The sequence below is a fragment of the Pseudonaja textilis genome, chromosome 7, assembly GCF_049901715.1.
Source record: "Pseudonaja textilis isolate UNSWEBS1 chromosome 7, rPseTex1.2, whole genome shotgun sequence".
NCBI classification, from domain to species: Eukaryota; Metazoa; Chordata; class Lepidosauria; order Squamata; family Elapidae; genus Pseudonaja; species Pseudonaja textilis.
Genome location: NC_141996.1, coordinates 17,162,139 through 17,304,772, shown reverse-complemented (window position 1 = coordinate 17,304,772; position 142,634 = coordinate 17,162,139). Strand labels below are relative to the sequence as shown.

General features: G+C 37.5%; 3 protein-coding genes across 3 annotated transcripts; all 3 read left to right on the top strand.

Moving 5' to 3' along the window:
- The first annotated feature begins 21,603 nt into the window (after positions 1-21,603).
- CWF19L2 (CWF19 like cell cycle control factor 2) lies at positions 21,604-105,955 on the top strand. The gene is made up of 18 exons (XM_026721017.2): positions 21,604-21,724; positions 41,290-41,400; positions 45,451-45,552; positions 47,434-47,550; positions 50,483-50,602; positions 51,979-52,063; positions 53,246-53,361; positions 54,526-55,196; positions 57,133-57,229; positions 57,908-57,997; positions 76,660-76,785; positions 77,898-78,035; positions 90,642-90,854; positions 91,792-91,908; positions 99,793-99,948; positions 101,199-101,279; positions 104,592-104,693; positions 105,250-105,955. The coding sequence occupies exons 1-18, from the start codon at positions 21,641-21,643 to the stop codon at positions 105,388-105,390; spliced, it is 2,667 nt and encodes an 888-aa protein (XP_026576802.1). The 5' UTR covers positions 21,604-21,640; the 3' UTR covers positions 105,391-105,955.
- Positions 105,956-115,732: 9,777 nt separating this feature from the next.
- LOC113449891 (vitelline membrane outer layer protein 1-like) lies at positions 115,733-118,309 on the top strand. Its single transcript, XM_026721024.2, has 3 exons — positions 115,733-116,038; positions 116,340-116,434; positions 117,704-118,309. The coding sequence occupies exons 1-3, from the start codon at positions 115,868-115,870 to the stop codon at positions 117,993-117,995; spliced, it is 558 nt and encodes a 185-aa protein (XP_026576809.1). The 5' UTR covers positions 115,733-115,867; the 3' UTR covers positions 117,996-118,309.
- Positions 118,310-139,879: 21,570 nt separating this feature from the next.
- Positions 139,880-142,249, top strand: LOC113449892 (vitelline membrane outer layer protein 1-like). The gene is made up of 3 exons (XM_026721025.2): positions 139,880-140,098; positions 140,365-140,459; positions 141,762-142,249. Exons 1-3 carry the CDS (start codon positions 139,928-139,930, stop codon positions 142,051-142,053), a joined length of 558 nt encoding a protein of 185 aa, XP_026576810.1. The 5' UTR covers positions 139,880-139,927; the 3' UTR covers positions 142,054-142,249.
- Positions 142,250-142,634: the final 385 nt, after the last annotated feature.

Genomic DNA, 142,634 nt, shown 5'->3' with positions numbered 1-142,634 from the left:
AAAATGTACAGTGCTAGGAGATGCATGAAATCTGCAACAGTGAAGATAATGCATCTGCAGTTCCTCATAAAAAAGGGCAATGAAAACTATGAAATTACTTTTGCTTATGGCAGAGCAACAGGCGGTGGCAGAGGGCTATCAAAACAAACTAAAAACAAAACAAAAGGAGAAATGTTTCCCCTTTTGCATTTCAGCATGAAAGAAAGGACAGGAAAGGAGAAAGGGAAAGAGGAAAGGCAAAGAAAAAGAAGGAAAGATGAGAAAAAAGCAAGGAAGGAAAAAGAAGGAAAGGAAGGAAGGAAAGAAAGGAAGGAAGGAGGTTATAATGAGAGTGAGGGATGATCTCAAGGAAGACTTGCCTTGGCATTTGGCCACCACAGGTGTCCCCAACATGAGTCCATGTCACACCCACCATGGCCATGCCCCCCCAGCCATGCCCCATGCTCCCTCGGCCCTTCAAAGTCAAACACAACCTTGATGCAGCCCTCAATAAAATCAAGTTTAACACCCTTGCGTTAGAGCTGATTGGAAGTTATATTAACTAGATAGAAATAACATTAAGAAGATTTTATAGTGTTGCTGCTTCCCCCCCCTCTTCCATTCAATTGTGTCCAATTTGGGGGGACAGCATGGACAAGTTCCTGCAGGTTTGGTGGTACAGGTTCAGAAGTGCCTCCTTCCTAGAGCTAAGAGAAAGTGCGTGGCCAAAGGTCATGCATGCCTAAGGCAAGACTAGAACTCATTGTCTCCAGTCTGAAGCCTTAACTATTACACTAAATCACATTTTGCTGCTGCTTAAATGCATTTAATTCTTGGACTTGTTCAGCTATAATTATTATTTTTATACAGCTTTGTAGGAATGTGTGGCTCTGGTACAGCGAAACATGTTTATTTTAACAGAATGCTATGATTTGATCTAGTTTCAATAACCCTGAAAGTTGCATGAACTATTATATCTCATGCATCAGAGATAATCAATATATATCAACTGACAATAAATTTGCTTTAGGGTTTTTTTTTACTTTATTTTCCAAATAAGTAGATAGAAAAAACTTCTCTTTTAATGTCTTCTTCACATTCTCAAACTTTTCTATCATTCTGGGCTTTTTCGTCTGAATCTAAAAACCATTTAAAGATGTTATCTTTCTTTTGGAGTAGTAAATATGATATTTCATATTTTTTATGCTTAAATATGATAATTTCCATATTCTCAGTATGCTAAGCAGTGTTGAAGTTTACTGTTTCTTTATTTGAATTACTCTTTTTGCCATTAATCATACTTTGATTAGTTTCTACCATTTATTCTGATTTAATTACTACAGTCAATTATATTGCAATGCTTCATTTATTGTGCTTCAATGCATGCAATCATTATATATTATGTTATCATTGTTTTTTTCCCAAAATGTGTCATATTTTTGCTTAACTGTTTTAAACTGATCTTCCCAGATGTTTTTTTTTTTTACAATGGACAAGCTTCCTGGAGCAAACCAAGATCAAGAAGATTAAACAACCTGTAGCTTTTCATTGAATTGAACCATATTGCAATATTTAGGTTTTTGTTACTGTCTGATAGCTGTTCCTATTATTGACATATCTATAGAGCTTAGTTATAAAATTGGCAAGATTACTATCAAAAGTAAGATAATAAAAGTGGCTCTTCCCTACTTCTTCAGCCATTTACATTTATATGCTACCCATCTCACTCTGAAAAACAACTTGTGTTAAATGGCATGCAAAATCTCTGCTATTTAGATAAAAGCATTTAGCATTAAATGCTAAATAGCATTTAGATTGCAGTTGCTATGTAGCAACAAAGATAGTATCCGAATAGACTAAATTCAAATAAACTTTGGTGTTGAAGAAGACTATTGACCTCCTGAGTTCTGTGGAAAACCCAGAAGGCAAACCAATGAATCATCAACAAAATCAACTAGAAGTCCCAGTTGGGGCACAAATGACCAGACTCAAATTATCCTACTTCAGACACATTGTACAAAGACCCAACTCTCCAGAGAAAGCTCTAATGCTGGGGAAGATGGAAAGGAAAAGAAGAATAGGAACAGCAGCAATGTAGATGGACTCAAGTTACAATGGTGATGGTGCGTATCACTGGAAGACCTGAAAGGCCAAATGAGTGATAAATCATCATGGAGAAAATATCTCTATGGGGCTGTTAAGAGTTGAAAAATCAAAATTCAAATAAATTAAGGATTTGTTTGTTGTGTGAACAATAATAAATAAGTATGCAGAATAATGTTTATGATGACATATGACATAATGACCCTTTTAACTTAACAATGGCCAAATGGTAATAATATCAATTGTAATATTCAGTAAAGTTTTGTGCAAACTACATGTATATTATCTGTCTATCTGTCCAACTATCCATCTATCCATCTTTCTTTCTTTCTTTCTTTCTTTCTTTCTTTCTTTCTTTCTTTCTTTCTTTCTTTCTTTCTTTCTTTCTTTCTTTCTCTTTCCTTCCTTCCTTCCTTCCTTCCTTCCTTCCTTCCTTCCTTCCATCCATCCATATCTATCTATCTACATCATCATCATCATCATCATCTATCTAGCATATGCATCTAGATTTGTACAAGAAATCTTTAGGCATTACAATTTAGCTATTAATTGCCTTTTCTTTTTTTCTTTTTCCTCTTTGCTGTGTTCTATTACATAAAATCAAAGGTACTCCTAATTTAATAAATAAAATAAATTATAAATATTTTACAATTCAAAAAGTGAAAAAGAGAAATGCAATTTAGTGATAAAGCAGAATATTCCAGAGTGCTCATACTCTGGTACCCAAATTTTCTGTTCCAGTAAGTCTGAAATGTTTCCTGCAGCTCATGGATGGCACAGTAGAAAAGTATAGAATGAAAGAAAGGGAAACTGCTATAGCATTCATGGACTTCTTAATGGTATGTACAGGTTACAACCACTTACAACTTACAACCACTGGTTTAGTTTAGTTTGAAGTTACAACGGCACTGAAAATATTTACTTATGATTGGCTTTCACACTGTGATGACCCGGAGTGTAACACAAATGTAACAAAATCCAAAATGTAATAAATGTCCTTTAATGCCTCCAACTTGGACCCACTGTTCAATAATTCTCGGTTGGAAATAAAATTTACTCAAAAATAGTCTTTAAAAGAAAGCAATACAGTCCAAACTTAATGAGCAGATAGAGGTGAAATAAAAAACCCAAAACCAGCTACAATGAAGGAAATTCCACAGTGGACCAGGATAAGTAACTACACACTTCAAGGAGATAACAAGGCACAGTCTATTGGAAGGACACCAACCAAGATAACTTCAGCCCAAAATAAAACACACTTTGCTTCTGGCAAGGCTGTGTTGTAACCATTTCTCTTATAAACTATTCTCCCCAGCTGCAACTAATGAGGGGGATCATGGCCGTTTCCTCTCTCGTAAGCCAAGTTATTTCCTTCTCAGTTTCTCCCTGCATGTCCTAGGATGAAGAGGGGATGGGTCTGGTTCTTCCTCTGACTGCTCCGTCGGCCTCTGCTCTTCCCCAGCCTCCTCCACAACCTCCGGAGCCACACCTCCACACCTCTTCCTCAGAGTCCGACTCTACCAAGAGCATGACACACAGCTATGACTATTGCAACATCCCCATGGTCACGTGATAAAAATTCAGGTACTTGGCAACTGGCATAAATTTATGTGATCACTATTTGTAACCGGCCTAGCTGGATTCTAACAAGCAAAGTCAATGTGGGAAGTCAGGCTTTCTTAATGACCACGTAATTCACTTAACAGCTGGAGTGATTTGCTGAACAACTTGTATTCAAAAACTTGTACTCACTAGTTTGGGGAGTTATCTCCTAGAGAGTTTCAGGATTCAGAGCAGTGGTGGGATTCAAATTGTTTTACCACTGGTTTGGTGGGCGGGGCTTGGTGGGGGTGCTTTGTGTGTGCACGCAGAGGCTTTCTTTCTGACCTCCTGCATTCTCCCTGTGTCTTCAACAGCTGACGCACGGTAATCCGCTGTGCTGTGCAATGCAGCTGAGGTTCAAAAGCAGGCAATAAAGATCAGTATGGAGCCAGGGCAGGTGGGTGAGCCCAGCAGCTGATCATCGGTGCTACCGGTTCGGCTGAACTGGGCTGAACCAGTAGAATCTCACCCCTGATTCATAGCCATGTTATTAGGGGGATTTACTCAACAAACATTTGGAGTTGTCCTGATCCAAGGAATGATCTTTTCTAATGAAAGCCAGACATGAAAATGTGGCATTTATCAATAATACCATATTCCTTGAGGGGCGGAGCTGGCGTCGCGATGATACGGCATGTGATCTTGGAGGTCTGAGATCGCTGCCGATATCTTTGCTCCTGGACAGTCCTATCGGATCTAAACCGTCCCAAAGAGATGTTGAAAGTGAAGAGTGCATCCTGTTGATCCCAGGGATATCGCAAAGTCCCTGGTAGATCCAGGAGAAGCTCTTCTTGCCAGCGGCAAAGAGGCAGCCATTAAAGCTGCTGAAGTTGGGACAGCTCCGAAACGGAAGAGAGCAGAAAGAGAGAGTGTGCCGGTTTGGTGAGAACTTTTTTTTACTCTAAGATTTCAAAGGACACCCTAAGGAAAAGAAAGAATCTGTAAAAGTCTTGACAGAAGTGAATAAGCGGCGATTTTAAACAGGAATGTCAAAGTAATGTTTTGGGTTTTTTTTTCTCATTGCTGGATTTTCTATATACGATCTTGTATTTTGAAACTGGACTGGTTTTTTCGTTCATATCTATTTTTTTTCTCCTTTTTGATTTTGTAATATTTTAGGCTAGAGGCTCCCTTTAGTTAATTCTTTTTTTAAAATATCTTTTTTTCCCCCTTTATTAATTCTCATTATATCCTGCTCGGAAAAGGAGGGGGAAAGTGAGAGCAAAGAAACTTTGTAACACTGCCAACTAGAGGCTTGAAAATATTCTTTTCCCTGTGACCAGACAAAGCTGAGAAAGAAAGAATTGAGACTCTTTTTCAAGGACATTGCTATTTGATAAGATAGAGGGAAGAGCATAAGAGAGTATTATTTCAGGTGCTCTTCTGGGTTTCTATCAACAGCTGGAGTCTGGTGTTGAAATGTAGGGGGAAAAAAGGTGATAAGTTTTTGGAGAAGAGAGCTATAATAAGAGCCTTGGATAAAAGTGCAGTGTGCCCTTTTTACTTTTCCTAAGTTGTGCTATCCCTCCTCACCAGCTTTATTGTGTTTTTTTTTATCTTTTTTTGTAATAACTATTTGGGTTTTTGGCTTTGTTGGAGCTTGTCTTTGTTTTTCTTTTTTTTTTTTTGGGGGGGGGAGTCCAATCTCTACATTTGCTTTTTATAATAGATGACCAAGGCCAAGTTTGCCATGGTAGCAAAGAGAAGAAGGAAATCATTCAAGATTTCTATGGGAAATCATATATGCAAGAGAATATTGATGAAGAAAGAGTCAAGCAGTACTTACAGAATGCTAATTTACCTCAGATACCTAAAGAGACTGAAAAAATGTTAGACAGCAACACAACGATGATGGAGTTAACTGAAGCACTCAAGAAGCAAAATAATGGAAAGGTACTAGGCCCAGATGGACTTCTGGCAGAATTTTATAAAACATTATAAGAATCGTTGAATTTTCCATTGCTAGAAGTTATGAATGAAGTTATGTTAAAGAAGAAGATACCTAAATCATGGTCAGACACTTATTCCTAAAGAGGAGGCCGACCCATTACAAATTAAGAACTATAGACCCATTTCTTTACTAAATGCACTTTACAAAATCTTTGCTTCAATATTGGCAGAAAGACTTAAAAAATATTTAAATAATTTTATCCATCCTGATCAAAATGGATTTCTGCCAAAGAGACAAAATAAAGACAATATGAGAATAATCTTGGACATCTTGGAATACTACGAGGCACATCCTGAAAAACAAATGGCTCTGATATTTCTAGATGCACAGAAGGCATTTGATAATGTGAATTGGCGATTCATGTTATTACTGTTGGAACAGATGGGTTTTGCTAGAAAATTTATCCAAGCAATAGAATCTATATACTATAAGCAAACAGCAAAGGTAATGATAGAGGGAGAGTTGATAGACTCTATTAATATAAGAAAAGGAACAAGACAAGGGTGCCCACTATCACCTTTGTTGTTTGTGTTAACTTTGGAAGTGTTAAACAGAAATATTAGAGATGAAAAGAATATAAAAGGAATGAAAATCAAAAAGGAAGAATTTAAGCTGCAAGCATTTGCGGATGATCTGGTTTTCATTTTAGAAGACCCTTTAGAAACAGCATCAAAATTGATAGAAAAGATAGAGACATATGGAAAGGTGGCTGGTTTGAAAATAAATAAAGATAAGACAAAGATCTTGACAAAGAATATGCTATTAAGACAAAAGGAAGAACTGGCAGGCCTATTGAAAATTCAGGTCACGAATAAGATCAAGTACTTGGGGATATATTTGACAGCAAGATGTACATTAAAAGAGAATAATTATATTAAACTTAAACAGCAGATAGCGCTAGATCTGGCGAAATGGGAAAACTTACAACTCTCACTAATAGGGAGAATCTCAACAATCAAGATGAATATATTACCCAGAATTTTATATTTGTTTCAAACAATTCCAGTTAGGCTTGGAAAAGACTACTCTGAAGATGTAAATAAAATTGTGTTGAAATATATATGGCAAGGTAAGAAAGCGAGAATAAAGTTAAAACTTTTGAAAGATGCTAGAATTAGAGGAGGATTTGGTTTGCCTAATTGGGAATTGTACTACCAAGCTATAAATTTGATGTGGGTTAAGGAATGGATAACACTAAGAAATGCTAGATTGTTGACATTAGAAGGACATCACCTGTTGTTGGGGTGGCATGCTTTTTTATGGTACAAAGGAACTAAAACACAGGGGTATTTTAGAAGACATTATCTACAGGAGTCTCTGTGGTTAAACTGGGAGAAGATTAAAAGACAATGTTATTTGAAAATTCCAGTCTGGTTATCGAATATTGAAGCATTTTTGTATCCTATAATATACAAAAAGGAACAAACAGTTAGATATGGTGAAATACTGAATGAAAAGGGTGAGCTTAAATCTATGCAAAAACTAGAGGAACAAGGTATAAAGATGAATTGGTTTTCATATGTGCAAATACATTCAAGGTATGATAAAGATTCTAAAACAGAAGGTTTTTATGATAAACTGACTGACTTAGATAAGATTTTGACAGGTACTGATGAAAAGGTGATTTAAAAATTGTATGGATATCTATTAGAAATTAAACTAGAAGAAGAATAAGTTAAAGAAACTATGATTGCTTACGGGAAGAATTTTGGATATGGGATTGATTTAGAGAAATGGCAAAAATTGTGGTCTCAAAATTATAAAATGACAGTGTCAACAGCATATAAAGAAAATTTGTATAAGATCTTTTACAGGTGGCACTTTCCCCCGACAAGAATAGCAAGAATGTTCAAGAATAAATCCGAAAAATGTTGGATATGTAATCAGACACCTGGCTCATATTACCATATGTGGTGGACTTGTGCAGATGCTAAAAAATACTGGACTAAAATCCACACATGGTTGGAAAAAATGATGAAAAAACATATAGACTTGAAACCAGAGATATTTTTATTGGGAATTTTACCTGAAATAAATAGTAAAGACTTGAAATACCTGATTGTAAACGTATTAACAGCGGCTAGGATTGCATTTGCTAAAAACTGGAAAAATGAGAAAATACCATCACAGGAGGAAATCATTAAGAAAATATTGGAATGTGTTGAAATGAGTAGATTGACATTTGAAATTAGAGAACAAGAGGAACAACAATTTTATAAAATTTGGGATCTTTTCTATCAATGGTTAGACAACAAAGTACAGTAATGAAATATGTAGATTTTTAGAAAATAATAAATATATAAAGATGTACTTCTTTCTTATTATAACTACAAAATGATTTTAGGATAGATTTGGGATGATAATATGAACTGTTATAAAATAAATTAAGTAAATTATGGTTATCTTGTAAAACATAATGAATAAAAGTATAGTCAAATGATTAATAATGATACTAAGGTATTTAATTTTTGATTGACAATATGAGATTATATGTAATGTAATTGTAATTGAAGACTACGAAATGGAAGCACAAAACAATTTGTAAACCAACCCGCACGCTGTATGTACACCTATGGAAGATAGCTTGATGTTTTTATGTTTTGTTTGTTTATGTTTGTTTTTAAAAAACCAATAAAATTAAAAAAATAATAATACCATATTCCTTCTTGAAAGAAATGAGAAGCTGCATGCACCATCTATGCCCAGAAGCCGTATATTAATTAACTATGATTTGATCATCTGTGCAACAAAAATAAATTATTGCTCTTGTTAATAGAATAATGGTCTTGTTAATGGGATAATTCCAGATAAATGAATCAGTCTACACATTGTATTATCACAGTGATGGATGATTTGGCTTTTCCTGGAGCATGTTATGAAATCTTGCTTAAATTAGAATGAATAAAACATTAAAAAAACCTGCTGCTCAGAACAAGTGTAGAAATATTGGATCAACAGGATAGCTGGAAAATACAAGTTTAAGGAGCATATCCCCACTCAAAAGCATGCCATATAATATAGCAGTTCCTAACCACAGAAATTATATGGTAAAGGTGAATTTAGCAGTCTCTAGATCACAGGTATCAAACTTGATCGCATCACATGACGTATCATGATGTTTTTTTCCTTTGCGGAGTCGGGGTGGCCTGCGCATGATGCATCCTGGCCCGCAGGCCACCAGTTTGATAGGCCTGCTGTAGATCAAGAATACCCATCATAGAAAGAACCCCACTCATCTTCAAAGCTGCCAAGTGTCCCACCAAATGGTTGAAAGAAAGAACGTATCAGTTTAAACACACTGGAATTTAAGTTTTTGATGTTTTTGCATGAGCAACAGGCAAACAATTGGTTTATAAGATTTCATTCTTCTCTACAATTGGGATCTTAAATGATCAGAATCCCATCTGAGACTTTTCAGACAAATACAGCCAAAGAATCTAGCTATGGTGACACAGTGGTTAGAATGTAGTACTGCAGGCTACTTCTGCTGACTGCCTGTACTTTGGCAGTTCGAATCTCACCAGGGTCAAGGTTGACTCAGCCTTCCATCCTTCCAAGGTTGCTAAAATAAGGACCCAGATTGTTGGGGACAATATGCTGACACTATAAATTGCTTAGAGAGGGCTATAAAGAACTTTAATGCAGTATATAAGTCGAAGTGCTATAGCTAAGCTGTGGAAACAGTGATCTATGGCTGAGCCTAGGTGAGGATGCCTGACAGATATTAATGAGGATATAAGATATCACTACTAGCTGACTCCAGTCTTCCAAGTGATAGTATCTTCCAAGTCACCTTCCATATTTTCCTTAGGAAAGTAGGTATAAGGTATAAGGTGTTGATGGAAACTGCCTTGTGTTGCCTTTCTATCTTAGTAATCTGAAGGCAGATCCTAGCACAGAACTTCCTCATCACCTCCCTGATTCTTTCCAATCAGAGATTCACCCTGGAATATTCTGCTTTACCAATGAATCTCAGGTAAGTGTGCACTGGATGGATCCCTTAAGGGATTATAACAGAAAATCAAGTTAGGGAAAAACAAAATTCACTTATAAAACTATGATAGAGAAATATTCCACGTAGATTATGGGGAGATATTCAACTTTTACGTTTTCTATAAAACATTTTTCTACAATAGAGGCTATCTATTTTTTTTTTTTTAAAAATAAGGCTCTGACCTTAATCAGAGCTGTTAACATTGTTCTGTATTAATGATTGGCTATGCCTGAAGCCATCTGGAGTGTGAAGTTTTAATCCATCTGTTTAAATGTTCTAGTGAAAGTGTTGTACATATGAGGTCTCTGAATTGTGAAGGTGTTGGCCCCACTTTCTTATGCATATCAATGTATCTGAAAAACACAGATTTTTCCCAAATGGCGTGACTCATAAAAAGGAAGGATGCTCTCCACTAACTTCTCCTGGAGATTTTAAATATGGTGCCCACTTATTTCTGTTCTTAGGATTTACACATTCTCCTACTGGTAAAAAAAAAAAAGCTAGCCTTAGAAATGGGGGCCTGAGGGATCCATCTTGCCATTTGTCAGCTCTTGCCCTAATGTAAGCTGAATTTAAAGATTGTACACAAAGGAAACTGTGCTGCTAGGGTTTTTTTTAAACATCTCACACAACTACAAAGATGGAACAAACTGCAGCTGACAGTATTTTCCCTTTGGTACAGTTCTTAGTAGTGCAGCTGACACTCTTGATAACCCGATTAGTATGTACAATAGTGAGAAATATAAGGATCTTGTGCTATTGAGAACTTCAACTCCCTCAGACACTGAAACCAATAGGGAGAAATAATTGGAGTTGTGATTTTGAGAAGGGATGTCTGAGATAAATCTTAGATCTTAGATTCTGCAGTAAATACAATGACTATACTGGCCCTTTCAATGTTGGAGATATCATCCCTGTCCATCAAATTGTTTCTTTTATGGAGGAAAGATAACATGATGTCCTTACTCTTATCTCTCTTTTGCTGCTACAGCATGTACACAAAAGCTGGAATAACCAACCTTCCTGCAGGACTATCCATGGTAAATACGCATAGTATATTTCAAGTAAATCTGGAAAGTACTATGATGTTTGTAGTTATCCATATAATATTTGGATTTTTGATATTAGGTTTTCCAGCGATTCATTTCTCTATTTCTGTTCTGCCTGCTTTTTGCTTTGGTCTACCAATTAAATATCTTGATGTTTGCTGATGTTTATTAAAGAAACTTTAAGCTGTATATATCGTTTTTGCTAGCTTAATTGAGTGTTGTTTTTGCTTGCAGCGATCTGGAGTTGACTGGGTATGTGCTGGGGTTCATACTAAACTGGAAATTACCCACTGTAATTTTCTAGCACTCATCACATTAATATGTAATGGCAGGCTTGAAAATGTCTAGATATTATAGCAAAAATGACTCTTACAAATAGCAATATGAAAAGGGTGGAGAGATATTAATTTGTATTTGTACACAGATAGGTCTCATTGTGGCAGAAGGTAGGTAGAGGATTTTGTTAACTTTGCTGTACCTGGAGCTAGCATTGTTATTTTCCCCATCCTATCAGAAGGATTTTCCTGACAGAACAATTAATCAGTGGAACTATTTGCTTCCAGAAGTTGTGAATGCTCCAACACTGGAGGTTTTTAAGAAGATATTGGACAACTTTTTATCTAAAATGGTGTAGGGTTTCCTTCCAACTTTGTCATTCTGTTATTTCTGTTAAATCCAGATCCTAACCAACTCCCAGGGGTGGGATTCAATTTTTTTTACTACTGGTTCTGTAGGTGTGGCTTGGAGGGCATGGCAGGGGAAAGATACTGTAAAATCTCCAGTCACAGGTGGTGTTTGCCGGTTCTCCGAACTACTCAAAATTTCCACTACCAGTTCTCCAGAACTGGTCAGAACCTGCTGAATACCACCTCTATAACCAAGGTACCTTTTGACTCTCAAATAACTTGGCTCAGTTTTCTTTCTTGCTTATTTAACAAATTTATGTTGCTGCTGACATACTATTTGTAAGGAATTCTGAGTGGCAAACAAAACATAACCAAACTTCACCAATCCAAATTAAAAGAAAATGGGTAAAGCCTCCCAAAATGACATTATTAACATATCATTCAAACTACTTCTATGCCAGTGTGCCATCTTCTTACCAACTCAATTGTGGATTCCTCTATTTTTCACTTTTTTTAAAATTTGGAAAAGGCTATACTCCTACACACCAGTTATTGGGATTTTCAATCTGAGGTGGGGTAGGAGCAGTGGGGCCCAATTTCACCCACCCATTAATGGATCAGTTTGGGCTTTCTGGGCCTATAGGATGCTAGTATGAAGGCATTCTTCAGAAGATTCTGTTGCAGAAAAACCATTCACTGGAAGAGCAAACTGGCAGATTCTGGGGTGGGAGATGGGGGCGGGAGCAATTAATTAATTAATTATTAATATTGTTATATATAGAAATAATACATATATATTGCAAGTTACACCTGAGAAGTATAGAGCAAAAAGGACTCCACTTTTGTTCAAGATGTGACCTTTTTACAATGATTACTAGTTCTATAACTGTATCTAACAAATAAGTATTGTTTTGTAACGTGTTATGTTCTAAAGTAAATGTCAGGTTTTTGGCTGGAACATGGGGGTTTGTATTTTGGCTTGAGAATTGATGTAAGACATGCTAGGGTCATTCTGACCTGAATGGAACTGGTTAATGATCCATTGTGTTCAGAAGAACATAACAGGAAGATGCCATGAGAGCAAGGGTAGTGTCCAAAGAAAGGGAAACAGGTGGTACGCTACGGGTGTGGCATAGGGAATTATGTAGTCGGATAGATTGTTAATATTCAAGGTTAATATTCAAGGTTTTGGTTGTGTTCCTTACAAAGGCCTTCAGGGCACGGGGCCAAGATACTTCTAAGTCCATCTCTCTCTGCTTCTCTCTATCCGGCCTATTAGACCTGCAAGAAATATGCCTCAGGTTAGCTATATTCTTTGAGATTTGTTGCTGTTGGTTTTCTATTTAATTGCATGTTGCTCAGAATCAATGAGAGTCAGGCAGAAGGAAACAGAGTGAGTGAATGAATGAAATGTCATATCGTTCAATGGCACCACTAATCCCTGAGTATCTGAGATTACACTGGTTTCTATCTTGTGGAACTGAAAGAACAGGCTATTTCATAGGGTCTATTCGAGTTGAATGGACCCTATGAAAACTTTGAATCAGCCCAAAACAATGAATGAATGAATAGATGTTAGCAGCACTGTCTTGTTCCTAGGCTAATTTTCTTTTTCTTTTTTTCCCAATAATTATTCACAAGATTCCCCTTAGGAAGTTCTATCTGCCTATCAAATGAATGCATATGTCACCTAGATGACTGAAAGCACCTGTGGCAGTTGAAATAATAATTCAGGAAAGTCTTTATAAGCTGTAGTGAATAAATATACATTTTCAATTTTTCCCCTTTCTGCTATTATTGCACAATGTCCCAACGGCCCAAAACTGTTACTTTAATCACAGCTTATAACATTCCCACTTCTGTCTCTGTAATCCTTGAAAAAGATCAAGAGTACTCAACTGAGAAATGGATGATTTGCTAAAACAAGGAGATACAAATAACTGAATGAGAGGCAGCTGCTTTTCAACACAGGGGTTGCCCATTTCTCTTTGTATCACCGTCCCATCTTATGAGGTACGACTCTGAATACTTTCTGAAATACAGAGTTCAGATTCAGGCTAAGATCTCATGCGGGGTCATCCAGAATTTACCCATTAAATCCCAGCTTTTCCTGTCATTCTCTGAATGCCCCGAAAATACATTTTTAAAAAGGTTTTTTTTTTCACCTTGGCCATGCTGGTGAAATCTTGGTTTTTTTCTTCCCTCCTCTCCCAGACATTAAATATCCCTTCTTTTTTTCCAGTGGTCTTTTCTGTTAAAATATGTGTGTGTGTGTGTATGCAGTTGCTCACTGTGGAAATTGCCAGTGGCTCATGCTGTTTCTACCAGGGAGCACATTAAAACTCTCTGCTAAATGGGATATGGTGACTCACTTTGCAAAGGTTAATGCCTTCCTGCTGGAGCTCATGTCATCTGAGACCATTGCCTTTTATTAACATGATCATTTCCCCCCAGCTACCAGGGAAGATTATAGAACAAAAAGAAAATATTGTCTGCCTGTAACAATGAGAGCTAAACTTAGGTAAGTTTTTCAAAGTAGACAAATGGAAGAGTGCTATTTTCTTTTCTATCCTTCCTTTTTAAAATGTTTTCTCTAAGGTATATTTCTTCTAATATAAAAGGAAGAACTTTCTCACCTCCTGAAGATTTTGTTTTAGGAATCCCTTGGGTGACTATCCCATTGTTATTCATGATCAGGTTTTTCTTAAACCACAATTCCTTTCCTAATTTTATTTCATTTAAGTGGATGAATTAGATTGGGATTTCACACTTTCAGCCAGATGATTGCAGTGCTTATTACAGGAATGGTATTGAAGTGTAGGAAGTTAGCACACACCCCTCTCCTAGAAAATTGAAATATCCTAGGAAATATTAAAAAGGCAGAATATTTCCTCTAAAAGGAGTAGAAACTCAGAAGCAGAAGCTCACCTCAGAAACAGAAGCTCACCCCCACCTTTGTTAATGGGTGGGCCATTAAGGCCTGGGCCAGAATACTTTACATAACAAAGATCTCCAGGTAAAGCTATAGCAATTGCCAAAAGCCCTTTTCAGTGCATCATCATCTAGCAAGGCTCAACCAAGCCTGGAACTCAGGACAGCTTACAGAGTTGCCCCTGCATGGTCCCATGGGAGTCTGACAACCAATTAGAAACAAGCTTCAATTCAAATCCCAACAAAGGTTATAAAACCCAGGCACTCTCAGCACCTCAGTCCCTTTCTTGATCTCTTCTTTCACCTTGAAGTATGTGATCATCCTTTTCACTCTGGAGATGTGGTCCTGTCCACCATTAAACCTTCCAAACAGCCTCCATGTTTCCAGTGTCTATTTCCCCACTTGGAATTGAACCCAGAAGGATAATTCTTCCAACAGAAGGAATGGTTTTTATAGTTAGGAAGGATATAGCAACAGTAGCATTTGGCTTAAGGGTAATCAGTTATTGAATAATATCAATTACACTTTGTGATATTTTTTAATAAGATGATCATCCAAGGTTGTTTACTTGACATAGTTGATTACAGGTACCTGCCTGGATTAGCCCCTGCAGTTTTCCCTCCTAAGGCTGAGAGGGAGGGGCTGTCCCAGGGTTACCCAGCTGATTGAAAGCACCTGAGGGCAGGACAAGAAGCAATGGGTGGAAACTAATCAAGGAGAGAAGCAACTTAGAATTAGGCAGAATGACAGTTAGAACAATTAATCAGTGGAACAACTTGCCTCCAGAAGTTGTAAATGCTCCAACACTGGAAGTTTTTAAGAAGAGACTGGAGAACAATTTGTCTGAGGTGGTGTAGGGTTTCCTTCCTAAGCAGGAGGTTGGACTAGAAGATCTCCAAGGTCCCTTCCAACTTTTGTTATTCTACATGTGTTATTTTGCCTTAAAGTTGGGATTGGAACTCATTATCTCCTGCTTTCAGGCCTACTGTCTTGAGGGCTACACCAAACTGTCTCTCCTTATGTCTCAACTACCCATGTAGAAAAAGAGAAGGTTAATGAATTTAATTGGATTATATGGATTAGGAAATCCAAATGAAACAAGCAAAAGATTTATTAATTTCTGCCCATGGACAAAGTATCTTTACAGCTAATATGGTCTTTTAACAAACCAAATTATGCCTGTATGCATGGACATCACAGATAGAATACATAGAAATAAAATTGACTGTATTACTGCTAAAAGGAGAGCTCAAGTGATAAGATCAAACTTATAGCCAGGACATAAATTGATTCCGACTATGGACAGAAATTGCTCATTTGCAACTTCCAAGTTAAGCTAAAGCAGCAGCAGGAGAAGCCAATCAGATTCCATGATACGATCTTGAGCATATATATATGTAGCCCTTGCTGATTGCAAATGGGGCTGGTAAGTCTGTCAGTAAACATCATGGCTATGAAGTGAAAGGTCACATGACCATGCCTCATGACATCACTTCATCGGTTCTGACTCTGGTTGTTAAGCAGATCACCGCAGGTGGTTAGGTGCAATGCCGTATGACCGCAACTGCCCACTTCCTGCCAGCTTCCCCATTGAATTTGCTTGTCAAAAGGCAGCCATGAAGATCGCAAATAATGATTGTGTAATTGGAACTCAGAAGTTCCAATCTCAATCCAGAATGCTAAAGTATGCCTATGAACAGGTAGTAAACTGATCCAAAGAAAGCCAAAGAATACCAAAAAAATATCAATATGTGCTTTATTGATAATACAAAGGCCTTTGGTTGTGTTGGTCATATTAAACTGTGGAATGTGCTTAAAATGTGTTTACATCAAACTCCTCTTCCTCCTCCTTATATCTATATCTATCTATATAGTGAAATACCACTCACGCATCATCACAAAATCTCCAGAACCGTAAAGCCTAGATACTTGAAATTTGGCATGTATGTTCCACTTGGCTTCTAGGTGCTCACTAAGAAAGGCTTTTTCAAAATGACCATCAGAGAATTAGTATTTCCTATATTATTAACACTCTCTGATGCTAAGGAGTTCTACTCCCTCTCCACTCCTGCAAAACTCAAGCAGAGGAGAGGAGTTTCAGTTTCAGAGCACCAAGCAGCTTTAGTACAGAATAGTTGAGCTAAGCCACACCCAGGCTCCTTGCTGTCTCCTTGCTCACACAGCAAATCCTGTTGCAGTTTCCAAACAGCCCTCAACTCTCTCAAACACCGACAGGACGCTAGCCAGATGAATACCGATGGATGCTTGTAGGCAGAAGCAGAATTTTTTCCCTTATTTTCCTCCCCCAAAACTAAGCCCGAACACATAGTTCAGTAGCAAAGCATGGGTATCAAGCTAGTATTGAGATATATGTCCTATGCTGTTTTAAATTCTGTACTCAGGAGCGTCCACCTCAATTTTCGAGTGCAGGATTTGAGATAAAAATTCTGAACCTAGAGAATATATCATTGTTGAAAATGGGGTTTTCCCTTAATAGAGTGACACTTTGCCTAGTCCATTTGTCATTTCAACTACAGGAGACTCTATTCTAATTCTCTGACCGCCCAAGAGACCATTAATCCCAAGGAACTGTAAATTATTTCCAAAAATGGAAGGCTGATATGGGCAAATATTGTAAAAATATTCTGTAGGTAGAAATAAATTCAGCACTTGTGTACACATCATGCTGTAATCGGTTTGAATTATGGACTCTGACACATCACATTTATTTTCTTCTGCAGACTGCACAGTCTGCATCTCAGCGTATACAGTTGAGAGATGAGGTTTGGAAATTTGCTTTATTTAGGATTTTATTGCTTGCTTGTGAAAAGATCAGTGTTTATAAGAGTATGTATCTTCTTGAAAGCTATGTTTCATAACATTTCAGCTTCTTATCCTCCTTGACATTTCCTTGTGACACTTGTCTTCTTCCTGGTTAAAATTATAAAATGATAAATTGAACATTTTGGTTTAAATGAGTCTTTAAAAATGGAGTAACTCATAAACTCAGCTATGTGCACGACGATCCTGGAAATTTGAAGAGACAGCTGAGGAAAGGACAAAGTAATGCCTCCTCCTCCTTTATACAAAATCTTCAATATTTTAATGTTATTTTAACATTGGAAATCAGTCAGTGTCTTCACTGTACCTTTCTTGGGAGGCAGAGCAATTGTTTAGTAAAAATAACTCAGCCATCCAAAATCTCTTTGTTACTCCTGTTTCCAAAAGGAAAAAAAAATCTTATTGATGGGATGAGTTGGGTTAGAAACTTGAAATGGAATAAAGTGGAATATTCTGGGAGAGCATGGCTGGTTGGATAGAATCCTGATTCCCTGTAACATTTTAGTTAGTTTACTTTATTGTCATTGCACCTCGTACAACGAAATCAAACACCATCTTCAGTACACATCATGACCATGAAAATAAACACAAATACACATCCTTCACACTCCACACATTGAACCAAAAAACCCCAACACTGTACCAACACTGTACTCTACAGTACAGAGTTATTGCCCTGGAATAGAAGCTGTTTTTCAGCCTATTTGTGCTTGTTTTTATTATTCTGTACCATCTGCCAGATGGTAATAATTCAAAAAAAGGGTGCCCAGGATGAGATGGATAGCAAAGCTATTTAAATTTGGAGGGGGGGAGTAATAGAATAAGAGCGTTGGAGGGGACCTTGAAGGTCTCCTAGTCTAATTCTCTGAAAGCAGAAGACCCCATACCATTTCAGAAAAATGGTTTTCCAATCTCTTCCTAAAATCCTCCAGTGATGGAGCGCCCACATCTGAAGGCAAGCTGTTCCACTGATTAATTGTTCTGTCAGAAATTTCTCCTTATTTCTAGATTGGTTCTCTCCTTGATTAGTATTAGTTCTCTCCTTGGTCAGTATTTTGAGGCAATGTCTTTGGCATTAATCAGATTTTGCCTTTAGCTGTAATAAATTATATTTATTTATCTGTCAAAAATGAGTACTGTGATGGGTTTGGGAATCAAAGTTTGCTTTGAACTTATTAAACTTCATCGATAAAGAGCCAGAAGAACTGTGGAATGAATGAAAGAAGGCAGCAAAATAAAGTTGCTTTACTATACCCTTTATTGGAAATACAGCTAATGTTTGGGGTTGATATATCATTTTTCATTCATTTTTCAGGACAATAGTATTACTGTAATACTATTGTAATATTAACGTTGTAATATTAACATTGTCTTAATATAAAAAAAATCTGTTTTTTGAATTTAGAAGTACTAAAAATAAAAGGAAATAAGTATGTTTGAATTTATTATTTAAGGATTAATTATAAAAATAATTCATCAATAATTCTACATAACTATAGATCTGCATTATATTGATCAAAGTTTCTCTAGATTGTTCAAGTCTAGAACACAGGTTTCTACTCTGGACCTTCTTGAATGATGTCACCAGGTAAACTGAGACAACAGCACACAGAATTACAATTTCTGTTGTTAAGTTAAACTTTTGTTAAGTGAGTTTTACCCCATTTTGCGACATTTCTCGCCAGTTGCTAAGTGAATCACTGCAGTTGATAAGTTAATAACCTGGTTAAATGAATCTGGCTTCCCCGTTGACTTTGTCAAAAGGTCACAAAAGATTATCACATGACCTTATGACACACGCCGATCATAAGCATGCATTATTAAAGCGGAGACGGGAAGAAGATCGAAGCTGACGGAAAAGAGACAGTGTGGCGCCATAGGCGATACTTAGAAAACCTGAAGTTATCGTAGCAATATTACCGATATAAACTACTTAACAGACCTTTGGGAGAATACTAATCTATTTGAGGAGGTGGTTCCATCTGAAGAAAATCAGGAAAATTGAACTTAGGAACATTAAGATAAAAAGCAAAATTGGAAGCTTCTGAATGAGTGGAGATATCGCGTAATTGCAGTCATTATTCAGCATTTTTACCTCCCCACTTCCGGTGCGATTGGAGTGAAAGCTCTTAAATTTAGAGACGGAAAACTAAAAACTTACTTCAAAATTCCTTTCCCCCCACTTTTTTTATTCTCCTTTCCCTGTATACATTTTTTTTCTTCTTTTTTCCTTACTGTTTGGCATTATGATGAACTATCTCTCCTTCCTTATTCTCTCTTTATGATTATAAATATGCATACTGAGTAAAGGAATATTGATTGTTGTATTAGATTGTTAAATAATTGAATGAAATAACTGTTAAATTTATTTGGCAAGGGAAAAAAACTAGAATAAATTTAAAGACAATGCAGGATATGAAGAGCAGGGGAGGGCTGGAACTTCCAAATTGGGAGTTGTATTATATTGCTGCCTCTTTAGTATGGTTGAAGGAATGGGTGAATTTAACTAACAAGAGAATATTATTTTTAGAAGGCCATGATTTGCAGAGGGGGTGGCATGCTTTTTTATGGGATGTAGGGAAAACTAGCCAGAAATATTTCCACAGACACCTAAACAGAGACTCATTATTAACTAATTGGAAGAAAATACGGAAAAAAACATTATTTAAAAGTACCAATTTGGATTTCAGCAATGGAGGCGATGATTTACCCAAATAATCTGGATATTACTAAAATGATCAAATATAAGGACCTATTGGATACACAAGGAAATTTAAAATCGCGGCAAGAACTTCAAGAGCGGTGACTAAAAATTGATCAGTGGGCATACCTTCAAACTCAAAGTAGACATAAACAGGACAAGAAAGAATTCAGAATCAACAATAAACTCCAGCAATTAGAAATTTTTTTATTAGGATCAGGCAAAAAAATATATAACAAAATTTTATCATTATTTATTAGAAGTATAATTAGAAGAAGAAATTGTAAAAGGGAACATGATAGCCTGGAGTAGGAATGTAGGACGTAGCATCACCCTAACAGAATGGGAAAAGGTCTGGGGTAGAAATAATAAGATTACAAAATTGGTAGCATATAAAGAAAATGCCTATAAAATGTTTTATAGATGGCACCTTCCTCCTTTGAGATTAGCGAAGGTGCACCCCAATATGAGTCCGAATTGCTGGAAATGCAAAAGAAAAAAAAGAGGGAACTTTTTTCCATATGTGGTGGTCCTGTACAGAAGCTCAAAAATATTGGCAGAAAATTAGAAATTGGCTGGAAGAAATGACAAGAGAACAGATCGAATACAAACCAGAGTCCTTTTTGTTAGGGATCTTTGATAAACAAGTATCAAAAAAAGCAAAATACACAATAATACACATTTTGACAGCGGCCAGATTAGCTTTTGCCCAATGTTGGAAGCAGCCTCATGTTCCATCAGAGGAGATGATCTTTCAAAAAATTTCAAGTTGTGCAGAAATGGGCAAATTAACTTTGGCATTAAAAAATAGACACCTCAATATACTACAACAGCTGGAACTGCTGGTACAAATGGATAGACCAAAGATAGACTTTACACTATAAGGCAAAAGAGGATAGGATAAATCCACAGTAGTGATACACAGATATATGTAAGGATTAGGTGTGTGTATATGACATAAATTAAGGATAAAAAAAAAGAGGTCTTACAAACTGTTGAAGATGAGAATGTTTTTGTTTTCTTTTTTCTTTCTATTTTCTTCTCCCCTTTTTCTCTTTTTTTCATTTGTGTATGTGTTGTCAGTTTGTTTTAACTGTAAAATCAATAAAATTTATTTATTAAAAAAAGGTCACTAAATGAAATTTTTGTAAGTCAAGGACTTCTGTATCGGGCTGTTTGACTACTTTATACTGTAGTTCTGTGGACAAAGAAGAGTGGGTCAAATTATTTGCCAATGCACCAAGAAACAATGGTTAGAAAATAATCAAAGAGAGACGCAATCTGGAATTAAGGAGAAACTTCTTAACAGTGAGGACAATTAACCAGTAGAACAGCTTTCCATCAGAAGTTGCAGGTGCTTCATCACTGGATGATTTTAGGAAGAGAGACTAGACTGTCACTTATCTTAAATCTCCTGCTTGACCAGGGGATTGTACGAGAAGGTCCCTTCCAGTTTATTCTATTCTATATTCTCCATTCTTTCACTCCACTCCCTATTTCTGCTTCCACTTCGACTTCTATTCTGCTTTAAAAGGCTGCCCACTAAGTCATATGTCCCATATTGCCTGAACAGTATAACCACTTCCATACTTCCTACAGTACATTACGGACGTTCGGAATACGTCAAGTCACTATAAATAAGAATGAACCAAATCGGAGAGGCTTCAGAAGACCGTAGCAACGATTCTATTCTCCGCAGCTGCCAAGAAGGCGAGAAAGTACCACCCAACTACTTAAGGGTCCTGATGACTCCGTCTACGCATGCGCGGAAACGGAGACATGAAATGAGTTCCCGATCTTGACGACTCCGAGTTGCGCAGGCGCGCTAGCCGATTTCCTTTACGGCAGCCCCCGAAACAATCATGGCGTCCGGATTTGAAAGCGAGCGGGTCTTAGCGGCGCGTAAGGAAGAGAAGCGCCGCCAGCGCGAGGCGCTGCTGCAGCAGGTGACCCACCGGCTCGGCTTTTGGCTCCGCGTCCGGGCCCGTTTGCTTTCTTGGGGGAAGTCGCGCGTCTCTGATCTTTAAAACCAAACTCCGGAATTTGGGACTCGCCTTCTCTGCTGTCTCATTTATGACCGAGCCCTCCCGTCTAGACTCCCTCGGCTCTAGGCTTGGAGACGTCGCCCTAAAAAAATAAATAAATGAAAACCTTTCTTTTTGAAGGATTGCGCCTTAGGCCGGATTAGTCGGCCGATGTAATAACTGGGCTTCTTTATGTCGTTTTCCAGGAAATGTAGTTTTTACCAATGAAGCCACCTCTCGTATTGCTCTTGGAGAGAGGCTCCCTTGAATTGCAGTCAATGGCAGTTTTGAAGTCGGGGTGGTGGTAGTGGCAGAGAACTCCCTCCTCCAGGCAATGCCTATTTATTAATATAGACCTCCCCCCTTTTACCCAATTGCTCTGAGTGGTGTCCAAAGTAAAGTGATCAAAATATAAATCCACTGTTACCTGATTCTCAGTTGACTCAGCCTTCCATCCTTCCGAGGTCGGTAGAATGAAGACCCAGATTGTTGGGGGCAATATGCTGACTCTGTAAAGCTGCTTGGAGAGGGTTGTACACTATAAAGCACTATAAAGCGGTATATAAGTCTAAATCCTATCTTCATAAGGGAGTATTTTTGCATCTCAGAATACCTGAACAGTCTTATTTACAATTCACTGGATTGTTGGGATGTCTTAGGAAATCAGAGAATTATGCAATATAGTCTTGTACAAAGTCCCTTTTAAACTGTAGGCAATGTATTAATGCATCACTGAATCCTTCTGAGTAAGGCTATCATGGTGAGAGGTCCTTGGTGCTCTCTGAGCTTGATTTTCTTGCTTTCTACAGATGTTTCATTACCCAAACCAGGGATCATGGAGTCCTAGTGAACAATCACTTAAATATGAGCCAGTAGTATGCGGCAGCAGCCAAAAAAGCCAACACAATTCTAAGTTGTATTAACAGAGTGGTAGAATCAAGATCATGTGAGGTACTGGTACTGCTTTATAAAGCCTTGGTACGATCACACTTAGGATATTGCATCCAGTTTTGGTCACTATGTTATAAAACTATGTAGAGACTAGAAAAGAGTAACTAAGATTATTATAGGGGGCTGGAGGCTAAAACATATGAAGAATAGTTGCAGGAATTGGGTCTGTCTAATCTAGTGAAAAGAAGGACTAAGGGTGACATGTTTGAGAGGCAGTGACAAAAAAGATGGGGTCAAGCATCAGAAGGCAAAACAAGCAATGGATGGAAATTAATCAAGGAGAGAAGCAACCTAGAACTGAGGAGAAATTTCTTAACAGTGAGAACAATTAATCAGTGGAATGGCTTGCCTTCAGAAGGTGTGGGTGCTCCATCGCTTTTATGAAGAGACTGGACAGTCACTTACCTGGAATGCTATAGGGTCTCCTGCTTGAGTAGAGGGCTGGACTAGAACACATCTAAGATCCTTCCAATTCTGTTATTCTGTGTACTGATGATGTTACCTAGTTTGGGTAATGAAACATCTGAAGAAAACAAGCTCAGAGAGCACCAAGGACCCATCATTTCAATCCTGAGCTACAAATATTTTCCTTTATTGATTATCATAGTACCATGTTTCCCCTTTTCATTCTCCTGGTCTTTTTATTCCATAGTTCATTTTAAGTTGCATGTAAGACAAAACAGTAGTACGGGATGAGAAGTTTCCACAGGGAGCAAAGGGACTCAGATACAAGCCTACCCTTGTGGTTGGCCACACATAGTTATTACATGACTTATCCCCGTGATGGGTAAACTTTTCGTTGTCACGTGCTGAAAGTGTATGTGCATGCATGCTGCACCCATAATGCAGTGCATGTGCAATCCCCACCCCATGCATGCACGTGCATGCGTGACTCCTGCCCTCTGCACCTCTGCATGCATGTGTGACCCTGTGCCATGCGCCTCTGTGCATGCCCACCCCCTGCTCATGCGCACATGTCTCCCATACATGCGTCTCCCCCCATGCATGTGCGGCAGATAACCCGACAATCAACTGGCTAGCAGGGGGCACGTGTGCATGCGCAGTAAATCAGCTCCGGGCGATGGCTCGGATACCAGCAGAAAAGGCTCAAGGCCTTATCCCAACTTACCTTACAGAGTTATTGTTTTGAAGAAAAATGGAAGGAGAGAGTTGTAAGACCTTGAGTTCTTGAACAAAAGGTAGGGTAAAATATTATTAATCAGTAAATAATTTCCTTTTTTACTCCTTGGTGGTCTTAGAACCAGGGGAAAGAAGTCCCTTCTGATGTACATGTAGACACATGTTATTTGCAAGTCAGATTGTGCCTTCAGATAGAAAAGGATCTAAAGAAATGATTACATTCAGAATTGACGAGCTTCTTTATTAACAGCCACGTCACAAGCTGTAAGATTCTTGGTAAGATTGAAAATTAGGGGAGCCAGAACCTATGTTTTAAACTTCACAGGCTTGGTTTGCAAGAACTGTGTCAAGTTATTTATTTTTTTTTAAAAAAATGGATTTTATAAGCAAATGTACTTTAGGATTATCCCACAAATATTGTTTAGCCAAAAAATCAGTTTGAGGTTCTGTTAAAAACTAAAAAGAAGAACGCACTCATGGAAACTTGAGATTAATTAATTCAGGCTGCCAATGTGTATTATCCTTTCATTTTTGGCAAAATATTACTATTTATGCAAAGAAATGGTTTTGTGTGTGTTGGTTTCCCATCACTAGTGGGAAAAGTTCTACAAATTAGAAACTTTTGGGGGGCGTTTTATGGCTCCTATCCTTATAGTTGGGAATGTGAAACTAGTGGTTTTATTTGTTGTAGACCACTCCAATCCCAAAGAATTCTGGCAGTTCACGAAAAGCAGAAGTAAGGACAACAAAATAAGTATAAAAATAAAGATTCCAAACCAAAGTAAGATTATGGACAATGAACTCAGACCAAAAGTATGATGGAAAAAACTATTTTTTAGAATCTTGTGGAAAGCAAGGATGGAGCCAAGAATGCCTCTAGGGAAAATGTGTTTCATAGCATGGAGGCGCTAATAGCTGAGAAGGGCTGCTGTATCACTCTTTAATGCATACAATAATCTCTACGTGAATCAATAGCACAGAACTTCCACTATCCTAAGATTGCTGATAAAGACTTAGCAGTCCTACCCTTTGCAGGTGATAATGTCAATGAACTGTGGAGCTGGAGAAAATATATTGAAGGATCAATAGTTCAATATATGAGGGACGTCCAGACAGTTCACTGGATGTACTAATAAAGCTAAATTTTAAATAATGTTGATATGTAATGAGGAAGGTAGACTTTTTGAAGGATTTTTGAGGAAATCAAAGACAATAGAAAAGGTGTCAGAAGACAAAACAGTTTAGCAGTATTTCTGATATGAGTTTGAGATTATAAGAACTTGAAGCAATTGTGGACAGAAAATCCTTGCAAACTGTTATCTGATCACAAATAATCAGAAGTGACTGAAGAACAACGACAAGATTGTTGCTAAATGATTAGCAGACCTGAAACTTAATTTGTTATAGAAGAATATAGTTACTTTGCAGGGAAAATTTTGGAATTCTGCTTTATTAGATAAGGGTCGCCAGTAACTATTTTCATATGTGTTATGAGAGTACTGTAAGGCTGAAATATTAGGGATTTACCTAAAGCAAAAACTTTGAATACCTCAGAAAAGACTGATGTGCTGTGAAAGGAAGCAAGAGTATTATAGTAATACAGCCTTCTAAACTAATAATGAAAATCAGAAAAAATGAAGGCTAATAAAGTCTGTAGACTACATTTTTCTCTCCTATTCAGAACACAGTAAGTAGGTAAAATGAGTTTGAATAAAAATGGAATTACGATTTAATAGGAATAATGGGCATTTAGTAGCATAGGCTCCATATCGGAACTGTCTGGACTGTGAGAAAGTGCTACTTATTCATACATTCAGTTGAGCCACCTTGAGAGAACATCTTCTCCCAGTCCTGCTTCAAGTTACCTTGTCATCTGTGGATATATGAGATGAATTAGAAAGAGAGGTGGTTGGAGAAGACAGAAGGGAATTTGACAGTTCAATTTAATTGTTATTTCAGGAGATAAGAGTTTTGACAGTTGTTTTTCTATTTCTATATGCAAATCCCACTCATGTACCTCAAATGTGTTAGCATTTGGGATAGAAGTAGAAATAAAGGAAGTAATTTATTTACAGTTTCTGCAAGCAGAAGGGATTTCTCAATTTTTGGCTGATAGGAGAATATGGAGATAGTCGCAGTCCAGGATTGGCTCTATGCAGTCCAGGACTTGTTTCTTCCCTTTGCCCATCCTTCCCAGAGGAACTGTCACACCCAGCCTGTGACTGCTTTTGCTTTCTCCCTTCTCCGATGCCTTCTGCATTCTTTTTTCCAGCCTAAGCATTCTAAGCAGTTGTTTGAATCTTCTATGTCAAAGGTGTCAAACTCAAGGCCCGGAGGCCAGATCGGCTCAAGGGTTGCTTGGATCTGACCCGTGGGGCCACCCTGGAAACAGTGAAGGAGTGGCCCGCGGTACTTCTGCCAGTGAAAACGGAGCTCAGGAGGGCCGCTGGTGGCCCTTCCGAGCTCCGTTTGCACTGGCAGAGGGTTGCAGGAGGCCATTGTAGCCAAAAATGGAGCTTGTGAGCCCATTTTCTCTGGCAAAGTGCTCAGGCCACTACAGGAGCCCCTGATACGAGTGACATCGAGTTGGCCCCCCAAGGTAAAACAACTCTGATGCAGTCCTCAATGAAATCGAGTTTGACATTCCTGTTCTATGTTTTCATGTAAACAGCAAATAAAGACAAAGCCAGGGAACGTATGTAAGTTAGATTTAACCAATTGCCATTTTGATCTATCCCTTTATATAGGAGTATAATGATTGAAGGATGCAGTTTGTTTAAAAGTAGAAACCATTGTAAGGCAGGAGAGGAATGAAAACTAGCAGCAATCAAAGAGAAGAACAGTAATTTCAATATACTGTAATACATGTTCGAGTTCAGTTAAGCGGAAGAATAAGTGCAAATAACATGTAGCTCAGAATTGAACTGTGGGATTCTTGGTCCTTGATTGTTTGCTTGCAAATGTTTCATTACCCAACTAAGTAACATCATCAGTGCTAGTAAGTGTGGGGCATGCTCCATGTTTATTTATAGTATCTTGCACCTCCAGTATCGGTCTGTGTATGGGGGTGGTTTACTCCATAGTATTTTGTAGATTAGGATAGTGTTTTCTGCTTGGTTGTTTGCCTGGTGTTAATCTTTGCTTATTAGGGCTGCTAAAATAGGCTTATGGAAAGGGTATATTCTAGGGTTTTTGTTCCCCTTTTAAGTTTTTTATTGTGTCTTTGAAAGGGGTATAAATGTGGCTTAAGTCTATCTGCCTGTTAATGGCTGATTTGTCTGAATATCAAACTTCCAGGAATTCCCTCGTGATTTTGGTTTATCATGGTCTAGGATGCTCAAAATTTCCCAGTTAAATTATGGGTGAGTCTGTCTCTGTATTGTGAGACTAAGGAGTTTTCATCATGTCTTCTGACTGCTAGTTGCTGTTTACAGATGCACTCTGCTAGTCTTCTGCTTAATCCATCCTGCATAATGGTTGTTACAGTCCTTACACTGAACGTTGTAGATCAGGGGTCCCCAACCACCGGGCCCCGGACCGGTACCGGTCCGTGGATCATTTTCTACCTGGCCGCTGTTTTGCTAGGCGCCACCATCTTGTTTCAATGAGAAAGTGCTTCCGGGTGAGCTTTTCCGGTTGGAAAGCGACGTTTGGGTCCTGAAGGAATCCTCGCGCCTTAGTTTCATCAAAGGGGGGGGCAGCTTTGAACGAAGAGCTGTCCCGATGGCGGAGGAGATTAAGAAAGCACAAAAAAGGTACAAAGGAGGAGTTGAAGGTGGCGGGGAGAAACGGGGGATGGCTGGCTGGCCGATCGCTTGGCTCGCCTTGCCTTGTCATGCGTGCTGATGCCGGTACCGGGCTGCGGATCATTTTGTGATGCCGGTACCGGGCCGTGGCACAAAAAAGGTTGGGGGCCACTGCTGTAGATGATTCCAGTCCCACCCACCCCTTCTCCCTTGGGCTACTGTATTTTGGTTTCACTTAGGAAATTTTGGAGGTTTTTAAATGGTTTATGTCTATGTAGATTCTCAATTATCCAGGTCCCAGTTGTCCCAAAGGTGCCTTTTCCAAAAGTCAACTGGACTTTCTTGTTTTATTTTTCCTTTGAAAATATTTTGCCCTTAGCTAAGAAATTTCTTGGATGAGAAGCGAATTAAAAAAACAACAGGGAAGTCTGATTGCCTTTTGGAAAAAATATCTCCTTTGGGAAATTTTAGTTGTTTTGACTGCTACAGTGATACTGTGTGGTTGTAATAGTCCGTTTTGATGTATGATAATACCATTTTCATAGCTTGTGTTGTGTTGTAGCATATGGAATGGTTAGGCCCTTTTTGATAAAGTTGCATTCTCATGAAGGTCCAGGTCAGGTGTGCCCCACCAGCACTGGGAAGACAGCGAAGGTCAACTGTGGGTGGCAGGACCAGTGGAGTGGGCAGGGTAGCGTTGGTACAGGGTAGAGTGTGAATGAACTGGAGGGGAGAGATCCCAAAGGGCAGAGATGGGGGGGGAGTTGAAGCATCCAGTTAAAGATTGTAAATGCAGATGGGCTGTTAAGCACCCCAATTTTGATCATGATGCAAGAGTGCTGTAGTGGTTCTAACTTTGAGGGCTGAATGTAAGTGGATCGGACATAAGTACTATTGTTTAGTGCCATTGTAATTCTCCTCCATGCTGCATTGAGAGCCCTGGATGGGTTGACTCCTTCCTATGACATCATTTAGCTGAGTCTGTACTAAGATATAAAAGCCAGCCCCCGGGAGAGACCCCAGCTTTGACTCAGCTCCTTTCAGTCAGTAGCTGTGTCTCTGAAAGCATTCTGTTAGATAGCATTCACCAGTGATCTTCACTACTTTTTTTTCCTCACCTCAAGCAGCTCCCAAGGCAGCTGCTCTTCCAGGAGAGCAGGGCTCTCTCTCCTGCAACGTTGGGAGCAGTGTTACAGAGCTCTGTGCAGGCAAGCTGGGCAGCGTCTGTAGACCTCTCCCACGCCTGTGGTTTGGAGCGATCGTAAAAATGATTGGCAAACTGATAAGAGCACAAGCCAGCTGATCGTGTGGCTGGTTGCTGCATTTTTCCCTTGCTGACTTCGCTTGGGGCTCTGTATGGCCTAAGGAGCGATTCTTGATCTTGGAGCCTGTTTCCTCTAGTCAGTGGCCATCTTGGATTCAAGCCTTCCACCACGAGGTGAGTGGCCATTTTGTAAGCCCGGGGGCCATTTATACCCTAAGAGGCTTAATAGAAAAATTTCTAAACAGCTTCTTTCCAACACAAGAGCCTTTATTCTACAAATGGAGCAAGATAAGGCTCAGGCAGAGTCCCCCCCCCAGTGGAACAGTCTCTTAAGCCCAATAAGAGAAAAAGATGTAGGCAACGCACCCAATCAGTCCAGAGGGAGGTGGCTGCTAAATTCAAAGCTAAGGCTCTAGCCCCTAAGAAGGCAACTCAGGCTGAATTGAGGGCAGAGAAGTGCAGACATGCAGCCCTAGAGAGGCAGTTCAACAGAACTATTTAACAGAAGGGAGTGCAACTATAGCATGTTTCAGGTGATACTCGTGGGCCCCAATCAAGCCTTCTCGGGGAGGAGAAGTCATCTATGAGCCTTTCCATCCTCCATCCTGATCTCCTGAGGCTCTTGCAGTACAATCAGATCCTCAGGATCTAAGCAGATCTGGGCCTTATTTCCAACAGGCTTCTGGGCCCTATGCTCCTCCCCCTCCCTCCAGGCCTCGAACCTCTCCTCAATCCAGGCCTGAAGCCACCTTCACTCCCACAGCAGTGGGCCTTCAGCCTTCTGCCTCTGCCTTTGAGCATAGACCAGGGGATATCCAAGATGTTGTCTCATTAGCCATTAGGCAGGGATTGGCTGAAGGCTTCAAGCAAATTCTGAGAGCCCTCTGGAAAGGGTTCAGGCCCTTCTCCCTTCTCAATCTATAAGTTCCTTGCCTCGTCATCCTGATTTACACAGGTCCCAGGATCTCAGGGTCCATTCTTCACCAGAATGGGAAGAGGTTGATGAGGAAGGAAGGCCTTCACCATCTGAATGCAGTTACTCTTCTCATTCAGAGTGTGAAGAGGGCAAGATTTTTGACCTAAATCTTTCAGAGGAAGAGGATTCTCACCCAGAGCAGACTTTCTCTGCATTGGTCTTCAAACCTACTCTCTTCAGGCCATTACTCAGCAAGACCTTGGTCACTGCCAAGCTGTCACCAGAGGAAGTGGCTCCCGAGTCACAAGGAAATCCCTCTAGCCAAGGGGACTCGCTCTTCTCCAAGCCTGTCATGCATGCAGAGATTTTACCTTCTCCCATTTTGTTCCTGGATGTGGTCAAGGAACAGTGCGCTTCTCCTTTGGCAGGTCCTCGCCCATCTTCTCTGGATAAGCGTTTCTACAATGTCAGCGTAGCTCTGGACAATGACCTGGCAGTGCCTTCTGTTGACATTCCGGTTCTGGTCTTGTTCTCATGTTCTGGCACTCCCACGGAGCCAGAAGATATCCTGAAACTGGATGATAAACGCTCCGAACAGACCCTCAAGCTCAATCACCAGGCCGCTGCTTGGGCTGTTCGGGCTTCAACAGCAGCATCCTTTTTCATGAGGGCATCCATACAGTGGCTGCGCCAATTACAAAGTAGATTGCCTGCTTCTGACCTTCAGTCTCACCAAGACCTTAATAAGATTATTGCAGCGGCAGAATTCACTGCGGATGCCACTCTCAATTCCGCCAAATTTACATCCAAGGACATGGCATCTTCTGTAGCAGCAAGAAGACTTTTATGGCTCCGAAATTGGCAGGCGGAGTCATACCGAAAATTGAAGCTGGCTTCAGTTCCATTCGCTGGCAATAAGCTTTTTGGCGATGCTCTGGAACCTTATCTCATCAAAACCAGAGATAAAGGTAAAATTCTCTCTCCCTCTGGGAAGAAAGCCGACTATCGCCCTGCTCCTTATCGCCCTCCTGCCTTCTGAGCGGAGACCTCATCTCACTTCCCCTGCTCTCAGAGGCCATACTCCCAATGCCAAGACCAACGGGCAGAAGCATCTGGCAGGCAACAACCTTCTACTGGTAAACGGCCCTTTCGGAGGGGGGAGGGGGTCGTTCCTTCAGTCGCTCTAAGTAAACCCTCATTCTCCCCACCCATTGGAGGTCACCTAGGCTTCTTTGCCTCCAAATGAGAGAAGTCAATGACAGATGCCTGGGTGGTCAGCACTATTAGGTCTGGGTTATAATTGGACTTCCTAACGCCACCCCCCAATTTTTTTTTTGATCTGTCCTGTCTCTCGGGACATTTCCAGGCAAGCCCTTATGAATCAGGCCATTCAGCACCTTCTTGAAATCAGGGCTATTCAACCTGTTCCCCCCTCTCAATGGGGACATGGGCTTTACTCTCGCTTTTTCATCGTTCCCAAAGCCTCAGGGGGGTGGTGAGCCATCCTTGATCTAAAATTTCTCAACCAATTTGTAAAATACAGGCAATTTAAAATGCAGACTCTGCATTCTATTTTAGAGAGCGTTCAGGAGGGCAACCTCCCCTCTTCCACTGATCTCACTGAGGCTTACCTCCACATCCCAATTTGGCCTCATCATTGCCAGTTTCTCCGTTTCTGTTATCAGAATACCCATTACCAGTATTGAGCAGTTCCCTTCGTCCTCTCATTGGCTCCAAGGTTCACAAAGGTTCTGGCAGCATTGATGGCATCTCTGAATTCTATTCCAGTGAGGATCCAATGCTACTTGGACGACATTTTGATTCTATCCTCTTCCATCCATGCGGCCCATCAGAATCTGCCAATTACCCTGTCATGTCTCCAGAGCCACGGATTTTCCATCAACACCAAAAAGAGCTAGCTCTCTCCCACAACCAAATTGCAACACTTGGGAGTAGTCATCAATACCATGTCATGCCAGGTTTTCCTGTCCCCAGCTCATGGAAAGAGCCTGGCAGAGATCATCAGCCAGATCCAACAACATCAAATTGTCCCCCTGTTGCTGCTGTCCAAACTTCTGGGGAAGATGGTCTCCTGTATTGGCATCGTCCTGTGGGCTCAGCTCCACTCCCGACCCCTCTGATGGTTCCTGCTTCTCTACCAACGAGCAGGAACCAGCCACTCATCCATCAAGGTCCCACTCCCACCACAAATCCAGAGATCTCTCAATTGGTGGCATTCCCCGTAAATCTGGAGGGGACTCCTGTTCAGGGACCCAGACAGGCTAGTGATAACCACTGATGCCAGCCTCCTGGGTTGGGGTTCCCATATGCAGGGCCAGATAGCTCAGGGCGTTTGGTCCAGATCAGAGCAGACCCTTCCCATAAATTGGCTAGAGCTCAGAGCCATTTTTCTGGCTCTCAAGCATTTCAGGCAATCAATGACCGGCTCTCATGTTCTAGTCCTTACGGACAACATGGCCGCAAAGGCTCATGTCAACCAGCAAGGGGGGACGAGGTCCAAAGCCCTCATGAGAGAGGCTCTACGGTTGGGGTTATGGGCAGAGAAACACCTGTTGTCGATCTCGCTGGACCACATCTCGACAACTCCCAGGCTGACTGGCTCAGCAGGAGCCTAGTCGACCAGGCAGAATGGTCCATTCCTCCGTCTCTATTCAGGGATCTTTCCCTCAGATTCAGAACACCAGAGGTGGATCTTTTCTCCACTCTTCAAAACGCCCAAGTCACCAGATTCTTCACCAGGTTTCCATGCCAGGGAGCGGAGGGGACCAATGCTCTTTGGTGCAGATGGCCCAAGGGTCTCCTCTACGCCTTTCCCCCGCTTCCCATCATTCCAGCAGTAATTCGGAAGAGGTTGGAGGAACATGCGGAGCTCCTCCTCCTGGCACCCTATTGGCCAAGGAGGCCCTGGTTTACGGACCTGGTCAACCTATCGGTGGCTTCTCCTTGGAGGATTCCAGCCCATCTAATCTCCCTTCACCAGGGGGCCCTGCTCCATCCAGAGCCCCTGTGGTTCAAGCTGACCGTGTGGCACTTGAGCGGCAGCGGCTAGAGGAGGCTGATCTTCCAGAAAGGGTCATCCTCACTATCCTGGCGTCTCGCAAATCTTCTACAAGGTGCATCTATGATGCTACCCGGAAGGCTTTTTCCCGATGGTGCCTCAGGGAGGGTTTTTCTCCTGCTTCAGCCCAGTTGGCAGAAGTTCTTAGCTTTCTTCAGCATGGGCTGGAGAAAGGTTTGGCCCCCAACACCTTACGCAGGCAGGTTGCGGCCCTCTCCTCGGTCCTTTCATGGGGTTCACTTCCTTCCTTATCCCATCACACTTCAGTCAGGAGGTTTTTGAAAGGGGCTTCCAACCTGCACCCTCCGGTGGTTCACAGGTATCCTTCCTGGGACCTTCATATGGTCCTTAATGCCCTTACAAAGCCCCACTTTGAACCCCTTAAAACAGTGTCTCTCCGTTTCCTGACTCTGAAGGTAGTGTTCCTTGTTGCCGTCACTTCTGCCAGGAGGGTTTCTGAGCTTGCTGCGCTTTCCATCAGACAGGACCTTTGTTCCTTTCATGATGATAGGGTTGTTCTTCGTCTGGACCCCTCATTTATTCCGAAGGTTAACACCTGGTTTCACAGGTCCCAGGACATTGTTTTGCCTGATTTCTGTCCTCTCCCGCACCATGACTTACAACGGCAGTGGCACACGCTAGACGTAAGAAGGGCTCTTAGAATATACATTAAGCGCACTTCCTCCTTCAGGAAGTCAGAAGCCATGTTTGTTTCCTTTTTCCCTGCTCACTTGGGGCACAAGGCCTCTTCTACTATTAGCAGGTGAGTCAGGTCTTGCATTGAGCAGGCCTACAAAGCTGTGGCCCTTCCGGTTCCCCGAGGTCTGACGGCGCACTCTACCAGAAACGGGGCCACTTCTGCTGCCTGGGCGACCCAAGCATCCTTGGAGGAGATTTGTTGTGCGGCCACATGGACATTCCCATCTCCTTTCATCAGACACTACTGTCTGGATGCTTTTGCCTCGGCGACTGCAGCCTTCGGTGTGATGAGGACCCGCCCATGGACATGCAAGCTTTGGTATGTCCCATCCTGTGTTCTCGATGCAGCATGGAGGAGAATGGGCATTGGTAGAAGTTACCGTGAACTCCCTTTCTATCTATGCTGCGAGAGAGCCCAGCCCCTCCCTTGATTCGTCCGAAGGTAAGACATATTTCTGTATTTATTTTGGGCTTTCAGAGACATCTTTCAGTCTGTCAGGTATCTTCGCCAAAGCTGGGGTCTCTCCCCGGGGGCTGGCTTTTATATCTTAGTACAGACTCAGAGAAATGATGTCATAGGAAGGAGTCAACCCATCCTGGGCTCTCTCGCAGCATAGATAGAAAGGGCGTTCACTGTAACTTCTACCAACGCTCATTTCAAACAGTTGCAGTTGAACAAATGGTTGAGAGCGCTATCTGTGCTTCAAAAGAAAGTAGTAGTCCATTTTAAAAAAAATATTTCATCAACTATCACATCCCAGTTCAATGGCAGTGTTTGGTTGAGCATGGCAAATCTAAAAAAAACTGGTCATAACTTGAATGGCAAATCCTGAAGAAGATCCAGGGCTGTAAGGTAGAATAGGAAGGTCAAAAAACACTTCCAGAGAGAATAATGGAAATCATTTCTGTATTCTTGCTAAACAAGATACATTTTGTCTGTAAAGTCCCAAGAATAAGATGGGGGCTTAACCCATAACTCAATGGTGAACTCTACATTTCTTGTAAGTCTGTTGTAGTATATAATTGTAAACATACTTTCTTGTGCTTTTAAATGATTCTGCTTATGTTTGTACGATAACACTAGGTGTATGTAAAGATGTTGTGATACTTGGAATGAATAACATGGATGAATAAATAATTCTTAATAGGATTGGCAAAGCTATTAATATATCTCAGAAGACCAAGGTTCTATCACCAGAACTAGAATTGGGGATGTTGGAGGTGCTCAGCGTGGCAATAATTGACTGAAGAAAATAATAATACTAAGGCTGCTTGATATAGATAGTGGTGTCAAACTCAATTTCATTGAGGGCCGCATCAGGATTGTGTTTGACCTTGGGTGGGCGTGGCCAGGTGGGCATGGTCAGCTTGCCATCACTCATGTCAGGGGCCCTTGTGGTGACTCGAGTGCTCGTTGCCCTCCCAAGCTCTGTTTTCACTGGCAGAAGGTTGCAGGAGGCCATCGTAGCAGAAAACAGCTTGGGAGGGCTGTGTGCGACCCTCCTGAGCTCTGTTTTTGCTGGCAGAGGGTTGCAGTAGGCAGTCGCAGCCAAAAACAAAGTTCGAGCTCCATTTTTGCTGGCCAAGGCACCATGGGCCAGTCCTTCGCTGGTTCTAGGGCAGTCCCGCGGGCCAGATCTAAGCATCCCATAGTCTGGATTCAGGTCCCGGGCCGTGAGTTTGACATCCCTGATACAGATGGTTCATTGGAAAGATGTAAATAATGATGTGCTATGGCAAGAAATGCAATTGGTGCTTCCTAACAGTTGCTTAAATGAGAGTAAATTAAGAAAACATCAAAAGTTTATATTTTTCTTATTCTGAGATAGATGGACTCCAAGTAAAGTTTATAAGAAATAATACAATAGATATGTTACCCTATGGTAAAATGGGCAGCCAATAAACTTTATAAGTAAATAATAAATGTACATCTAAAATGCCAGTTTTCTCCTGCCTGGTATCCTTCAGATACCAATTTTCAATCTGCTATCCTATTCTTCGAACTTCCAGATGTCTTAGCTAACTGTTGATGATTTGATAGGGAATAATATCATTTATGATTCTAAAATTTGGCTCTAAAATATTGGAGAAGGGAAAAGGGGGCACACATTTGGAGAAAACTGATCTTTGTCTTATAGTGGATTTGTATGTTGTTGAGTAAGTCTTTATTACTTGTGTTCCAATCAATAGCTATATATTTGCTATACTTTGGAATCAAGAAGCAATTATCTAACATGAACCAGAAATGATTAAGTCACTTCATATTAACCCTAAATCAGTCCAGATGTAACCTCAAGATAATTGCTGGATTTGCCTGATAAATTTATTCTTGAAGGTTATTCAGGAAAGGAAAATGAAAAGGTTTTACTCTAGTCTGGTTGTTTCCATATAGCCAGTGAAATGTTGAAGTTTCTTTTCTTTGGAAACATGAACCAAATCCTGGTGAAAGAATAATGTTGGGTAGATAAACTGGGTAGCTCAGAATTGCATATATGCTATTGTTTCATGGACTGTTACCATTTCTCATTGGCTCATCAAGCAAGTCTCGTATGAACAGGGCCATACCAATTTTAATATTTTAATGTTAATATTAAGTAGATGTTAATATTGTGCACATGTAAACAATAATAAATAAAATATATTCTTCATGGTTTATTATCTTTTTATAGTTAACAAGTTACATAGATTAACAGCAAACATCTCTGAAATAATTCACTTCCTACTCAAGGTGGTTTTGTGAGTGGGGTGTTTGTGTATCTTCTTATTAAATTCAAATATGTATTCAAAAATTAATGAGCATAAGCCTTGAACGCCAAGTATTTACGCCCCTGAATAAGGGAAATAAATCTAAAATGAGGTACTGAATTTCATTTGTACAATATAGCATTAAATGAAAACAAGGCTATTAAATGAAAACAAGGTTATTTTAAGCTTAGCTTGTGTTGAAAAAGATAAGGAAAGTTTATTCACTGCTGTAAATGCAATAATTCTCCCAGCCTTAGATATTTCAGTATGCAGCTTCAAATAGGGTTAAATGGCTGATTCTTAAATCTGTATTGGATTACAACCTTATCAGATGATTTGGGTAGCATTGAAGCATGCAAATAGAATAAGAATTGTATGTTATCAGTTTGTGTTTATTTTGTGATGTCCCTTTTTTGCCACTCCACCAGTAGGAGCTAATGAAATTAAATGTTAGTAGTGTTGCTTATCCATAATTCTATCATCCTTAATTTTACATTTCAGTTGTGACTAAAAAGAGGGCAGGTCATGGTATCTGAAATAAAATGTTTGTGAACTTTTGGGGGTGGCAGTGGCCTTTTGGGGGGTGGGTGGGGTTACATTATGCAAAATAGCAGTGGCTGTCAGATATTATCTTTTTCATATCTTATTATTTGGAGTTTAATTATTTTCTGTTGCTAGGCAGGAATGAAAAATATGAATAATGTATAGAGACATGTATCATCAGAATATCACAATTTGAGTTAAGAAATGCCTATCTTCAGCAAAAGTCCTATAATCACATAACACATAACTCTATTTGCTTGGTTATTATGGAAAACAAGAACTGTTTAAATTTTTAAGTTGAAACCATCGTATCTAATAAATGGAAGAATATATTGGACCAAACATTGAAGGACATTGCTAAATGGATGTCTATTTATGAATTCCCTCAGTGCTGACTGCCTGAGAGAATTATGGAAAACTCATTTAGAAAGTGTATCTGTCCTTATGAAGAGAAGTATTGAAATACATGAAAAGGAGAGTGACAAGACTTACTTGTGTTCTGCTCACTGATTTGTGACAGTCATCAAAATAGAAACTGGTTTAGGAGAACTGCAAATTCTGGGATATTTTTTTGAAAATTGTAGTGGCGCCTGAGGGAATGTCAGAGGTGCATCTGTGGAGCTGTCATCCCTTCTATGACACAACTAATATTTATTTCATTTAGATTTTTATATTTATTTAATATAGAAAGTTATGTCATTTAATTCTTGATATATATGTAATATTTATTAAGGATTTTGATTATAATAGTAAAATCTGATACAGACTAAACTTAATGGTTTAAGGCAAGAAAGAGAAAATAGAAAGGAATAAAAAGTGTAACAAAAAGAGAAGAAAAAGTAAGAATATATTAAAGAAAAAAGAAATATATAAAGTGACTTCCAACTTTTGTCACGTATAAACAGATTTAGTGTAAACTCTTCACCGCTTCTAAGATTACAGATGTTTATCTCTTTGTCCCATATCTGTTATCCTTAAATATGTTTTACTTTTGATCAAATAAACCAACTTTATATTACTTTTACTTATAATAGTCTTAATGTGTAGTTCATACAAATATTGTCATAGAGTTTGATTTCTCTTCATTTCTTCTTTGTCCCATTGCCAAAATTCTCCAAGGCTTTAACAATCCAATAGGAAAATCCAATAGCAAAAATGATTCAGGTTACTCTCTTGGTTTGTCATTTGTGTTTTCCTTTTAAAATTTAAAAGCTTAAGTACTTTATTTTATAGATCAAGTGAAACTTCCTTTTGTGAGTCATTCTCTTGGCTTGTCAGTTGTAAACACGTTCAATACCATTTGCTTTCATCCGATAAAATGTGTTCTACATCTGTTATTTCTTCAGTAACATCTTTTGGACATAGACATCATTATTGACATTGTTGATACTGTGACTACTATTTTCCGATTCAAAATTCTCCTTCAGTATTTTTATTGTTGCATTGTTTTGCAACATTTTACAGGTTTGTAAGTCTTTCCTCTGTGTAAAAACTTTAATTCCCTCTTGTATCCACTTTTTGAAATCATGAAATTGCTTAACTTCCTTTTGTCTTGTATAACCAAATCACTATATTTTCCACGAGAAGTTGTTTATTCTTTATAATTCCTTCCAAACATATACAAATATTTCAATATTCCAAATTTATCTGAACCCTTTGTTTACCTCTTTCTAAGATCAAAATCTTACTTAGCTGTTTGCTGTTTATTTCAGATTCTTTAAATTCTTAAATTTATGATTAAATTTTTCTTTTGTTCAAGATTGAAAGCACATTCACTTGGCATTTTTTAATTAGCTGAGAAGTAATTAATGAGCAATTTCTGAAAGTGATTAGAAAGTGAGGCTTGTGAACCTAGTGCCCTTTAAAAGTCTCCATCATGGAAGTTCCCATCAATCGATTATAATTGAATGTTCCTGAAACTTGTGATTCACAGTTGAACTGATTCTATCATATTTGATTATAGTACTTTGGTAAATGAGGCTAGAAACAAGTTTTACTTTGAAGAGATATTAAAACTTTATTGTCTGTAGAAAAGGAAAAAATATTATTTTACTATACCTTTTTGTGTTTGTTTTAATATCTTTACGTATTTATTGGTCATTTTCATAAGTAATATATTTAGAAATGTATCTTTACGACTTACTTTGACTTAATCATAAGATGTCAATTTAAATCACTGTTCAAGAAGGCTCCATTTAAAGTGTATGGCTAAATGACTATGGTGATTCTTGGTCATGCAGATTATGGTTGTGCCATGGTTGTCAACTGTATAATCTGACATAATAAAAGAACTAATCCAAAGTGGCTTTTTAGTAAGAGATGGACATGGTGCTGGATAGCCTTCTGTTGTGAATGCTGACGTTGCTTTTTCAACTGGACTTTCTGGTTTTTCTTTGAAGACAGTCTGCAAGGAGCATAAATCCTTCCGTTCTTCACCATCCAGTCAGAGCTGAAGAAGCTTCTTGGATGAGAAGAAAAACCAGAAAGTCCGGTTGCCTCTTGAAATAGCACCTGGATGACTGAGAATCATGACCTGGATGACTGAGAATCTCCATAGACACTTTTACCCAGAGATTTGATTCGAGTGCCAGAGCTGAACAGCACAAATGGATCCTTCCATACTCTACCCGACTCTGTAGTTTCTTCCCCAAACCCCAAAAACTTTAACCTTAGACTGTCTACTATTGACCTCACCCCTTTCCTAAGAGGTCTGTAGGGGGCGTGCATAAGCGCACCAACGTGCCTACCGTCCCTGTCCTATTGTTTCTTTTATTTTTCTTTTATTTTTCTTATACGTACTCATTTCATGTATTCATAATTATGTATACACTTTTACTTATCTCGTAAACAATTGACAAATAAAATAAATAAATAAATAAAGAAGCATTTGGAAACGGACAGTTTCCCCTGATTTCCCAAATTCAAATACATAACTCTGTCAAGCTGTCAACTGTATAATCTGACATAATAAAAGAACTAATCCAAAGTGGCTTTTTAGTAAGAGATGGACATGGTGCTGGATAGCCTTCTGTTGTGAATGCTGACGTTGCAATTTTGAAAATGATAATTCAAGAGCTTACCATTTGTTGACTCAGTGAAATGTGGCCCTTTGATGTTTGGGCATGAAATTTTAAGAAGCAGGATACCTTCCTTCTGAATGTTCCTACAGATATGTGAGCATATTTATATTTGAGCATCTTATTAAACATTCCTCATGTGCCTGGAACAGTAGAACTTTTCTTTGATATAAAGATACTTCCAAGTTACTGGAAAGTAGATATTAATCTATATTACACTAAACTGGCTCTATACTAATTTTATTACTGATTATCTTTTTAGGAGGGGAGAGTAGTATAGAGCTGTATATGGGTAGCATTTATTCTAGTCCTTAAACCTTGATATAATGATATGGGGTTCTTCTCAACTGGGTTCTTCTCAAAGCTCATATCTACACATGGATAGGGCTTTGAGAAGTATCTATTTCATGTACTTTGGATTGTGCAAAAATAATTAAAATACTTTAAATTTAAAAATTCTAAAATAAAAATACTAATAGCATATTTTAAACTAGGTAAGCCATACAGTATGTAGTTGGCACAGAGAACCCTATGTATAAATAGTTTAGGGAGGCTAAAGCAATTAGAACAGTGTAATAACAATGTTGTCATTAGATAAGCAGAGCTGGAAGGGATCTTGTAGGTTATCTAGTCCAACTACCCACCCAAGCAGGAGACCCTACACCATTTCTGATGAATGGCAGTCCAATCTCTTCTTGAAAGCCTCCAGTGATGAAGGTCTCACAACTTCCGAAGGCAAGCTGTTCCATTGGTTGATTATTTCCAATGGCTACGTTTCCAATGGCTATGGGAAACAATAACAATAGCAAATAGTTTAGGAGGCATTATCATTAGATAATGATAAACAAATATACAGTAAAAAGAAAAAAAAGAATATGCCAGCCTAGGATTCCAAGCAACACAATACCACATTAATATGTGTGTGTACGTGTACGTGTGTGTGTATACAAGTGTTTCTTTGAGTATAATACAATTTTTGAGTAAGTCTTAGCTTGTGAAGATTTAGATTTCAATAACCATATTCTTTGATAAATGAGATGATTTACTGTAGGTTTTGGAATTCAATTTTGTTTTCCTTCAGCATTCATAGGCCTATTATCTTATAACAGCTTTTAGAAAGAAAAATTAAGCTGACTATAATTCTTTTTCTTTTAAAACTCCCCGGCTAATCTTATGGTTCATTGATTTGGCATAATCAAGTATCTCTGAGATATAATGGAGCATCACTGATTTATTCCAAAAGGAGTATTTCACTGAAGAGCTAAGCATTACTTTATATGCATATTTGCAATTTGCTGCATTATCCATATCTCTTTTTCCACCTTAGGCAAAAGCTAATTATGAAAAAGATGAAAGACGCAAGGAACTGAAGCGATTGCGAGGGGAAGATACTTGGATGCTGAATGATGTGAATGAGCGTTTAGAAGAAATGAAAAAGGTAAGGCTTGTGATATCATCTAATAAATATTTGCAATGAGCAATGTATTAATGACTGTGGGCAAGCCATGTTTTAAAAGTCACTGCTGATAATGCCATTGCAATCATTTTAAATTTGTGAATAAGCAAAAGATTTGGCCACTTGTTTCCATTCTAGTTATGCTGAACAGGTAACAGTAATTTAAAAATAATATCGAAATATTGTTTAATTCAATTAAAAACAGATGAAATATTACGTGATGCAGAAATGACTGCATTGCATTGCTAGTATCATTGCCAACATACTTTTAATTCGTCATCTTTCTGTAATCGTGGGAGGGAAAAATCCTCTGAGGAAAACTTAAGAATCCAGGAGGACTAGCTGTTAAGTAGTTTAAATATATGCTCATAAAATTTCAGTTTTAATTTAATGAATTTATAGAAAAAGCAAAATGAGGCAAGTGCTTCAAAATGTGATAATAGGCAGTGCAGGCCAAATTCAATCAAAGTCCCAGGAAACCAATTTTCTGCTGGGTTAGTAAAAAATAAATAGTTTTTGGAAAGAAATTTGAATGAATTTAAAAACAAATTCTGGAACATAAAAGCAAATAGAAGAAATAATTGTGAAATGTTGAACTGATGTTCAGCATAGATAATGACAACATAATTATTACATGTTGTTATTAAGGCATTGTACAAAATAACTCTTGCCACCGATACTTACAAATAATCCAAATAAGATTAGCTTTGAACCTAGTGAACAAATATTAGCACTAAAGGATCAACACAATCCAGTTGAAACAATAAACTGGGGATACTGCAGAGGATATTTACCTAATGGTTTAACAAAGGTATTAATCTGCAATAGTCAACTATCAGATGCTCCTCTACACCATTAATTAAATTAAAAATATTTTAATACCCTTTTAAAAAGTTATCAAATTTCTATAGAGATATAAAGAAAGAAGAGCCACTGGCAATATCCTGAAAGGCCTGGAACTCACAGTCACCCAGGAATGAGAAACTGAAAGAAGAGTGAGAATTAGAGGAATGTAAAAAATGAACAAAAGGATAGGTGAATATTGGGAAATTTATTAAGTACACCTACCAATTAGGATCCAGTGAGGAGCCTTGCACTATACTGAAATATGAGAATAAGGTGAAAAGATTGGAATAGCCAAGATAAACTGTTCTGGAGTAAGTTCAGAGGAAGGAGAAAAAAATTAGAATCTGTTAAAATAATGTAGACATGGGACAACTAAGACATACACCTAAATAGCATCTCCTCTGCAAGGAAGCCCAGAACACGAATTAAGTAATGACTAGAAGTGGCAGTTGTGGCTAGGTTGACCTTGGTCAGTTTCAGATTGTATTTCCAGTTGTTCCCATTCACTTTCAATCACTCATAGACTGATCACTTCCAGAATGGATTAGTGCAATGCTATACCATAATGTTAAAATACTATAAGGGGCTGCCCTTGAAGAGCATCTAGAACCCATAATTGGTTCAAAATGCAGTGGTGTGGGTATGCCAAAGAATATGCAAAATCCAATACTGTAGCAGATCTCATGTCTTAATATAGTGGAGCTTGCCACTGGCTGCATAGTATAAAATTCTATCTGTTTATCTTAATGTAGAGCTGGTATTGTCTTCAAGTCAAACTTGTCTCTTAGTGTCTGCCTGGACAAGTCCCTGCAGTTTTCTTGGCAAGATTTCAGAAATATCTTGCCATTGCTGACTTCCTTGGGGTAAGAGAGAGGGAATGACCCAAGGTGAGCCAACTGGCTTTGTGCCTAGAAGGGGACTAGAGCTCATGCTCTCCCAGTTTCAAGCTTAATGCTTTAACCACTACACGAAACTGGCTCCTAATGGGAGTCTAAAATGGTAATACTCCCTCCCAAATAATCAAGCAACAAAAATACAATTAAAAGCAAATTTAATAAATATATAAGAATCCAGGCATCTTTTAACAACTCATCCAAAGCACTCGCATATCAGGCTCCTGGCCTTAGTGCAGAGGTGTCAAACTCAAGGCCTGCAGACCAAATCCGGCCCACAGGGTGCTTAGATCTGGCCCATGGGGCTCCCCTGGAAACAGTGAACAACTAGCCCTTCCCTGGGGCTTCCCTGGAAACAGTGAAGCCCGCAGTGCCTCTGCCAGCGAAAACAGAATTCAGGAGGCCACGTGTGGCCCTTCCGAGCTCTGTTTTGGCTGTGACGGCCTCCTGCAACCCTTTGTCAGCAAAAACGGAGCTCGGGAGGGCCACACTAGGGCCTTGTGAGCTCTGTTTTTACTGGCAGAGCGTTCAGGCCACAACAGGCATCCCTGACACAAGTGACGTTCAACTGGCCATGCCCCCCCTGGACCCCCAAGGTCAAACACAACCCTCATGTGGCCCTCAATGAAATTGAATTTTCACACCACTGCTTTAGACCCTGGCCTTAGCATCTAAAAGAAAAAACAGGGTTGAGAGTTTCTGGATCACAGGGGAGATTTTTCCAAAGGGTGAGCAACTATTCTAGACTTATTTGGCCTCTCAGTGGCTTTTCATACCATTGCTTCTTAGTATTGTCCTCCTATGCCACCTGTGGGGTTGAGGAATATTATTCTTGGTAGTTCTAATCAGTGCTGGTGGGGGGGAAGCGAGGTTGGCTTGATGGTCCCTGATTTGTGGGTAGCTTTAGAGATTGGCCATGTTTCCCCTGCTTTTTAATCATTTGTATGAAAATGTCTGGAGAGATCATTTGATAGTTCAGAATTTAATATCATTAATATGCTGAAGATACCTAGTTGGATATCTTACGTTGAGTCATGAAGGAGATGGTATCAGCATCTTTTCCTGACACTTAAAGGCTAAAACAGGTAGATGCTGATTCCACCAAATTTATTCCTTAATGGACAAGTACTGCTTTTCAGAGACTAAGCCTCCAGCTTGGGGAACATTCTGGACTTACAGCTCATCCTGGGTCAGCAGGTAAAAATCATGGCTGGGGGAGCAGGGGGGCTATTCCCATCCTCATATGGTCCACCTGGGACAAGAGAACCTGGTTACTGTCCTTTTTACCACCCAGTTGGACTATTGCAATGAACTCTACTTGTGTTCCAAAGGTGCTTTTTTCAGGAGGACTTTGTTGTTTTTTTCTTTTGAAGGCATTTTGCTTCTCATCCAAGCTTCTCATCCAGAGCTTCTTCAGCTCTGACAGGATAGTGGGGAATGGAAGGATTTATATTCTTTGCAGACATTTGCATCCTTTTAGAGGGTCATTGAGGCACTTGGAGGTTTATCTGTGTCCTCAGGGTCATCTGAGTAGTGCTCCTTACCTGTAGTCTGCAATTTTTTCAAAGTTTTTCAAAGCTGTCTTTAAGGATTATAAATCAATTCCCCACTATCCTGTCAGAGGTGAAGAAGCTTCTGGAATGAGAAGCAATACGTCTCCAAAAGAAAAAAAACAGAAAGTCCAGTTGCCTCCTGAAAAAGCACCTTTGGGACAAGCATGACCTGGATGACTGAGAATCTCTATAGACTTTTCGCTCTACTTGTGGTTACCCATAAAGAGTATTTGGAAAGTAAAGTTGGTCCAGATGCATCAGCCTATTATGTACTTTCTTGGTGTTGGGAGGATATAACACCATGATGGAGTATAAAAATATGGGGTAAATCAATACCCAGTCAAATCAGATTATCACTAATACAGAAAAGATATTTACAGTAATTTGAGTTTGTACCTTTTTGGTCATTGAATCAACAGCGGTGATGCCAACTGAAGAAGGGACATGTTGCTTAGTCAAGTAAAATTTCACTAGGTTAGCAATAATAATAATTGTAGCTTTGTAAAATCAACTTTGTTATTGTAGTATACATCTTTTATATGTATGTTTCTAACACATGCTAAGTAATGTATCTTTCTATCAAGAAGCTTTGGGTGTGATATATAATACAATAAACCATTAAGCAAAGTATCCTGGGATGTTTTTAGCAAGGTGGTGATTTTAAAATGATAAAACACTGTGTAATTTCCTAATTTTAGTTAACGTGGCTTGTCAGATTATACAAATGTTGCTTTTTGTAGGAACATGCTGTTACAAAGAAGAAGCATTCAAAAAAACATAAAAGGGAAAAGAAGAAAAAGACTAAAAGAGAAAAAACAGATGATTCACCTGATACTAGCTCTGTAAGTTTTAAAATCCAAGTTGCCAGCTGAGAGAAAGCTTTTTGTTATCTATATTAGTGACTAGCTCTATACCAGTGCTTTGCTACAAAACTTTGGATCGGGCTTAGTTTTTGGGGAAGAAAATAAGGGGAGAAATATTCTGCCTCTGCCTACCAGCATCCATCAGTATTCATCTGGCTAGCGTCCTGTCAGTGTGTGAGAGTTGAGGGCTGTTTGGAAACTGAAATATGGAAACTGAAACAGTATTTGCTGTGTGAGCAAGAAGGAGACAGCAAAGAGCCTGGGTGTGGCTTAGCTCAACTGTTCTGTAGTAAAACTGGTTGCTACTGTGAAACTGAAACTGAAACTCCTCTCCTCTGCTTGTGTTTTGCATTTGGAAGAGATTTCTTTTCAGGTGGGGAGTGGGAGTAGAACTCCTTAGCATTAGAACTTGTTAATAATAATATAGGAAATACTAATGCTCTGATAGTCATTTTGAAAAATCCTTTCTTAGTGAGCACCTAGAAGCCAAGAGGAACATACATGCCAAATTTCAAGTTTAGGCTTTACAGTTCTGAAGATTTTGTGATGACGCACGAGTGCTTTTTCACTTTTATATATATATGTGTGTGTGTATGTATATGTATATATGTATATATTATATACTTAGGCCTCAGTTTGATCAATATCCTGCAATTTAATTTAATTTAATTTAATTTAATAGGCTATTTTTTTTAAAAAATGATAAGGATGCAAATAGATGGTCAGGGGAAGAAAATTCCACCTATATTAAGAAAGTGGGCTGAACAGATAGTGAAATGAACATTCATTTTGAAGCATACTTCTGATGTAACATGGAAGAAATAGAAAGCTCATTGTAGAAAGAGCCAGATTTCAACTGCTGGGTCTTTTCTCATAGTGCTATATGCATTCAGTATGGGTAATAATGCATCATTAGACACAGTATACAGAATGTTGGCCTGCTTGAAAGGTTAAATATGAACTTGTTTGTCATGTTATTGCTTCTACTGATGCTGTTCTTTGCAATACTTGACAGCAATGTTATTTGGACTCTATTCTACATTATTACTAGATATGCTCTGCACAATTTTACAAATTTAGCTTAAGATTCTTCAATGGTAGAAAATCTCACAGCCTTCTATAATATAGTAACCTTCAGATAATATCGGATTTCAAGTCCCTGAGGCGCAATTGGATTAGCTGGTTTGATTACAAAGCAGTGTTTTATATCTGGTGGCTGCATGCTTTTTCTTAAACTATAGATCTGCTTATGATCAAGGTCGATTATTTCACTAGAAGGAAGTACCATTAACAATACTGTTGTCTGCACTTTGCTTCGGTTTTTCTTCTAATTGTGTTGTTATGCATAGCCTATATTGTTGCTTCTTCTCATCATTCCCACTAGTTCTGCTGATTGCGTGACTTCCAGCTGTGAAAATGTGTTGGCTTTATTTTAGCATTTTAAGTGGTCATTTATAACAAGGAAGGCTGCAAACGTAATTCCTTTGAAAAGTCTTTTGAGAGTTAACAACCCGTCTTTTTATGTAGCGCTGTATTATTAATAATAGTACCCAAGTGAACAAATTGATGGCCTATTTTCAGTGGGGAAAAGTGACTGTAATAAATATCAGCTGTACTTAGTTACTTTTTATCTGATTGCCCAACTCTTATAAATACATTTAAAGAGCTGCAGTCGCCAATAAAACTATTATAATCTTATAATAGTCCCTTTATTCTCTCTTTCTGAATAGCTAAGATAACTCTCTTAGTCATATAGAAAAGGAAATAGGTTTTTAAATGACTTTTATATTGTTTCATTGAGCTTAAAAGGCCTCTACAATCCTCTAAAACACATATGATTATTTGAAAATGTGTTCTTAGGGTTCCTCAGAAGAATGGGTGGAAGCGCCTGTTGCACAGTCTTCTAGCACTGTGCAGGCTTGGAAGGAGAAGAAAGAAGAATCAGAAGAAACTGTGGAAAACCCTACATCAATTCAGGTTAGCATCCTTTTTGTAGATGGAAATTGTGTTTAACATTTGAGGAAAGAAGTCGGCAATCAGTAGAGAAATGTCAAACTAGTTGCAGGGCCAGGGATTCTTGTTTTTCCTTGGACAGGGAATATTTTTTTAAGAAACGATGCTAATCCTACTTTAAGATTTATCCTACAACTTTTGTGTGATAATGCCTCAAGAGGATTCAGTTGGCTCCATCCCTTCTGAGATTTTGGAAAGCTTTAAAAATGTGGCTCTTTTCCTGGATACAGAGGTTGAGAGGTTAATTTGATCTGTGTGACTGAGGTATCCTCTGTAAACAATTTATGCCATTCTTGGTTGTCACTATTTATGTCTATTACTATTGATTGTAGTTGTGTTTTTAACATTAAGTTAGCTTCCCAGAGTTGCCCTTGTGCTCAAGTGATGATCATATAAATTGATTGAAATAAACAAAACAATAAGAGACAGGCAATCATTTCTATGATTTCTTTCCCCACAATTGCGGTTGAAAGTTCAACATTGATTACAAACAAAAACTACCAGTCCAGGGACAGAGAGTTTCAAACTTCCCTGGAGTAGTGATACATAATTTTTAAAGCCTAGAATGCAGATCCTAATGTTCTATAAGGATAGTTGGTAGATTTCCATCAAGTGCTAAGTTCAGCAACAGAGTGGTCAATGTCTGGAATACTCTACCCGACTCTGTGGTTTCTTCCCCAAACCCCCAAAACTTTAACCTTAGACTGTCTACTGTTGACCTCACCCCTTTCCTAAGAAGTCTGTAGGGGGCGTGCATAAGTGCACCAACGTGCCTACCGTCCCTGTCCTATTGTTTCTTTTATATATTTTTTGTTCTTATATGTATCCATGTATTCATAACTATGTTTTTACTTATACCTATTATCTTGTAAGCAATTGACAAATAAAAATAAATAAAATAATAATAAATAAAATAAGTTCTAATTTTTTAAAACCAGAAAGTGGTTCATGGTATTCTGGGCATTGGCATATTCAGGAAGGAAAAAAATAGAGTGCTTCAGAAAACACCAGGAAATTCCATCCTTGATTTTTCTTTGTGAAGTGCTAGGGTTACAGTGGCAATCAGGACTGCTAGGACAGTCATCACTAAGCAATGCGGTCACGTGTCATAGCTCTTTATGATTGAATCATAATCCCAATTGTTGTTGTAGCCCGATGGTTACTTACATTTCTTGTAATTAATACAGTTTTATATTTTGTTTCTTGAACTGCCGAAGAAAAAAGTTGTGGAAAGTATATGTGATAGTGTCTGGTTAGAAATGAGAAGAAAACTCCTACTATGTGAAGAAAAGCAAGCGATTCACCAAAATTTGGAATGAATTAGTTGGTTTCTGAATATAGGAAATATGAAACAGATAATGTTCTCTGATTTTATCACAGTGATTTTTTTATTTTAAGAGCATAGATATAATTTCCCCCATCCCACTGTTATGCTGACAGGAATAAAAATAAGTGTAATGAAGTTTTTAAAATTTTTCAATATGCACTGAAAATATGAGAAAGAGAGAGAGAGAGAGAGAGAGAGAGAGAATGAATCTGTTAGTAAATGTTTTCCTAGAGTAAGTAAAAGAGCTAAATTTGAAAAGTGCAGTAAAACCGCAATTCCTGAGGGCATGAAGATAGCATTATGCAGACATGCTTTTCAGACTTGAAAAGGGCAAAGAGCAAACATTTTACATTGAACAATAGGCAAGTATTTTGAAAATGAGGATTCCACCATTTGAGATTCTTCTTCCACAGTGGCAGAAGCATATGGGGAAGCCGTCAGCAATTCAGTGTAGAGGTGGATTTTTAAAAACAATATTTTATTTCTGGCTTCTTTTCAGGAATGACTTGGGGTTAGTAACACATCTTAAAACATTAGTAAAATCAGCTGTAAGCCTAAATTAATATGCTTACCAACCATTTTTTTATTAGCTTATCCCTTTAAGAAGTACTGTTCATAAAACATATTTACAGGGCTTTTGGGAAAATTTAAGGCTGACTCTTTTCCTGTAAAAGAAATATTTTTCATCAGTGCTGTGCTTGACTGCCCTTGCAGGATTTCTGAAGGCAAGAGTACCTGTATGGCTTGGCCAAAAGTGTAAATAGGTTGAGTTCATTTCAAAGCATTGCATGAATTGCTGATATTATAATGCTTTAATGTTTATTGTGGGTTGTGGTTGTCAACTATTTTAATACTTTTGAGAATGGGAATTATCAATTATAATAATGAGGGCAGATCTTTTAATTATTCTCTTCCTCTGGGTCATGAATATTTTCTCATATTTTTATTTCCAATGGTTCTGGCAAATTGTTTTTCTTGAAAGCCTTTCAACTTGACGTGCAAATTTAAACCCTTTCAACCCTTGATGTGCAAATACTATTCAGAATATCCAAACTGGGCCACAAACAAATGTGTACGTTTACTGAATTCATCTTAGCAGTTCATCTGATACTTGGACAGTTTGAGCAGCTAAATAATGCACCTGACTTATGATGCCCAGTTGAATAAAGCAGATAAATGAAATTGTGTGCATTGCATACCACCAATGTTCCAGCATCTTGTAAAATTGTCAAAATATGAGATTCTTAACAGAGGAAAAAATTTCCGAAGGGTCATATACATTTGCATTATATTCCTATTCTCACATGATCTATTGTCATTACTTAAAATGCATTCTTTAAAACATATGTATGGAATTAGAAAAAATGATGGATGGGCTAGGCTTATGAATTGCCGTAAGATTGTTAAATGGAAATTATTCTATTTTTAATGTCTTCAAAACACCCGTCAACTTTCTTTATTCCACAGCCTGTAATTTCATCTTTTCTGTCATTTATCTCAAAAGTAAGCTGTTGCTGAGTTTGGATCTTTTTTAATAAGAAAAAAAAATATGTGTTTCTTTTTTCATAGAGGGATGAATGGATGACCTTAGATTTTATGTCTGTGAAAACAGTGTCTTCGGCATCACTGAGGGCTGAAAAGCAGAAAGAAAAAATATTGAAGCAGCAGAAAGCACAGGAAAATGAACAGGTAGGTTTGGTTACTAATTGATTAAAAGATTACAAGGAACTAGCCAATAGCCAGAATGTGAATTTCTTCAGTTATCAGATATTAATTTGTGGATTCAATTCTCCTGAGAGCCAATTCAGGTTTCCATGCTCGCTTTATAATATATGTGTAGCCATAGGGCATTCCATCCAGCAGTAATAAGTATTCTGCTTGTCTGGATGATTCTTGCCAAAAAATGAAAATAAAATCCTAGGAGCAAATGAAGCCATAGCTTTTGTGATGTATATGAATTAGAAAAACAGAATGATTTAAATATAAATAAAAGTAACATTAAATAAATTACTTTGCAAACAAAACGCAAGAGCCTTCGCTGAATTTTAATTTGACTGTTTTGGCAGGTAATAATTGGTTCCCTGTTTGTTTTTAAACTAAAAAGCTTGAATTATTTTATTGCTGGTTACAAGCCCAGTGTTGAATTGTGGTTTCTTACTTTTAACTGTATTTTAATTATTCATTATATTAATGGGTGGAATGCCTTATGACTACACATATATAACAAATAATGCTTTTCTGTTAATAATCAACTTATGCCATTGTTGTCAAACTAATTTTTTCCCCTATTTTTGATGTAAAATCGGTTGATTATTTATTAGCTGAAACGAATTAAAGTTTTGGGATACTTTCAATCTTTGAGTACAAAATTAGCAACAGCAGTAGCATTTTAGACTTGTATACCACCCCATAGTGCTTTACAGCAGTCTCTGGGTGGTTTACAATAGTTGCTTATTGCCTCCAACAATCTGGCTCTTCATTTTACTGACCTCGGAAGGATGGAAGGCTGACTTAACCTTGAATCCCATCAGGATCGAACTCCAGGCTAAGGGCAGAGTTTGCCTGCCACAGTGACTTTAACCGCTGCACTATGTTAAAAAATATAACACAGAACAATAGGATTGGAAGGAATTTTGGAGAGCAATCCCTGTTCAAGCAGGAGACCTATGCCATTCCAGACAAATGGCTGCCCAGCATCTTCTTGAAAACCTCCAGTGATGGGGCACCCACAACTTCTGTTCCGCTGATTAATTGTTCTCACTGTTGGGAAATTCCTCCTTAATTCTAGGCTGGATCTCTCTTTGTTAATCTTCCACCTATTACTTGTCTTGCCCACAGGAGAATAGGTTGACTCCTTCTTGTCTGTGACAGCTCCTCGAATTCTGGAAGACTTATAATATCACCCTAGTCCGTTTTTTGTTTGTTTGTTAAACTAGACATACCTTGTAGCGCAATTGTTCTTCGTATGATTGTAGAGGTAAAGTAAATTGGATGAGGCAGGAATGGTACTTTCATGAAACTATTAACTATGCAACTTTTGGGTTTTTTTTTGAATTGCCAAATAGTTGCTGCTTGCAGAAAGAGAACTGAACCCATATTGGAAAGATGGTGGTACAGGCTTACCAACAGAAATAGCAACATCAGTAAAAGGTAATATTGTTCTATAAATTTTGACTGACACTCTCTTTCTCCCTCTCTCTCTCTCTCTCTCTCTCTCTCTCTCTCTCTCTCTCTCTCTCTCTCTCACACACACACACACACACACACACACACACACACACACACACACATCTTCATTGCTATGTTGATGCTAAAATAAAATATAATTAATATTAGTTGGTCATGATTACCTTCATTAAAATTGTACCTCATAACCGCAGAATATTTTAACTCATTTCTTTTTCTTCTAATCTTTAGAGCTTGACCTTCAGAATGTTCAGAATCCATCATGAACTAATTAAAAAAAAAGGCAGATTGTACTCAGACATGATGAATTGTTATCATCTCATTTGGCCGTTTCATTCCATTATACAAATTGCAGCTTTAAAATATTCAGGGGCTGAACTTTGTGAATCCTATTTTAAATAAAGTACACCAGGGCTACTATCGGGCAGAATATTATTGATGTAACCCTTCCTCTGGAAAGAGCAAATACAAGGGTGTGGGTGTGCACCCGCCCTCATGTGTACAATAGTATTTATAAAATTACGCAAACTCTGTGGTGTGCTAAATGGTAGAGATGTTTGCTGAATGGCAAATAGTGATACAGGATGGAAAAAGCCTAATTTCACAATGTTTACAGCTCAAGTTACTTAAATGTTAAAGTGCCGAAAGAAAGAAATACTGAAATTGCATGTGTCAAGAGTTGAACTTTATATGTTTAGATGTCTAAATAAAAATTCATTATAACATGAAAGGACCCTAAGTTTTATTTTATTACAACTACCTTCCTTGCTGAGTTCTTTTTCTCATGCATTTCCATTATATGTTCCTAGTTATTCAAGTTAAAAACGCAATAATATTGTCCCCCTGTAGTTACCCACTTAATATGCTACAAAAGTGGCTAGTTACAAGTTACCAAATCCATTGCTTCCACTGTCTCTCTGTCACCTTCAAGAGTAGACTAATTTTTAAAGACTATTAGGTAGACTGGTTTTCAAATGCATGTAAGAACATGAACACAAATGGGATAAATGTACTATTGTTAAGAATCTGACTGGATTAACATGTTGCAATGGAAACATACCATATGCAGTTAGCACTAAGATTATTTAGCTAATTGTATTATATTTCAGAATGCAAATACTGTAATTTACTGTCATTATTCTGTAGCAACAACAGTAGAAGATGGTGGGTTAAGCTGGCTAAGGAAATCCTACCAGAGAATGAAGGAGCAGTCTGAGAGAGAAAAACGAGACTTGGAAGAAATTATAGCTGAAAGATATGGGGTAAGTGCTGAGGGGGTGATAATAGTGAAAATATTTGTGCAGGATAGAAAAAAATGACGTTTCTCAATAAAGTATTAATAAAACAATGTCTTAAATAACACATAGATGAATAAAAATGTGCTTCATTATTTGGGATGGTCAGTGTTGCCTCACAAATACCAAAATAACAAAGAATAAGACCTTAAAATGAACTTTATGCATGCCTAATACAGGTAGTTCTCAGCTTATAACAGTTCATTTAGTGACCATTCCTTTAGTGACTTATGACCATTTTTCACACTTAACGACCATTGCAGCATCCCCATGGTCACACGATCAAAATCCAGATGCTTCACAACTGGTTCATTTTTATGATGGTTGCAGTGTCCTGTGATCAGCTTTTGTGACTTTCTGACAAGCAAAGTCATTGAGGATGCCAGATTCACTTAACAATCGCATTACTAACTTGACAACTGCAGTGATTCACTTAACAACTGTGGCAACAAAGATTGTAAAATGGGGCAAAACAAATATTTCTGTCAGCAACCGGCTCAGTTGTGGTTGTAACTCAAGAGCTACTTGTACTCTTCTTCCTGAGATCCTACAGGGCCTTACCTTTCTAGCCTTCTGAAATACCTTGAAGATCTGGCTTTATTTCCAATCATTGAGGCAGTGTAAGGTTAGATATGCCTCTTCATTTCTACCTGTTTTTTAAGTTTTGGCACAATTGACATGTTCCTGCAGCTAAGATTGGATATTTAATTTGATAGTTGTAGGTATTTTCCATGACATGGTGTTCAATGCTGTTATTATGGTTTTTCTCTTTGATTTTTAAAAGATATTTATTTATTTTATGTCATCTAGAATTTCTTGAACGATTGAGCCAGCTCTTAAATTGCGTAAACCAATTCCTCTGTTCAACTATGAGGCTCACTAGAATAAATCTACAAAGGACTAAGTAATTTGACACATAAAAAGAGTTGATTGAAATCCTGAGTTTCTTGGAGGGAACATTTAGGTAAAAATGAAATATTTCATAAGTTTATCACCAGATTTGTGAAACTCAGCGATTTCAAATGATGTTCGTTTCAAAGTTAGTATTACAGGGTTTTTTTTTTTTCATGTGTTTATCTTAATAGTATTTTCTTTATACAAATAATATGTGCTTTTTCCTCTGTCTTGTAGTCATTAGAGCTATTTCAGTCCAAGTTAAGAGAAGCTGAGACAGCTGCAGTCCACAAAGAAAATGATAGAAGGGACTGGCAAAAATGCAAATATTCAGAAAGCAAACGTACTTCAAGGGATGATAAAGAGAAGCAGGAGGAAAACAACCTAGGAAGGTTTTCACTTAAAGAACAACTTAAAGAGAAGTATGATAAAGTATATTCTGAGGAACCAAAAAATTACAGAGGAAACGAACAGACAGAAACCAAAAAATCAAGGCCAAGTAATAAAGAATTTACAGCAGCAAACTGGACTGGTACAACCAGAAAAGATCATCATCAATTAAATCATTATGAGAAGCCTTTCTCAAGCTCTGTGAAAGCTGCATTTCTGAAACCTAGCAATGATGGTAATGAAGGAGGCAGACAGCAGAGAATGTCATCCCAATTATCGACTCCTCATTTTATGAGCTCCGGTTTCCGGAAACCTGTTTATGATGCTGACGTGACCCCAAGATGGCGCAAAGCACAACCTAAGGATGAAATTGGAAAAGTAACTTCAAATGAAAAATCTCCCGAAATGAATAAGGCTGTTACCAGCAAGGAGGAAGAGCCAAAAGAGAAAGGAGAACAGATCTCAGAACCTGCAGTGGAAGAAAAGGAGCTAGTAGACAATAAACCATCATGCTCCAGGTATTTAGATATCTTCTTGTTTTGAAGGAGAGGATGGCTTTATAGTTGCATGATTGCTTTATTGTCACATTTTAAATTTATCTAAATATACACATACTACTTGATATCCGTGCTTTGCTACGAAACTATGTGGTTGGGCTTAGGTTTTGGGGAGGAAAATAAGGGGGGAAAATTCTGCCTCTGCCTACCAGCATCCATGGTATTCATCTGGCTAGCATCATGTCAGTGTGTGATGGGCTGTTTGGAAAGTGAAACAGTATTTGATATGTGAGCAAGAAGGAGACAGCAAGGAGCCTGGGTGTGGCTTAACTCAACTGTTCTGTACTAAAGCTGCTTGGTGCTGTGAAACTAAAAAACTCCTCTCCTCTGCTTGTGTTTTGCATTTGGAAGAGATTTCTTTTCAGTTGGGGAGGAGAAGTAGAAGTCCTTAGCATCAGAGTGTGTTAATAATAATATAGGAAATACTAATGCTCTGATGGTCATTTTGAAAAATCCTTTCTTAGTGAGAACCTAGAAGCCATATTTGCCAAATTTCAAGTTTGTAGGCTTTACAGTTCTGGAGATTTTGTGATGATGCATGTGTGGTATTTTGCATAGATAGATAGATAGATAGATAGATAGATAGATAGATAGATAGATAGATAGATAGATGATAGACAGACAGACAGATAGATAATTAAGATATGCTTGGAATTTTGGAATCGTACCATGGGCATCCTCATAAAATGGCAACCATGGGCAACTTGAATGTTCAAAAAATGTTACTTTTTTTTACTTAAAGTCAAGCCAGAGAAATTACTGCCCAGCGTAATTTTTAATTCTAAGAAAATTGGCTTGTTTTCTTGCATCTTTGTTTTAATGACAGTGCCTTGTTAATGACTAATGCCTTGTTTTAATGATCAAGGGTATTCTTTTTAACAATTGCAGTGGAAATGAGGTTGTAAATCCATTGTGAATCAGTGATGTCTCATTTAATGACTGTATCGCTTAGCGATGGAGTTGTCGCTCCTAATTGTTGTTGTTAAATGAGGAATACTTGTAATAGGCTCTGAACTGGAAATTTGTATAGATACTTCATCCTACATGCAGTATATATCCACTACAAATGATTTACAATGCTACAAAAATAAAGAACACCTGGGATAATTCTATAATAATTTATGGATGACTAAATGCAAGGAAACAGTTTACTTTGTTAAACAAATATAAACTCTAGTTACTTTCTATGAGATATGTGTCATGCAGTATGAGAGTGTCTTTTTAAGAGAAGATGGCTTGATTTTCTTAGTAATATGTAAAATATATTTTGTTTAGTAGGTTTTAAGTTTTAGATTTTATTATGGTTTCATGCTAATCTTGAATGCTGCACTGTTTCTTATTAAAAAATACAGTATAGAAACTAATGAATGACTAGGTTATGTAAGTAAAAAATAATTCCTGTCATTCAGATGTCAAGGCTACAACTTCCTCATCTGTCATTTGTTTACACAAGCTGGTAAGGATAGCATTTGCATTCAGTGACATCTAGAAAATACAGTTTCCCAAATTTATTAATGGAATATAGTTTGCAGAATAAAGAAGATGGAGTACTGCAACAAAATCTCGCATGATTGCATATTTCCTGAGGCTGTGGCAGAGATCGTGTAAACTTTTAAAATTAGCATTAAAACTAGGAAAACTGACTCTAATTTAAGATTTCAAGTAACGTAGCAAATGTTCTCAACAAATTTTTAAAGTTTTTTTTTTTTACATATATTTAAAAGGGGATAAGGCCTGATGTAAAATACTCAGGGCCTAAGCTGAATTTCCTGAATAGACCTCCCTGCAGGACTGTCATAAGGCACTTTCTCCCACCTAAGTTATCCAGCTGAGACGGTGAATGTCATGTTTTCCTTTTCTCCATGTGTAATAATGCCCTGTGTTTGTATTTGACCAGATCTGTTTCAGAGGATGAGACTCCTCTCATTCTCAGTGATGAAGAAATGAACAAACTGGGAGCCAGGATTGTAAAAGCAGAATTGATGGGAAACAAGGTATGTGACTGATTTTATTAGATTTTTTTTTGTCTTATATTTTAAGATAACTATAATACCACACTTTAAGACTCGTCATTGTATTCATGTTGGAAGCATCAAGGCACTTCTGGGTTAAAAGGATTAGCTGGTGACATTACTGTTGCCCAAGGGTCGCCCAGTTGGGGGCGCCTTTCATGTCCCCATTGTTGAGCCCATCAAAGTGATACCTATTTATCTACTCACATTTGCACTGCTAGAAGGGCAGGACCTAGAGCAAATGACTGGAGCTCAGCCCATCACATAGCAGCACTTGGGTCTTGAACTACGAGCTTGCAGACTGTCAACCCAGCGTCCAAACCATGCGAGTCACATCGCTCCACATTTTTAGACTAATTGTTCAATACTGTTCAAATATTATAGCTCCAAAGTAATAAAAAATTAAATAGGTTTAAGAAAATTTTCTATAAATACTGTATCTTTAGAAGCACCTTTACCCTTGATTTCATAATGTTTGATGTACTGCTGATAAACATTGAGCAGCTGGAATCAAGAGCTTTGGGTAGTTATAATGACACTTCTGTTTACATAGCATCAAACATTTATTTTGCTTGAAAAATTATTCAGAGAATATTTTAGCATCAAACGCATCATACGTTTAAAAAAAATTACATTGTGCAATATTTGTTCTGTTTGAAGGATTTAGCTGCAAAACTTCAGTCTCAGCTTGACAAGGCACGCATGCTAAAGGACAATAGAGCACAAGCTAAAGCTAGAAAAACTGATGAGGTAAGAGGGCTTGCATTATCTTGCATTCATTTTGCATTAGTGCCTTTGGAAACAAAAGATTTAATGACAGGTGTGCAGCATCTAAGGCTGTGACACCGTTAAATATAGTTTCTAGCATTGGCAGAAAATACGTACGAAACAATTTATAGTGTGTGGTAAAATATTAGCCTATGAAGGCAAGCTGTGAAAATAAATTGTTCAGTATCAGTATTAAAATGATGGCATATTTGGTAATTTTAAATAATATAAACATAGAGTTGCTTACCTCTTGTATTTCAGAATGTATATCTTTAGTTTGCCATAAACTTGTATAGAGTCTACATACAAGAATTTTCTCTGATTTCTGTATACATACTGAAAATAATATAGTTACATGATTAATCAAATACATATATGATTATATGATTATACTTATACAGGCTGTAGTCTTGGGAATTAATTTCCTTTTAAAGGTGAATGGACTTTTTGTTTGCCTTAAGCTTACTTCAAGATTCTGAGACCATGTTTCTACCAAAGATCTTGGTTAGTTTCTCAACAAGGTAAAGGTTCCCCTTGCACATGAGTGCTAGTCGTTTCTGGCTCTAGGGGGCGGTGCTCATCTCAGTTACAAAGCCAAATTGCCAGCGCTGTCCGAACGCATCTCTGTGGTCATGTGGCCGGCATGACTAAACGCCGAAGGTGCACGGAACGCTGTTATTCAGTAGTTTTAAATAATTACTTACTTCTGAGAAAATAGAGAGCAAGAGCGGTTTTGCAGTTCTCCTGATGTGATTGTTGATTATATGCAATGGGGATATGGAAGGAAAGTGGCTTCAAGAAGCTATAAAGGGGTGATGTTTTATGTACTTGTTCATAAAAGAACCAGAATTAGGGTTGCTAAGCAAAATTGTTGATTAAAAATCAAATCATTTCAAAAGAAAACAAAAGGAAACAATGAAAATAAAAGGGAACAGTGAAGAATTCCAAAAGGGGCAAAAATAAAAATAATATCCTGACTATGATTCAACGCAAGAAGGCATCCAGTGATGCATTTTAGGGCAAAAAATTTTATCTAACATTATTCCATATATGCTGATGGTGTTTTGCTAGTGGTGATTCCTAAAGAAAGATTTTTCTGGGAATAGCACTTTGCTTTGCGATGTGTCAGCTACCCCCCCCCCACTTCCCCCACCCAAATTTAAAATAACAGTGAGTAAGGTTTATTGTGGAAACCTATTTGTAACAAGGTGTGATTTCAAAGCGGTGGTGATGAGAAATTTGTTAATAACATAACATTTTGAATTTCTATGGAATTTATTCCAGCCATATTTCTTCTCTAGGCAAGATGTTGGGACTTGTACTGACACTAGAATTTTCTGGATGATTTGATAATATCAAGCTGGTTTCCCACCTATGTCTAAGTAGGACTGTGCCTATGTTAAAGGAATAATTATCTTACAACTAGATGATAAGGGAATAAATTTACATCGATATAATTGATGTACTCTTTCTGTCAGAACAGGTATTATAAAAAGGCTTCAGATTTTAGTACTATCATTATGCTGATGGCATCTGGCTTTATTGCTCTTTTTTATTATAGCTGATAAAGCTCTTTAAATCAGAGTTGGTTATGAGTAGTAAATTATAGGAGATGGAAACAAATTAGAGAAGTTCTTGGTCAGTTAATATAGGTAAAGGGATACATATCTCCAATCTAGAGTATATTGTTGGAGTTCATTCTTCCTAAAAAAAACTAATTTGCAGTCTGAACATATTTTTGTATTTGGTATGATAAGCCTAGATATACAGAAATTTCAATCATGGGCAGAGGTTTGCAAACTACAAGAATTGATTTCTGTTATAATGTTAGAATACTTAATAAGATAACAAGAAATCACTTGTAAGATAAAATAATCTATTTCCTTGACAAATGGAATCTAACCCGGTCTTACATAGAGTAATAGCTTCTGGAATTTAAGATATTGTTATAATGATATGTGAGAAACTCCCTCAGAAATGGGTGAAGGGAGGCTCCCTAGGGAATGGTCAGATAAGAGAGGGCATAGATGCTTAATGGTTGGAGAAACAACCATTATGAAAGGACCCTCCCAAACTTCCCAGTTTTAAAAGAAGATGGTAGGAGATTTGTACTTTGAGACTTGCAAGATTGATGTCAGTATATGTAGACCAGATAGAAAATACAACCAGATGAACTAATTCTACTTTCTTGTAAGGTTACCTTAACAGAATCTTGCAAATTTTGGAAATGCAAATTTCCCATTGCCTCCCTTACAGCCCATTATATTTCTCAAGATCTTTCTCACATACCATTTCAGTTGTTAACCTTCAACACTCAGTATTCCTCATTAGTGGCAGAACTGGAGTTCCATGGATTGCATATCCTTATTCAAATTTCAATATCATGCTGTTGGTGTTCACATTTAATATTAATTATGCAATGTTCTGAATGCTTAAATAAAGAAAACTTAAATAGATTAAAAAATGAAGAATTTTTTTTCTTCCAATACATGTCAGAATTCTAATATGAAAACTTCCCTGATGAGGAGTAAGTTAACTCACTTTATAGAATTAGGTAGTTTAATTAAATAAACTACATTGTTCAACAGTGCTGTTCTTCATTTTTATATTAGCATGCAAGTAACAAAAACAGATCTCTTGGCTCCAGTATAATGCCAGACAGTACTTTAATAATTATGTATGAGTTGTAAAGTGGAAATTAACTGAATGAAAAGCCTGAAAAGGAAGAGTTTCTGAAAAATTGAAATTGAATGTAAGAAAATCTGTATTTTCACATTTGAATGCATTCTGTATTTGCATTCTTGTTAAAAGCAGAAAGGGACATATTTGGAAATAAATAAGAGCATAGTCACTTTGAAATCTTAAGAAAATTAGTGGATGTATTGTGTCAGTGACAATATCTTTTAGAGATTTTTGTAAGTGTGGTTTGTATGAGAAATTTTGAAGAGTATATTCTTTTTTCTTTTGTGTTCTGATACATACAGAAGCATTTGATATTTATTTAGACTGTAAATGTTTTACTGCTTTAATTAACTACAAAATGCAGTAACTTCAGGGAATGTATGAGGTTTGATGACAGTTTCATAATAATTTCTGCTCGTTTTTCTCTTCTGCTTTTCACATGAAATTAATGGTTCTTTTTCGGGGAAAAGCATCAGTATATTAAGCAAAAAAGAAAAATGGTGCCATTAAATATAATTACTTGAATTCTGGTAATGTGATCTGAGAAGCTAGGTATTTAGGAAAAAGGGTTGTGGGTTGATTACCTGTAACCCAAATTTAAAAAAAAATAGTCTACCAATATGAATTAATCATTTACTAATTACTTTGAATCTGATTTTACTCACACCTTCATAATACCAGTGAATGTATGAAGTAAATTTATTTAGTTAGAAAACATATATAATTAATCATCTTAAATACATAACTCTGGGCAGCAAATAATAAACAGTATATATTAAACACCTTTATGCTCTGATTAAGCAAACACATTGTAGTTAAGTGCTTTGATAAAAACTGTATACTTAGAAAGCAAAGGATTGGGTGCTTCTGTGCCAATTTCCAGGTTTTAAAACTTGCTAAAATATCACCCTACTATGTTTATCAGTTATATGCATACGATATTCCACACCAATTAGTTAAACTTCAGCCGTTCTACTTTTAGAAGCTTCAAATGCAGTAGATATAATATCAACTATTTTTTTCATATAAGTCAACAATTACTGCTGTTGAACATTTTTTTCATATTGGAAAGAAGTGACAGGAACTATTTCAAAGTTAAGCATATTGCAAGGTTCTCAAAGTTGTTTTAGGCAGTGCATATTAAATCTACACCCCAAATTGAAAAGTATAATTGTGAGTGTAAATAGAAACACCAGGCAAGAAAGAACAGCAAATGAGAAAGTCATCAAATTTCATGTGTTGCCAAATTTCTCTTTGAGATAAGACCTAAGAATTTGAATTTTTATGGATTTTGGTCCCTTTCCAGAGTGTTTTTAGGACCAAGTATGTACCATGAATATAAGTAAATGATGATGTACTTCATAAACTATGGCACTTCAAAGAACATATATAATAATCATTCACTCAAAAGATATGTTAGATTTAGAAATATACATGGGACAGTAGAAGTCAAGGAAAATGGAGGTACAATGATTCAAAATCATCTTTAAAATGGTAAGTTTGGGATTTAGTTCTTGGTACCATGGATACCAACAAAAAAGAGAACTTATTTCAGAACAGCAAACCTTAAAAGACCTTTTGCAAACAGCCAGTAAAAAGGTGGTGTTTGTTTACTCTAAGGATAGATTATGTGTGGTGTAGCAGAAGATGGATTTACTTCAAATAATAATGTATGAATGCATTAAAAAATGGAACCAAAACCCTTAATACAAATATTATTTTAATATTGAAGGAAGAAATAAAGAATGGTTAATCTGTGCAAGTCATTTTTTTCAGCGCTTTCATTGACCAACTGTATCTTTAATTTAATCCCTTTAAATCTGATCTGGTTGGTACTCTGTGAATAGGTACCCTGTTTCTCCAACAATAGGGCCTCCCCCAATAGGAAGTCCCAGCATGTTTTATAGGCATGAAATGAAATTAAGCCCCTCCCCCAAACTAAGGCCTACATTAAAACATGCGAAATGGGGGGGGGAATGGTGGGGGGGCTTGCCGTTAGGAAGTACTTTTGTTGCACACCCGGATATGGTGCTGCCTGCGTTGACCCCGATACGAAGTGCCCCACCAACGCCGAGGTCAACATCCAAGCCGTCACCGCCCGCCCGAAGATGCAAGGGAGGGGAATTAAGTCACCCCCGAAAAGATGGCCTAGCCATTTTGGGGGGGCTCAAAAAAAAAAAAAGACCCAGCCTTATTATATGAGAAACATGGTATCTCTTTGCATGGAATTAATTGGTTCATTCAGATCACAGATAATGAACAGAAACTGCCAAATTATGTGAGTTCCTGATGAAAATGAGGCGCAAGGCCAGACTTATGTGAGCATACCTTTAGGGCTCATGGAACAATGTTGATGAGTTAGATGGAACAAGGGAGGATGTGCAAAAATGATGTTAACTCTAGGAAGGAATTAGATGTTTTCAGGATGCAAAGAAAAATGCTGGGTTGATCTTAAAAATCGTTACAGCCTCTTTCAAATTAATATAACAATAATTTGGCTCAACCCCCCCTCTCCCCTTTTGGCCCTTCCGTGGAAAACTCATCAGAAATGTAGTGTGCTGATTTGATTAAAAAGGCTCCATTAACCTTGGAAGCTTCTGTAAGCCAAAGTTAGTTTATTATCTAAAAGACATTAGTTTTTATATTCATGTCATCTCAAGTGGCACAACCTGTGCTGGAAAATGTTATAAAATCCACATCTTTGGCTTAGTTTTGAAATCTAAAATATGCATTAATTAAACCAAAATTGCTTTTTCCATGATTCAGTGTCATCCAATTAAGAGTGCTGAAATTTTGAGAGGCAATTATAAAAGAAACTCATCAATATAGCCATATGTGTAATTGGTGTTCTAAAGGTCATTAGTCAGAGGTCTCCAAAATGTATGGAAAAGAATTCATACAAATAATTACACCATTTAAGATGAGTAATTAAACTATATTCCTTAAATAAAGATGTTTAGCTTTCAGCCAATGCATCTGGAGAATATGGATAGGCTTTCAGTTAATTGCAAGTTTGTAATATGTATGTATATAAGTGTGTTGATTGGATCATTGTGTTTTTTTTATACTTCTTTTTTTATCTTTGTGAGAAGTAATATGATAGGACTGGGTGGAATCTTTTTTTTTTAATTAAGTCACTGAGGCCAGTAAAGGAGGAAGCTGATCTTTTGGATAAGCATCATACAAGATATCCAGATTCTTTAGTATAACTGGGTTTGCAACAGTTCATTTGAATATTTTCCAAGATGTAATAATAAATTTATATGGTGCCCAGTGCCAATGACTGCAATATTCAAAATGTATTTTAGAATATGTATACATTCTGGAAGTTCAGCTTTTTGCTGGTGAGGAATTTATTGACTACCATTTTTATCTTATATCTAGCATAAGACAAATCCTTAACTTATCCCATACTTTTAGGACCTCATTTCCTTCAGATGGGTAGTTTGTTTAATTCATTCTGGATTAAGACGATGGGATGTCAGATACCTGAAGACTCTAATGACTGAAGGATGGAAATCATCCACAAGAAAATAGTTCGTTACAGAATTGCAATACCAACTTAATAAAAGCTTAGTAGAGGAAATCCTGTTCAAATTAACTGAGATCATGTTTCTACAACTCAGCTGAATATATGAAGGCATAATTTATCTTGAAATTGCTCTTATCACAGTTACAGTGTGGAACTATTTTGACTTTCCAAGGTTATATCATATTCTCAAGAACACTCTAGTTAGTATTGCTCAAAATATGTGAAATCCTTGTAAGAAGTTCAGACAGGAGGAAGATAATGTCAGATCCTATTCTGATTATCTCAATATAGACACTTTTCTGCTACCACCACTAAGTAATCAAATGCCATTGAGTAGGATTCGACATCTGATAATGGTATGGATCAGCACTCCCTTTTGACCTGCCTCTATTGTAGTTCTTTCCAAGAATCTTGATCCTGTCCATTGTTTTCCTCTTCTATTTTCCTTAACTTTGTTAAGCATAACAATTGTTTTCCCTAGTCCATCATTCAAGTGTCTCAGATGCCCAAAGTATGTGATTTTCTACTTATTGATTACTTTAAGAAAGTTTAACAGATTTAACAGATAATCAGAGTTGTAAGGGACCTTGTAGGTCATCTAGTCTCTCCCCCCCCCAAGCGGGAGACCCTACACCATTTTTGACAGATGGCAGTCCAATCTCTTCTTGAAAGTCTCAACTGATGGCGCTCCCACAACTTCTGAGGGCAAGCTGTTCCATTGGTTGATTGTTCTCACTGTCAAAAGTTTCTCCTTATTTCCAGGTTAAATCTCTCCTTGTTCAGTTTCCATCCATTATTCCTTGTCTGGCCTACAGGGGCTTTAGAAAATAGCTTGACCCCTTCCTCCCTGTGGCAGCCCCTCAAAATAATCAATACTTTTTGATTGGTTATTCCTCCCATTCATGCTACTCTTCGTAACTTGTTCCAAGCGCATCATCCAAAAGTGTTTTCCATTTTTCTTTTGGCATTTCTTATAGTGCAGCTTCACAACCGTACGTTACCCCTGGAAAGACCATTACTGTAACAACAGTCTTTATTGTTGTAAGGAATGTCTGTATGGTCATGACCTTAAGTTAACTGAAGGTAGTGCTTATTTAGCAACAACAATTGGGACTGTCAATTTGATTCATTAAATGAAGCAGTTGCTAAATAAAAGTGCTTATGATTGCAGCTTCCCTTTGCTTTACACACCTGTGAAGGTCATAGATGAGAAAATTGTTTGCAAAATCACATTTTTATCACCACAATTGCCAAACAAGGCAATCACTAAACAATGACTACCTGTATTACTTTTCTTTCTAGAATTAATTCTCCAGCACACTGTTAGCTTCATTTTTGAGCCTTAAAAAAATCCTATTGTCTTCGCTTATTCACTGTCATCTATTCACTAGTCATACAGGTTGTTATTAGCTATTTTTCTCGGTAGCAGCAATAACCGATTTTTTTTCATTTTCCATTTTTAGTTTTATAAAGAACTGTTCTAAATTGTTTTTACTTTTAGGTAACAAATTAATAGCTGCACATCTCAAACTCCCAATTTTTTTTAACAAAATATAGAGCTTTCTTTCCAGCTTTATATCTTCCAATCTTGTCATTCTTCTACTATAACTATGTAAGTTAACTATGTAAGTTCAACAAATGTAGGGGGAAAATGTGCATCCTTGCTTCACTCCCTTGCATATTCTGAACCACTTGGTTTCTCCAAATTCAGTTCTCACAATAGCTCCTTGTTCAATTGTAAAATTGGTCAGTAGAATAATCAAACAGTTCTGGCACGTTTATTAGGTTTAATGTGTTCTACATTATCTTATTTTAGCTAATTAATTTAATGTGCCTTTCTGAAATGTTTGGGTTAATCTAATATTTTGCTGTTTTGTGAGATCTTAAGCAAAACTTTACCACTATGAGGATTGATAATTGGTGCATTTTCTTGCATTCTCCTTTTTCAATTTATATCCCAATTTGTTTTTGATTTGGCCTCAGACTTGTTTATATTTGCTGATGTAGAATTGCTAGAACTTCTGCTTCTTCATGTAACTTGAAACAGTTCAGTAGGTATTTCATCTCTTTCTGGTGCTTCCATCTTTAACAGGTAGACTATTGCCTGTTCTAACTTAATTTCTTGTGGAATTAATTCCCGATTATTTACTCTCTCAACAAGTATTTCATTTTTGTAATTCACTTGTAAAAATATCCAGTTTTTCTATGTTTTAAAATCTTATTTGATGCTACTTACTTACTTGTTTAGCTGCCCATCTCACCAAGTGGCTACTCTGAGCGGCTTAAACAATAGAAGAGAAAAAAAATGATAAAAATGTAGAAATAACAATAATAAAGCTCCCACTTGAACAAACACAGACCCGCTTTTTAAGACACTTATTGGTGACTGATAAGAACACTTCTGCTTCAGCAGTCAGAGCGGAATTGGGTATCCACTCCTTACATAGCCACTTAATAACTAAAACATTTACATACTGGCTAAAGATACAGTGGATTCAGATAGACTTCCCAAACTATGCCTAACTGAACAGTTAAATAAGTTCCAATTTAACTCCTGGGCCAGTCAACTCTACAGAGCCATCTTAAGACATGGGTTTTCTACCCAATTTTTATTGACAAGGGTTTCCCAGGCAAGGGAAATTTTTAAACAGAGTCTTGGATATTAGTGCCCAGACTGGCATGGAATTATTAGCAAAAAACAGATCTATAAGATGGTTGGCTAAGAATAAAAACACCTTCCAACCTGAAAAATACCTTTCAATGGATATGCCACAATTACAGAGAAGAGCCTATACCGGAGCCAGATTTGAGTTACTGGATTCCATGTCCAGACATGGGCGTTTCCACCATATACCATACCACGAGAGAACCTGCTTATGTGGTTCAAATATATGCCCCCATTAGGCTTAAATATTTATCATTTCTACTGGAAAGAACAGCCCATTGGGAATCAAACCACAGATTGTTATATTTCCTCCGGGCCTCTAAGGTATACATCGTCCGTAGGACTGCTAAGTTTATAATCAAGGCAGTGGTCCTAAGAGCCCAATATATTGAACAAATTGGTGTATCCTGCAAGGGTGATCTATTATCCAATTTTTGACTCCCTAGTTTTCCACATATGTTTTTATTACTGTATTCTTATATATCTAACTTATCTGTATTTTGTCTTGTTATATATTTATGTTATGCTATTGATAAGGTCTTATGACTATTCAATAAACCTCTTACCCATTCAATAATAAAGGAATAAAACAATAAAAATGAATAATGGAAGTACAATAATATGAAATTGAAAAGGGAAGCAGAAGGGAAGCAGGAAATAGGTGGAATCAGCTAGTTGGACTAGAAAATCACCAAGGTCCCTTCCATGATGATGATGATGATGATGTTGTTGTTGTTGTTGTACAGGTAGACCTCGGTTTACAGCAGTTCATTTAGTGACCACTTGGAATTACAATGGCACTGAAAATATTGACTTACGACCATTTTTCACACTTATGACTATTGCAGCATTCCTATGATCTTGTGATTTACATGCTTGATAACTGACTTGTATTTATGACAGTTGCAATATCCCAGAGTCATTTGATCCTTTTTTGCATCCTTCTGACAAGCAAAATAATGGGGAAACCAGATTCAATTAATGACCATGTTGCTAATTTAGGAACTACAGTGATTCACTTAACAAATGTGGCAAGAAAAGCTATAAAATGAGACAAAACTCACTTAACAAATTTTTCACTTAGCAACATAAATTTTGGGGTCAATTGTGGCATAGGTTGAGGACTACCTCTGCATACATACATACATACATACACACACATATACATACATATCTCTCTGTTTGCATGTATAAGTATGAATCATATATCTAGGTATAATTATAACTTGCTATATATCTTTCCATTAGTTCTAAGTATTCCTACCTCAAGCTATGATTTCTTTGGTCTTAAAAAGATCTTTTTCCTCTTCTGTTGTATTCCTTGGTTGACGTTTTAGATTGAGCTCTCTTGCTTGATATTGAAACTATGCATTCAGTTGTTGTATGTGCTTTTTGTTGTCTAAGACTTTCATCTTCTCTCTTGCTCTGGCTATCATAAAAGCTTTCTTCTCTTTGAAATTTGGAGCCTTTTTCAGTGCCTGCTTCAGATTTGGGGATATTTCTTATCTCTTCCTCCAGCTTTTCAGGCTGATGCTTGCAAAAGGAAACATGCATACTAAGTCCTAACATTGATCTTATAAGGATGTTCAAAACTCACCAATCGGGAAGGAAAATTTTCTGTTCTCCCTCTGGGCCACGTTGATGTTTTTACTCACTATGCCATTCCACATGGTTGATTGTCAGTTTCCTGAACAAAAATGTTTATAGATAGTGTAGACGACATTTTTCATGGTCCAGAATAGGAAAGAAAAATTCAGAAGTTCTCTCAAACATTCTGTAGTCAATTTATACCTCCCTCTGTCTGTATTCTTCAAATCACATTTTGCTGCCGTGCTTTTGTAATTTTATAACTCTAAGCTCCATATTTGAGACATTTTATAAATCTGATTTATCTGACATTTTATAAATCAGTCTATTTAACAGTATGCAGCTGGAAGTATCTCACTGAATTGTCTATTTCCATTTTCTCTTTCTTTTTATGTTATTAGATTTTAGTGTTGTCTTTTTAAAATATAATTTTATTGAAAGTTTTAAAAATGACTAGAAATTTAATGTAGACTAAAACAGACTATGACGGAAGAAAAGAAATAAATAAATAAAAGAGAAAGATTAACGGCAAAAAAGGTAGAAAAAAAACATAGAAAAAAATACCATGGTTGTTAAGTGAGACATCATGTGATTGCAATTTGTGACTATCCCTGCTGGCCTCTCCATTGAGTTTTCTTGTTGGAAGCTGGCTGGGAAAGTTGCAAATTATAATCACATAACCAAAGGATGGCTTGCCTTGATCAACATTTGATGTTCAGTTTACTTTATTATTATTGCATCTCATACAACAAAATTCAGTGTACATTATAACTACAAAAATAAAACACATCCTTCGTATTCAATACAACTGAATTGAAAACCCTTGATATTGCATTAAAATTAATTCAGTATAGTTATTGCCCTGGGATAGAAGCTGGTTTTTCAGCCTATTTGTCCTTGTTTTTATTATTCTGTACCATCTGCCAGGTGGTAATAGTTCAAAAAAAGGGTTCCCAGGATGAGATGGATCTTTGAGAATGTTAAGGCAGCGGGAGCTATAAAGCTCTTCCAAAGAGGGGAGACGGCAACCAATGATCCTCTGGGCAATGACGTTAACCCTCTGGAGTGCTTTCCTATCTGCCACTGTGCAATTGGCAAACCATATAGAGGTGCAGTAAGTTAAAATACTCTCTAAGGTGCAGCGGTAGAAGGGCACCAGCAGTTTTTCTTTCAGTTATTGTTTCCTGAGAAGTCTCAGGTAGTATAATCTCTGCTGGGCCCTTTGTTTGAATTTCTAACTGAGGTTCACTTCCTTCACACTTGCAGAGCTCTCTGCAAGTCTTCCATTTCTATTGTGGATAGCTCTTAGCTTCCCTTCCCTCCCTTTTCAATCACTGACAAAGGAGGAGCTCACACTGTTACTGGTGTAGCTCTCAGAGTATTGAAGCTGTTGACCTCTTCTATCACATCAGGATTACAATCCTCAGAAGATAACTGCTTCTTTGCAAAAAGCTAGAATTGCAGCCGATGCCTAGTTGCTAAATAGCTTGCCGGCAAATGTTTTGAAAAATTAAAAAAGTGGAATTTTTTTTTGGTCCTTTCCAGATACCTTTGCATATAGTGCTGGGAGTTCTTGCATTTTGCCCCACGTTTAATTTTCATTCTCAGAGTACAGTGTACTGCTAAACCCACAAAATTGTATCTCACCAACTTTTTTTGCAGAGTACAATACAGGAAGTCCTTGACTTACAACAGTTCATTTAGTGGCCATCCAAAGTTACAATGGCCCTGAAAAAAGGGACTGTACAACTTATGAGCTTTCTAGCATCCCCATGATCATGTGATCAAAATTCAGGCGCTTGGCAATTGGTTCATGCTTATGACCGTTGCTGTATGCCAAAGTCATGTGATCACCTTTTGCAACACTTTGACAAGCAAAATCGATAGGGAAGCCATATTCGCTTAACAACAGTGTTACTAGTTAATCAGCTGCACTGATTCACTTAATGACTACAGCAAGAAAGGTGGTAAAATGGGGCAAAATTCACACAACAGATGTCTCATTTAATGAGAGTAATTTGGGGCTCAGTTGTGGTCGTAAGTTAAGGACTAGCTGTAATTAATTCAGAAGTCCACGAAGTCAGTGAACACATTATTTTATGTGGGTTTTTTTTTTTCAGATTTGATTTTGTTTAAATTTTCTTTTAATATACAAGTTGATGAACTTTACTCAGAGCCTCTCCTTATAGTCTCAGTTTATTTATCTTCATTTTGGTTGTCCCATTTTATTTTGTGTGCCTTGGAGTTAACATACTTGGTTACATACATAGTAAGTATGCATTCATATTTGCAGTAATTCATTGATTTAAGTCACGTTTTGATCACTTAGGGCTTTCACTGAAATATCCAGCTTGATCAGTGTGGCTAAACCAGTGTTTGTCAATGTTGGCAAATTTAAGATCTGTGAACTTCGATTCCCAGCCAGCAAGACATCTTAAAATTGCCAAATTGAGAAACACTGGTCTAAACATTTCCATTCCACTCTCCCTGTTGATGCTATATGACTTCTTTATCTAAACATTGCTGTTCTTTTGTTGATACTAGATCTGGATTAATTTCGCTTAGTTTTAGTAGAGACCTACATTTATCTTGTACCCTATTGGACCTGTGCCTATGTTTTTCATTAGCTCAGCTTGTTTTATGTTTGTCTTTAAGCATCATTATTTTTCCCTTTTCTCCCCTCTCTGTGACGGAGCTATTCTTAAAATTTTATTAATTACCCAATAAATATTGAAAAATTGGTCACTTTAATAGATAGTGACCTCATGTAATTAATCTGCTTTGCTCAGCTGTGTGTTGTGTTCCAATTACACTGCATTGTGGAGCCATTTTAGTTTCTGAGGTGAAATTATGGCAAAGAGCATATTTTAGCATGCCATCCATTGAGGGTGTTTCTAGGAGGTAGGAGGCTTGTTGAATTAAAATGTAGGAATTGGTTTCTACTATGTAATCTCTCTATATAATTGATATAAATATATATAATACTTGACTAATCAAATATATATGATATATCGTATATCACAGAGTATGTGCAACATGCAATGAATGTAGTCTCAACTCATAGAACATTTTTATGGATGTTTTATAGTTGCTAACAGAAAGAGAGGAGGGGGAAAGGATTTGAAAGAGCAGTGTGGCAGCTTGAAATCCATGAATAGTTTTTCAGAGATAGTATCTAGGTGACTGAAGTTTCTGCCATGCAAAAATCTAACTGGAGAACATGATTGATGTCTCTTGGCTATGCACGTGTTTCATTGGAGAATATGAATTATGATACACCCATAAGGGTAGGGGAAAACCATCAAGGGTGACAGTGAATTATGTGTCTTAGAGTCGGCTGTACCCAGGCAGTGCTGGACATGTTAACTCCCAATAAAATCTGTTTACTTTTGGAAGTTTGGCTCGAGACTCATGATTTAATTGGGGTAACTGCTGGAATCCTGACATGTAGTTTAGAATTTTGAGGTAATTGTTCTGATGTCAAAAGAAGTAACTCGGATGCTTTTAGAATCCTGTTTTGATCAGTTAGGGCTTTTTATATATGATAGTCTTTCAGATTTAAAGAAGACATGCTGATGTGCAGTTCATCTGCGAGCACAGAGGTGGCTCTGCAGTCCTACTCTAGATTCTAATACAATGGAGGCACTGAAACTCCATTGTTGTGATAACTGTGGGTGTTATTCTGCAATGCTATTCACAGTTTTATATCAGAATGTCTATAGAGATTCTCAATCATCCAGGTCATAGTTGTCTCAAAGGTGCTTTTTTCAAGAGGCAACTGTACTTTCTTGTTTTTCTTGGAAGATGTTTCACTTTTCATCCAAGAAGCTTCTTCAGCTCTAACTGGATGGTGGGAAATGGCAGGATTTGCATTCTATTTGTCCAGCTGTCTGCAAGGAATATAAATCCTTCTATCCCCCACTATCCCATCAGAGCTGAAGAAACTTCTTGGATGAGAAGCGAAACATCTTCCAAGAAAAACAAGACAGTCCAGTTGCCCCTTCAAAAAAGTACTTTTGGGTCAGATTTATATCAGGTTTTGGCAGCTCTTGCCTTTAAAACTGATGGAGGAGCTTCATAACAAAGCTTGCCAGCAACTGGTGAGGTATATCAGCATGAAGTCCCTGATTATCAGAGCCCAAATGAAAGTAGTAGCACAAGTCATCAAAATGGATAACCTTCATATGCCTTGCCAGTTACCCTACACAGTGCAGTGAAGTCTGGGAAGAGACCTTTAGGTCAGTGCTGTGAAGAAACCCTACTCCATTGTGGCATCCAGCCAAAGGAACTAGAAGCTGCAGCTGCTGACAGAACCTGCTAGGAAGCCCTTGCCATAATGGGACTGCAGAGCCATGTCCATAATTAGCCTTCCAACCTACCATGCTGATTCGTTGATCCATAGAAACTGTGGATAATTTTATAACACATAATTGTATGCCTTTACTGTGGAGAGAGTGATCTTGTGCAAAAAATATAGTTCCTGTCCAAAATTAGTAAATTAAAATCTGATCTAGAGCAACTAGCTATGTTGACACATTGCACGAAGCCATAATGTGTGTTGGGTTTTGTTTAATACAGTATGTTATGTAAATCAGTTATTTATGTTTGGAATCAAAACAGAGGACACAAAGCAAATAATCAAGGCTCACAAAACCAAACACATTATGGTTTCATGCAATGTGTCAACATAGCCAGTCTTTATTAGATAGTACATGCTGGAGGGTACCTACCAAATAAATAGTGAGAGACCTGCAAATAAAGATGCGTTGATATTAACACGTTCAAAAAAGGAAGGAAAAATGATGCAGGCACATATATACATAAGTAATAGATGATGTAAACATACATATTCATAAGTAATAGATCTTGGATTGCTTCCCAACCTTCCTACTGTTAATATCTCCAAAAAGAGAATAATTGTAATGAAAAGAAACTTATCAAGGGGTTACCATGGGGATCTTCTGATAAGATTTGCTTGAGGTAGCTGCTCTAAGGCTGCATTCCTTATGTATCTATTTACCACAGTTATTAGTAAACCATAGCTTATGGCAGGGGTCTTCAAACTTGGCAAGTTTAAGACTTGTGGACTTCAACTCCCAGAATTCCTGAGCTAACATGAGTGGAGGAAGAATTCTGGGAGTTGAAGTCCACAAGTCTTAAAGCTGTCAAGTTTGAAGACCCCTGGCTTATGGTTTTTCATATTATGTAAACCCATAGTGTGGACATGTTCTCTCTGTTAAGAAGTATTCTGTTCTAATATGTTCATTTATTTATCTGTAAGTATTGGAGTCTTCCAAATCATGAAATTGCTCCCTTTTTAAAGATTGGAAATAATGTTTGCATAATTCCTGCGATTTTCTTGATTCCTGTAATTTTCCAGGTTCTGCATTAAGTCAGGTGATATTTCTGTTGTGGCTGAATTCAGTTGTATTATTGATATTCTGTTGGTATTCCCAAACAAGTTAATGAGTGATTTTCTTTAAAAAAAAACCTGAATACTTTAAATACTATGTTAAAAATACTGCATCCTTCTGGAAATCTGGTTCTAAAACAATAACAACATGCCATTCTGTCTTCTTAAAACTAATTCTGGCCATCTAGTCAGCTAAATGCGATAGCAGAGTTAATCTCATCAGCTACCTTCTGGAATGAACATTTTGTAGGTAGCCAAGCCTAGCAAGGGCAGCATTTTCACAAAAAATTGCAAGTCCATTTCTTTGTGGCAGTGACTATTAAAGTACTCATGACATACGAACATGAATTCCAAAGTAATTCATGCTATCTTTTCCTCATCTACGTCATTTATGTCATTTAAAAATGTAACTCCGTGGGTTGTGTAGATAGTATGAATTAGTTGACAAGGGAGAGGAGGGATATTGGGAGTTCAACATTTGGAAGGAAACAGATTTCTGTCTCTGATTTACACATTTTTTTGGACATGTTTAGGAATGCCTGATATAAAACATCTGCCACTATTCTTGAGCAAAAATAAATAAATAAATAATAAAATAAGCTCCTGATATGGATATTTGATTGACAAATATTTTAGACTACAGTTATTTGTATATCTTACTGCATATTTCATTGACTTACTTCAGAATTAGTCAATAATTTAAAGGTACCAGTGTCTTAAATATTGAATGGAAGGTACCAGTGTCTTAAATATTAAATGGAAGATTGTTGTCCAATAACAACATAGAAGTTTGGTTTTTGGGGCAGGACTACTAACAATACTTACCAATATCTGCAAATTATGAGGGATTTGTGGCATGAGATACAGCATGGAATTCAATTTTATATATTATTAGTGAGAAATTCTCATAGTTTGTTGGGACAATTATATAAAGTAGTCCTTTAAAATAGTAGTTATATAAAGTAAAGTAGTTACATAAAGGGAATATCAAAGTCCTTTTGGACCATGTATGAAAATGTTTAGCCCAACAGTAGTGAATGATACATTAGTAAAATGCTTTAGCAAAAGTATTGTAAAACATCTACAGGGCACAAGAGGTTTGTAATATTACATTTTTCAAAGGCTCCATGGAATTCAGTTGCATGGCAATGAGAAATTCTCATTATTTTACAAACAAATGTATGAATACCATTGATGGCAAATTTTCCTTCTTTTTATTTTTTATTAGCATAAACTACTGTATTCATTATCAGGGACACTTCTTATTTGAAGTACAATGTTAAGTAATTAAAGCATGTCCCATATCTGGAAATAATACAAAATATTACTTAGTACTTGACAAGAAATATTAACTTAATTTCTAAAAAAAATGCTTATGCAAAAAGTATGATTAATATTTCATGCAGGAAGAGGGAGCTTGTTGTAGGTCAAAATATAACAAGGGCAAAATGTATAGATCTGCAGTTTTTTTCACAATTCTTTATTACTGCTGTGTTGGTTTTTCTGAAAAATATAATTAAACCCTTTGAGCTTTGATACTTCCATAACTATAAAACTTTTTTCTTTTAGTAGGTCTTAGAATTTTCAGGGGGAGCTGTCATTTAGTGGTAGAACAGAAGCGAGTTCAACACATTGTTTATTTGCCTGAAAATGACTTGGATAGAGATTTATTTCAGCGTATATCAAAGTTGACAAAGTCAGTTTCAATGTGCCCAATTTTGATGACATTCCCCTTATTAGAGTTAATTTAATCAATTAGCAGACAGTGAGCTGCTGCTTCTCTAATGACTGAGTGAGAAGCTTATATTCTGCTCTTAATTTCTGTTTCCAAAGCTTATAAATAAAAATACACACTTGCATCTTATGGAAGCCTTTATTAGGGCAAGTAAGTTGAAAATATTATTTCAGGTTCTGTTTATGTGGTGACAGACTTTCCTATGAAGCTTTCATGGAAGACCAAGATAAGCATATCTAAATGATACATAGAGTAACAGATATGAAGGTTACAACATTTTGCCATACCTGCAAATGTTGTTGAAGAATAAGGAAAGGATCTGCTAATTTTTATAGGTGGGGTGGGAAGGAAACTTTTGACTGGCTTTGCACATTAAATTAAAAGCCAGTTTGGTATAATGTTTAAAGCACAGGACTAGAGGCCCCTGGACAGTAACTGAATGTCCCTGGAGTCTCTCTTAGTCCTAATCTCGATCCCACACTGAGTAGAGAATGGTGGATTAGTTTTTTCCTCCACAGTAAAGATCATATGAAAGTGGATGAACACAAAACTCTGGCATATATTACCAGGATTGGTTGGGCTTTGATAGGGCTATAGTTTTGGGTTTCCATGACACTTTTCCATCAGCTCAAGGTAACATTTCATGTCAATCACAAAGACACCTGGCCTATATTAACTAGTCTGTAGCTTTGAAGTGTGATGAAATGCTGTTCGATCTTTTAAAGGTTATAAGGAATAATAATGTGTACAATACATGTCTAGTAAGTTAAAATATTTTCAAACATACTTATATAAATATCAGCACTTAGTGAATGAAATTATACTAAACATGTATATAATTTTTTCTCTTGGAAGGAGCTTAATTCTATAATTATTTTAGTAGAAAAAATTGTTTTGAATTCTGGATTTCATCAGTTCTGTTTAAATGGCAAATTTAGTGTATAACAGTTGTTGAGCTTATAAACTAAGGTGCAACACCTGCTTCAGTGTTTGTTAACTCTCTCTGTTTTTTGTTAATGTCTTAATATAGAAAACTGGTTTTCAAGAAGACCATGAAGCGATCTTGGTCAGAACTGATAAATCTGGCAGAGCATGGCCTGTTAATATTCCAGAAGAAACATTGGATCATAAAGGCAGAAGGAGGAAGAATCAAATGGTGGGTGTTTTAAATATATATATTTCTTATTAGTATAGATGTATATTAATAAAATAATATATAGACATCTCATTAGTTCATACTCCCTAAACATATTTTGCGTGAGGTGGCACTAGAGCAATAGTGATCTTGAAGTTCATATACCATAAAAAGCAAATTCTTAGCTATTTCTAAAATGTCATCAAAACTTTCCTTCATCTCTTTTATTATGACTTCTGTGGAATAGTAGAGCTCATATCAGCTCATCAATAAGGGGAATGAAGACTTTATTTGTTTTCCTCTTGGAACTTTCCAAAGGTTCAAGATTTGAAATGCCTGTTTCAGCCTTTAAAGATTTTCTTGAGCTGTTTTGGGAAGGAACAAGGTGTTTCAATGGTTGGAAATAGTCCATTTTGGATAGAGATGTTTATATATTTGTTTTCCCTTTGAAGGAATGATGCATTTGTAAAAATGTTCTAAGAAAAATATTTTTAATATGCTTTTCTATAATTTTGAACAGCTTTTTCCAGATGCCCATTTTGTTGATTATACCAAATAGAAAGTTATATTTTATACTTCATGCATTCTATCAATTTACATTTTATTGAAACTGATTTTCTGAACAAGAAGTCCTTAACTTATGATTGTAGTGGGATCAGAAAATTCATCATTAAACAGCACGATAGTTAAGTGACTACACCCAATTTTATGGCTTCCCTTCTCCCCCCATGGTTGTTAAGTGAATCATCATGATCATTAAGTGAGACATTTCCAGCTGGCTTCCCCACTGACTTTGCTTGTTGGAAAATGGCTGGAAAGGTTGCAAATTACAATCATGTTATCATAGGATGCTGCAACTGTCTTAAAAGAGATCCAGTTGCCAAATGCCTAAATCATTATCATGTGACTGAGGGTATTGCAATAGTCACAACTTCAAGGATAGGTTGTAAGTGTTTTTTCAGCACCATCATAAGTTCTGACCATCATTAAACGAATGATCATAAGTCAATGACTACCCGTAATTTCAGATGTTAGTTTGTGATAGGACGATTCATAACATTTTTCATGGGTTTGTTTTAAAATCAGTTGACAATCATATCAACAATCTTGTTTTTTTTAATATTGATTATTAGATACCTACTCATGTGGATAAGGAACGAATCCGATATTTTCAAGATGATGATAATTTAGACCTGAAGGATTTGATCAGGAATGAAAAGATGAGTACATCAGAGGATCAAAATAAGCTTTTCATGAGAATGGCATCAAAGGTAAGACTTGACAGTCTGAATTCTTACTAAAAATTAAAAGTACATTTTTGATATTTTAATTTTTTAAGTATTATTTCATATATTCTGAGATGTCTTTAGACTTATGTTAGAATTTAATTTTGAGGAAATTAGCTTAATAGTGTAATATTTTAGATAACAGGGCTTTCATTTAATAGATTATCTAAGGAAATTTCATTTTTAAGAGCAAGAATATCAATTGCTTGTTTTCTTCTGTGGCCATGAATTTTTTCTTGTGCCATGAATTTTTCAATAGACTTATAATAGGATCCTAAAATTTCAATGCTAAGCCAGGATGAGGCAAAAAAACAAAAAGGTTTTCAGTCTGTTATGGGGCCAGACCTACCACAGTTTTAAAGTAACAAACCCTGTTGCTATAAAATTAAGATTGTTAATACTAATTTACAGATTACAAATCTCCTCAGCAGTTGTATGGTTTGTCAAAATTAGGAAATACGTATTGTGATATCATAATACAAGCATTACCCCTTAAGTATTTGTGGGCAACATACCAACATAAATACAAAGGAGAATCACATCTTTTCACGTGAGCAACATGTTTCCAGATTATAACACTTGTACATAGTCATACTTTCATTTTCATTAATCTTATATAATATCAGCTCATATTATTATCCATTTCACTCATCTTTAAATAAATTTGCATTTCATATTTCAATTCATTGATTCAATATCATTTCATCAATTCTTTATCCCCTATTATTTCCATTTTCAGCTTACCACCTATTTTATTTTACATTACACATCATTATTATCCTTAATTTTCTCTAAGCCGATATACAGGTGAAACTTGAAAAATTAGAATATCATGCAAAAGTTCATTTATTTCAGTAATGCAACTTAAAAGGTGAACCTAATATATGAGATAGACTCATTATATGCAAAGCAAGATAATTCAAGCTGTGATTTGCCATAATTGCGATGATTATGGCTTACAGCTCATGAAAACCCCAAATCCACAATATCAGAAAATTAGAATATTGTGAAAAGGTTCAACATTCTAGGCTCAAAGTGTCCCACTATCAGCTAATTAAGCCATAACACCTGCAAAGGGTTCCTGATGCTTGAAGTCCATTGTGAAGTTTCCACAGTCTGTGTTGATTTGCTGGTGTTGGTCCACTGTGCTTCATTAAGTCCAGGGTCAACGCAGCTGTCTACCAGGAGATTTTGGAGCACTTCATGCTTCCTTCCGCAGATGAGCTTTATGGGGATGCAGACTTCATTTTCCAGCAGGACTTGGCACCTGCCCACACTGCCAAAAGCACCAAAACCTGACTGTGGGATTACTGTGCTTGATTGGCCAGCAAACTCGCCTGACCTGAACCCCATAGAGAATCTATGGGGCATTGCCAAGAGAAAGTTAAGAGACATGAGACCGAACAATGCAGAAGAGCTGAAGGCTGCTATTGAAGCATCCTGGTCTTCCATAACACCTCAGCAGTGCCACAGGCTGATAGCTTCCATGCCATGCCGCATTGAGGCAGTAATTGCTGCAAAAGGGGCCCAAACCAAGTACTGAGTACATATGCATGCGTATACTTTTCAGAGGTCCAATATTGTTCTATGTACAAGCCTTGTTTTATTGATAGCATGTAATATTCTAATTTTCTGAGATTGTGGATTTGGGGTTTTCATGAGTTGTAAGCCATCATCATCACAATTATGACAAATCATGGGTTGAACTATCTTGCTTTGCATGTAATGAGTCTATCTCATATACTGGTTCCACCTTTTAAGTTGCATTAGTGAAATAAATGAACTTTTGCACGATATTCTAATTTTTCGACTTTCACCTGTATAGTAAACAATCTAAAAAGAGTAAAAATAGAATAAAGCCAATATATTTAGGATCCACATGGTATTTTCCATTCCCCTACTTTAATCATAATAAAATATTCTCATTATACACTTCTGATATCCATTAAATAATCAACTGTATATTTTAAAATGTATATATTTTAAAGTATCCCCTCCAGTAAATCACTAAAATAGCTTCTTAATATATCTTATTTTATCTTCAATTTACTTATAACCATTAATAATCATATTTTAATTCATTTCCATTCCCTTGTTTTAATCCTCCAAAAAAGGGTTCATAACAGCATATTTCATATACAGTTCATATTCATATATATATGTAGTTATACATTCCTAAGGTATTTCCCAGCAAGTTTTAAACTAAATACCAATATTTATTCCATGTGGTATCCCCCTTATAGAATCCCTAACCCTTATCTCTAAATTTTTCGGCTTTATTATTTCTTTTAATTTTAGCCAGCTTTCTCTTTTCTAAATTTCCCTGGTCTTTTATTCTCTAATCCTGTTATCCACTTGCTAGAATACACTGTGTGTTGAGATATCTAGACTGCCTTTGTATCTCTGACAGATTCATAGAAAGGCATGGCCTCCTGTTATCTGTCACGGTGTGATTTGCCCCCGCCCCCCAAAGTCTCGTGCTGTTTCATTTGCTGTTCTGCCAAAAGCAAAGCAAATGGAAATTGAATTCCTGTTTCTTCAAGGTTTGCAGTTGTAAATCAATAGTCTGTGTTCCAGGCGGGTTGGGGTCCATTGAAGGTAATTTGGCCATATGTGGGCTACAGGTTTTCCATCTCACTTTAAAAGAACCATTTTGTTTTTATGAAAGAGGTTGGTCCAAGAAGTAATTTTTCCACTAGTCCATTTTTGTTTACAATTTAGTAATTGATATAATTTTATATTTAGCTGAAAACTTGAAAGAAGGTTAAATTTTTGAACCCTGTAAAAACCATTAAGCCTTCTTAAGCCTTAAAACAGCTTAGAGAGAGATGATTAACCCAAAGACTGAGGGTAGGTTTTATTTATATTAAAAATTGAAGCCAGTTTCGTAGAGTAGCCCCAATATTTTAGCATGCACATACGCATGGAGAGAGAGAGAGAGAGAGAGGGAGGGAGAGAGGGAGAGAACAATAGATGAAATCTGTATTCAGTTTTTAAAGAATGAAGATATAAATTTTTGCTTCTAACTTTTTTCTCATTTTTATTAATGATGTTTGCAGATCAGGATGACTTACTGTTTGATACCTTAATTTGAGGGAGAAATAAAAATTACATTAGTTAATATAAAAGCTATCTTAAAATTGTTAAAAGCTGGAAAATAATATTTTGCCTAGATACTGAGAAAGTGATTCTTCAAACACAGAAAAGGATATTAGAATAAAAATAGCAAGGGCACAGAGGGAAAATAATGTTAAAATAATTATTTCTAAATTTAAAAAAAAGAAGGAAGGAATGATGTGGGAACAGCAAGCAAGCAAGTTAATTTTTTTTTTTCTCCTCACCACATCAGGATTGTGTCACGAGCCAAGGCCATTTTTGTGTTGGGAATCATCACAAATCTTTAAAATACTAAATCTCCCCAAACATATCAATTACTAATTATTTTAGTTTTTCTGCCCTCGGGGAAATTTTACTTGTCTTTCCAGAAACTCTGCTATATTTGAAAAACTTAGTTTGTAGAAGCTACTGGCCATATCTATTAGGAATTGTTACCTGTCCAAGTGAATAATGAATGCAAACATTGGAATGATGGACAGTTGTCCTTCGGGAAGGCTTACCTGTAATTATTTAACAGCTTATTTAAAAAGAATAAAAGTAAAATATGATTATCCCCATCGTCCAGTTTGCTATTTTTGTATAATAGAAGAACTTTACCTATTTCTGCCTTCCTTCAGGTTTTTTAATTTTTGTGAACTTGCATACTGGCCATTGCACATTATGTGATTTTAGTTTTTTCCTTTTCAAACATTAAATCAACACTGGCTATAGGTTTTATTTTGGAAATATTTTCCAGTAGCACTCTTAACAACAACATTTTGTATGGGAATGGTATATTTCAGTTCTGTCAACTGAAAATGTCCCTCTAAAAATAGTCTTTTCTAAAACATCTATAGCAAACCCTCCAAAATAATAGGGTTTTTTTTCCAACTTATTTCTTAGCAGTAATTCAGCATCTAAGCAGGACAAAGATGTCTGATAGAAATCAATAAACTTTAATTACATAATCTAGCTTTTGATTATTGGTTTCATTTCATTTCTATAGAGGTACTGATTTTATATATTTGTGTGACAAACTCATGTATTACTATTGAGGTTCATTTAATAATACTGATGTCCCATGCAGAAAATTTATTCTGTTTCTATTGTGTGAGAGAAGTGAAATTAAATTGAAATAGTTTTGTTTCTTTAAAAGAACTCCTGTACATTTTATTCTGTACAAAATAATATCACCTGAGTCCTTTATAAATAGTTTGGAAATATTTTTTCTTTCTTCTGTTAGTAATTTGGATACAGCAGTTGTAGATGATCATCATGCAAAATAATCTAATAATAATTAATAATTCATTGACTTTGTATCAATGGAACAAATTGTTGGTGTATTATTCTACATTCAAATTCAGGTTCATATAGATACAATAGGATTTAAACTAATAAAGACATTTGAGTAATGAAATCTATCTAAGCTATATTTAATTAAGATACAGATTTTTTTTTATTAATGTGAATGAAATAACATTAAGTGCATTTAAACTATTCTTTTTTGCATTTGTAAGTCCATTTGTATAAAATCTTTTCTGTTCACATATGTTCTATTTTATGTAATATATTTGGAATCTAACATTCTTGGAATACAAATTCTACCATTGAGATTGGATAATGTCAGTGTTGCCATGGTGATTTAAAATCATATTGATGCTGTTTACACAATCTGTACACCTTTTTTATTCTGGCAGTTTTTCACAGCAGCTGTAACTCTTGCATTCATGTGGAAGGGGCATCTTGAATTGGTATTGCATTCGTGTTATTACCAGAACAAATTTTAGTTCACTAGATGAATACAAGCAAGAACGGAAACAGCCCACAGAAAATGCTAATAAATTTCGAGTCAAATATAAGTATTATATAAATATATATAAGTATTATATAAATATATATTATGACATCAGTTGGGTTCAGAACATTTGTCACTAAACTATGTGGTTATGGAGCTCGACATCATGTAGTCACATGATGTCGAGCTCCATAACCACATAGTTTAGTGACAAATGTTCTCAACCCAACTGATATATAATCGCTTAGCAGTGGCAAACCCTGTTGCCATCATTAACAGAATCCACTGGTCGTTAGCTAAGCACCCAATCTGATCCAAGCCATTCCTTTCCTAGACCTGACCCTCAGTTCTTCTAAGGTAAGACCCTGCCTCCCCTTCAACTCCCCAACTGCCTATTTCCTGCATTTGCTGCTCTTTGTTCTGACCTAGGCTTCCCCAACAACATAAAACCGACTCCTCATCCCAATAAACCCCTTTTATTTAGTTTACAGTGAATTCCTCTCCAGCAAAGTTTCGGCCAACAGTCTTTCAAGATAGTTCACTGAACGAATGATTGTTAAGCTGTACTCAAGCTTATGTTGTGGCAGGCTTATTCTCTTGACTGTTCCCTTTTCTATTTTGAAGCACTTTGCCAAAGTAGACATTTTAGTAGCGGTCTCTCCTCCCCTCTTATCATAATTGAGTGTGGCCTTTGCAAGGCAATTGCTGGTCACTCAAAGCCTTCTTCCCCATCCACTCCCAATGATAGCAGTTCCTTAAACAATGCACAAAAAGCTCAAATAATGATTTACTGGAGATTCAGAGTAGAAATCTTCAGCTTCAGAAGATTGTGAAATGTGATCCATAAAAGTTTAAGCCAATGAGCAGATTTGACATTTTGACAGTTGGCACTGTCTTGAAATGGATGCTTGGAGAGTGTGACCTTGAAGCCTAACAAAACACTGAGCTAAGGTCATCTTCCCTTTGCCCCTCCCACCCTAACAATTCCTCAGGTACGGAAATGGGCCCCAAAGACTTCGATAGACATGCATGGTGTGCTTGAGGTTATTTCTTTGCTTCAGCACGTTAGCTTCCCATTTTTTATTTTTAATTAAAAGAATCTAAACAAATATAATTCAATAGAGTAGGGAGTTGGGCAGACACCTAAGGACTTTTTGGCAAGTAGATTGTCATCCTAGGCTTATTCCATAATATATTTATTTTGGTTTTCCTTAAAATGCCATAGAACTGTTTGTTCTGCTCATTGCAATAAACTTAATAGGATTGTCATTTTGCTGGTCATTTCTTTATGCTATATATCAACATACTTTTAAATGATTGATTTTTTTTTTAAAAGAACAACCTTTTCCTTGTTCCTTTTTCATGAAGTGAACGTGAAAAAAGGCCCAGCCCCCTTTTTAATAGAACATCTAGTTAACATAACATAACACGTAGCAGAGGTAGTTATTTGATAGGTTTATGACAGGGAGTAGCTTTGACTAAAGCTGATCAGCTTATTGTTTTGCCAGGTGTCAGGGTAGTGTTCAAGCAATTGGGTCTTTTGGATTCAGAAACAATAGCAATAACATTTGGACTTATATAGAGCTTCACAGTGCTTTACAGCCCTCTGTAAGCAGTTTACAGAGTCAGCATATTGCCCCCAATGATCTGTGTCCTCATTTTATCCACCTCGGAAGAATGGAAGACTGAGTCAATCTTGAGCCTGGTAAGACTCGAACTGCCAAACCTCTGGCAACCAGCAGTCAGCAGAAGTAGCCTGCAGCACTTCATGCTAACCACTGCACCACTACGGCTCATGAACACTCCAGTAAATAAAGGGATTCTAAGCTTGACTATTAGCTCAAGCAAACAAATTTAAAAGTGTAACATAAAAAACATAAATATAAAGCAAGATAATACTCAAATCTCTTACAGACTCCCAGGGAGATCCTTAATAATGACAGCAGAGATATCTCAAGGGCAGTCAGTTTCCATAATAACTAGTAGTAGGTTCCGTGCAGAAGCTCCACAAACAATGACATCCTTTAGTTTTGATAAAAATGTGGCAGCTTGATTTCAAACCTTTCTAGCCTGCCAATATTCTGGAAATAAAGTACATAGAATTGTATTAAGTCCAGATGTAACCATATCAGTGCAGTGTAGACTTCACATGTCTGTTACCATGCTTCTTCTAAAGAATCCCAGATCATATTAGTCCTTCTGGCAGCTGTCTCACAGAGCTGGTTCAATTCATTTTGTAGTCACTGACCACACTCAGGTCATTTTCTGATGTAATGTTTCCAAGCCATGCATCTATCCTGCAATCTATAAAATTCTGGAAACAAATGGAATAAAAGAAAATAAACAACACCCTCTCACACAAAATTAAAACTTGGTAAAAAGTCGATGAATCTTCTAAGGAGCTTTCTTCAGAGCTGTTTCCTATCAATAAGGATGGAAATAATTTTATGGGTGACTTTGTTGAGATTGTTCTTTCAAACATAAGCATAGTATTGAATTGAGATATGAACCATAGCAGTGTTAATGGGCTGGTGAATTTCTAGGAAACACACAATTTTTTATATTAGCCATCTTTTCATATTTCCTGTATATGGATCACTGAATGAATGTGGTTTGACAAGATAAAAGGGTGTTTTTTTTAAAGAAACCAAACATTTTAAGTGAATATTGGATAATTTAAGGGAAATGAAAAGGGGTAACATCATCTTAAAGGTCTGAAAAATAATACGATCAAATTACTTTCAAATAACAGTAATAGATAGTATAGTTTGATAGTAACAATACTATCAAACTATACTGTCAAAAGCAAGCACTGTGAAATAAATAGTAAACAGATAATATATTTTGTCTCAAAAATTACAATTCTTTAAACCCACACATTACAGACTTACTAAAACATGTTTTTGGATTATTTTTCCAGCTGATATTGATAAGGAAAAAATACTGATGATAGTGATAGATGAAGTGTTGAGTCTAGTTGACCTATCCTGTAATATGGTCTCTTCATAATCTTTGCTTTAAAACGAAGAGTTAAAATTCTATGTTAAGAAAGTTTAAATTCTGTATCTTATATGCAAATGGCCTTATAAGCCAATAGATAGTATCGTATAGTATTTGTTATGCTTATAGTATATGTTATGCTTAGTTTGCATGATTTATTATGGTTATATTGAACATGGAGAGTGACACTGCCTTAAATCTGGATCAATGAGATAGAAGAAGCCAAATACACAATATAGTACAGTCATAAATAGCATAAGTGGGCACAGCAAGACCTCCCCTATAAAGTAATGTAGAATTTACACCCAACATTTCACCATAGAAAGGATCTGTATGTTGCTAAGAGTTGACACAGATTTGATGGCAAACATCAAGTGATCTTATGAAAAAAAGAAGGCATTTGCAATCTGTATACATGCTCAGTGATTGTTCATTGGGAATTTTCCATGGAATATGTTCCTCAAGACATGTAAGATACATTCTCCTAATGGATAATGAGCCTCTGAGAATTAGATCTGAGCCTTTGAATTCAGCACTTTTCCTATAATTGGACACCATTAATGTGGAAGCTTTGTCCTGTTCTTGTCCAGGCTGCAGTACTGTAACTTGGGAATAAGAACCCATTGAGCATGGTTTCTATAGAAACCCAGGTAGATAAAACAGTAACTTTTAATAAAGTTTACATTTAAAAAAGAAGAAGAGAAGGGTGAAAAGAATACAAAGTGGAGAGGGGGCATGATCCATGGTATAAAAAAAAATAGAGGCATTTTCTTCCATAATAGGATGACATTAAAATGATGGTAGTAATTTAGACAGTCTTTAAAAGGGATTAAAGAAATTCATGAAGGGTAAAATAGTTGGAGGCTATTAACTGTTATGGTTATATGCCTCTTCATATTTATTACTGTGATATTACAGTTTATCCTACATCCTCATTGGATTTCCTATAGTATCTGTTTAGCTACCATAAAAAGGAAGTGCTATTCTAGGCCTATATTTTAATCCAGCAGGGGTCTTACATTAATAAGCAAAATACTGTTCATGTGATTGCTTTTTCACCAGATGGGTGCAAAGAATATTTGATTCCTAGTGATTTCATCACTGGAATATTAAGGATGCTGTTTCTTAGGTTGCTTTAGTAGAGAGAGCTACTTTAAGAGAGCTACTTTAGTGCAGTGGTTAAGACACTGGATTCAGGAGACCATGAATTCTAGTCCCCCTCATTAGGCACAGACCCAATTGAGTGACAAATGAAGATGAATACATGTGACCCAGGATAATGTTGCAGGATCCAATCTGTGTCAGTCACCAGAACCAGAGGTTTTGTTTTCCGAGCTTTCGGATTCGTGCTGAAGCCCATCTTTAGGGAACTTTTCTCTAGTTTGGCTCCAGTACAAGTCCAAAAGCTCAGAAGACAAAACTTCTGGTCCTGGGGACCAACTTAGATTGGATCCAGTTGGGTGATCTTGATCCAATCACTCTCTTAGCATTAGGAGGCGGGAAGCAATGGCAAACCATTTCCCGAATCCTGCCAAGAATCCTGCAAAGACTCGTCTATGAGGTTGCCAGGAGTCAACACTGATTCAAAGACACAAAACAAACAAACAAACAAACAACAAAACTCCACTTCTGAAATCTGAAAGGCAAAAAAAAGTCAAATAAACAGAAAACGTAACAAAAACACAATGCAAAGACAAGACAATCCAGGTTTAAAACCTGCTCTTCTTTTGTATGGTCCTTTAAAATACTTTATAAGATGAGTTAATTTAAAATCCAGTGTGTTGTTCAGATTAATTAGGAAATTATATAGAAACCACTCTGTGTATGTTATATTGTCAAGACTTTAAAATTGTTTATATTAACTTTCAGTGTCTCCTAGTATTTGGTTGTCAGCATTCATTAAAAGATACTGATCTGTGGAGCTCTAAATGACGTCGGAATTAAACTTTAAAAAATACTATTAAAAAAAGCAATCAGTTCATGAAATTATATGCTTAACTTCATAAATGCTTCAGTTTACCACACGGTAATAAACATTTTTTTTTGTTTTATAAAGGGGCCAATTTGCTATACTGGTTAAGGCATCAAGATAGAAACTGGATGACTTGAGTTTTAATCTCACTGTGGGCACGAAGCCTTCTGGGTGGCCTTGGGCCAGTCACTCTGTCTCAGGCCTAGGAAATGGCAAACCACTTGTGAAAAACCTTGCCAAGAAAACTGCAGAGGCTAGTCCAGGCAGTCACTGAGAATTGGGCACAATTAAACGGAAGAAGACGAAAAAAATATTAACATTTCAAGGCAACTTGTCTTTTGAAAAGCTTTCTAAAGAGCATTTCTTTAGTTTCTATAGAACCTTATGAAAATATGTTCTAAATCACACTGCAGCGACAATCATGTGTATCATGTATCATGCATTTTTCTGCCACATACTATGGATGCTCTTTCGTTTGTGTGTTTTTTAAAAAATGGTGAAATTTTCATCCATGATACTAGGTATTTTCATCAATAGCATTTGGGCAAAGTTATTTTAGCAAAACTTTGAGGGAAAAAAGATGTATCTTATTCTATTCTATTATTTTATTTTATTTATTATTTTATTATTTTATTTTTATTTTTTCACTCACCTTTTGGTAGTTTAAGATGGGCAGAACACTGTGTCCATTTATGTCTTGGTTGTTGTTTCTTTTTTACTTTTAATTATTATATGCAATCAGGTAACAAGTTGCAATTTCCATCTTTTTTTTTTTATTCTAAAAATATTTCCTCACCTTTATTTTCTGGCTATTTTCTTTTTTAACTATTTTGTCTTGATAAGTTAGGAAAAAGAAATCAGGCGCTGATTTCCCCGTCCTCTCTCCCCCCCAAAACAGTGGAAAGAGGGAGGGTATCCAGAGTCCTAAAAGGAAATATATATTTGAACGGATTCCAAATGCGTGAAGGGTCCTTCCAGTGTAATATTCCATGGGAGACTTGAGATCCATTCCCCCCTTTGTCTGATAGTTACCTAGAAAACGCAGCATTTGGCTAAGGCTGTGCAAAGTTGGTAGCAAGACTCTGAAACTGAGTCCTGCGTTTGCAATTCGGTAGTTGCAAAATGAGTCATCTCACTTGCAGTCAGAAAGCTGTGCCTGTTTGTTCTGCTATCTACAGAAGAGTTTTGCTAGAACACATTACTCTTCGGACAAGACTGGGCCAAGCTACCTGTACGGAATCAAACATAGGAACCAAAGTAAATAATCAAGACTTACTGTGGTGTTTATTAAGCAGCATATGCTGGTAGGATTCCTTCAAAAGAATGAATATTGAGAGAGACCCCGCTCAGCAAAGTGATGCACTTGTATTTATACTTTTCAGAAAGATAGGAGAATCCAATGCATAAGCAACAGAAGTAGGGTACTTATTAGTAGATAAAGGATTTCAAGTTACTATATGTATTTCTATACTATACTTCCCTGTCGGAAGCACCGAAGCCCTCTATGGTGAAACTAGTGGTGGGATTCAGATGATTCGCACTGGTTCGTGCGAACCAGTTGTTAAATTACCCACAATCAGAGTGGATCCTGGGTGCTGTGCTCTGCTGCAATGGAGAAACAGGCAATAGAGCGGCTGGTGCAAGGGAAGGAGAAAGCCGCTTTTCCTTTCTTCTCCCTGCTCCTCCCCCCCTTGCGCCAGCTGCTCCATTGCCCGTTTCTCCATGGCAGCACAGGGCAGCACCCAGAATCCATTTTGATAGCAGGGGTGTATGTAATTTAACAACCAGTTCGCCCAGGGTCAGGTTTGGCCGCGCCTCCCACAACAGGCAGCCTGACCCTGGGCGAGTCAGTTGTTAAATTATTTGAATCCCAACAATGGATGAAAGATTGGCCGGTGACATCACCCTTGCCTGAGGGACACTCACTATAGGTAATGGAGCTCTTCTTGCACAATTTTTCCTTCAGTAACCAAAAGATAGAAATTAAACAATAAAACAGGGAGGAAAATATCTCCCATAAATCAAGAGGAGAAGGGACTTGGGAATTATTAGGCATCAAAAGAAAAACATTTCCTATTGCAAATCTTATTCTAACAAGATATCAGAGTGTGGCCTTGTATCTATATATATAACTTGATTTAATAGATTCCATTCATCCCCAAACTTGGAACAACTTTTGAAGGCCTAAATTTACCTATCATGACTTTGTCTTAACTTGTCGTTGTCATTACTTGCAGTCTGCATTATCCCTGATCCTCCATCTAATGCAGATTATAAGAATAAAGACGCGCTATTGACTTTATGTGAGGCAGCAACTCCCACTGATGAAAAGCAAGGTGCCTTAATAAAAATGAAATGAGATTTGGTTTTTATTATGGCTGTGCAAACATCTCCAGTGGAGTTTCACAGAGTTCACTGATTGAAGGACACACCTTTGAGTTTGGAAGCAGTTGCATCTTCCGTGAAGATTCAGTATGGCTGCTGTAGGAGTTTTCACATGTTGTTTTTGTATCTGAGTGCACATACAAGCTACCTCATGGCAATCCCAGAATTGTTGAGTACTTTGAGGTTAAGCACATAGCACCACTGTAGTCTGTGCATTTGCTGTTTGCAAAACACTACCGTCCGTAGTTGTTATATTAGAGCTAGTGAGTTTCTAGAAATCATCAAATAAATTTTATAATCCAAGTTTAGCTTTCCAGCTCACCTGATCTACTTTTTGCTTTAGTTTTCAGACAAAACTGATAGAGATTATTACACTCTGGATGACATGTTCGTTTCCAAAGCAGCAAAGAGGGAGGAAAGTGGAAAAGCGGAGGAAAGGGAAAGAAACCAAGCAATCCGTGAGCATCAACGACTTGCTGCCTGCATGGAAAAATGCCCTCATTGCTTTGGTAGCTCTGAACTTCCTAAACACCTAATCATTGCAATCGGTAACAAGGTAAGGGAAGAGCATCAGTTATTCTGACATCGAAATGGATGAATTAAAAGAAGGCTGTTCTCTGTGCATGATGTTATGAAATTAAAATTAAGATTGCTTCCCATGACATGAATGATTGCTTTTGAATAACCCTGGCTCTTCAATTAAGAGGAAAAAGCCACTTCAAGGATGCAGCAAATATGAATATGACTTGTCTTGAATGATAAACTTAATTTTCAGTACTTCAGATTTGTTGATGACCTTGCTGCAATGATACACAAGATCTGAATATTTAGGTGGCACAAGAAGAGTAAATAATTAGGAGGCCAAAGCAGAGTTGAGTTGTAAGAGGAGAAGAGTCATAGAGGAAAGGTGAAATTATAATTGGTAGAAGAAAACAAAGGCAGAAAGACAAACAAAGTCATTCAGATATTAAAAAACAACAACAGATATAGTCCCTCCTCCTTATAAAACGAATTTGGAATTAGTTTCAAAGAGCTGAAAGAAACCATTCTAAGGCATCACATTCAATCTTCTGCTCCTTGCAGAAATCCAGCATCCTTGATTAATGACGTTCAGCCTGTGCTTGAATATATTCAATGAAGGGATTCCAGTCCAAATTAGATTACATGGAAATCTTTCTTTGTGTGTATTTTTTTCAGACTCTATATACAAATAAAAGAACCTTATAGCTGAGAAATAATAATGTTTCCTCCTTTTGCCACTTTTTCTCATTCAGAAACCTGTCCCATATGGACCCTGTCCTATATGGATATATAAAACCCTGGTATGAAAACTGTTAAGCAGATTCCCCACTGCTGGAACTTGTAGTTCCTTTAAAATGAGAGTCTCTTTAAACAAGTTTTATAACATGTCTAGTTTGGCTAGAATAAATCATGCAAATCGTAAGGTCAGTATACACCAACCGGATGCTCAAACATTGCATTTTCTTTTCTAGGTGTACTTATCCTTGCCGAGGTACCAGTCTCTTACTGAAGGTCATTGCCTGATCACTCCTATGCAGCATTACATTGCTGCCACACTTCTAGATGAAGACATTTGGGAAGAAATTCAGGTGAGCACAGCTTCTAGTTTGATCCGTTTTTTTATGATGCGAGTTTTAGGTGCTGTAAGTATAACATGGTACGAACCTTGGTTTTGGTATGTACTTTATGCCGGGGGTCTCCAACCCCTGGGCTGTGGCCCAATGCCAGGCTGTAGCCTGATCAGAACCGGGCCGCAGAAGTGGTGGTTGAATGTACTGGAAGCTGCATTTGTGAAAGTGATGTGCACACGAAACCATTTCCATCAGTCCTCTGGTCCACTCGAGCAGAAAGGTTGGGGACTGTTGCTTTAGACCCTTTCTTCTGAATGTCTTTGGATGACCACTATTGTAATTCCTATTCTGTAGAATTGTGAAATTTGTTCTTTGAATTACAAAAGTTCGACAAGAAATTATAAGAGAAGCTTACATTCTGAGGATTAAGAGTTTGTAGCCCACTAGATAAGGACTGCAAGTTGAGACATTTCCTGAGAGCCAGAGTATGGAGCATCCTTATCTCTTTCTAGAAGAAGAAAGAAAACACAATAAATAAAAGATGAATATGGTCTGTAAAATACGTATTGTATCAGTTTTCCTTCAGAGAGATATGCTTATCAAAATGCTTTTGATAAAAAAGTGTTTCACTGGAGCTTTCCAGACCTCTGTGAAGACCAGTTCTCTCAAAGGAAATTACCAGTGCATTTGTTGACAATCTCACTGTTACTGAAATAAAAATATTTCAAAACTTAAATCTTTCAGTTTAAGGCCTTGGCAAAACAAGCCACAATGATAACCTTGCTAATGATGATTTGTAACAGTTGCAGTTGCCAAGTCAGATATTCATTTTTATTGAACTTAAAAAAAAAGATAGTTTATCTTTGGAGATAATGTTTATTTGTTTGGGATGATTAATGGTGTTTACTAGAGATCATTTAAGCCCTTAAGAGCCTTCAAAGGTTCTCCACGTTCCTCAGATAGAGGAAACCAATTCACTGAAAAGCTAAATATAAATGCTTAAAACACACACACACACACACACACATACACACACACACACACACACACACACACAAATATATATACATACATATTGTGGCTCCGATTCCCGAGCCTGTGCTGTTAGAGGAAGAGGACTCGGAAGATGATGAGGAGGAACTGGGAATGCCTTCCTCCCTAGGACCTTCCTCTCTGGCAATGCCTTTCTCCCTGATAATGCCTCAGGTTTCATCAGACAACTGAGAGGAACAGCCTGAGATTAATCAGGAGGAAGGCATTTCGGAGCAGCCCCTGACAGGGAGTCAAGAGGAAGAATTTTGGCTTGATCCTAAGCAGCGTCGTAGGAAGAAACGTGAGCAGCAATGTAGGAGGCGTGGGAGGGTCAGAGAGTGAGCTGAGTCATTGAGCCACACCCCACAGGGGATAAAAGTGGGTGTGTTGTTGGCTGGAACTTTGTATGGGACAAAGTTTAATCTTGCTTCAGGACATCAGTTCTAAAGAATTAACTCTGTGAAGTCCGAGCCAGCTTGCCTGCCTGTGTTTGTGTAAGTTTGTACTCTTTCATCTTTTGGAAAGAAGAAAGGTGAGACAGAACACATACATACATAATAAAATTACAGACCAATCTCCTTATGCTGCGTCACCTGTAAAGTCATGGAATCAATTATTAACCAATCCATCATCCTCCACTTAGAGACAAACAACCTACTCTCCAATAAACAATTTGGTTTCAGAAAAAAACTATCCTGTAATCTGCAACTCCTACACTGCAAAAACATATGGACTACACAGCTTGATCAGGGCAAAACAATAGATGCAATCTACATAGACTTCTGTAAAGCCTTTGATTCAGTGGTACATGACAAACTACTCCTAAAACTAAAATCTTATGGAATCTCTGGACAATTGCATAACTGGATAGAAGCATTCATGTCAAACAGACAACAAATAGTCAAAATTGGGAGTGTCCTATCAAATTCTGTACCTGTCAATAGTGGTGTCCCCCAAGGTAGTGTTCTAGGACCAACTCTCTTCATACTCTACATAAATGACCTCTGTGATCATATTAAGAGCAACTGCGTTCTTTTTGCTGATGATGTAAAGCTGTTCAATACCACAGACAATACTGCTACCCTTCAAAAAGATCTTGACTATGTATCAGAATGGTCAAACAAATGGCAACTTCAAATCTCAACAAATAAATGCTCTGTCTTACATATTGGCAAAAAAAATCAGAAAATAAAATACAAGCTGAATAGTCAAGATCTTGTTGATGATCCAAGCTCTGTAAAGGACCTTGGAATACTCACCTCTAATGATCTAAGTGCTAGAGCCCACTGCAACTACATAGCCAAAAAGGCATTAAGAGTTGTTAACCTAATCCTACGTAGCTTTTTCTCTGGTAATATCACACTACTAACTAGAGCATACAAAACATTTGCTAGACCAATACTCGAATACAGCTCATCAGTCTGGAACCCACATTACGTATCTGATATTAGCACAATTGAGAAAGTCCAGAAATATTTCACAAGAAGAGTTCTCCACTCCTCTACTCGTTGTAGAATACATTATGCCACCAGACTTGAAATTCTAGAACTAGAAAACCTTGAATTACGCCGTCTTCGGTCTGATTTAAGCATGGTATATAAAATCATACATTGCAATGTCCTACCTGTCAATGAATACTTCAGCTTCAACCATAACAACACAAGAGCACACAACAGATACAAACTCAAGGTTAACCGCACCAAGCTTGATTGCAGGAAATATGACTTCAGCAACAGAGTGATCAATGTCTGGAATACTCTTCCCGACTCTGTAGTTTCTTCCCCAAACCCCCAAAACTTTAACCTTAGACTGTCTACTATTGACCTCACCCCTTTCCTAAGAGGTCTCTAGGGGGTGTGCATAAGCGCACCAACGTGCCTACCGTCCCTGTCCTATTGTTTCTTTTATTTTTCTTTTATTTTTCTTATATGTACCCATTTTATGTATTCATAACTATGTATACACTTATACTTATTATCTTGTAAACAATTGACAAATCAAATCAAATAAAAATAAATACTGAAAAGAATTATCCGTTCCACCAAGGAATTATCACCAATTATGAATCCATTGAACAATACATAATTTCATTGTTCTCTTTGAGCTAGAAAAGTGTTTAAATATGAGAAACAAGCTATCTAACCTTAAAAGTCGTTCTTTCAATACAATATTCCATTGCTATTTCAAATTAATTTGGGAAACATTTGATAGTGTGTGATCACTATGATACCATGCCTTCCCTTCATCCAAGATGATCCAATGGGCTGGATTGTCATGTGTTGAGGGTGGACCAGATGACAGAAAATGTATTGTTCGATTAAACTATTCTGTGATTTCAATTACTGGCTTATTATTTTGCTTAGTTTCCCAGTCAGCCAGAATTTTAGACTGGATTTAGCAATTTTGTCCATTTATTGAATCCTTTCCAAGGAACTGAATAAGCAGATATTGAATAATATTAAAGGTATTGTCACAGGATATAAGCTGCCCCAAACATATCTGCCTTTTGCTATTCACTGATGGTGATTCTGTGAATGCTGATAGGGTTCAAGGGGTGCTCCAGATGTTTTGGAATTGTACTCATGGTGCCTATTACTATAAATAGTGATTAGATTAGATTAACAGGGGACCTTGTAGGTCATCTAGTCCAACCCCCCACTCAAGCAGGAGACCGTACACCAGGGCTGTCAAACTCCCGACCAGATGCGTCACATGCTGGCCACACCCAGAGCCGTTTTAGTGAAGAAGAAAGTCCCATTATGTCACGTGACACCGCCATGACGACATGAGTTTGACACCTTTGCACTACACTTCTTAAGTTCAAAAATATTGATAGGATGATCTGATTTAAAACATTATTCTATGGCTAATGTTGCTGGGCTTTTCAGGTGAACATTGATCCCTTTGCCAAGCAATTTTAGGTCATTCATTTAGTCATAATTATGTATGTGTTGTTCTTGGCTGCTATAAATTTTAATATGTGTGTTATTTTAATTGTCTTTATTCTTTTAAGTTTTGTTTGTTGCTCAGAGTCATTGGTAAGGTGGCAGCCATACAAAATACATAAACAAACAAATAAGTAACAACTTTTAGGAGTCTCTGGGAACCTAGGCAACTTCAGCTTAGCTAACCTCAAGTAATAGTTATAAAAATGTCATAATTGTCTCCTAAAACTTCTAGAGAATTGAACCTGGTACTTGTTACTATATATCCTGGATGATAATCAAACCTCATCCTAGTAACTGCAGTGACCAAGCAGATTGTTTTGGTATACTTTGCCACAAAAGTCTCCCAAATACTATTGCCAGAATGCATGCTAGTGGCAATGTCAAGCAATAATGTGTTAACCATTGAATTAATTCTTAGTCTGGACAACAAGAACAGGATATTTAGCTGACTGGTAAAATGGTTCTTGAAGATGTTGGCCAGGGGGTTGTTTCTGTTTATTTTTGCATTTAATTGTCATTGAAACTCAGACCTTCTGATGCCAGGGTTTTAGGTTGATAGCCTTTGCTTGAGGCTGATTAGAATTCTCAGCACGTTAAAACTAAAAACAAAAATCTGAAATGGAAGTTTGTCAGCTGTCTTCAGATTTTCTCTAAATATGTATATTTTTGCAGAGATTTGCCTTGATGTGTAATCTAAACCAGGGGTCTGCAACCTTAAACACTCAGAGTCATTTGGACCCATTTCCCATAGAAAAACAAAACAAAACACCGGGAGCCACAAAACCTGGGTAGGCATGTCAGTTACATAACCCCAGTCACATTACCCCAGATTTTGTGGCTCCTGGGTGTTTTCTGTGGGAAATGGGTCTCTCTCCCTCCCCCCTCTATCTCTCCTTCCCTCTCATTTCTGTTTTTCTCTCTTCCTCCTTCCCCCCCTCTCTTTTCTTTCTCTCCCCTTCTCTCTCTCATTTACTTGTCTCTCTTTTTCCTTTCTCATTCTCTCCCTCCATCATTTCCCATTTCTCTCTCTTTCTCTGTTTTTCTCCCCTTTTCTCTCTCTCATTTCCCTCTCTCATTCTCTCCCTCTCATTTCTGTTTTTATCTCCTTTTCTCCTCCCTCTCCCCTTCTTTCATTCTTTTTCTCTCTCTCCCCTTCTCTCTCTCATTTGTTTCCCCCTCTCTCATTCTACCTCCAGCTCTCTCTTATTTCTGTCTTCCTCCCTCTCCTTCTCTCCCTTCTCTTTCTCTCTCATTTGCTTCTCTTTTCTCTCTCTCTCATTCTCTCCCTCCATCATTTTCTCTTCAAGCAGGGTAGCCGGAGCACCCTCACCAAAGATGCTCGCCCGTCTGCCAGTCAACCTGCCAGCTCCACGTGCCTTCGCTGCACTTTGGCCAAGCACAGCCACTAGTTTGAGGAGGGTATCCCCACTCGTGCGCACCCTCCTGGCCTCACAACAGCCTGCCAGGGGGTCATGTGAGAAGGAGGAGGAAGCCGCCACTGCAGTTCGTTCTTGCTCCTCAGCTGCAAGCCTGTCCTCCTTTCCATCATACTCTCCTCCCAGATCCCATTCCCACCCCACCAGCCCTCGTGTTAGTGAGATTGGTGTCCACAGCTGGATTGGGCCAGTGGCTCGGGGCAGAGAGCAGGTCACGCAACTGGCTCAGCAGGGAGCCACGGGAGAGGGCTCAAAGAGCTGCATGTGGCTCAGGAGCTATGGGTTGCTGACACCCGGTCTAAACTATAGACTCAGTCCCCCTTTTAAAGTATGCCTTACTTAGTTTTTTTGTTGTATTTTGTTTTCTTTCAACACTGCCAATAACACTGTGTTACTTTACTGGAGAACCAAGCATCTTGGCAGCCACATCAGGCTATTCAATTATTTTGTTTGTTATTGTTTCTGGTACTTCATGAAAATAAAAGATCTGTTGCCTTTCATCCTGGGATTCTTTTGACCATAACTTACGGCAGGACATATGCAAGTCCTAGTTTCAAACTGGCGTCTCTAGATAATAGTTCAAGTGACAAATAATGGATGTGGGTGGGGGAAACTCTGCATAAACCTCTGGAGTATTTCTGCCATTCAAACTATGTCATGTTTTTCTGGAAGGACAAGTAGTCTGATTTATTATAAGGCAGTTCGGACATTTACATAATTGTTAGCAAGAAAATAATGCAACCATCTGTAGTTAGGCTGCCATTATCAGATGTATTAGTATTAGATTTTTTTTCATAAGAATGTATTGCTTTTCAGTTTGTTTTTTATTCTGTATGGATGTTTTGGCCTCAGCAGCAAATACAGACAATTTCATTTGCTTCTGGTATTACAAAATAAATAGTTGCTCTCATAATTAAAAAAATAAAGTTTGAAACTGTATTTCATAAGTTGCTATGCAGCTATGAGCATGCCGCCTCATCTTATTTGGCTTATTTATATTATGAAGCGTGAGTTTTATAAAATATATGTGATGCTATACAATCGGCCTGTGATTCAAGCAAATACAGACTATGGTTATTTTGAGGACCTCAAGCTGTTAGCACTTTCATCTTCTTTATTGAATATTATTACAACATTTCAAGTTTGGGTTATAGACTCATCTTTCATTTACTGGAAATCTGGACTGTGGTTTCCACCTTTTCCATTTTTTTCCCTAAAAAGTCCCACTTTACAAACACTAAGGCAGATTCAAACTGATTCTCTCCATAATTCTTTGTGACATCCCATCCTATGCAGGAGAATGAGTGAACGTGAACAGAGGTCAGGTCTGTTACAGTTAGCAGGTTGGATAAACCTCTGCAGAACAAAGATGAGAGATCTATGATTGCTTTTCTTTAAGGGAATATTATTATTGCACTTAAAGGTCAATAAAGCCTGATAAAAATGTCACATTTTGACAAATTATGGAATCGGAAGGCAAAGTGGAAGAATGGTGTCATTTGGAGTCAATATAAGACAAGAGATTAACTTCTGTGTAAATGTGCCTAAAGGACCTCCTGTTGTTTCTATCTCCATTTATGTTGCCCAATAAATGGCTCTCTGCACCAAGGATTCCACAAGAAGTTCCTCTGACATTTTGCATATTGTATAAATATTTAAAATTACCCAATATGTTCAGTTATCAGTTCATTATATCTTACTTTGCATGCAGCAAGAGGCAAAATGTAGGAAGCCCCCCCACTTCTCTCCAGATCAAAATATTCTTTATTCTTAATGTTAAAAAGAGGCAGGATAGAATATTTCCACAAAGAAAAAACGCAGAAAAATCTTAACAAAGGCAGAATGCAGCCCCAGTCTTCCTGCCATAGGAAAACAGCCTCAAGTAGACAAGACTCGTTTTTTGGAATGGAGATTTTGTATCCATTCAGAAAGGCTGGGTCAATCTATTCATAAACAAAAACCCTTCAGCGACAAACTCCCACAGAAGGCTGGAGCTGATGGGATTAAGAATTTACATCCCTCCACTCAAATTCTAAGGACAGGACATGACCTTTAGGACATAATAGGATTTACCCACCACCATTAGAATAGCAAACGACACAAGACTCACTACATTGCACAACCCCCGGGAGCATCTCAATCACCAAATCCCAGAACCCTATAAAAATCCATTCATTCACTCAACCATTTTGTCTGCCACCCCAGAAACATGCTGCTGTTCCTGAAGTTTCTGGAAACCAAATAAACAGACCCTTTTTCCTTGTAGCCAGCCTCCATTTTATTTCCAGCATTTTGTTTTTCCTCCAGGCTTGGAACCGGACTAGATTTTTCTTCCAACACTATGAAAAGCATAAGACTTCCTCAGTTCACTGCAGACATTTGTACAGTCACATTGCCTAATAATGTTAAGGTTGGAAACTATTGTTTTCTTCTCTTTCTCTCTTTCTCTCCCTTCCTCTCTTCCATCCCACCCTTTCTTGTATCAGGTATTCAGAAAAACTTTGGTAAAGATGTTTGAAGCTGAAGAGTTGGATTGTGTCTTTCTGGAGACAAATTTAAGTATAGGCAAACAATACCACATGGTGTACGAATGTATTCCTCTCCCAAAGGAAGTGGGGGATATGGCTCCCATCTATTTCAAGGTAACATTTTTTTAACATCTCTGGTTTTCTTTTGACCCTAAAGCATAGCCAAAACTAGTATAGGCATATCTCATTTTATTGTACTTCCCTTTATATAGCACTTCATAGAAACTGTGTTTTTTTCCCCAAGACCTTCTATCAGCAAAAAGATTATTGTTTGCTGAAGACTCAGATGATGATTCTTTTTTTCCTTTTCATTTTTTTAAGCAATGAAATATTTTTAAACTATGCCACTACCTGAAAATTGTTATATTAAACTAGCTGTGGAGTTGGTATTATCTGCTTTGATCCACTTCCCAAACAATCAAAGAGGGGAAAGCAAACTTTTTTTCATGAATGAGACCCATCGGTAGAAGTGAAATATAGAATGTTGTAAACTGGAAATCAATTTTTTCTAAAGATGGATGATTTGAATATGTTGGTCCCAGCAGGCATGTTGAACCCACAATGCCTTTTATATACTGTGTATTTTGAAGCAATTTAAATGGCATGTAAAGATATTAGTAAATATGGGAGCTTTTTCTGACATGATTCTTTGGCTTGAATTTCATTTCATAACCCTCCTCTTTCCCTTTCCCCTTTCCCTTCCTCTTTCCCTTCCCTTCCTCTTTCTCTTCCCCTCCTCTTTCTCTTCCCCTTCTCCTTCCCCTCCTTTCCTTTCCCTTTCCTTTTTTTTTTGATATGGTGAAAGTGGTGGTATACACGTAAATAGACTTCACATAATTGTCACAATTATTAAGATGCAATAGCATGTATAATTCTATAAAGTGAAATTCCTTATTTTGAAATAATTTGTGTCAGATTAAGTTAAACTGCAGTTCTAAAACAGTAAAATAAAAAGAGAAAGGTACAGAGTAAAGTTATTACTACATCAGTCTTCATTATGCTTTAATTTAATATATAAATTGAATTACCTAATTAATATGTCCTAATGAAATTTCTGAGAGCCAGTTTGGCGTAGTGGTTAAGGTAGAAACCAGGAGACTGTCAGGCACAAAGCCAGCTGGATGACCTTGGGCCAGTCACTTTCTCGTAGCGCTATGAAAGAGACAATGGCAAACCACTTCTGAAAAACCTTGCTAAAGTAACTGCAATCTCTGAGAATCTGACACAATTGACCGGGGTCGGGGGGAGTCTCCCTTCTGATCATAATTTGGGAGGTGGGGATTGGTGCAAATGAATTCTACTTTGTGTCATACTTTGCCATTTTGTGAACGTTTTGTATATCCTTGCAATATTTTTTTTTCCAGAAAGCTATAATGGAATCAGATGAAGAGTGGGCCATGAATAAAAAACTAATTAATCTAGGCTCAAAAGATGTTCGCAAATCGGTAAGCATTCCAAACTCATCACTTGTAATGCAAAGCTGATTTCCATGTGAATGTGAGCAATGCTTTTAAAAGACAGCGCCTTTATAATAAAAGGCTACACAGAAAAATACATTGAATAAAGTTGGTGAAAAAACTGAATTCCAAGGCTAAATCTAACCATAGTGACTGGTATATTTCAATGAAACTGTGAGAGATATCAGTGGGAATGCTTTTTAATTATCTTGTAAGTTCTTGAAGGTATTGGCTTTATTGGCAGATTTTCTCTGCTTCAATTCCATATGTCTTACAAATGTAATTACTCTGTTGAATCCCATTAAGTTCAGTAAGAGTTTAGTGAAAGATGCATGGCTTACATTGATATGCAATGGCTTATGAAAATTGGGTTACACATTCAGTTGGAATAATTTGAAATTTTCAGCTAGAGGTTTGTTTCCTTCAGAAGAGCTATGATGCAGAATTGGAAAGAAAGGCTATTTTATTTTACTTTATTATCCTGCCTTTCTTCCAGGAATTCAGTGCTGCTTATATAGAAAACGTCTTTCATCCCCCTCCTTAGATAGCTACTCTGTGAGGTATTTTGGACAAAGAAATAATGATTGGCCCAAAATCACCTACTGAGATTCCACGGTGGAAGCCGGACTTGAATGTTTAACTTTTCAAAGCCTCTCTTAAGTTTGTAACCTTTAAATCTGTAATGTCTAATTTTAACTGGTTTTAATTCAGTTTTAACTCTGTTTTTATGTTGCTATATGTTTTTCTTTTCCTAAACCGACGAAAGTCACTTAGGTTAGGTGAGACGGGCAATGTAGAAATTGGATAAATAAATCTAGTTGGAACACCTAAACTACTATGTTCTCTATCTTGGGTATTCATTACATTGGGAGTTCACTATGTAGAGAAATCTAATTATTAGATCCATGTCTATCTGTCAACTGAAATGTCTCACCTAATGTTAGTACAGACCTAGCTGCTATTATTTATCTTTCTGTAACTCCTAATCCATAGTTCTTCAGGGCAACTAAGCATTGAGAAGCCTCCCTCCCTCTCTCTGTCCCCTCCCTCCCTCTTCCTGGTTTGTTGGCAAGCTGAGAAGCAATAATAATTGTACCAGTGAACGTGCAATTTCGAAGCTTTACAATACATGCATGTACAGTGCTTAACTGAGGACTACCTGTACAAGCTTTGCCTTGCAGGAACTGAAGGACATATTTCAACCCCAGAAAGCTCCTGATTGGGGAGGAATCTCCCTGAAAGAGAGAGCTTTGCTGAATGAATGGATGTTATATTCTGGAGCAGGGGTGTCCAACCGTGGCAACTTTAAGACTTGTGGACTTCAATTCCCAGAATTCCTCAGCCAGCTGGCTGAGGAATTCTGAGAGTTAAAGTCCACAAGTCTTAAAATTGCCAAGGTTGGCACCCCTGTTCTGGAGAGTTGCTTGACACTTCAGAATATTTTGGGGTCGGAGAAAGGTGAAGAATTACGTCATTTCCTCTGCTGGCAGGAGGAGACTCTTGGACTCACATTGCAATGTTTGTATTTTTCACCCAGGATTTCAATTTTTAACTTTTTAATTATTTAACCATATTCACATGGGGTTGTCTAAATTGCTTACAAATTATTAATTCTGGATTTTTTTTGTTTTGCTTTAGAATTAGTGCTTCATTAAATAGGCCCTTGACTGCCTTGTGATGATATTCATATGATCATGGCAAGTGGCCCAAAGTGCTCTTTCTGATTACCACTGTTTGTCTTAACGACAGTTTAAAATAAAGAAACAAATTTTTGCACATCACTTTCCTAACAGTTCTGAACAGTATTAAAATGTGTAGAGTGAATTCATGAAACTTGGTTATAATCACAACTCAGCAATATTACACATAAGATATGTAGAATTCAAAAACAGTGTTTGCACAATATCATGGCTTCCTTTATCCAAATTCACTATTTTGTAGGAATGTTGTGAACAACCCATTGTTTTATCAGATAGGGCTTTACCTTCTGGTTCACAGAATTTGACCAAATGTGTAATGCACACATGTAAGTATGTCTATATATGTAATGCCTAACTGTGTCAGGCTTAGTCGAAGAATGACATAGGACAATCCAGCCAAAAGTTCAGTTCTTTATTTGTTTATGCACAGTAGATAGAACCTTGCCAGTCTAAACCCTTATTATTCTCATCCTAATGGACATAACCTGAGAAATTTTAGGGAGTGAATATTCTAACATTCTTCCTCTGACTCCAACTCTGGGCTATGATGCCTCTTTTCTCACCTGTCTTGCTGGGAAATTGCTGCTTCACTGTAGTCCATCACAGTTTCTCCTCTGTAGCTACCAGTTTGCCCAGAGTGCCTGTTTAAAAGCAGGAGGAGATGCTGTAATTGCCTGAACAACAGTTACTGGAAACAGCAATTGTTAGGACGCATCTAGTTTCTTTGACATTTTGCATGCTTGCTCCTCCAAGGAAATCTTACTAAACAAGCCTTCTAGCAAAGCAGATAGCAGAATGTTAAAGCAGGCCCAAGAGAAAGTTCTTTACTACTTAGGCAATTCTAAAGTTGTAAGATACTAATAATTGGCTTGATACTAATGTTGAGTCTTGAAGTCCTAACATTATTGATTACTAAAAGTAGGCCAGTTTGCCATTTTACAACGGTAGCTCATTGTTTAAACAACCTCTCCTTGTACGGTATTTTAGTATTTCGTTGGTAACAAAAGCTCTAATGAGAGACCATGTGACAACAATTTGTCCTTTGGGGATTTCTTCCACTATGTCTCCCATTTGTCATGGGTTGTTAAGGAAATTAAGCTCACAGTGCTAAATTTTAGCTTTAGCCAAAAACAGACAATTACCTGCTAGGCTTGAATCTCTATCTTACATTGATCTTCTTCCACTCACAAGTTTGATCAGGAAATCAAACATGTTTGCTTACCTGACTCCATCAAAGAATACTTGGAATACAGGTCAAACTCATCTATATATAAAGCTATGTGCAATACAGAATATTTAAAAACTATATTCTAAAAATATACAATATTTTAAATGTTTATATGTCTTCATGGACAAAAAGCAGCTTCTCTGGTAGCCTCCCTTCCCCAAACTCTTCAAAGAGCTTTAGAGCACCTCTCCATTTGGGATTTAGCTCGAGTAAATTTGGAAAGTTTGGAATGTTTGAAACTATCTGAAGGCAAATAAATAAGCCAGCCTTCGATTTAAACATTTTAAAAGATTTGGAATTGAATATGTTTGAAAGAAACAATGAACTGTCTGGATTATTATTGGTTTTTTTTATTTATTTTTTGTTATTTAGGTGCCAAAAGGTTTGCCTTACTTCTCTGTAGATTTTGGCCTCCAAGGTGGTTTCGCTCACGTCATTGAAAATCAATACAAGTTTCCTCGTTACTTTGGAAAGGTATTAAAATGTTCAGTTCCTGTTCTGTAAGATTAATGCTTTATGTATTTCCTTAAGATATTTACTGTAGGCCAAGAGGACTATACCCCACAGTTTTATAACTATATTCTTCAGAATTACCTGAGGATGTAAATATTGTATCTGGGGTTTAATTGGTTGTTAAAGCTCCCACGATGCAAAGTGAAACAGCCGATAACTATTTCCTTAAAGAATATTACTAATATGTTGTTTTTTTAAAAAAGCTGTATATATTCTGTTCCTACAAGTGTTAGGAATAAATTTTATGGAATAACTCCAGGTATGTTACCTAGTTCTGTAGGGGATGAATTGAGAATTATTTTAGTTCAAATCCATATTCCACCCCCAGCCTCCCATGGCTTTTGGGAGAACTAGCATGCATAAAAGATTTTAATGTGGTAGCCAGTTAAATGACTCATCTCTTCTTAACATGCAAAGCTAAAATGATTTTCTTCTCCTGCTTGACAATCTTTGTTCGAACAGGTGTGGGTTTTTCTGGTTATTTTAAGAAAAATAATATTCTTTCCTATTTTGAAAGGAAATAATTGGTGGCATGCTAGATTTGGAACCACGACTTTGGAGGAAAGGACTACGAGAAAATTTTGAAGACCAAAGGAAGAAAGTGTTGCATTTTGCTCAGAAGTGGAAATTGTATGATTTCACTAAAAGTAAAGAATGAAAATATACTCAGATGCTGATATATAGGATCCTGAAAAGTTAATGAACCATCACAATCTACAAAGTTCCTTTTGTGGAAGAACTGCTGAAAATAATAAACATTTGTGTGTAAAGCGAACACTGGAAGGAATAATAATACCTTAAGGAAGACAAAAAAGTGGATTGAAGCTAAGATATTTGAGTCATGTATAAATCATGTCTGATGTACAATATGTAGATATACGTTTGAAAAAAAAAAGTCTTTATTTTAATAGATAATGAGTGTGTCTTGTTAGCAATATTCCTGCCATGTATTCTTTAATGTTTCGGTGTTTTGCATTGTATGTAAGTCTTAACTTGTCTTGATAAAGGATATCATAGTAAAGAGATTTTTAAATACTGAAAATGGTGACATTTTTAATGCAGAACATTTAAAGTTTTAAAAATATTCTGCTTAAGTGTTGACAATTTGAGAAAGTTTAGTCTGCAGTTTAAAAGAAAACTGATGTAATGTAAATTCTTTTGAAAATAATGATGTAACTTTTGAATAAATATGTCCCAATCTTTAAACACAAAGGAAGACAATATTTCTAAAGTATTGTTTCTTTAAAAACGTCAGGATTACCAAAAGTTAGGGAATTTTAATTCCTATTTTCTTAAAAAGGGGAGTAATTGTTCAAGATAGCCCTTTCTCCCCTAAAATGGACCCATAACCACAGACTTTCAGAAAGATAGATAGGTAAGGCTATTTTCTAAATTCAGAAGTGACCATTTCCAAAATGTTGCAAAGAAAAATGCAAGGAACGTAAGACTGACAGGAGAAAAAAATTCCATATACAGAATTCTCTTTGAACTATGTGGTATTTATTGATAATAACAGGTTGTATATTTTTTGGGGCTAACCTTTGCTTTACCCTGAGAACTATATAGTATAAAGAAGAATAGCTTGAGATTCCCTTTTGAATGTGGATGGTGAAAATTTTTTTGAAAGTGGCTCTGGGTCAGAGTATCCACTTTCTGGGATTATTGTGTGATAGTACAAAAGCATAATGAACAGTTGAGGGAGCTAGGTATGTCTAGCCTATTGAAGAGAAGGATTAGGGGAGACATGATAACTGTCCTCCAGTACTTGAGGGGCTGTCATACAGTGGAGGGAATTATTCTCCAAAGCACCAGAGGACAAGACAAGAAATAATGGGTGAAAGCTAGTTAAAGAGAGATCCAACCTAGAAGTAAGAAGAAATGTTGTGAACAGCTAATCAATAGAATTCAAGTAATCCTCGATTGAGGATTGAGCCCAAAATTTATGTTGCTAAGCGAGACATTTGTTACGTTTTGCTTCATTTTTATGACCTTTCTTGCCACAAATGTTAAGTCAATCACTGTAATTGTTAAATTAATAACATGGTTGAGGAGTGAATCTGGCTTCCTCATTGATTTTGCTGGTCAGGAAAGTGAATCACATGATCCCAGGACACTGCAACTGCCATAAATATGAGTCAGTTGCTAAGTGTCTGAATTTTGATTGCATTGATCATGGGGATGTATTCAGAATTTTGCAGCGTTAATTCAGCGCCAGAAAAATAAACACAGATGGCTGATGCTTCATTTAATGTCTTTATAAACATAATAAGTAGATTTAACAAACCAGTTGTAGATTTCTCCAACATGGAGCAAACTCAAACAGAAACATATTGCAAGTAACTTCAGCAGAGCAGACAACAGTTTCACTTTAGTTCAGCAAACAAGCAGAGGAGAGAAGCAGTTTCATCTTCAATAGACAGACTCAGAGCTCAGCATAGGCTCTGAACTGCAGAGCTTAATATAGAGCCATGCCTAGGCTACTTCTAGTTTCAGTTTCCAAAACAGTCCCCATTGGCTGACTTAGTTGCTATGCGTATTCATTGGCTGACCTTGTTACCAAGCTCTATTCCAGTTTATGAATATACAGGATGCTGCAATGGTTGCAAGTGTGAAAATGGTCATAAATTCACTTTTTTTCAGTGCTGTTGTAACTTTGAATGGTCACTAAATGAACTTTTATAAGTCAGACAACTTGTAGCTTACTTCCCTGTGGATGCTCCATCACTAGGTTTTCTAAAATCAATTGAACAACCATTTGACTGGAATGGTATATAACAGTTTTGGTGAACCTTTTTGGCACCAAATGCCGAAACAGAAGAGTGCTGGAAACCGGAAGAGCAACTCCCCAGTGTGTGTGTGTGTGCATAGGAGCACCAGAAACCAGGAGCGTGGCCACCTGGTCTTCTGGTTTCTGGAACATGCCGGAAACCGGAAGCTTAGATTCCTGGCGCACGCATGCCTGGCGGGGACCTGCTCTTCCAGTTTCTGGTGCTCCCATGCGTGCCAAAAATAGTGCCCGGCGCGCCCGATGATTCCATGTTCTATTGTATTAAGTCTGCATTAAATGATGATCTAAGCTCAAATACATTGCATCTCTGTTTATATTTGTCCTATATCTGGCTACAGTTTAATGACTTGCAGTTTTTTTTTATGATATGAAATTCATGTCTCTGTACTAGGACAATCTGGACTGCAACTAAAAAATGGAAAGTTACTTTTTCATCATGTAAACAGTCATTGCCCTAACCAAAGTCCAGCATATGTATAAGCAATTAATTTAACCCTAAGGAAATATACACTAGAATCTCAATTTTACACAAACACACACAGTCAGTGGACTTTGGATGAAACAGACAAAATCTGAATGCGGAATGTGTCTCCAAACAATGGATAATCCCCATTATTTGACTAATAAATCTGGACAATGCTGGTAAATTTTACATACATTCAGATTTAATGGCCATTTGACTTTAACAGATATCTGTTCCTCCTGCACACAACTGGTTATAAAATCAAGATTGTTATTACAGTAGATATTAATAGGGCCTGCTCCAAAAAGTGAAATGTAGAAGCTTTAGTTCCTTCTCATTCATATTTGGTTTTAAGGTTACATCCTGGCTGCCTTTAATGATGATACAAACTTATATTTTGAGTTTCACTGAACAAAATGAATCACATTAGTTGTTCAATATGTACCAACTATATTTCTCCCGGAACTTAGAGATAGGTGTTTCGTAGGTTTCTCTTGGAGATTTTTGGGCTTGTATTGTGTTTGCTATACCATCCACTTTTTGATTGGTAAACTTTCACGTTTCACTGTTTTATATACTGTATATTCACTCAGAAATACTGCAAGTTTTTCAGTGGGATGTATAATCTGACTTCAGGACTTTGAAGTTTTAATACATTGTTTTTGTTAATAGTCTCAAGCTGCTTTTGAAACTCTAGAATCTTTTAGACTTTGAAAATATCAGAATTGTTTATGTCTTCTAAGCACATCTCACCACCAGGTATCTCAGGAACTACCTTGTAAATAGTTTGGGAAACCAATAGCAACACAAAACAGTCTCAGAACCTTATTCATGACATCAGTTTAGGTAAAGGATTGAATCTGTCTGTGTAAAATCAACGGGATGACACAGAAATGATTTTTAACGCCTATTATGCTATCACAAATGACAGAGTAGCGTTTTGGCAAATCTCTATAAAACAGACAAGCAATATTAGAAAAGCTAAGAAATCAAATATCTGGACAGTTGTTTTATGATCTATCTTCTTGAAGAAACAGTGAGCAAAGGAAGGATGCCAGGACAAAGATTTTCTGTGAGGGAAAAAGAATGGCTTATGGGCAGGACACAGTACACCTATCAAAATGTCAGGATTAAGAAAGAGGACATGGTTTATACAATGTGCTGGGCCTGTCAGCCCACTTTTTCTTCTAATATTTATTGCTTTTCTCTCCCTTCCACACATTCTGCTTCTTAAGCCACAGAGGAATAGTGCCGAGACAAGGAAGACATTAATAATTGGCTTTAAGCAAATTAATTAGTGTTGATTACTGTTTAATTGTTGTTCCACTTTTGCTTATCAAATGTTCACTATAATTTATTCTTAGTTTCAATGGTTATGGTATTGTATTTTGGACTATATGACAGCCACAAGTTTAATAGATCCAGAAGCATACACATTTAATGAATATACAGTTATTATTCATTCCTTCTGAAAAGATGTTAAAACATGGCCCTGTGGCCTTATGAGCTGAGAGGACCAGAGAGCTGGTTTGTGGTCTGAGAGCCCTCTCTTCACCTTTTTAATTAGATTTTTAATAGGGGTTAATCATCTTTGCCTTCTAAATTTAAATTTTCTATTTTTTAATTTTTATATGCCATTTTTATATTTTAATATTTGATTGTACCATCGCTTCAAATCCCTCTCTGAGGGAGATGAGTGGGTCAAAAATGTGTAAAAATTAAATAAAACGCAGCTATTCTACTGCAAATAAGAAAGTAGTGTTTGTAATTGTGGGAAATGTCTTCCCTCAGCTAAATAAAAAGACAATTGAATGAGAGTTAGTATCATATCGACTTCCTGAAACTATAGAGACCCAGTTAGGCCTAGTGGTTAAGGCACAAGAGTAGAAACTGGGAGACCGTGAGTTCTACTCCTACTTTAAGACATAAAAGCTAGTCAGGTGACCTTGGGCCAATCACTCTCTCAGCCAACTCACCTCACAGGGTTGTTGGGGGAAAATAGGAGGTGAGAGGAATAGCATAGACTTATATATTGCTTCACAGTGCTTTACAGCTCTCTCTAAGAAGTTTACAGAGTCAGCATATTGTCCCCAACAATCTGGTTCCTCATTTTACCAACCTCAGAAGGATGGAAGGCTGAGTCAATCTTGAGCCTGATATGTTAGCCACTTTGAGTTTTTTTAGAGACAGAATATAAATTAAAAAAATAAAATTAATGGCAAATGATCCTGCTATAAAACCCCTATTATATGGTTGTCTTTTGGGTTCAGAGAAGACTTACTGTTTTGCAGTTCATCTGTGGTCACAGAGGTAGGTCTGCCATCCAACTCTGGAAGCACAGAGTCTAGCAGAGTAGAGCCACTGGAAGTCCTTTGCTGTAGTGAGCAGAATGTTATTCTGAGATGTCGCTTATGGTTTTCTACAAGTAATCCTCAATTTATGACCGTTTGTTTGCAATAATGGTGGTGCTGAATGAAGGGACTTAAGACCCATGCCTGAAGTTATGACCATTGCAGCAGTCCCATGGTCATGTGGTAAAAATTCAGGTGCTGCAGCCTCCCTTTCTTCTGCCCTACTTAGGCTGCCCTGCATAGTGGTTCTTGGCCACAGTGGCAGGGTTGGGTTTGAAGAAGAGACAGCACTAGGGCTGAAGTCACTGAAAAATGTACACCGCTTTTCACATTCACCTATCTCCCTCTTGGTCTAAGCCACCCTGCCCAACAGCACTTGGCCGCAGCACTGGGATGAACCTGAAATCAGCTCGCTTCTGAGTTAGTACCTGAGAGGTACTAACAGAGCTGAAGAAGCTTCTTGAATGCAAAGTCTTCCAAGAAAAACCCCAAAATTCCAGTTGCCTCTTGAAAAAGCACCTTTGGGACAATCACAACTGATGTTATTTGGGCAGCACTACATTTGTTTTCTTCTTCTTCTTCTTCTTCTTCTTCTTCTTCTTCTTCTTCTTCTTCTTCTTCTTCTTCTTCTTCTTCTTCTTCTTCTTCTTCTTCTTCTTCTTCTTCTTCTTCTTCTTCTTCTTCTTCTTCTTCTTCTTCTTCTTCTTCTTCTTCTTCTTCTTCTTCTTCCTCCTCCTCCTCCTCCTCCTCCTCCTCCTCCTCCTCCTCCTCCTCCTTCTTCTTCTTTTTCTTCTTCCACCCACCTGTACAAAATTACCTTAGCTTTAAACCACAAAACAAGACACACACATAGCGTACAGTTCCACAGATTCAACCCTAAACATGGGGAAGAATGGAAATTCTGTAATTGGTTGTCTGAACTGCGGATATCCTCTATATCTTATGAATTATAATTATTGTCTTTCTTTTCTGCAACATACCCACCCACAATGCCATATATGCTGAATTCCAGAAGACACTCTCCATTTAACAAATGCATCAAGGAAAAGGACAGTTGTTATACCTGGGCTGCACACACCTGGATGTCTCTTTTGCTTCTCTCCAGTGGTTATCTGGATTTTTGCAACTAACCCACTGACCCTAACTAGCATATGCATTACTCTCAAAAGTACCCAAAGGGTTTCAGGTTCTATTTTGTTGGATGTTTTTGAATGGAAGATAAGATTTTCTTCCTCTCCGGTTCCTTGACAGCAGAAAAGAGAGAAGAGAGCAGGTGTTAGCAAATAGCTGGCAGCTGGTGTTTTAATACGATACATAGATTGCTAATGTCATTACCATTTAGCAAAATGGTGCAGCAGGATGAATGTTGGATATGACATTTAATTGTAATGCTGATTTCATTTGCTGTCAGATTTATAATTTGTGCTAGGACATGTGTAGAGGTGGCTTTTCAATGTTCCCGCTAGCTAACAGGTCGGGCAACAGGGGGCAGTGTGGGCTACATTTCCTATGTAATTGTAGATTCAGGAAGCCTTGGGCTATGCATTATTTTAAGGATGCCTGAGAAATGTGAGAAGATGTGACTAGTATGTAATGGTAAGTAGATTGTAACAGGGTGGGCATGGCCATTGTAGGCATGGCCTAGTTGGCCTCCTGCATCATGGTGGGGGGAGTTTTTGCCCTCCCCGGGCTCCAGAGGCTTTCCTCAAGTCTCCGGGAGGGCAAAATTGCCTCCCCGGGCTCCGGAGGCTCTCTGGAAGCTGGAAATGGGCCGATTTCTGGTCTTCCCAAACTTCCGGGAGGCCTGTTTTTCACCCTCCCTGAACCTCCATTTGCGCCCTGCACTTACCTGCATCCAAAACGGGCCACTTGGGGACTCCTGGGGGGGGCGGGAGGGATGGGGCGCACAGCCAGGAGTGGGATTTGGGGGTTCTCCAAATTGCACAGAATCTTAGCTAGGGGCTCTCCCGAACCCCTGTGAACCCCCAGCAGTCCACCCCTGGATTGTAACTATTCCTTATTTTTTAAAAACAATATTTTAATAAGATAGTCCTCAACTTATGACCACAACTGAGCTCAACATTGATGTTATCAAGTGAGAAATTTGTTAAATGAGTTAGCTCCCTATTACAACTTCTCTGGCCACATTTGTTAAGTGAATCGCTGCAGTTCTTAAATTAGTGAGCCGGTTGTTAAGTGAATCTGGTTTCCCCATTGACTTTGCTTGTCAGAAGGTCACAAAAGAGGATCCCATGCCTCTGGGACACTGCAACTGTCATAAACGTGAGTCAGTAGTCAAGCATCCGAATGTAAATCACGTGACCATGGGGATGCTGCAACAGTCATAAGTGTGAAAAATGGTCATAAGTCACTTTTTTCAGTGCCATTGTAACTTTGAACGGTCACTAAACGAAACATTGTAAGTCAAGAGTACTCTCTGTACTCTCTTAGAAATTGAAATATAATTTCAATTGAAATTATAATTGAAATATGGTTTGAGGACACGAACGTTTGTGTATTTTATACCGTTATACCACAAGCATTTTACTATGAGAGAATCATGCCATTCACTCAGAAAAGGACACCTAAAATAAAAAGAAAAGTTTGTGTATCAATTTTGGAAGTGAAAATGGAGCTCCTATTGAAAAGGGAAATAAATAAATAAATACCCACCTCTGTTTCTTGTTCAAACCTTTCCTTTGTTATGACACTAAATTATCACACTGGCAATTTGCTTCCAGGTTGCCAGAAAATTCAGGTCCTGTGCAAAGCAGCATAAGACACACACTTGCGAAGTGTGCTGTTTTTCTAGCTGCAAAGGGTCTTGTCATAGCAGGTAGAGATACCGATGAGCTTAATCTTGATCAGGAAAACTGTTCTGGGCAAATGAAACACATTTGGCATCTTGTACATCCTGCTTCTGTCTGAAACAGTGATGAATTTTGCTTGCATGAAAAGAGGAACGTTAAAGAGGTTGGAATTTGAGAACTTGAAAAAATAGTTAATTTTGAAAAAGAAGATTTGATTTAGAAGTTATGCAAATTCTTTTCTCACATATCTTACTTTTGGAAGAAAATACTGCTGTTTCTTCCCATTTTAAAGCAATTTATAATAGCCTGGCATTAGCCTGATGTATTGAGCATTTCAAGCAAGGCCTCTTCATCAGTTATTGCTAGGAAAATTCACTAATTGGTTAACAGCATTGCCTGATGTCTTAATTTGTAGAAGAACTAGAAACTAGCATCTTTCAATGATCATTTGGAATTGGGAAATGTTGGCTTTTCAGGGAATAAGTGTTCTTTACTTCCTTTATGGACAATCATGGACTGTGATGTCTCCTTGCAGAATAAGAAGGAATTATGTAGCCTTGCATCTGAGCTCTTCTGGTCTTTGTCTATTAATTTGTCTGCTACTACTACAGTGTCTGGTTGATTAATTAACGCCTGCCTGTCCTTCTGGATCTGGAACTCCCACAGATTCTTAGCTCTATTTTTGTCCACAATCTTCTATGCAAAAATGAGTCCAGCAAGTGCACATACATTCTAGATATGAGAAAGATGCTAAATCATATGGTTTTTATAATGAACTAGCTGGATACCCATGCTTCGCTATGAAACTATGTGATCAGGCTTAGTTTTGGGGGAGGAAAATAAGGAAAAAAACCTGCCTCTGCCTACTAGCATCTGTTGGTATTCATCCTGTCAGTGTGTGAGAGAGCTGAGGGCTGTTTGGAAATTGAAATGGTATTTGCTGTGTGAGCAAGAAGGAGACAGCAAGGAGCCTGGGCATGGTTTAGCTCAACTGTTGTGTATTAAAGCTGGTTGTTGCTGTGAAACTAAAATTGAAACTCTTCTCCTCTGCTTGTGTTTTACATTTGGAACAGATTTCTTTTCAGGTGGGGAGGGGGAGTAGAACTCCTTAGCATCAGAGCGTGTTAATAATATACAAAATACTAATGCTCTGATAATCATTTTGAAAATCCTTTCTTAGTGAGCACCTAGAAGCCAAGAGGGTGGCAAATTTCAAGTTTGTAGACTTTACGGTTCTTGTGATTTTGTGATGATGCATGAGTTCTTTTTCACTTTTACATATGTACATTAACAGATCAGATAATATCTTCATCAGGCAAAGATGGGCAGTGGTTATGGTGGTAGGTTGTGCGTGTGCAGCTTAATGTACTATATATTAGGCAACCCTGTGACCTAATTGGGTTATACTTTGAGAGAAAGGCAGTCAAGCTGATATGACCAGAATAAATATTTGATTTTAGACTGACCATATTTTTTACTGCAATGCAGGAAAATTTTGAATTATGATCACATATGATAAATGGAAAAATAACAAATGCACTTCAGCCATAACTCAATATTTATTTACTGAAACAGAAAAGCAGAATAAATATCAATGGGCAAAAAAGCAGTGCGGTTGGAGCAACTTCTAATTTCTTGCAGGCTTCCCTGTTGATTTTGGTTGTGGAAAGCTTCCGTGTGTGTATGTGTGTGTGTAAAATGTAGTCAGAACCTATTCTGTCAACCTGAGACCCAGCTGTTTATCAGTCCCTGCTGATGTTGTCTGATTACCCAGATTTCATAATTTTATGCGTTCAAGGTCAGTCTTCGTTGCAGTTTCTCTGTTGAACTTCTGTTTACCTCTTTTCTTGCACAGAAGGAGACTAATGTTCTTTCTAAAAAACTTGTAATATTCACTAAGTTTGACTCAAAGGCTTCTGAATACAAAAAAAGTTGTGATGGAGTTTCTTTCTGGAAGATGGCAAGGACCAAACTTTTATGACCAAAGTTTGCACCCTAAAATTGACATAAAGTTTATACGTTCCAGAAATATTGTTTGACACAGAAGCATTTATTTTTTTTAAATTACACCAGCAATTTCAGAAAAATGTATTTTACAAAGAAACCAATTTGTTTGTAGGCTGCCAATGTTTAAATAAACAGTTACTAAGTAATAGTTTCAGCTTCCTGTAGTGAAAATTCATTATAGTCATGGATCATCTTTTGAAGAATAATATTCTACAGTAAGTTTTCAGAGTTGTCTTTGGTCATCCCAGCTTGTATTGCAACTGATAAAGTTTAATAATGTTTGAGGCAGTAAAACAGGGGTGTCCAACCTTGGCAACTTTAAGACTTGTGGACTTCAACTCCCAGAATTCCTCAGCCAGCAAGCTTAAAGTTGCCAAGGTTGGACACCCCTGCAGTAAAATGTTATGATGGAAACTATTTATGTCCAATTATGTTCACTAAGTCACCAAGCCAAAGCCAATTGGGCAAGTCCCTCTTTCTCAGCTCTAGAAGAAGGAAACAGTGAGCAAATAATTTCTGTAATCTTGCCAAGATAAATGTAGGATGTAGTCCGGGAAGTTTGCATAAAATTGATTCATATATACACAATAAAAGAATTGAATTGCATGATTTCATGAAGGTGGTACTGCAGATACTTTATAAAAGATTCTTGGTTTCTGGAGGCTGCAATTTCTGAAAACATTTCTGTATCAAGAGGCTGACTGGCTTACTCTTCCATGGCTCTCTCTGTCAGCACCACTCTTCTCCTGACCATCTCCTGCTGCCTGTGGAATACAGAAGCCCACAATTACAAATATGTACTCACTATATCAAATGGAGGTCCCTGGGGTGCCTGGGGCTCCAGCGAGTTTTGCTCTGAAGGCTATGCAAATGGTTTCTCCCTGAAGGTAAAACTTATTTTTCAGATGCTCTTTTACTTCTGTCTATTCCCTTGAAATTAATTCTTCAGTTTTTCCACTTTGTCTTTTAAGAAAGGCCACAAGATGTATGTTGATGCATAACATTTTTTGATCCTATACTCAAAGACATCGAGTTTAGTGTACAATATTGTGTGGCAGAACTAGTTTTGGTTGAATTCATTGTCCCATATTGATGGGTAAATGTTGGCAAATCTGAGAATTGAAGGCTGAAGGACACCAAGGGGGGAAATGGCTGATCTTGAATTTTATCAGAGTCTCATTTTCTTAGGTAGAATCACACCAAGGGGAAAGGGATGATACAGCTCTGAATGGAATCCGTTTGTACTGTACCAACGGCCGTACAATTGAGTCTACAGTTGGACCGTGAGTAACTGACTTTCATGCCCTATTTTATTTTCTTGTGATCAGGAATGGGGAAGGAGATGACTGATCCTTAGTTTACTGCTTCTGATTTCAGAAGGGGATGCACTGGGATTAATAAAGCTGATTCTCAGGCACTGTTGTGCAATGGTCTCTCTGAATTAGCAGCAGAGACACGGATGGAGATTTGTTTATTCCTGAGAAGTCCAAAAATAGCCACTAATATTTTGTGGACCACAGCAAATCTATCTCCAACCTTTGCTCTTTCCTGATGTGCTCATTGCTCTTTCCCCATTCATTCATGCTCCAAACACCCCTTTACTGACTTTAGTCTCCCTGACACTTTTCTCATTATGCAATCCATGGATCTATCTGCTGCTCTTATAACTCTGTTTGTGTGGAGACATGAACTGCAGTCTTGAACTAGATGTGAGATTGCCGTTTATGAAAGTCAGAAGTGTGGTTGCTATTAATGTCCTATACTTGAATTCTGGGGATAGCTCTTTAAACATCAAATCTCAGTCAATTCAGTCACATGCTAAAGTATTAAAGTATTAAAGACTGATGGTAATGTCTCTTATTTACAGTACCTTTGATTTATCAGATTACTTAATCAGGTTCATTGCTAATGAAGGTCTCAGCAATCAAAATGCCTCAAGTCAGGATTAGGGCAGCAATGGGCCTATGAGCGGTTGTTCCAATTTTATTTATTGCAAAATACTCTCTCCCCAAATAAAACCATGGGGAAGGGCCCCATGGCCACCAGAGGGAACTCCCTATTTTCTTGTGGAACTGAGATAAAAGCTCAGACTTCCAATAAGAAAATGGGGCACTGAATGTCCACAGGCGACTCACTAGCTGAATAATGACTCCCTACTCTCTAGTGGGTAATAGAAGGAAAAGGTCTTCTTTTCAGGGGAAAAGGTGCTTACAATGCTGCAATTTCTGGACTAAGGAGTCTGGGCTCTAATGGTTTCTGATTGTGACATGGAGCAGTCTTGGAACTGTGGTCAAGGGAAGGTTGGGAGTTAAAAAAATGTATTCTTCATTTTTTCCCTTAGTAGCTTATGGCAGCAACCCCAAGATACTCTTTTTTTCCTACAACAACCCAATGAGTTAGGTTGAAAGTCAATTATAGGCCCAGAGATAGTGAATTTTGATACTCAGACATAGAGTTCAACTGGTTCCTAATCCCAGATTTTAGACATTATGCTTGAGCCTTGCAGCCTGATGACCAAAGAGATGTGTATCCATCTTTCCTTATTTTGGCAGGTGGGGAACATGGACTGCCCCCCAGATCTGCCACTCAGGCTACCTGGTTTCCTTTTCTCTGAGAGTGGAACCCCCTCAAGGAAGAGGTGATGACACATCAGCTAACAACATCCAGTTCACCTGCAGTCATGGTCAACCCCTGCTGGGCAACGGCCAAAGTTGGGGTGATTTTGGCCCATGGAGCATTCGCTGCCCCTCAACTGGTATATGTGGCATCCAAACAAAGGTGGAGGAAAATCAGGGCAAGGGTGATGACACAACACTGAATGATGTCAAGTTTTACTGCTGTTAATGGCTGATACATATTTTGTCACCTAGAAATACACTTTTATGCTATACCTTTCCAAAGACTGTTAATTATAGTTCAATATTAACTTGAGAAGAGAGGGTATGTTTGTGTAAAAGGTGGTGGTACACAGTAGCACTTCCCTAGGCGTGTCTTTTTATGATTCAGATTAGAGAGAAATAAATGTGGTGGCAGAAACCTCAAGCATTGCAAAGATTAATTACCTCTTCTCTATCATTTTGAATGAAGTCACAGAACCAAACTGTAATTGTGTATTACTGTTTTCTTGCTTGCAAATAAAATTATGTTGCATCTTCAAAGTCATTTCTTTCTTTCATTGAGCCAGGTTTGGGCCACGATAATGCATATGTATTTCTCTGGGTTGATTTATTCTTGTGGTCTGCATTTCACTATAGAGAATACTGAAATATTAAAGAAAATAAACTACAGATGAGCCAGCACTAGTTAAGAACCAACAAAAATTGATGATGTATGTTTTGGATTCTTTTTAATGATATGTGAATTATGAGCTATGAGCTTTCTCCTGTTCTTTAAACACTTACCTGTATATAAAAAGATCTCTCTTCCAATCCCATGCCTTTCATTGGCTCTGAATTTTTATTTTTATGTATTTATTGATTTTATGTATACAACATTTCAACCTAATCAGGGTCTTAGTTGCTTACAAATTGACACAAACCCACTTTGGGATAAATTGAAATATAATTTAAACCCTTAAACATAAATAACAAAAAAAACAGGTCGCAATGACACTCTTCAGAAATGATCTGTCCTTAGCTTCTTCTTGAAGGTAGCTGGAAGCTAATCAGCATTTCTGAAAATGAGGAACTATCAACTGCTTATCCCAACATGACCGCAAGCCTGATTCCACTAGGAAAATGTGTCCTTTTGTTAATTGATATTAATACCAGACCAGGGGTGGGATTCTACTGTTTCGGGCAAACTGGATGTTAATTTTACATCCAGTTTGGCGAACTGGAAGTTCTGAAGAACAGCTTGCCCTGCTCACCCCGCCCCGCCCTTCTCTGGAGTCACCACGAGGCCTGTCTGGCTCTCAGGGAGGTGTAGGATAGCCTCCTGGGAGCAAAAATGGGATGTGGGTGGGAGGGTCCACCGCCCCCCCATGCCCCCCCCCCCTTTTTTGCTCCCAGGAGGTTCCAGGGAGGCTTGCTAGGCCCTGTTTTGGGCCTAGGTGGCCTCCCTGCAGCCTCCCGGGAGCATCCAGCCATCCAGAATGCCTAGATTCAATGTTTCCAAAAGAACATTTGTAGCTAATGCAGTATTGATTACTGCCTTGGGAATGTTCTAGGTCAGGGGTGTCCAAACTTTTTTTTTTGGGGGGGGGCAGATTTGGTGAGGTGAAAATGTGTGGGGGCCGACCATGTGCGGGAACCGCTGTGCGGTAAAGGGAAAAACACCGGACACTGGACATGAGTGTCAGGCTGAGCCGGTGGGGAGAAAAGGCTGAAGGCCACTCTAAATTTGAAAATGGGCTGCAATTGGCCCCTGGGCCGGACTTTGGACATGCCTGTTCCAGGTGAACAAAACTATGCAGTCTCCTAAAATTGTTGGAGCCAGTCTTCTTTCTTTATCCCATAACCTCCTCTTCAAAACAAGTAAGTTGCTCTGCCTTTTCATGCCAGGCTTAGGGTGGGTAAGCTCAGAGTGGATTTTGAAGAGAACAGCTTACCTTTAGGTCTCATTCATTTGCGCAATTTCACAGCATGCATTACACAATACCCAAAGCATAATGCAGACTATTCAGCAGTTTGCCTATCTGCTGCTTCATGGTTACATCCATACTTCTATTGCTGTCGCAACCTTTAAGGAGTCCAGTGGCCTTTTAAATTTGACAAGCAAAAACACAGTAAATATTTCTCACAAATATTTTCCCTCTTCCACTTTATGGTTCGATATTTAACATACAAAATTACGTGCTGTGTTACTATTCAGACAGTTTGCACACTTGTCTTTTTTGTTGTTGGAAGGCAACAAAAGATGGTGGTAAATGCTTCGTAATAAAATGGCAAGTAGAATGGCTCACTTCTACTTGCCATTTAGAAAGGGTTAGAAAGAACGAGAAGGTTAACCTTTGCTTTGTTTCCAATCTCCTTTTCTTGACTTGGTCTTCATAAAAAGTAGCTTTGGAATTGAAGCCATATGGAATTGGGTTCCATATGGAATTGAAGCCGTGTTAAAACAAAATTCTTTCAGTACAAGTATACAAAAAGTTTCAAGATTAATCCAAGATATTTAATGGCTTTAAATTTCTGGGTGTTGTATTAAGGTTTAAGTAGAAAGAAGTTCCAGCTGAAAATATACCATGAATAGCATAGAGATGCATGGTAGCTCTCTTTCTTTCTTTCTTTCTTTCTTTCTTTCTTTCTTTCTTTCTTTCTTTCTTTCTTTCTTTCTTTCTTTCTTTCTTTCTCTCTTTCTCTCTCTCTCTCTTTCTTTCTTTCTTTCTGGATGGACGGATGGATGGATGGACGGATAGAGGGAGGGAGGGAGGGAGACAAAAATGAGAGGAAGGAAGGACCACAAACTCTGGCACTAGACGCAGCTTCAGAGGATGCTTTGAAACAGCACAGCAATCCAGGGCTGGAAGGGACCTCAGAGGTCGTCTAGTCCAACCCCCTGCTCCAAGAGCATTTTTAAAGTGAGTTTCTATCTTTTGACCCACCCAGTCATATGACCACATGACCACGCCCCCAGTCACATGACTGCCTAGCCCTGCCCACCCAGTCGTATGATCACCAAGCCACATCCACCAAGCCACGCCCACAGAACGGGTTGTAAAAAATTTTGAATCCCATCCTTGTACCAGACCTATAGTGAAGCAATAAAAAAATATCCCAATCAAGGAACTACTAACTTAGACAATTAAGTAGTAAGGAAAAGCCTGATCAATAAACCAAAAGCCTGGTCAATAAATCACTACGAAGAAAAATACACTCCTGTTGTGGCTCCGATTCCCGAGCCTGTGCTGTTAGAGGAAGAGGACTCATTGAGTTATTGAGCCACACCCCACAAGGGATAAAAGTGGGTGTGTTGTCAGCCGGAACTTTGTAGGGGACAAAGTTTAATCTTGCTTCAGGTTTTCTTTGTGAATGATTTTATCGTCTGCCTTGTAATTTTCTGGAAGTAGCTTTTTACTTGTTATCAGTTTGGACTTGGCAGGCAGGGTATGTTGGAATGCCAAGGACATTATCAGTTCCAAAGAATTAACTCTGTGAAGTCTGAGCCAGCTTGCCTGCCTGCGTTTGTGTGAGTTTGTACTCTTTCATCTTTTGGAAAGAAGAAAGGTGAGACAGAACACACTCCCACCAGTGTATGTAAACTGAAATCAAACCCTACTTCCTTCTAGCATTGAAGAGTTCTCCCAGTTCACGGGTGTCAAACTCGCAGTGTCATGTTGGTGTCACATGACGTTTTGTGACATGTGATGTATCTGGCCCACGGGCTGCCAGTTTGACAATCCTGTCCTAGTTGGTAATGAAACATCTGCAATAAATCAATCAAGCAGAATTTAGCTTCTTACCTCAAACTCGAGAGATCAGAGAATTATTTCCAATAAAAAAACACGGGTCAGAGCTCTGTCTTCAATAAGCCTCCAGCCCATTGTTTTTAGTTAAGACAGGTATTTGTTAGGGAGGGATCCTCATTGAGGGTCCTTGCTTTGTTTCTCCATGCCCATGGGTTTTGAGGGTGTACTATATTACCTGTTTTTCCAGCTACCCTATGGTGTCAGTGTTTAGCTTTGATATTCCTAGTTGGGTGTTTTGGTGTAAGGCTGACATTCCACTGGTTCAACTGGAGCAGATTTTTCAAACACCCAACCATACCTGCATGACATTTTGTATGAACGGAAGCTACTGTGTGGTTTTTAAAAGCAGCCCCACATAAAGTGGACTGCAATGGACTAAACAAGTTATTACAGTATAAGGTTGAGTATTATCAACTTTTTTATTAACCTTTCCAAGCTAACTGCTTTAGATTGGATCCAGAGAGTAATTTCTTTAGTCAAGCCTTTCAAAACCATTCATATAAGCATGATGAACCCTGAATCTAATTCATGATCTCTGAATTGTTTAACAAACTTTAGATCATATTGTTAAATGTTAAAACGGTGAGTATGAACACATCACACAAATGGAAGATCAAAACACTGTGGCCTTTTAATTTTAATTTCATATTTTGGGGGTGGTGGGGGGTGGGATGTTCCCTATCACTGCAGACAATTTTGGCGGGGCAGAACTTAAGTAATGTAAACAGGAAAGTAAAACAGTAGATAAATAATCCTTATCTTAAGTAAAGATTCTTCCAAAGTATAAGCTGGCTAAATAAAACAGTTCATGTTGGCTCACATCAATCATTGGCTTTCCCCATAAGTAGACAATTTGATTAAAAGGTAGTTTATCTTTTATTTCAGTTTTTAAAATTTGCACTGTAAATAGTGATAGGAAGTTAGTCAGAAATGCCCAATAATGTAAGCATATAATAAACATCTATGTTCAATACAATAAAAATGAAACAACACATGGTTTTTAACATCATGTATCCTGGTTAGTTGCATTCAAGAGCTCATTGTGACTGCACAGGAATAGATTTTTCCCCCCAAGAATGAGAAATTATTTAAGATTGACATTGACATATTGAGCATTGGCAGGAACTGGTAGGGACATTTAGCTCTTTTCTAACTAATCAAAGGAATACAAGGAGAGATGGTCAGTTAAACTTTAAAATCACATTGTCCAATATAGCTATAGCCATACATTATGTTCAGCCAAGTTGTTAATGCTCCTGATGGCCTCACTTCAACAGTCAAAGATTGGCAGTGGTTATCGTGGTAGGTTGTGTGTGTGCAGCTTAATGTACTATGTACTGGGCAACCCTGTGACCTAAACATAACTCAATATTTACTTACTGAAACAGATCACCTTTCTTTCTTCCACTGTTACACTCAGTATTGGTTCTCCCCCAGGGTTGTGTCTTGAGCCCCCTGCTATATGCCTTGTACACCTTTGACTGCTCACCAAGCCATGCAACAAACACCATCATAAAGTTTGCAGATGACACAACCGTGATTGGTCTCATCTCCGGAGAGGACGAGATGGCATATAGGGCAGAAGTAGAAAACCTGTCTATCTGGTGTTCACAGAACAATCTGTCGCTGAATGTCCATAAAACTAAAGAACTGATTATGGACTTCAGGAAACATGGACAGGAGCACGCCCCACTCATCATCAACGGAGAACGAGTGGAAACTGTCCCTACAATCAGATTCCTTGGCATACATATTTCAGCTGATATCTCCTGGTCCCCTAATACCAAGGCCATAGTGCAGAAGGCTCAGCAGTGGCTGCACTTCCTGTGGGTTCTTAGGAAGAACAATCTGGATAAGAAGCTGTTGCTGGCTTTCTATAAAGCCTCTGTGGAGAGCACTCTGACATATTGTCTGGGTGTGTGGTATGCAGGCTCCACAGTTGAGGACAGGAAAACTGTACAGAGGGTGATAAACACAGCTCAAAAGATCATTGGTTGCCCTCTGCCCTCCCTGGAAGACTTAGCCAGGTCCTGCTGCCAAAGCAGAATCAAGGCCATTATGGAAGACCCCTCACACTCTGGCAACTATCTTTTTGAACTGCTGCCATCTGGACGGCGTTTAGGTCAATAAAATCCCACACCACTAGACTAACTTTCCCTGGGCCATCCGAACCGCAAATAAACATGAAGTCATTACCTTATTAAGATGTGAAAAGATGTGTAATCTCAATACCCCATTCAGATGTATAATAACATATTACAGTACAATCCATCTCTTGTGTATTATACTCAGCTAAGCGTTACAGTCAGTTTTGGATGTATATTTTGTGTATATTCGTAGATATTGTACTCTCAAATTGCAAATAGAGACATGGGTACTCTATTTTTCTTATCTTCATTTTTAAGTGCTTTGGTTCTATTGTGTTGCGAACAGTTGCTGGGGTGCATCCATAGTTTCGTTGTACTTGTACAATGACAATAAAGTTCTAATTCTAATTCTAATTCAACAGAATAAACATCAGTGGGCAAAAAAGCAGCAGGATTGGAGCAACTTAATGTCCTTTTTCTGTGGCATTTTCTGTAACTCTTTTTCAAGTCCATTATACTCATCCTCTAATGTCTTAGAGGCTGGTCTTTTTGTGGTATTTCTTTTCCTTGCAGTGTCTATTATCAAGCCTCTGGACTATGCCTTCATTGTATCCCATACATTCTGTGTTGATGTGTCTTCTTTTTTATTTTCTTTAAAGAAAAAACCAGTTTTTTCTCCATCCTCTGTATGAAGTTTTTTTCTCTTAATATAGTATTATTTAACGTCCATCTAAGTTTTCTTTGTCCTTTCCATTTAATTGTCATTGGATTATGATCTGCCCAAATACTTGTTTCAATATTTATTTCTTGAATATTAGCTAACAATTCTGTTGACATCCATATCATATCTATTCTGGACCATGATAAATGTCTGTTTGAATAGAAGGTGCATTTTTTAGTCTTAGCATTTCTTTCTCTCCACGCATCTTTAAATTTATTTCATCTGTCATTTTAAAAAAGGATTTAGGGAGGGTCTTTCTGTTTTGCTTTGTTGTTTTCGGTGTTGTATAGTCCAATTTATTGTCTACAATTCCATTAAAGTCTCCCATCATTTATTATTTTCATATGTAATTTTCTACAAAATTCTTCTTGATTGTCATTCGGGGCATAGGTTGCAATCAGGAGTGTTTTCATATTATTGTCCATTATTCCCACCATTAATAATCTTCCATCTTCATGCGTATGGATCAATTTCGCTGGGATAATAACTTTAATGTATAAAACCACTCCTCTTTTCTTGCATTGTGTCAAAGAAGTAAATATTTTCCTAACTTTGGCTGTATCAATAGTTGTTCATGTTGCTTTTTAATATGTACTTCTTGTAGGCAGATTATATCAAGTTTAAATTTCTCTAATTTGTGGAAAGTTTTCCTTCTTTTAACAGCTGAGTTAAGTCCATTTATGTTAATTGTAATCAGTTTTTTCTCTTCCATGGTTATACTTTAAAGGTAGGTTTGGCAGCTCTCGTAGATCTTGGTTCATGTTGTTCCTTAACTTCCACCTTTCCGCCTACTGCACCTTCTTCTTTTTCAGTCGCTATTTGGCAGTCCTCTTGGAATTCAATTAGTGACATTTCTTTTTCTGTCGTCTCCTCTTTCCCTCCAAAGTATTCAGTATAGAATAATTCAGCTTTCTCAATTGAGTCAATTCTGTGTCACTGTTCTTGTCATGTGAACATTAAACCTTCTGGAATCAGTCACCTATAATTCACCTTTTTTTAAAGTAGAATTTTAGTCAGGAATTGGTGTTCTCATCTCTCTCATTCTTCTGGGTACTTGTTTCAGGACCACAATCTCCTTATCTTTATATTTCAATGTTTTCTCTCTTGCTGCCTGCAATATTTGCGTTTTAATGGCTTTCTTTGTAAATCTGATGTGAACTTCTCTTGGTAAGCTATTTCTCATTGCATACCTTGTGAAGACTTGAAAAACCTCATCTATTCCATCCATCATCTTCTCTTTGGTTATTTCCAGAGCTTCAGCCAAGATTTCTATCATGATCTCAGCTAAGTTTTGTCCCTTTTCTTCCTCTATGTTTTGGAATCGGAAATAAAATTCTGATCTATCCATCTCCCATCTTAGCATCCCACTTTTATCTTGTTCAACCACTGTTAATCTGCCATCAATATCTCCAATCTTCTTATCTCTTTGTCTTCTTCAATTTTTTGGAATCTCTCATCATACTTCATCATCATTTGTTGAATATTCTCCAACTTTTCATCAGTTTTTTCTATTCTCTTTGCAATGTTCTCTGTTCTTGTATGCTTTGAATTCCTTGCATTATCATCTGCAATGTCACTTTTCCTGTTCTTTTTCTTGTTGTAACATCGTCTGTATTGAGCATTGTCCTCCAGATGGTGAAGAGGAAGAAGTAGGAATTGAAGAACCAGCTGCTGTTAGTTTCCTGCTCATTTCAGATAATTCAAGATCTTCAGGTTCTTCTAGACCTTAATCCACTCATGAAATAATCAATTGTAATTCCAAGTAAAAATAGTGGGGGGAAAAAGCAAGATAGAAAAAAAAAGATTTCTTTGGGTTCTTGTATACCTTAATCCAATCGATTAGTTAAATAGCAGTAAAAACTCAAAAAAGGAAGAAAAAAACTATAAACAGAAAAAGGAAAAAATTGTTAAATCTTATAGAAGGCAGAAAAATAAAAAGTAAAAAAACTAAAGAAGAAAAAAAAGAAGTTCTTCAGGTTCTTCAACACCTTAATCCAATTGAAAAGTCTCAGGTATGAAAAGGTATACAAAAAAAAAAAGGAAGCCACAAAAAAAATCCAAAATGGAAAGTAAATAAAAAATGCAGGAGAGGGAGAGAGAGAGAGAGAGAAAAAAAGACTACTTCCTTAAAAAAAAGAAGAAGGAAAACGTTAATACTTAAGACTTAAGACTTAAGACTTTTCCTTTAAAATAAAATGCAAAAGTAAAAATTAGGCTCCAAAAGCCAAAAGAAAGACAAAAGCCAGTTCCAAAATGCCAAAGATCCAAATGACTATTACAAATAATAAGCTGATAAGGAGGGGGTGTGAGGAATAGCCCAACTTAAGAAAGAGAAAAAGAACACACTGCACCTATTTAGTTATCCAAGGCTTTTGTTAAGTTTTATAGCTCTCTTCTCTAGAGTCTTATCATCTTTTTTCTGTATACTCCAATATCAGACTCCAGCTACTGATAGAAACCCAGAAGAGCACCTGTAATAATACTCTCCCATGCTCCTCCCCCTATCTTATCAAACAGGCTCAAAGTCCTTGAACAGAAATCTGAATTCTTTCTCAGCTTTGTCTGGTCGAGAAAGAAAAAAAGAGAAACAATATTTCTAAGCCTCTAGTTGGCAGTGTTACAAAGTTTCCTCTGTTTTCACTTTCCCCCTCCTTTTCCAAACAAATTATTATAAAAATTAATTAAAAAGGAAAAAGTGTTTAGAAAAAAAAAAAGCTAAAAGGGAATTTCTAGCCTAAAAGATTATAAAGACAAAAAGGAGAAGAGACAAAAGAAAAAAAAATAAGGTAGAAAAAAAAGACCAGTCCAATTCAATGTAAAAAAATCATATATGAAGAGTCCAGCAAAAAAAAAATATTAATTTGACTTCCTGTTTAAAATCGCTGCTTAATCATTTCTGTCTGAAATTTTACATATTCTTTCTTTTCCTTAGGGTGTCCTTTTAAATCTTAAAATAAAGAAAAAATTCTCACCAAACCGGCACACTTTCTCTTTCTATTCTCTTCCGTTTCGGAGCTGTCCCAACTTCAGCAGCTTTAATGGCTGCCTCTTTGTCGCTGGCAAAAAGAGCTTCTCCTGGATCTACCAGGGACTTTGAGGTATCACTGGGATTGACAGGATGTGCTCTTTACATTCATTGCCTCTTCGGCACAGTTTAGATCCATTCGGACTGTCCAGGAGCAAAGATATCAGCAGTGATCTCAGACCTCCAAGATCGCATGCCATATCGTTGCGACATCAGCTCCGCCCTCCGAAATAAGGAGAAATTTTCTGACCATGAAAATAATCAACTAATGGAACAGTTTGCCTTCAGAAGTTGTGGGAGATTTTCAAGAAGAGATTGGACTGTCATTTGTCAGAAATTATGTAGGGTCTCCTGCTTAGATGAGGATTGGACTAGATTGTAGTAGCAATAGAGATCCTGTAGAGGGCACACACAGCATACTGCTGTGCCTAATACACATGGGCCTCTTTGCATGATCTTACTCCCTGTCACAGGCTGGTAAGTCATGGACTTGTACAATGATCTCATCTATTAACATCACCACTATTCTTAAGGATTGGTGGGGGAATTCACCAATCCTAATGCTCTATCTATGTTGCCTTCATCTGCTTGTAAAAATCATATAAAAAGAATAAATGCTGCCCAGGCAGTCAGACATCTTGGCACCCTGCACAATGACTGGTTTTTGAACTCCATCACTAGATGACCTACAAGGTCCTTTCCAACTCTGTTAATATGTTAATCTTACAAAACAATAGCCTTACTTTAGTTGTTTTAGACTTCTGTTGAACAAAATTTGCTTTGAAGGACATTTTTCCTCAGAAGCTCAGCAATATTTACTTTGGATGGATGAGTGGATTATTACCTACTGACTTGCTGGATTTCAGTATCTCTGCCAGTGTCTTCAACTTTCTTTCTTGATTATATGCATTATATATTTGATTATATATATTTAATCATTTCTGCACTATACTATATATATCTTTCTAATACTTTTGTTATTTTATATGTTCAGCAGATGTGATAAAATATTTCTTTTATATTATATTTATATTAGGGTATTTCCAACATTTACTACTGTATGATTTGTCCCTCTCAGATATTTTAAAGAAGTTATATGTCATATGTAATATTTTTTTACAAATTCTCCTTTATGTTATAACTTGATCTAAATTTTATAAATTTACTTCAGAGTTGTTACCATGATTTGTTGTAAATTTTCTTTAATTATCTTATTTTCTGGACTTGCACAAAACATTGAAATAAAGATTGTCTGAGTTTTTACAAAATGCTAAGCTATAAAATGTCTAAGTAATTTAATACCCAAGTTATAGTAGTTGACCAAATATACCTGCTAGATGTTTAACTGATACAATCATTTTATGATAAAAACAGCTGATGAATTTAGGAATGTATCTGTACTAAATTCTGTAAAGATATGCATTCAGCAATAAAAATGAATACAGTTTACTTATTTAATATATTTATCTAGCCATGAATTTTTCAGTCATTTGTGAGTAGTTTCCAATCAAATACAATAAATCATTTAAACATTTTTTGATGGGTTGTTATTCTTGGAGTGCTCATCCATTGTTCAAATTTCTATTACATTGCACTAAATTATAATGTTTTGCTTGACTATTGTCTTGGTGTATTGTATGAATCCAGTTAATTGTGGCTTATTTAAAAAACTATGGGCAGGAAAACTTTGACTCCATACACATACTACTGATCTTTGCTGTCCCTCTAATAGCTAATTCCTTCTCTACTCTCAATAAAACTCATTAGCATAGTTTTTTTTTATCAATTGGGAGTTTTAAGCCAAAAACTGTATAGAATAGAATTTTTTATTTGGCAAGTGTGATTGGACACACAAGGAATTTGTTTTGGTGCATGTGTTCTCAGTGTACATAAAAGAAAAGATACATTTGTCAAGAGTCAAGAATCATAAGGTACAACACTTAATGATAGTCCTAGGGTACAATAAGCAATCAAATCATACTAAGAAAAGTCAATAGTATCACAAGAAACTTGTTAGCTTAACCCCATATGAATTTATGTACAGCATAGATTTGGGGTGGCAATGACAGTGTAGTTGAATCTTCATTTAAAGTGTTGACAGCATCTTATCTTCCATTTTGGTTTTTAAATGCTGTAGATGTTGTCCTTCCTTTAAGATTCTCTAATACAAGCCATCTTAAATCCCTTCTTACAGGTGTTTTCAGATGATCCTCCTGCCATGGCGGTAAAGATATGTCAGGGGGAAATGACGGTCCTATGGAAATTATTCAGTGGGGAGATTTTAATACTAACCCTTTCACTTGTCTACTTAAATGAACTCTTTGCAGTCATAATCTTCCTTCTATCTTTTAATGTGGAAGAAATATAAATGTTCTATCCACTAACCTGTACAGAGATGACCTTGTAGGAAACATTTGATGACCTTTAACAAAATGTGAGCCCAGTCTGGGTAAATAAGAAAGCATGAGAAAGAAGCTAAAGGATGCCCACTTTTAATTCTTTTGGTTTAAGGGGGTGGAAAATGCTGTTACCTTATCAAAGTTCTGTTACTATAACCTATATCAATAAAATATATCTAATTCAGGTAGTGCCTGTTTTCTGATCTAGCATGTGCAGCAACCTCGGGACATCCCAGAGCAGTGCCACCGCTACTCGATTTCTTCCTTCTCCCGTGCCATTTCCCCCATTTTCTGTGCTGTCCAGGAGGCAGGGCCCTTGTCTGTGCCACTTCCTGGCACTTCCGTCTGTATCCTGGTGCTTCCTGTGCTTCCCGCCAATTCCTGTGCTGTCCGGGAGACAGGCCACTCATCCATGCCACTTCCCGGAGGTTCCCACACTTCCTGCTGCTTGCTGCACTGTCCAGGAGGCAGGCAGGCCACTCATTCCAGCCATACCCTGCGCTTCCCAGAGGTTCTTGCTTGCCTCTGAATGCCAGCTGAATGCTCTCCTCCCAGGCGTCTTGCCGATGGCTTCTCATCGCTTCTCCTTGCAACACTGAGCTGCTTGGCTTTTGAAATCCAGTGTTGCTTCTCCGGCTGCCGAACCCCAGCACTCTTGAAATCGGTCAGATGCGTTTCTGGAACCTAACAGACAGGCTGTTGCTGGCCCAGGGAGACTTGGAGGACTGCAGCTTTGACTTCTATTTGTCATTGCAGAAAGGTAGAGCTGTCAGCCGAAATCCCAGACATAGAGCTGAGATGCTGCTGCAGCATTCAGAATAATAGTAACCAGAGAAGGGTGATCTTGTATGTCATTATAGCAGAAAGGTAAGGCTAGCAAAAAGATGGTAACAATGTGTATTTTTAAAGAAGTTAATAAAGCCTCTGAATAGTTAAGGCAGGCAGGCTGTTTGTCACCAAGCATGGAGAAATATATGTGCAAATAACAACAACAATACTTATTTATTAAATTTGTATGCCACTTGACTCCAGCAACTCAAGAAAATCAGTTTTGTCTAAGGTTCTCAATAGCTTCAGATTATATTACATAGAGTGCATATGCATATAAACAGTATAGGTCAGGGGTGGGCAAACTTTTTGGCTCGGGGGCCTCATTGACTTTTAAAATTTGACAGACGGGCTGCCACCTGGTGATAAAATGCCTGTCATTACAAGTCAAAATCAAATGAATGCAATCATTCAATCATTCACATCAAACCTTAATTCTGTACCAATCTTTGGCAGGCCGGATTAAAAAGACCAACGGGCCAGATGTGGCCCCCGGGCCGTAGTTTGCCCACCCCTGGTATAGGTTCTTTTTTATCTAGAATGGGAAGGTAAGCCTATGCATGTATTCTTCCTGATTGTGTTCAAAAGTATAAATAGATTCAGAAAAATCAATACAATTTAATGAACATGTTTGTGTCCACTTTCTAGAAAAAGCAAAAGTCCACATTTGTGGAAAATATCAGAATTAGTCCAAAACAATTAGAATCCCAAAATCTTGAGAAGAATTAAACTGGTCCAAATAAAAACAAGGCAAAATAATCACGGAGTTGTAGAAAATAGACACAGAAAAGTGAGAAAAAATATATTATTGCTTGCCATCTTTTAAGGCCAGCTCCAAACCTAGCTATACTCTTCCTATTGACTGACTTTCTGGACAAAAAAAAAACATCATTTAATGCTAGCTAGGTAAGCTCCAATTTCCTCCAGAGTAAGACAGTACACAATTAACAAATGTTATTTGAAACAGGTACTTTGTAAACTTATCTGTGGCAAGTCTTCCCAGCCACTGTTTTGCAAAAGCATTCACAGCAATGAATGTACAACAGAATTTAAATATAAGGTTCCAACTTTAGGTGACATTTATGGCTGCTTATTTTGTTTCTACTACTAGTAAAGAAATGAGTGAGAAACAGGTGGTATTCAGGAGGTTCTGACCAGTTCTGGAGAACTGGTAGAGGAAATTTTGAGTAGTTCAGAGAACCATCAAATATCACCTCTGACTGGCCCTGCCCCATTTATTCTCTGTCTCCCAAGTCCCAGCTGATTGGCTGGGTCTTCTTTTGTTACCCTGCACAGGAGACTGGAGCTGGAAAGCAGGTTAGTGGGGTGGGGAGGGAATGGAGATTTTGCAGTATCCTTTCCCTGCCATGCCCAACAAACCATGCCCACCAAGCCACACCAAGCCCACCAAGCCACCTCCACAGAACCGGTAGTAAAAATTTTTGAATCCCACCACTGGTGAGAAATCATCATTTTTATAATTATTCCTGAAGTGGTGTGTGTGAAAAAGGCAGTACTGATCCCTGATCATAACAGCACAAGAACAGGGATTAAGCTCTATAGATCTATAGAAGCAGGGATTTACCACATTAGGTAGAACCCAAGGGGGAGATCAGTGTCTCTCAGCTGAAAGAAATATGGACTTTAACTCCCAGAATTCTCCAGCTGGCCATTAAGGAGTTTCCACAGAAGATTGTGGAGAATAATAGAGCTAAGAATCTGTGGGAGTTCCAGATCCAGAAGGACAGGCAGGCATTAGTTAATCAACGATACACTGTAGTAGTAGACAAATTAATAGACAAAGACCAGAAGAACTCAGGAGACCAGGCAAGCGGGGTAAGGCAAGGCGCCCCTCGATGTGATGTGGAGTTGGTTATGCCCACCTACTCACATGACCGCCCAGCCATGCCCACCCAGTCACATGACCTTCAGGCCACGTGCACCAGGCCATGCACACCAGACCACACCCTCAGAACCATTAGTAAAAAAATGGAATCCCACCACTGAGATCCCACTGAATGCAGATTTAATTTAGATGATTTTGAAAAAGACTAGGTACTATTGTTGCATACTAACTCTTGAACCGTAACAAGCCTGTCTTAATTTTTTTCTTGGGTACAGCTATTCATGCTTTGATTACCATTAGGTTGAGTTTAAAAAAAAATGTAACAAAAGGTTTCTATAAGGCCCCTCGTATGCTATCTTGTCAAATTTTTAGAATTTATTAAGCAGTGTAAGATATAAGGCTTTTTTAAGGTTATCATCATAAAATATATTATAATGGTACTATTTCAAATTTAAGAACGTTCCTTTTTTTAGTTGTTTCCTCTATCTAATCTAATCAATCGAAGTCATATTCTTTTCTACTGCCTGTGAGAGGAATGGCTACAACTAACTGTCACATAGATGACATTTATAGTCTTCCTCTCTATTTAAATTATTCAAGGCAACAGCACAGAAACCTAAAGTTGAAGAGATATCACAGCACATCTACATTTCCTGCTTGGACATATGGTTTTGGACAGATGGCTATCTAGCCTATGTTTTGAAGACCTCCAATGAGAGAAAACTCAGTACTTTCTGAATCAACCTTTTCCATTGGCTGATAACTCTTTCCATTATTTCTCCTAATTAATTGGAGAACCATATTGTTCTATCGCCAGGACAAAGCAGACTCAAAGACCGGAGTTGAATTCAGCTTTTTATTAGCAACCAGTAACTTCAACTAAAGTTGAGCCGCGGCAGCCCTTTTTATAGCAGCTGCTCATGGCTCGCAACCAATGGCATCTATTTAAACTTCCCGCCGCTTAGGTGGCCAATCAGAGATAGTCATTATTAACCAATCATTAAGCTCTGTGAACTACCCAATAGGAATGCGGTATTAGAAGTATATCCATGAATACACTACACATATCTCTTTCTGACTTTGACCACCTAATGAGAAGGGAGGACTCCCTGGAGAAGAGCCTAATGCTGGGAATGATTGAGGGCAAAAGAAGAAGGGGATGGCAGAGACTGAGGGGGCTGGATGGAGTCACTGAAGCAGTCGGCATGAACTTAAATGGACTCTGGGCGATGGTAGAGGACAGAAAGACCTAGAAGAATTTTGGCCATGGGGTTGCGATGGGTTGGACATGACTTCACAACTAACAACAACAACCACTTTCTGATACTTTAAATATAGTGGTTCTGCTCCTGTTCTACAAGATGTCAGAGAACAAATACGCTTCCTCTATATGACAATGTTATAGATTTTTTAATCTTGTTATTGTACCTGCTTTCAGTCTTCTTTTCTGCAAGCTAAGCATATGTATATATTTTCTGTTCCTGTTCAGGAATGTAATCTGCCTTGGACCATCCCTGATTTCAGTAATGAGTTCCAGCTACTATTCTCTTCTTACCACGCCTTACTTCATAATTTTTTCCCAGTTACTGAAAATTCATAATTACTGCCTTCTTGAAGGTAAAAATGCATGAAAAGTACAACATAAAGGAAGATAAAAGAAAAAAAGAAAGAGGGAACAGAAGGAAAACTGGTCATTCAAATATTATAAAAAACAATCATGACCAACCCACATAACTGGAGAGATTGTAGAAGAAGCATCTTTTTGAATTTGGGGGGGTGGGGGATTGTTTGGTATCCACTGTTAAAAAAAAGTTTGATAAAAATTGACATTTGAGTCTGGAGAATAAGGAGAGGATAGCTGAGTGGTGCCAATAGGAGTTGATTAACTAAGGTTGGTATACCAATAACTGACTTTTAATTTAAAATAAATGCAGAAAGACAAAATGCCTGAAGAAGATCCAGGAAGATTGGTTTGCACATTCACTACTCTTGTTGACTGAACTAGTTTTCAAACAAATAGTAGAAAAAATATATATAACGCTATAGAAGCTGAATGCTTTTGGTTTTTTACATCATAAAGAAAATACTTTTCAGAGACGGAGCTGACATCTAAGAAACACGGTGTGAATTCACAGAGCTCCATGAATTTCTGCTGAATTCTGCCTGCCAGGACGCCCTAAAGAGACAAAGCCACCTTGGAGAGGTGGTGAAGATAGAAGGGACACTCTCTTGATCATAAGGAGGATATATCCTCCCCCTTCCCATCCCTTGTTAACAAAATAACAGCACATACTCCTGGACTTTGCGCTCTCCCCACTTGCCATCAAAATGCTTTTGTGATGGTCTACTCTCCTTGATTAATACCATTGCTGGGCTGTTTTCTGCAGAAGTCGATGCAATCCAAACACAATCATTCTTGAAACAAGACATTAGGAGGTGTTCTCTTCGGGTCATAAGTTACGCTGTATATGGCAGATTGACTAAAACTGATTAGAAAAGGTTTCCAGGACGTTGTTATTTCACTGTGATATAGTTCAGCAGTTTGTTCTGACAGTTAATTTTTAGAAATCATTTCAGCAATTAGTTTTATCAAAAAGTTTAAAAAGCATATGTTGAGCAGTTTGCATCAGCATTTGTTTTAGATTCACCTAAACAATCCATTTCAAAACTTAAAGAAAGTAAACATAGACTCAGTAGAATTTCTTGGTGAACTGTTCTGGAGAAAAAGACCCCACATAGATATATTGTTTTGGAAATGGTGGAACTGAATGGCTGTCGTGGCAAGACAATATGAGATAAATATATAAAAAAATAAAAAATAAAAATGCATACATTTTGAAAATTAAGAACTTTGTACTTTTGAAAATGTCAAGTTTTCCAAGGCATTTGGAGTACTCATCTCTAATGATCTAAGTGCTATATCCCACTGTAACTACATAACCAAAAAGGTATTAAGAGTTGTTAACCTAATCCTGCATAGCTTTTTTTCTGGTAATATTGTATTACTAAACAGAGAATACAAAACATTTGGTAGACCAATTCTCAAATACAGCACATCTGTCTGGAACCCGCATTGTATATCACACATTAATACTATCAAGAGAGTCCAGAGATACTTCACAAAAAGAGTCCTCCACTCCTCTACTTGCAACAGAATACGTTTTGCCACCAGACTTGAAATTTTAGACTTAGACAACTTAGAACTATGCCGCCTTCGGTCCGGCCTAAATGTAGTATATAAAATTATCTGTTGAAATGTCCTACTTGTCAATGACTACTTCAGCTTCAATCACAGCAATACACGAGCACACAATAGATACAAACTCAAGGGAAACTGCACTAAACTTGATTGCGGAAATACAACTTCAGCAATAGAGTGGTCAATGTCTGGAATACACTACCTGACTCTGTGGTTTCTTCCCCAAACCCCAAAAATGTTAACCTTAGATTGTCTACTGTTGACCTTGCCCCATTCCTAAGAGGTCTGTAAGGGATGTGAGTAAGCGCACCAACGTGTCTACCATTCCTGTCCTAATGTGTCCTTTTGATTCATATCCATTTCATGTATTCATAATTATGTTTATACGTATACCTGTTTTCTAATGCATTCTTGACAAAAAAAATAAATATGTAAAATAAATAAAATATAATATATAGAATCTCTCTGTGTGATCACATTATGCACAATTTAGTGAGTAAAATTAATAAATTAATAGAGTTCTCACAATACACCAAACAATGAACATCTCGAATAGACAACACTTTCAAAAAATACCCCTGGATTCTTTTTCAAAAATAATGGCCTCATTTTAATTATTTCTTCTTCTTCTTCTTCTTCTTCTTCTTCTTCTTCTTCTTCTTCTTCTTCTTCTTCTTCTTCTTCTTCTTCTTCTTCTTCTTCTTCTTCTTCTTCTTCTTCTTCTTCTTCTTCTTCTTCTTCTTCTTCTTCTTCTTCTTCTTCTTCTTCTCCTTCTCCTTCTCCTTCTCCTTCTCCTTCTCCTTTTCCTCCTTCTCCTCCTCCTCCTCTTCCTCTTCCTCTTCCTCTTCCTCCTCTTCCTCCTCCATCATCATCATCATCATCATCATCATCATCAATCATCACGACTACCATGTTCAATATAGGGTTTGTCTCCCCCCTTCCTGATGTTAAATTGTGGCCCATGGCTACTGAAAGGCCTGTTTTTATAGTGTTTTTTTAATAGGTCAGCATCTTAATAAACCTAATTAAACCAACCATCGGCTAAGCATTCAGTGGACTAGAGCAAAATGCAAATAAACTAGATCTTATTTTCAGATAGCAACCATAATCATTTTTTATTTCCTGGCTCCATCCAGTGAAGGATACAGAAGGAGCTCAGGTTTAATGACCCTGCGCCTACTTCTGTCCTGCCTACAAACAGTTGTCCATTTAAAGTCTTTCCCATTGTGGCTGTAGGAAAATTACCTGCAGGAAGACGGTAAGTGGAGCTGCGAATAGCAGGGAAAGGAGGCCAGGGTCATTGAGTCAGAATTACATACATCTAACTGTTTGGAAGAATAGAAAGAATGACTAGGATAGAATAATAGAGTTGGAAGGGAGCTTGAAGGTTTTCTAGTCCAACCCCCTGCTTAAGCAGGAGACCCTATACCCTTTCAGACAAATAGTTGTCCAATCTCTTCTTAAAAACTTTCAGTGTTGGAGCATCGGGAGGTAAGTTTTTCCACTGATTCATTGTTCTAACTGTCAGGAAATTTCTCCTCAATTCCAGGTTGCTTCTCTCCTTCGTTAGTTTCCACCCCGAGTGGAATATGGATAACTGTAGTGTTAGGGTGGACATTGAAGTGAGAGATGCCTTCACATTTCAGAAGGAGGGAGAGACTGAGAAATTAAGGCAGAGCAAAAGCAAAAGTGTCTATAGAATGGGAAAGAGAAAAGCTACAGAGTAAGAAAGGATAAAAAGGATAAAAAACAGTTAAAGCTGGCACTAAGCATTAGAAGTTTTCAGAACTAGCTGTAATCTTAATTTCTTCATCAGGCTTTTAATTGAATCTATATTGCTATGTTCCTGTTTTGGATTTAAGGTGTTATAATGCTGTGGTTTTTATTGCAATTTTGTATTCTGCTTTGATGGTAATAATGAAAAGCAGATATTTTATAAATAAATAAATCAGCTGAGCCAAAATATTCTTAGGGGAATCACTTGAGAAATTTGACTATCTTAGCTACAAGTGAGGAAATGCCAAATTTCAGAGTCCAGTAGTAGCTTTTAAGACATTTAAGCATTTTTAAATATAAGCCATAGGATTTTGCCAGCCAAGCCTTGGATACATGGAGTAGCTTAATGGATAGATTCAGCCCACCTCATTAATCCTAACATATAATAAAATCTGGTAGTATTAAAAGGTTTTATAGAGTCTTCCTGGAATTTGGTTATCATAGGCTATCTTGACTGTCCTGTTACATTAAAGAAATGAATGGTATTCAAGGGTTAGAGTTAGAATATGCACATAATGCAGGCCTCAAAGTTGGGGCAAGAACATAATTCTCAGAACACACAGAAGTTTCTGTATAATCACCTTCAGTTTTCACCAGTGAACACAGAAAGCTTCATGAAAAGATATTACGGTGCCTGCAAGCAACAGGATGGTATTCCTCCATCTCTGTTTATGAATTTTTGTAGCATTCAATTGGGCTCACAGTGCAACTGGGGAGAGGATCAAATTTCTGGAAAGATATCATCAAGCATTTTGTATGAGTCTGCCTTCCATTGAGCACCTGTATACCGCACGAGCCAGAAAGAAGGCTGTGAAAATATTTACAGACCCCTCACATCCTGGACATAAACTGTTTCAATTTCTTACCTCAAGATGATGCTATAGGGCATTGCATGCCAAAAAACAACTGGACAGTTATTTCTCCCATGCCATCACTCTGCTACATAACTAATTCCCACCACACTGTCAAACTACCTAGTCGGGCTGTATTACTATTATCCTTCTTGTCTTTCCTATTATCTATTTCCATATCTTCTTTTTAAAAATATTTTTTTTTAAGTTTTACAAAATAAAAAAAAACACGAATCATGTTTACAATTTTTGCAATTCGTTGTAGTATCGGTTTTTCCCATCTTCTGTTATTCATATCTATATACAGTACATATATACTTTGTTCATATTTACCTTATACATTATCTATTATTCCTGATATCTACCCAAGCATACAGTTTCTCCCAGACCATATAGAATTCTCTTTTTTCCTTCTCTTGCAACTCCATAGTAAGCTTATTTATTTCCACACAATCTATAATTTTTTAAATTAACATATTATCCTCCTGTTTCCAATTTTGAGCATAGGCTATTCTCGCTGCTGTCAGAATATGTATTATAAGATATTCAATTTCTTGTTTATACTTGCCTCTAACTATCCCTAATAAAAACATTTCAGGCATTTTCATAGAGTCGAAAAGCAGGATTTACTCAGTTAAAGGGCTAGGCAGATTATTTATTTAGTTCTACTTCTTCCTTTAGGAGCTTCTAATGGCTTACCTAATATCCCTTTCCTCATTTTGTTTTCAACAGTCTTGGCAAGAATCTTGAGGTGAGAAGGACTCACTGTCTTAAAATCACCCAGTGATTATGTGTTTATTTTTGATTGTAGTGTTTATGATTAATGCTATGTTTTGTTATATGTTACATGTTATAAATTAATATTAGATATAAATTCCTTCCATTAATACAAGGATGAAATGCATTTTGACTTATAAGAAAATATGCAAATTATGGAAATTATGCAAATGGTTTCTCAACATACCTTGTTGTCTCAGACTAATTTTATAGGAATTAAAGTTTGTGCAAGATTCAGAAAATTATGTATTTGAGTTCATTGGGAACTCAAATAGAAAACTGTTTTTTTCTGTAAGCCATAAATCCTCTAAGCTGTTGATCATAGAGGCTAGTTTGCTATAGAATAGAATAGCATTCTTTATTGGCCAGGTGTGATTGGACACACAAGGAATTTGTCTTGATGCAAATGCTCTCACTGTACATAAAAGAAAAATATATTTGTCAAGAGTCAAGAATCATAAGGTACAACACTTAATAATAGTCATAAGGTACAATAAGCAATCAAATCATACTAGGAAACAGTCCATAAAAATCATTACAAGCAATTGGTTGTATTGGTTAAGACACCAGGCTGGGAACTGAGTCACGTCTTAGGTACAAAGCCAACCGGGCCGGTCCCTCTATCTCAGCTCTAGGCAGAAGGACACAGGGAGAAACCATTTCTGAAATCGTACCAAGAAAACTGAGGATCAATTCCAGACAGTTCCCTGGAATTATGGCTGATGCGAAAGTACAAAATAAAAGAACCGAAAAGTATGTTTTCATGAGGGTGGTACTGCAGATACTTTATGATTGTTTTCGGTTTCTAGGACGTTGCAATATCTGAAGACTTTTTCTGTTTCAAGAAGGAAACTGGTTTCCATGGATTTCTCTGCCAGCACCGCTCTTCTCTTGACTATCTCCTGCTGCCTGTGGAATACCGAAGCCCGAGAGTGTTCATTCATGCTCAGTGTGCTAAATGGGGGTTCCTGGGGTGAATGGGGTCCAGGTTCATTTTGCGATGAAGGCTATGCTAATGGCTTCTCCCTGAAGGTAAAACATTATTTTTCAGATGCTCCTTAACTTCTGAATCTTCTCTTGAAATTAGTTCTTCAGCTTATCTTTCAAGAAAGGCAATCAAAAAGTAATTGCATTGATGCTTAACCCTCTTCGATTCTCTAACGAAAGAAAGGCATTGAGTTTTGTGTGGAATATTGTGTGGCCAATCTAATCTTGATTCAATGCATTGTCCAATATTTATGGGTACCGGAAGGGGAGAAAGGTTGATTTAGAACTTCATCAGGGTCATATTTTCTTAGGTGGAAGAAAAGCAAGGGGGAAGTGACGATACAGCTTTGAACGGAATCCGCTTGTACTGTACCAATGGCACAACAATTGAGTCTAAAGTTGGACAGTGAGTAACTGACTTTTTAAAAATCATATTGCATTTTCTTGTCATGAAGAATGGGAGAGGAGATGACTAGTGGTTAATTCAATGCTACCCAATTCTGAAAATCAATTTTACTGAATTCAGAAGGGGATGCAACTGAATGGGTTGTTTAATGGCCTCTCTAAATGAGCAGCTGATCGGAGATTTTTGTGTTCCTGAGTGTTGCAGTGGGGAAGCAACTAGTTTGTGGGCCATTGTAAGTGTATTTCTTTTGCTGCCGTCTGTTGTTCTTCCCTCATATGCATTCATTCCCACAAGGTCCCTTGTGGACATTAGTCACCCACAAACCTCTCCCATTTTGCAGTTTATGAATCTATTTGCCCTTCTTATAACTCTGGACTGCAGAGACATGGACTGCAGTGTTGAGCTATGTGTGCAAGAGTTATTTATGAAGGATAGGAATGTTGTTGTTAATGTCATATACTTGAATCCTGGGCATAGCCCTTCAAAAACAAATGCCAGGCTCTTCAGTCGCCATGTTAGGGAAATGTTTTTACCAGATTACTGGGGTTACCTAGCCTAGATGGTAACTGTAATATTTGCAATACCTTTTACCTATTTATCCAATTATCTAAATAGGTCCATTGCAAATGAAGGTCTCAGAAATCAAAGTGCCTCAAATCAGGATTAGGGGAAAACTGGACATCTAAGATGTTCCAAAAAATTTTATTGCAAAATCCTCACTCCCCAAAGAAAACCATGAGGAAGAGTGACATAACAGCCCAGGGGAGAATTCTAGCTTCCTGTGGAATGTTGTATTTAATGTTAAAAGGTAACCCCAGACTTCCACTAAGAAAATGAGGCACTGGATTTCCATAGTGGATTTTCTAGTTAAACAATGACTCACCTCTTTACTGGTGGGTAATAAAAGGAAAAGGTCTTTTTTTTTGAGGGGAAATGGTTCTTATAAAAGTGCAAGACAATTTGTGGAATGAGAAGTCCCTGTTGTAATGGATTCTGAACATGACATGGATTAAGAGAAGTCTTGGGAAAGAGATCAAGGGAAGTATTTTTTATCCCATTTTTCCTAGGGGTTTATGGCAGTAGCCAGAAGACCCCTTTTCCAACTTTTTTTCTACATTAGCTGAAAAATTTAAATTGAATTATTGACAATTATTTAATGAATTTTGATAGCCAAAAGTAGACTTTAACTTGATTCGTAACCCAGGATATTAGCCAGTATGTCTGAATCTCTTAGACTGGTGACATGTTACATACTGGTTACATACTAAAGTGATGCTTATCCTTCTTTCTCTTTTTTGGCAGGTGGGGAACCTGGACCAAAAAACAATTCTGCCCCACAGGTTACTTGATTTCTTTTTCTCTGAGAGTGGAAGTAAGTCAACAAATGGGTGATGATACAGCAGTTAACAACATCCAGTTCACCTGCAGTAATGGTGATGTCCTGATGGGCCGTGGCTTGAGCTGGGGTGAATGGGGTCCATGGAGCCATCAGTGCCCGTCAGGTGGCATATGTGGGATGAGAACAAGAGTGGAGGATGCACAGGGTGTTGGTGATGACACAGCTCTCAATGATGTGATTTTTCTCTGCTGTTAATGGTTGATACTGGTTTCCATACCTACAAATATACTTTTGCTATGCATTCTCAAAGACTGTTAATTATAGTTAAATAGTAATATTATAATAAAGGGTGTGTTTGTGCATAAACAATCCAGATTGGAGGGGCATAAGCCTCAAGCATTGCAAGTGACTAACTGTCTTCCCTCTCATCATTTTGATCCAAGTCACAGGACTGAGCTATAATACCATATAACTGCTTGCTTGCATGCAAATAAAATTAATGTTGCGTCTTCAAAGCCATTTATTTCTTTCAATAAAGCGTCTGCAATTCCGATTGAATGGTGGGCAATGGAATTTATATTCTTTGAAGTCATCTGGTTGTTTGTAACTCTGAAGGTCCAGTTGCTTTTTGAAAATATTTTTGGGACAGTCATGACTTGGATGACAGAGAATCTCCATAAACATTTATCTATCCAGTAGTATTTTAGTTGGGGTATCAGGAGCTTTGCTGCATTTTATATCAAATTCACTCAATTCTTCATTAGGTGAATTAAAACCATATGTTTGTTCTATGATAGGCACATTTTTAGCTAGGATCAGTTCTCGGGTGCCAACGA

Bases quoted from the DNA above. Each gene is read 5' to 3' on its own strand.
- LOC113449891 (XM_026721024.2), top strand. From the start codon at position 115,868: ATGGCTCTCTCTGTCAGCACCACTCTTCTCCTGACCATCTCCTGCTGC. The intron at 116,039-116,339 runs GTAAAACTTATT...TCATTTTCTTAG, and splicing joins CAAATGGTTTCTCCCTGAAG to GTAGAATCACACCAAGGGGA. The intron at 116,435-117,703 runs GTGAGTAACTGA...TTATTTTGGCAG, and splicing joins ATTGAGTCTACAGTTGGACC to GTGGGGAACATGGACTGCCC.
- LOC113449892 (XM_026721025.2), top strand. From the start codon at position 139,928: ATGGATTTCTCTGCCAGCACCGCTCTTCTCTTGACTATCTCCTGCTGC. The intron at 140,099-140,364 runs GTAAAACATTAT...ATATTTTCTTAG, and splicing joins CTAATGGCTTCTCCCTGAAG to GTGGAAGAAAAGCAAGGGGG. The intron at 140,460-141,761 runs GTGAGTAACTGA...CTTTTTTGGCAG, and splicing joins ATTGAGTCTAAAGTTGGACA to GTGGGGAACCTGGACCAAAA.
- CWF19L2 (XM_026721017.2), top strand. From the start codon at position 21,641: ATGGCGTCCGGATTTGAAAGCGAGCGGGTCTTAGCGGCGCGTAAGGAA. The intron at 52,064-53,245 runs GTAATATTGTTC...ATTATTCTGTAG, and splicing joins AATAGCAACATCAGTAAAAG to CAACAACAGTAGAAGATGGT. The intron at 57,998-76,659 runs GTAAGAGGGCTT...GTCTTAATATAG, and splicing joins AAGCTAGAAAAACTGATGAG to AAAACTGGTTTTCAAGAAGA.